At 42.4% G+C, this 121,896-nt stretch overlaps 1 protein-coding gene and 1 long non-coding RNA gene across 3 annotated transcripts; one reads left to right on the top strand and one right to left on the bottom strand.

Annotated features, from left to right (window-relative positions):
- Positions 1–350: 350 nt before the first annotated feature.
- USP3 (ubiquitin specific peptidase 3) lies at positions 351–88,081 on the bottom strand. 2 transcript variants are annotated; one of them, XM_049905986.1, is made up of 17 exons: positions 87,154–87,180; positions 85,298–85,318; positions 60,879–60,939; positions 59,453–59,568; positions 56,509–56,640; positions 37,643–37,726; positions 33,281–33,362; positions 31,991–32,073; positions 30,519–30,632; positions 27,572–27,685; positions 20,732–20,878; positions 15,828–15,934; positions 15,573–15,653; positions 3,809–3,927; positions 3,245–3,358; positions 3,026–3,093; positions 351–695 (listed from the first exon to the last, which is right to left on the bottom strand). In XM_049905986.1, the coding sequence occupies exons 5-17, from the start codon at positions 56,535–56,537 to the stop codon at positions 530–532; spliced, it is 1,308 nt and encodes a 435-aa protein (XP_049761943.1). In that variant the 5' UTR covers positions 56,538–56,640; positions 59,453–59,568; positions 60,879–60,939; positions 85,298–85,318; positions 87,154–87,180; the 3' UTR covers positions 351–529. The 2 variants fall into 2 exon arrangements, with proteins under 2 accessions (XP_049761943.1, XP_049761942.1); XM_049905985.1 differs by lacking the exons at positions 59,453–59,568; positions 85,298–85,318; positions 87,154–87,180 and adding an exon at positions 87,799–88,081.
- On the top strand, positions 87,793–97,309 carry LOC126087998 (uncharacterized). Its single transcript, XR_007519918.1, has 3 exons — positions 87,793–87,874; positions 93,586–93,796; positions 94,573–97,309. It is a non-coding gene; the product is annotated as an uncharacterized LOC126087998 (long non-coding RNA).
- Positions 97,310–121,896: the final 24,587 nt, after the last annotated feature.

Genomic DNA, 121,896 nt, shown 5'->3' with positions numbered 1-121,896 from the left:
CAGTTCTCTGTTACAGGCAAGAGGAATGACTACTGAACAGCCACTGTGAAATCTCGTGGGCCACACATGATGTGCACACATGACCCTCTGATTTAGAGTCAACCTGATCTCCATCACAGCCATGACAAGGCGGCAGGCAGTTGTGTTCTCTTCACAATCAGGAACGTATCTTGCTTTCTGCATGTGAGAGTAACAAAAGCATTGATGTAAATGTGCCTCAGAGTGAGAACTGAAAACATGAATATAAAAAAGTCAAACAGAACTAAGTTCTTGAAACTACATATAAAAATTGAATTATTACAACTAAAAGCAGCAAATCAAAACATCTGCTGAGGTTTTCTGGTAGAACTAAAAAAAAAAAATTAGTTGGTGCCCATGTTCAGTAAGTCACTACCATTGACAAAATAAAACTAAACCCGAAGTAGGAAACTGAAAAGTGCATAATGAAATTAAATCTTGGATCAAGTATTTATGGAAAATTGGAAATGTCTGTCCGGTATAGTTGACGAATAACGATTTAGAGGAGGTATTAAAGTTTATCGGATCCGGCTTTGGCCTGACGTTCCACATAAAAAAGGATGTAGGCCTTTGCCTTCAGCACGGTCTCTTCATCAGTCAGTGTTACAGTACTGTCATTGAAATGGAACCAGCGACCTTCATGAGTTGCAAATGCTGTGTAATGCCCCGAGCCGACCCTGTAAAGAAAAGGCAAAAGATTAAAGGAAGAAAAAAAAGACTACAGAAATCACAAAAGGATCTGTGAAACCATATAATCTGTCAGATATATAATAGAATTTAATAAGCACTATAATTAAAGAATAAATCTTAGAGACTCTGTTAAAGATGGAGCTGCTTACATACAACCAAACACCTCATGGAAGGTTTAGGGTCACGGTTTCACAGTTAATTGGCCTAATACCATGTTTAGTGGCTCTGTTCTACTTCCTAGTTTGTTGCATAGTGCCTCAGGTCTTAAAAGCTTGCAAGCAGCCACTCGAAGTACAAGAATTGGTGTCTATTCACCTGGAGCAATAGAGGAAGAATCAGAGTTGGGAATAGGAGGAGGAAATGGAATGTGTGGCCAGCTGCCTCCATGAGAACAACTGCCTCCTTTGTCATGAGACCAGAAGAACTGCATGATGCCTGGCTACCATTACTGAACATTTTGATCAAAGATTCCACAGAAGAATTCTGATCAAAAGGGGGAAAATGGAGAACAGAATTTCAAATTTTCATGGACTCTAGGCTTTCTGGAGCCATGGAGGGTGGATGAACTCCTGAAACCATTGCTCTAAGATAATCTTTAAACCTTAAACCAAAAATATTCCCTGAAGTCTTCTTAAAACCAAACAATAGTTTGGCTTAACTAGTAAAGAATGTCTGCCTTGAGCATTGTGCTCTTTTAAGATCTAGCTATACAGGATCAAACTGACAACAGCAACTGGAAAGATCAGATAGGAAACTTAAGAGGGAGTGAGTTTATGTTAATGGAGGAAAAACTCAGAAAAGGTGGGTGTGGTGAAATGAGTTCCTTTATGTGGCCTTTTGCCTTGGCTCTTTGGAAAAAGAACCTGAAAGATTTTTCCTCTGAGGAGTTACCTTTGTCCTGGTTTTCTACCCCAGAGAGTTTGTTACTTTTATCCAGGTTGATTGATATTTCCTGGTATGCTGTGAACAATTTGGTTTGGTACTTTTTGTCTGGCCCTGGGCTGCAGCCTGCCCTGTGATTGGTTTGTACCTTGCAGGGATTGGTCAATAAACTATGCAAATAAAGTGACTACAGACCATACAAATGAAGTGTCTGTAGCCTACTATGCAAATTAAGTGTCTATGGCCTACTGAGAGGTGATTCGTCAGTTCGTGACCCTGATGGGAGGGCTATACCTTGAAATTGACAAGGAGTTGCATATGTGAGCAACCAACCCCACAGAGGTTTGAGACAGCAGGAACCAGGAAGAAACAAAAGAAAAGCCAAGAGAAGAGCAGCAAAGAGGCAAGGAAGCTCCTAAAAGAGCTGTAACACAGGTCAAAGGCTGTAACATTGAAGACAGTGACAGGCCCAGAAGGGGCTCAGCAGCAAGGCCAGCAGCAAAAGGCCCAGAAGGGGCACGGTGGCAGAGTCAGTGGTGATAAACAGCAGAGCCAAGAGGAGCCTGTCCCGGGGGGGCCGAGAGGAGCCTGTCCCGGGGGGGCCGAGAGGAGCCTGTCCCGGGGGGGCCGAGAGGAGCCTGTCCCGGGGGGGCCGAGAGGAGCCTGTCCCGGGGGAGCCGAGAGGAGCCTGTCCCGGGGGAGCCGAGAGGAGCCTGTCCCGGGGGGGCCGAGAGGAGTCTGTCCTGAGGGGCCAAGAGAAGCCTGTCTCCTCAGGGGGCCAAGAGGAGCCTGTCTTGAGAAGGCCAAGAGGAGGCCTGCACAGCTGAGAGAGCTGTCCTGCACTGAAGAAGGGAGACTTTGCCTACCTACCTCCTGACCCTGATCCTCAGTTGTGGCCTGTTGCTCCTGATCCTGAGTTGCACCCTGTTGCTTCCTTAATAAACCATTTAACCGTTAAGTATGTTCTGTGAGTTCCGTGTGGCCCTTGCAATAGATTATCAGAGTCAGAAGAGAAGTAGAGAGGGCCATGGGAGGGACGGCTGGTGTCAGAATTGGTAAAAAGGTTGGAGGGTGGACGTATGTCTGACCTCCACCTCATGGGAATCAGCTTTGGGCTGATCCTGGTCATTATCCCCCCTGAAGTTGGACAGGTTCTGATGATACTACCGTACCATTTTACCAAGGGTGAGAACGACTGCACAGCTCAAAGACTAATCAATGTCACTGGATTTTACATGTAGAAACTGGTGAATTGGTGTATGTTCTGCTGTGTATATTCTCAACCACCACCACCAATAAAAAAAAAAAAAAATGTGTATGTATGTATACGCACACACACATAAATGAAAAGACAGAGGTTGTGCAGGACCGCAGATCTTCACTGTGCTGGCCACCTGGTATTTCCCAACCACAAGAAGCCCGCTGACATACTCACCCCGAACCGTGGTGCACCACCACAGCGGCGAGGTCGTAGAGGCAGTTCTCTGGGCCACTGTTCTCAGGCTACAGAACAAGGGAGAAGGCGCCCCCCAGGACTGAGTTAGGAGCAGTGGTCAAGGAAGTCAGTGTCCCCTACCTCCATGACCTCTGTGTGAAGGCGTAAATTTACTGAAGAACCGTATTTTCATAGTGCTAACACAGGCAATCACCTCACCTCTAACAAGTAGCATTTCATGTCTAGACCTCTCAGGGGAAACTCTACATATGTGTCGACTTTGTTTCTTAAATACGCTGTCCAGTGAAATCTTTTCAAATGTAAGCACAGCACCTGGGGAACGGAGATAAGGACAGAGATTATGAACAAATACTACTTTACCTTTCAATCAAAATTAACTACAGGATACTACTGTCTCTCAAAAATATTTTAGGTTCCCTGTTAGTTTCTTGAGAGCCCTGGTGGTACAGTGGTTAAGAGCTATGGCTGCTAACAAAAAGGTGGGCAGTTCGAATCCCCTGGCTGCTCCTTGGAAACCCTATAGGGCAGTTCTACTCTGCATTGTAGGGTTGCTATGAGTCAGAATTGACTGGATGGCAATGGGTTTGGTTTTTATTAGTTTCTTGATCCTTGATGTTCTCAAGGGTTTAGCTTTTACTGAAAAAATCCCAGGGGCGAATACAGAATATTTCACATAAAGTCTTAAAAAACCGTTTTGTCTTCTCATCAGATGTAAGTATTTTTCTTTTGAAACTGTATCATAACTTGAAACTCAAAACTTACCTTGGGTAGTTTTTGAATCCAAAACTTTTTAGTGGACTTTTGTTTCTTTTTGCATTTGTGACACATATATAACTCCGTTTCATCAAGTTCTTCTAAGTCAGTAAAACTGCGAAGACAATCTGAAACAAAATTGACGTGGCACCATTAAAACAGGAAGCCTTTAACAGAGGTGCTGTGCTGCTGAAAAACGCCTGCAAACTTCAAAGCTGAACAACCTAGGTTCAAATCCTAGGTTTATTAGCTACGTGTCCTTGGAAAAGTCAACCTTTCTCAGTTGCAAAGTGGAGACAAGAAAAGTAACGACTTTGGAGACCTACTGTGAGGAAGAGAAATGTGTGTAAAACATCTGGCATCGTGCCTGATGGATGATCAGCTGGTGACAGATGATGTTAGTGTTGTGTTTTTGCTATTATTAATGAAAGAGTTAGACCAGACAGTTCCCGTACGAGTGGTTTTGTGATGTGATGGAAGTCCCAACAGCAATTTTCTCTCAGTATCTTAAGAGTACAGAAGACAAAGCCCCAGTTCATAAAAGAAAGTCCAGTTTTGGACCAACCTTTTCACAGGCATGATTTATGAAAAAATAAACACAGATTACAGAAGGCTACCTTATCAACCACATCTTCTGCTGAACCATCAAGGAATCCTTTGTTCCCGACTCTCTACTCTTACCTGAATGAGCCACACCTGCAATTTGCTTTTAGAGATTTAACTGTGTAATCTAGGGGTTGGTGAACTATGGCCCCCCCCCGCCAGCCCCAGCCAGCAGCCTGCTTTGTGAATAAAGTTCTGTCGGTGTATCGTCTGGCCGCTCTCACGCTCCAACAGCAGAGTGGAGTAGCTGCGACAGAGACCTGTGTGCCATAAGCTTAAGACACGTAACAGAAGAGGCAGCCAACTCCTGGTGCAGTCAGTGACACGTTCAGAAGGCTACATAAAACATACGTACTATGCTGCAGAGAATAATATACATTCTGAGAATAATAATGTCTGTTGTTCTGCTTAGAGAAAAGGCTGAACACCCATGTACACATACTCAGGTTAAGAAATGGATTCTCTCCAGCACTTGAGGAGCCTGGGCCTCTGGGAATGGCCCCCATGTGGCCGAGCTGGACGTGGCCGAGCTGCACGACCATGTGCGGGACCCTGTCAGCTGAATCCTGTGTTCCTCGTCCCAGTCACGAGCCCCTCCCTCGAGCAGAGTAGCCACTATCCTGACCTTTGTGTTAATTAATCCTTCGCTTTTCTTTAGTTTGGAAAATTGAGTAGGAACCACACACCCAGCTGTAAGGAAGATGTACTCAAGAGTTCCCAGGTCAGTGTCAGCCTTGGCTTCCCTGAGTGGGTAAAGTCAGTGGGTAAAGTCTAGCAGGGCTGAGGTGTGGGCCAGGTACTAGATAGTCCAGCAGGGGTCAAGACCTTTGCTCACTGATCCCAATACCTGGAATTTGCAGCCCACACCTGTTTCCCTAGCTCCACTTCTCCTTTAGCCTTTTCCAAACACCAGGCTGACAGCGGCCTTCCTCCCTCCAACTCTGTCCTAACAGATGCCATGAATACAACACTGCCATCTTGCTATGTCATGTCAAGGAGGGCGACAACCAGAGAGTACACTGTTTAACACTGCATTTCCTGATGCAAGTCTCACACATTAAACCCAAATGTGCAAACTTATGGGGATGCTGTCCTCTGGGGCCTCCCAAATCCCACGTCTGTAAGAGCACTGACTACGTCACAGACTGGTTGGTGCTGTGAATCTTTTTAGACTGATTGCTGTGGTGCTCGTAAGCTCTGAGGCTGAAATCATGGCAGCTTTCATCAGCTAGGATTTGTTACATCATGCAAAGAGCTGTGGCCTTCGGTGGTGGTGGGGGAATTAGGAAAGAAGAACGAACACAATTTTCCACATTTAAAATCAACACCTGCTTGAAGTTTTCCCAGACAAAGGAGAGGGCAGCAGGATGACAACTCTGAGGAGCTCTGCATCAGCCCCTCCACCCGCTGACCAGGGGGCTGTAAGGTTCACCGGGAAGATGTCTGCCTGGGCCACACAGTAGTGCCACACAGAGACCACTGGGCGTGGGGAAGACATTGTTCCCCCCAATCTGCCCGGGCCACACAGCACTGCCACACAGAGACCACTGGGCGTGGGGAAGACACCGCTCACCGTATCTGCCCAGGACACACAGCACTGCCATGCAGAGACCCCTAGGTGTGGGGAAGACACTGCTCCCTATATCTGCCTGGGCCACGCAAAGACCACTGGGCACAGGGAAGCCTTTCTGCCTCCGCTTCACCTGCCTGCACCACTTTCTACACGGGCCCCTCCCATCATGTGAAAGCGTGTGTCATCTGGAGGATTACTAACAAGTTAGTAGGTGAGACTGTACATCTTCTCTGTAATTGTACAGGTCCTCTAACTTCTGCAATCTGACATCCTTAGAACCGTTGAGATTATTCAAAGAATGAACAGATCAACACTTCACAGGAACGCACTCCAGTTTTGGGATCAAAACACAAAGTGCAGAGCACAAGATGCTCTCCTGCTTTTTCTCCCTCTGGGGGGCCACTGCAGCTCCACAGCAACCCCCCAGGAGGAAGTGCAGGCCCTGTGGGCTCCACCGAGTAGCACCACAGCACGGGTCCACAGAGCCCAGCACCCAAGCCTGGCCATCACCCCTGTCCTTTTCTGAAAGCCAAAGTGCCTCTCTGTGGCCCCCTCTCTGTGGCCCACTTCCTGTCCTCCTCCTCCTCTGGGGCCCCCTTCCTGTTCTCCTCCTCCTCTGGGGCCCCCTTCCTGTTCTCCTCCTCTCTGTGGCCCCTTCCTGTCCTCTCTCTCTGTGGCCCCTTCCTCTCTGTGGCCCCTTCCTGTTCTCCTCCTCTCTGTGGCCCCTTCCTGTCCTCTCTCTGTGGCCCCCTTCCTGTCCTCCTCCTCTCTGTGGCCCCCTTCCTGTCCTCCTCCTCTCTGTGGCCCCCTTCCTGTCCTCCTCCTCTCTGTGGCCCCCTTCCTGTCCTCCTCCTCTCTGTGGCCCCCTTCCTGTCCTCCTCCTCTCTGTGGCCCCCTTCCTGTCCTCCTCCTCTCTGTGGCCCCCTTCCTGTCCTCCTCCTCTCTGTGGCCCCCTTCCTGTCCTCCTCCTCTCTGTGGCCCCCTTCCTGTCCTCCTCCTCTCTGTGGCCCCCTTCCTGTCCTCCTCCTCTCTGTGGCCCCCTTCCTGTCCTCCTCCTCTCTGTGGCCCCCTTCCTGTCCTCCTCCTCTCTGTGGCCCCCTTCCTGTCCTCCTCCTCTCTGTGGCCCCCTTCCTGTCCTCCTCCTCTCTGTGGCCCCCTTCCTGTCCTCCTCCTCTCTGTGGCCCCCTTCCTGTCCTCCTCCTCTCTGTGGCCCCCTTCCTGTCCTCCTCCTCTCTGTGGCCCCCTTCCTGTCCTCCTCCTCTCTGTGGCCCCCTTCCTGTCCTCCTCCTCTCTGTGGCCCCCTTCCTGTCCTCCTCCTCTCTGTGGCCCCCTTCCTGTCCTCCTCCTCTCTGTGGCCCCCTTCCTGTCCTCCTCCTCTCTGTGGCCCCCTTCCTGTCCTCCTCCTCTCTGTGGCCCCCTTCCTGTCCTCCTCCTCTCTGTGGCCCCCTTCCTGTCCTCCTCCTCTCTGTGGCCCCCTTCCTGTCCTCCTCCTCTCTGTGGCCCCTTCCTGTCCTCCTCCTCTCTGTGGCCCCCTTCCTGTCCTCCTCCTCTCTGTGGTCCCTTCCTGTCCTCCTCTCTGTGGTCCCTTCCTGTCCTCCTCTCTGTGGCCCCCTTCCTGTCCTCATTCTCTCTCCAATGCAACCGAGGTCCTTTCCTCCTCCCAGCCTCTGCTTGTTTTCCAACATTTTCTTCCTTCGTGTTTGTCTTCCTGTCTGCCTTCCCGAGGTGCTTAAACTTGCAGGGTGGCCACACAGTGGTCTCACAACTAATTTATGCACAGAGCATGCAGAGTTCTCTCCTTTTCATACGATAAACAATGAGATACCATGATAAACCAAAAAGAAATAGAAGACACAACCAGGCCCAGCAGACAATTCATAGACAAGCAGTACAACAGAGCTTACATCTTCAAACACTCAGTTTAAGAAATAGTGGCCCAACTGACAACACCCTTTTTGTGTCCTCACACCCCGCTGTCACCACGGGCTCAGAAGCCCCACGCCCACCGCTGCACCCCAGCCAAGGGGGTGGGTGTCCTTAGGACTACAGCTTTGTCAGAAGACATGTGCCCCTGGGGAGCCTCTCCTGAAAACCCACTGCCTATTTCTAACAGTTTTTAAAGGGTTAAAAAAAAAACCCAATAAAACACAAAGATTCTAAAGTTTCAAGTGATGTGTTATAAAACAAATTTTAAATCACTGTTTTTAAATATAAAAATCCTTAACCACAAGTTATTTCTACATTGTGGGCTTATAAAACCCATTGCCGTTGAGCTGATTCTGACTCATAGTGACCCTTACAGGACAGAGCAGAACTGTACCACAGGGTTTCCAAGGAGTGGCTGGTAGATTCGAACCGCTGGTCTTTTGGTTAGCAGCTGTAGCTTTTAACCACTTCACCACCAGGGCTCCTGAGGGGATGTTTATTCCCTTCTTTGTAGAACATTCCTCAAATTCTACAATGAGCGTATATTTCTTTGTAATAACAAAAAACACGGAACTGTTCCCACCAAGTTGATTCTGACTCACAGGCGCCCTATAGGACAAGGCAGAACTGCCCCACAGGGGTTCCAAGGCCATAAACCTCACCAAAGACTTACACGTCTTCCTCCCTCAGAGCTGGTGGTAGGTTTGAATGACCAGCTCTTCTGGCAGCAACAGAGCACTTAACTCACCATGCAACCAGGGCTCCCTCTTTGTAGTAAGGAAACCCATACTGAAACGTGTACACACACATTTTTTTAAAGAGGACGACCACTTAGACACAGCATATCCTTGACATTCACGGATTTAACAATTGCCCTGGCAGCACAATAGTTAAGTGCTCAGCTGCTAACCGAAAGGTTGGTGGTTTGAACCCACCAACTGCTCTGAGGGAGAAAGATGTGGCAATCTGCTCTGTAAAGATTAAAAAAAAAAACAAACCCAGTGCTTTCGAGTCAGTTCCAACTCCTAGCGACCCTGTAGGACACAGTAGAACTGCCCCATAGAGTTTCCAAGGAGCGCGTGGTGGATTCAAACTGCCAACCCTTTGGTTAGCAGCTGTCACAGCCTTGGAAACCCTGTGGGGCAATTCCACTCTGTCCTATAGGGTTGCTATGAGTCGGAATGGACTCGCAGGTAATGAGCTTGATTTTGCGGTTTAACTATTTGAGAAGCCTCCATGACCCAGAAATATTCTACAGTGCAAGTATACGTGGCAGCATGCAGACGAATTTCGCCTCAACGCTCAGCCGTGGAAGTGAATCACGTGGCCAGTGAACAGGACTAGCTGCCCCGCACGCACACCTCAGGAAAGCTTCGTTATTCGCTGCCTAACCTTCGCCTTTCTCATTAGGGATCTGATGCAGCTTAAATTTTTCACTCGCATTTTATTGCATTTCCTGAGGAAAAAGTATATACATATGCCATGGTGGTTTCCAGAACTCTTTAAAGATCCTCAAGGGTTTCACGGCATATGTTGCACAATGTCCGCCTTCCACATTATATAAACTGCTTTAAGAGCATCCCGATGGAGGGCAGGGACTAACACTGGTGTGCTGACGTTATTAGATCACTTTTACGTATTACATAAATTTAATTTTAAAAAGCAGTAGACGGGAAGTATGCATAAGTTAATATATGTTTTGTTTTACTCCCCCCAAATCAGCCTGCTGCCATCGAGTCAGTTCGGACTCAGAGCGACCCTATAGGACAGAGGAGAACAGCCCCATGGGGATTTCTAAGGAGTGGCTGGTGGATTATGATCTGTCTACCTTTTGGTTAGCAGTTTAACCACTGCGCCACCAAGGCTCCATCCCCAAAAGAAGTATTATATAATTACATAATTATAAAGATGAGACACAACAGATTAAAAATAAAAAAAAAGGAATTCAAACAATAGAAAAGTGGGTGAAAAATAAGTTCCAGTTCCATTTCTTCCAGAAACTGACCCGACCCCCTCCCCGGCAATCACTGCTAAATTAACAGCTAGGACCAGCACAGCGCACACGCTCCAGGGCGCAGATGTAGATGGACCAGCATGGCGCTCTAGCTTCAGTGCGCAGATGTAGATGGACCAGCATGGCGCACACCCTCCAGGGCGCAGATGTAGATGGACCAGCATGGCAAACACGCTCCAAGGCGCCGATGTAGATGGACCAGCATGGCAAACACGCTCCAAGGCGCAGATGTGGATGGACCAGCATGGCGCACTCGCTTCAGTGCGCAGATGTAGATGAACCAGCATGGCGCACGTGCTTCAGTGCGCAGATGGTGATGGACCAGCATGGCGCATGCGCTTCGGTGCGCAGATTTTTTTTTTTTTTTCCCCTCTCTCTCTCTCCCATAAATGGAGTCACTGTACATCTATACTTCCATGTACATATAAAAAACCAGGATGAGTTTTTTTACTCTTCATTATGTAATAGCTGTGTTTGTCTGGCCATAGCTACCGATCAACTTTTTCTTTATTTCTTGTTATATAAACCCGTTGCCTTCAAGTTGATTCTGACTCATGGTGACTCTATAGACAGAGCTGCCCCACAGGGTTTCCAAGGCTGTAATCTTTACGGAAGCAGACTGCCACATCTTTCTCCCGAGACTGGTGGGTTCAAACGGTCAACCTTTCAGTTAGAAGCCGACTGCTTAACCACTGACTCACTTGCTACCCAGTACAATTTATTAAACCAGTGCCCTACTGATGAGCACTTAGGTTGTTTTTCATTTTTTTGCAATGACAATAAAGTGATTTAATGAACATCTCTGTACATTTATTATTATGCATGTTTACAACTGAAATAACTGTCCAAGGAACTGACATTAAAAATGTTGGTCATTACCCTCAAACAAAACTGTACTACCTAAATACTAATACCAAGAGACAGACTACCTACTTCCAAAACCATCACTAACAGTGGATATTATGTATCTTTATCATTTTCACCAATCTTGTTTTACTAACATTTTCTTGACCATAAGTGAGGCTTAATACTTTTTTCACATGTGAAATTATCCAGCTGCCCTTCTTTTCTTCCTCATATACTGTACTTTCCCCAAATGCTCTTTCTCATGTTACAGATATCCGTTTCAAGCTTATCATCTCCTTTCTCGTTGTCTATGGTGGCCTTCAGCATCATGCAGTTAAACTTACAGATTTTTCCCTTTATGGTTTCTGGCCTTGGTGATACACTGTGAAACCTGAGAGCTGGAACTTGACGGGACTGACTTGTTTTTCTGGGTCTTGAAAGTTTCCGCCTTTGACAGGGTGCAGTCTGACCACTTTGCTATAGCTCGTTTTAGTGGAAAACTCCTTCTCTGACAGGTTTCCGCCTTACACAAGTACCAGCTTTCACAGTTACTGGATTTAGAAAGCTCTCCACTGCACGAAGATCGCAAAATTGTTTCCCTGTAGTGCCCTCGTGGTTTTATTTTTCATAAAACCTCATGGACTTCTTGAATTAATTTGGGAAATGATACGAGGTATGAATGAAATTAATGTTTTCCCAAATTAGTCTTCATTTACAGATACCATTTACTAATTTTTCATTTTCCCCACTCATTTAAAATTTTATCTCTGCCATAAAATAAATCCCCATGTACACGTTTTTGTACCAGCACATGCTATTTTAGTACTTCCAGGACATTTCCTACCCTACCCTATCTCTCCCTGCCCCCTCATCTTCATTTTAAAAACGTTTTTAGCTCCTTTTCAGAATTTCTGCTTCCAGGGGAACTTATAAACCAATCAGAAAAAAGAGAATATTTTGGGGGAGAATGGACATTTCTATCATATTGGATCTCCCCATCCAAAAATATGACATGGCTGTGTTTATTCAGCCTTTTATCTGCCCTTTGGCTAAAGCTTTCTAAATTTTCATCATCTAAATTTATTCTTTAAGTACAAGTAATGTTTGCGTTTTTACTGCTACGGTAAACAGGACCTTTTGTTATATGTAAGAAAGCAGTTGGTTTTTTGTCTAGTTTCTATATGGCCACCTTACTAAACTTTTTAGTCCAATGTTTAAAACGTATTTATCAAAATAGTACTGTGTTTGATTTAAAAAACAAAAAAATTGAGGGGTCTTAGAAAAGCAGGTCTCCTGCACAGTCCTGTTCCACAGAGGCAATTATTGTTACACATTCTTCCATGATTTTCCAGCTGATTCTCTTGAAATGTTCTAGACATGTGGTCAATTCATCAGCAAATGTTGACCAATAGGTCTTTCTTGTGTCTTGCCTTGGCCCTCCAGGAGAAGGTTGGGGGACACTGCCAGTAGCAGGCCTCCTGGCAGATTCCTGACTTTAACCGAGGCTGTTAGGGCTTCACCAGGAACCGTGGTGACCACTGATGGCTTCTGACTGCAATCCGCGTAAATTTACATTCCTTTTCCCAGCTTTCCAAGAGCTTTTTCTTCTTCTTTTAATCAGTAATGGCTTTGGAATTTGATCAAAACCTCTCTGAGCATTTTGTCTTCTCCTTTAACCCAATAAATTACACTTTCTAATATTAAATCATCCTTGCAATTACTGGAATAAATGCTACTTGATCTCGGTTCGGTGTTGTTTTAGTACAGTACGTTATGGGATCCTCCTTGTTAATATTCTATTTAGGATTTTTTTTGATCTATAATATTAGTGAAATTGAGTTTTTTTTTTTGATGCTATCTTTGTCAGGCATTAGAACTGGGTTTTTTAGCCTCTCGTAATATGCACACCTTTGGTTAAAGAACTTCAGTCCCCGCGGGTCTTTCTCATCATCACCTTTCCTTTTAAAACCAACCTTAACGATTCCATATCCAAAAAGCACACATTTCTTGTGTACACTGAGACTTACCAGGTAATCCCACATCTCCATCTCCAGGTCAGAAAGAAATGGGTATAAATCAACTAAAATTCAACACACCGTGGGTGTCCAAGAAAGAAATGCCTTTACTTGGTAATTCAAGGGAAAGATGTGGCAGTCCACTTCTGGAAAGATTATAGCCTTGGAAACCCTGGTGGGGCAGCTCTGCTGTGCCCTACAGGGTCGCTGTGAGTTGGAATCGACTCGGTGGCAGTGGGTTTAATTGAAAATAGTGGCAAACTAAAACAGAATGCAGCTATCAGGGGCTGTGGGAAGGGACAGTGGGGAGGGACTGCTGAAAGGGCACCCAGTTTCCGTTTGGGGGGATGGCAAACTTTCAGAAACGTGTGGTGGTGATGACTGCACAACACGGTGAATGTAATTAACGTCGCTGAATTGTACACTTAAAAATGGCTAAAATGACAAGCTTTTTGTTACATATACTTTACCACAATAAAAAAAATTGCAAAAATGAGGAATTACCAGACCCTATTTTTTTTATCATTTACTTTTTTAAGCTGACATTAAGCTATTTAACAAAATAAAAATCAGGTCTGAGAATTCAAAGGAAAGCCAGCTAAGAACACAGAAAACATGCTTCCAGCCAAACCCTAAACCCCTCGGGATGGTCTGGGCCCCCTGAAGCTCATCACAATCACACCAGATTGTAACGAGTCTATGCTAAGAAAAATACTACCTTGGATGTGAGGCAAGTGCCTCTGCCTAGCTGATGTTCTCATATGTACTACCAACCAACCGCGCATTTTGTGTCAGACACGCTCCTTCTGGACGGCTCAACGCAAGGTGAGTCTGCTTGGTACTGCAGTATTCTGGGATAGGCAGTGACTGCCATGCTATGGGAGACACAAGAACTACATGTACCACCAATCAGGATGGGGGACATTGTACAAAGGGCGAGAAGGAAAGAGGCCTTGACAAACCAGTGTCTGTATCTTCCAACCAGAGGCCATCTGGACCTACAGAGTATTATTAAACATTGAAGAAGTATTATTCAAATATATATATATTCATGTGTTTATATAGAAGAATGGTATTTTATATTTCGCTAGTGTCACTATAGGGTCACCATGAGTCGGAATCATTGGTTTTTGTTTTTTTTATGTCAATATTACTATAATTCTTAAAGAATTTATAAAAATGAAGTCATAGTCCAATTTAAATTATATGCTTTGAGGCTAATTACTTTAATAATTTAATTTTCCCTGATTTCCTATCTAAATGATCAAATAGTATTTGTTTTATGATTAAATTAGCATGTATTCACATGCCTCAGACGTAAGGAGATAATGATCTGACATTTGATATTATGCATATTATGACATTTTCTTAATCTCAAATAGGCCAAAAAGGTTTTGGAGGAACATCCTATGGCTATTATACATTTTGGGGGGAAGTGGAGCGGATAGGGCTTCCTTAAATTTCTTCTGTATTTCTGTTCAAAGAAGGCATTCAACACCAGTTGGGTAGGAAGGGAAAGAACTGACAGCGTCCACAAAATGCTTTCACACACAGAGCTGCTTTGCTCTCATTTCTTCCAGTCATCCAAGGTCTTTGATAGTCATTCCCGGAGGGATTTCAAACTACCAGCAACAATTTTGCTGCTGTGCTTTTAAAAAGCAAATGCCTCACAATGCGTACAACACCTGTGACACGGAGACGCCTGTCTCTTAGAAAGTTCTATCTCTACTAGTATAATCTGATTCCAGAGCAGCACTGACGAACAGAACTTTCTGACGTAATGGAAATGTTCTGTATCTGTGCCGTCCAATACAGTAGCTGCTGAGCACCTGAAACGTGGTTAGTGTGTCGGAGGAACTGAGCTTGTTTTAATTAATTAAAATTCTAATAGCCACATGTGACTCGTGGTTACCTACTGGACAGTGCAGTTCTAGACCAATAGAATCTTTTGTTTTTTATTTTTTTTTTTAAGATACAACACTCACATATATATGTATAGTATTTTTTATTTCAATTTCATTCGTCATTTCATTCATCATGTCAATACCCCTAAAAAAGCTGAGAATGAGAAAAGCATTACTTTTAGTGAACATACGATGCAGAACAGAAATTGCTATTTACCCTCAGTGTAGAGTTACTTCATGATAGAAAAAAGACTACGTCTTTTCTTTTCTATTCCAGTTTCTTCTTTTTATGACTAACAAGATCAATAACTGTGACTGTGACCCATCGGTACAGTTATGTTCAGCAGTAAAATTTTTAACAAGGTCTCCTGCCTTAATACTCACCAATGAAAAAAAATGTTAAAAAATCTCCCAAAGTAAATGTGAATTTTAATAGTCTTACAGTTTAGTAACAAGGCTTCAGCCTTAACCAACAGTTTCCTGTGTTTTCAATAATAGATTTTCCAACAGAATATCCACACAGGCTAAATAACACAATAATTTATAAAACTTTGCTGTTTTTTTCCTTCTGTGGATTTTAAAATGGTGCTTGAATAAATTCTACCTCATTTGATCAGAAAATTTTTTGCTATAGACTTTCAATTTTAAATCAAGTATTTAAAACAAAGGGAGAAAATGGTGAGAAATATTTTATGCTTGACCTAATTATCTAATGAAATCCTTATTAAATGGAGTTTTTTCAAGTAGGAAAAGAAATTCAGGCTAGACTTGTTAAGTTACAACCCAGATTCACGAAGGATATTAACCACGTACGTGCTAAAAGGAACTTATAAACTTATTCAGCTATTTAAGGCGAGGAGAAAAAAATTCTAGAACGTGAAAGTGTCTTTACCTCGTAGTGAACAAACTGGTCCATTTTCTTGATTCTTAGAGCGCTTATTTCTGAACTGACTTGGAATATCTAATGAAAGATCTTAAAAGAAGATAGGAAAACAGAGCCATTAAAAAAGCATATGCTCAGTAATAAATAACTTCAAAAACATGTATTTCTAGAGATTTATCTCTTTGCTATCTAAGTCTTCAAAGGAAACATTAAAATTAATGTTTTAATAAAATATCATATATCCACAAGCCAAATATGTCTTACCTAGGAATGGGTCGAACTTTCTAGATTCTGTCCCACATATGAGGCAGTTAACCTCATTCTGGAGAACACCTCCAAATATAGCCGTGACAACAGTAGATGCTCCATTTCTAAAGAAAACACACACAGGAAAACATCTCAGTAAAAACCACTCTCTTCGACATTTGAAAAACTGAAACAAATATCTGCAAAAGCCCCTGTAGGTGACTGCTTTGGGGGAATATGTGCATCACTTATATTTATTTAAATTACAAAATAATACAAAAACTTCAAAGCTATACAGACACAGACGAAATAAAAGAGTAATGCAATTGGAAGATCAAATCCCTCTCTAAACCCATTATTTTCTCCAGAAGTAACTAACACGGGTGTGGGACTACCCTTCAGACCTTTGCTCTCTATTAATTAGCATATCACCTACATGCCTATACTTGGGCCATGATGACCCTACCCCCAACACACACACAAACACACACACACGCAGAAATACACCCACTCTTCACTCATCAGCATGGTTAGGTTCCAAAGACCAGGTCGTTCTGTTATGTAAAAACAAAGGATGAGCGCATCAGATCACAAAACAGAGGATGACTACATCATTACGTAACTGCCAACCACTGAGAATCATGGCCCAGACACGTTGACACATAACCTTAATCATTACAGCCTGCGTTCCTCTCGCCTCGCACATTAGCATTCGTTACTGCCAGATGTACACTAACACGCTGAGTAGATTTTTTACTATTGTCGCAAATGCGAAACATTGACTAACGAGATAGTTGGTAAGTGAGGAGTAGGTGTATCTCTCTCAGAAAACAGGAACCTGCCTTGTATTTGAATCTTTGGAAGGTCTATTACTTTACTTTGAACAGCCTTAATCAGAGATCCTTTTAGATATTTTTAGATAGGCATCTGTCAGATTTGGGGAAAAGAAGGTAAAGAAATTTAATACAGATTCAGTAATTTTTATTTCTAGAGGTGTGACTTTATAATTGAAAGTGCTGAATGTTACTATAAACAAGCCTTTTTAAAAAGCCCACTTTAAAAAAAAAAAGTGTAAGTACCGTATTTTTACTCAAACGTGGCTTCTGCGTCTGTTTGCCGGTCTTGCCCTCCCCCCATGAAGTATTTCTGTAAGCGCTGTGCTGATTTTTTTCTACAGCAACACGTGAAAGAGGATTGGCATGGCGGTGGGAGTGTCTCATGAGGGGAGGGTGTGGCTGGCAAACAAACACAGAAGGCGTGTATTATCTGCAAAAAAATACGGTAATTTCCTTGTAGAGGTCAAGAACAGTGGAAACACCACTGTTCTAATGTTACCTCACCTTTCCATGCCTCAACTTCACGTCTGTAAAATAGGGATTACAGGAAGAGTATCCACCTCAGTGGCCTGGTGTGTAGGCAGAATGAGCTATACATGCAAAGTGCTTTTAGAGGCGTGCTGAGCAAAAGGAAACCACTTAAAAATGTTCACACTACCTTATTAGCATAAAGCTAAATCATGCTTGCTTCTGGCTTTTTTTTTTTCCCCCTAGAGTGTTTCTTGAACATGGACTGCGATCTTTCTGACAGCTGCTCAGTACACCACAGTATGGACATACAACAGACAGAGGAATGATCGAGAAAGTGCACCATGACAGCCAAGTAACGCAAACACTTGCTTAGACGGCACTTCCTACGTGCCAGGCTCCATTCCTCTCCATTTATCAAATCAGTGAATCCTCGCAACAACTCCATGAGATGGATACTATTAGCCCCATTTTCAGACAAGGAAGCTGAGGCCCAAAAGGTAAGTAACTTAGCATAAGTCACTCGGGTGGTCTGGCCTGAGCATCTGTGCTGGTAACACTATACAAGATTTAACCAATAAGCTAGCAGATAGTGAGGTTGTTTTTGCTAAAGTGAACAGTGCTACAACAAACACCTGCATGTTAGTGCAGTAATGCAGTTATTTGAGTCAGTAAATGCCTCTTTTTGCTAACAGCACTTTGAGGTGGTTTCTGTCACTTGCAATCAATGAACCATGCTTTCTCAGCTGCTCTGAATTAAACCTACGAGACAGATGAGGCAGACTAAACCTAATCAACCAATTCTATCATTCTAAAAGGCTGCCTCCTTTTCTAGGAAACAGCTTCCTTCCTTTCCTGGCAAAAGAAACATATTGCAGCTTTATTAAAAAAAGAGGAGCTCTGGCCTTGGTAAATAAACATGGAAGCTACACTGGGCACTGCAGGACATGCAGGCCATTTCAGCTCTCAGGCTAAATATCCGTGCTGTGAACAGAAGACACGCCAGAAAACACCAACTGAAAATGAAGGGGCTATAATTGATTCTTCATGCAGATGTTGTATTTTATTAATACGGAAATGGCTTTTATTAAAAAACCAATATATCTCAACTCAATATGGTTCTTCCTTCATAACCTTCCCCTCTGAGAAAAGAATACCCACCAAGTCTGGCAATAACTTAACGACTGATTTGTGTGGTGGCGATCTGAGGTGTACCATGACTTAAACAAGGCTCGTAAATAAACTCTGAAATGGCTCCATTTACCGTAAGTACACGTGAAGTGTGTTTCAACGTTGACTACTTGGACAGGTTCTTATGCTGTTAAACCAGTTGCCCTCCAGTTGATTCCAACTCACAGCAACCCCACTGTGTGTCAAAGTAGAACTGTGCTCCCTGGGGTTTTCGATGGCTGACGTTTCAGAAGCAGATCACTGGGCCTTTCTTCTGAGGCACCTTTGGGTGGACTTGAACCTCCAACCTTCTGGTTAGCAGCCAAGCATGTTAACCATCAGCACCACCCAGGAACTCCCTTATGCTGCTAGAGTCCTTTAGAGTGGCACTAATGGTTTTCTATGTACCAAAGGGAAGGAATTTGCCAGTTATTTCTACCACACCACCACCACCACCACCCCATCTTCGGTAGGGTGGGGTGTGCTTGTACAACTGAATACAAATGCTGCACAGATGACATTTTCCTAATTTTAGTGACTATGATCCTTACATCCTGAAATACCTCCTCCAGTGACTTCAAGGAAATATAAGGGATTCAGAACGTAGTCAATTTGGTGATATGCTTTTCACTTTTAACTCATTAATGGAATTTGCAATTACCATTCTTTAAAATATCATGAAATAGTATGAATTAATACTGAAAAATTCATTAGGTACTAAAATAGCACGCTATGAGTATTAGAGGAGCCCTGGTGGTAAAAGCGCTCGACTGCTAACCAAAAGGTCAGCAGTTCTAACTCACGAGCCTCTCCACAGGAGAAAGATGTGGCAGTCTGCTTCCGTAAAGATTTACAGCCTTGGAAATCCTATGGTGCAGTTCTGCTCTGTGCTATAGGGTCGCTATGAGTCAGAATTGACGGCAATGGTATGAGTATTACAGTGTGTGTCCGTAAGGCTGTCCTAGGCATCATAATAAAGACACATACCCTCTCACTTCACACAGACTATCTTTGATACAAGTCCAGTTCAATATACTTTGTGTATGAGTATGCCATCATAAAATACATTTTACCAGGTCACAGGCCCTTTGGTTCTAAACTGGATCCTAATTGGAATCACAGCTACCAAGACCTGGGGAGGGGACAGAGGGGACAAACACCTCAAGAATTACTGCAATTCATATTGGCTGCACTTCTGATACTGCCAGATTGGCTATGAGGCTGAGGGTGCCTTGCTTCATTATTAAAAAACCTAGTCTTACTAAAGGAGGCCTGGTGGTGCGGTGGTTAAATGTTTGGCTGCTAACCAAAAGGCCGGCAGTTCGAACCCATCAGCCACTCCTCAGGACAAAGACGTGGCAGTCTGCTTCTGTAAAGATTACAGCCTTAGAAGCCCTGTGGGGCAGTTCTACTCTATTCTATAGGTTCGCTATGAGTTAGAACTGACTCAATGGCAGTGAGTTTGTCTTTTTTTGGTACTCTTAGTAAATCAGACTTAGGGACTGCCAGACAATACAACAGCGACCCTATATAGTACGTACCCTTTTCTTTCTTTTCAGCTTCCCTGCACAGCTCAGTACCGACAAAACTATTCAAAAACTACAACAGAAGGAGGGCACTATTGACCGAAATCGAGGCTGAAATAACAGTAAGTCATCCCTGCCTCAAGGAAAACAAATGTCTGATCTCAGCGTAGGTTTGCAGCTGTTAGTACGGAGGAAAGCAATCCGGAGGGCTTGTGTTCATTCAGACTGACAGGCAAGAAAAATTCTGAGGACTTACAGATGCCTCAATACCATTAAAGAAGAGACATACTTTAGGAGAATCTAAGTCCAAAATGCGGTTTCAGGAAAATTCACGTTTAAACTTTTGTTTTTAGTGAACAAATGCAATTATTTTGGTATATGAAAATCAAGTCTTCCACCCATTGCAAAGTACATCTGTGAGAAAACCTTTTAAATGCTAAATCATACACGTTTTCTATTATTTTTTTCAAGCTTAAAAATAATTGACACTAAGTAACAATTAGAACCACCACACCAGTCACCATGGAGTCCTTTCCAATTCCCCCATGTGTGGCAGAGTAGAACTCTATTCCACCGGATTTTCCGTGGCTGATTTTTTTTGGAAGTAGATCACCAGGTTTTTCTTCCCAGGTGCCTCTGGGTGGACTCAAACCTCCGACCCTTTGATTATCACTGAGCGCATAACCATCTGTGCCACCCAGGGACTTCTAAAAACCAGCACCATTCCAGCATGTAAATACAAGATGCCGCTGGGCTGGACGCAGGGGGCACATTTAGTTCACTTGGTCACAAAGTTCAAGTACACAAAAGTTGCAGCAAACATCCAGGACACCCTCTCTCCCACCAGTATAAGTTTAGTATATAGCAACACCAACAGAAATGTCTGAAGCCAGTAAACCATTAAAAGGAAACTAAATCTTACATGCAGCATTTGTTACTTGCAGACAAAGTGGAATTCTCCTGCAGAATCGCTGAGCGGGAAACACCATTGAAACCGCCCTGGAGTTCCAAGTGTAGGTGGTCCAAAAGGTAGCGCATGAACTCATGGGCGTCCTGCTGCTGATAGCCCCTTAAAACAAACAGAACACTCGGTCATTGGGAGGCTCTGCCACCCACTGCAACAAACAGGTGGGCAGAGAGCTGGAAATGGCTGCTGCAGCTCTGTGCTCAGCAGCACCCAGGGCTCCTCAGCTTTCACCTCCACGAGCTTCACATTTTACACAGAAAATCTCCTTTCAAGAAAAAATTCTAATACTTGAAAGTAAGTTTGAAAACTAAAGAATATGAGAGCTAGTTGGCCTTATGGTCATCTCTTCAACAGACCCCTCACTTACCCAAGTCTCCTGGACGGACCCTGAATCTTTCCACTGTCCCACTGAGCCCCTCCAGTAGGTGCTCCAAGGCTGAAATTCCACATCACACCTTTTCCAGAAAACTAGGTCTAAACCACCACATTAAAACAATCTGCCTAATGTACATTAATGAATCCTTCCAACTGCACCCTCTCTTTTATATCAACATACATAATTTCTGACATTTCCTCCACCTTTACAAACACCGCTTTGGGCCCACGTGAGATCTGGGATGCTCAGCTGTTCTACAGATGTAGGTTATGGGCTTCTGTTTCAACTTGTGATATTTACCTGAAAACATACAGTCCCTGCTTCGAATTTTTCTGAGTTTGACTAAAAGACATTTACCATTCCATTTTTAAATATTATTTCTGAATGCCTTTCTAAATATTACTTAGTAAGTATGTTAATCTCAACAAACTTTAGCTTTCTTTTAAACTACTTTTTAACAGTTTCCTCTGTAGTCACTGCAGGTTTCTCTCATTCTCTAGTGAGGTTAAAGGAGACACTCCTTACATTTGGGTGCAATGTTTGTTTTCTACACAAACTATTTCAGTAATGTCACCCACGCAGTTGTCTGTGAGCTAGGGAGGAAATGGACTGGTGACGAACCAACTGGTGTCACTGTGGCAGACAGCCAAAAGAAGACAGAGGGAAGTAACATTGGATCCAATTTTAACACTGTTTCTCACATTCACTTGTTTGTGACTTCAGATACTACTAGCCTTTCTCCTCAATGTCTACAGGGAGAGCAACAGAAAATCTACGTCATCAAGAGGCTGTGAGCAATACCGCTGAAGACCACACTGCAAATACGAAAAGCCTTGCTGATCATGACACTCCCCTTTGAATGACAGGGCTGAGAAAGGGAATGCTGCCAAGACGCAACATATAGAAATGTGGTGGAAACTGTCTCTTCACAACCATTTTTGGCACAATGAAAACAAATCACGTTTATCCAACTCTTAAAGACAAAGAAATATTCCAATAAAGAACAGTCAAAGAAAATGGTACTTTTGCTTGCCTGAGTGAGAAAAACAGAGATCCCAAATAATGAGACAGACACCACCAAACAGTGACACACACAGGTAGTGGTGATGCCCAACGTGCTGAGCTGTGCATACACCTGGGCACTACTGACTAGTCTCTGTGTGTTGGCAGTGCCAGGACATGATCTGCAAAATGGCAAAGGTCAACAGAGAATATCATAGGCCTCTACAGGATCAAATTTTATCATTCTTGAACAAATTTCCTCTAAAATTCCTAGGACACATTAGAATTTAGGTTGTTCAGACTTAAAATATCTTTAACATTCATAAAAGCATTTCAAATTATTATTCTGTCCCAAATATCTGCAAAACCAAAGTCAGCTAAATTCAGCTATTCCTATTCAGTATCTGGCATCCTATCATGGCTAAGTTTCTTCAAGACAAAAATGCCAGAAAAGAAGGATGACAAAGATGAAACTTTGTTTACAAACACACAAAAAACACACAACAGCAAAATTCCTATCTAGAAGAATAGTGTTTAAATATAAAATATCAACAGTATAGTATTTTTAACATCCTTCGCTATTTATAAATGGCCTAAAAAATAATTGTTAGATTAAAATATCACATGCAAAGATATACTGTCTACAAAGCCAAGCTAGTATATATACAAGAATTATGTTTAATTAATTTATTCACCATCATTTCTAAGCATGAACCACAACCAGAACTGATAAAAACTAAAAAAAAAAAAAAAAAAAAACCCTCTGTTTTGGGAAGTTCACGCAAATAAATTAAATCACATTGGACACCAAAGTAGAAATAGCACATAAATGACAAGAAAAGCATGGAAATAAACATCATGACCTGAGCTAAATTATCAAGAGACTTTCCTGGAGAATGGTTAGCATTAAGCTGGGTCCTAAATAAGAGCTAGAGACCACAGAACAGGAAGCATATGACATACAAAAATACCATGGCAACAAGACAAGGTCGTGTTAAGGAAGGCAAGGAGTAACAGAGACTAGCAGAGAGTACCATCAAAACCACACGGCACATGCCCTCTGCCCAGAAGCTCCTCTTTTATGTACCTGCATCTGTATGTGTAAGACTATTCACAGCAGCACTCTTTGGGACCGCAAAGGATCAGAAGCAATCTGTGCAACTATCCATAGGGACTATTACCTAAATTAGAACACAGCCATAAAGGGGAATATTATACGGCCATATTATAGATTGAGGAAGCTATTTAATTTTTTTTTTTTTTACTGCGATTTAAGTGAACGTTTACAGAGCAAGTTAGTTTCTCATTCAAAAAGTTCTACACAAATTGTTTCCTGGCATTGGCTGCAATCCCAGGTTTCTCCCCCTTTCCCTTTCCATCCCAGGTTCACTGTGTCCATTTGTCCACTTTTCCTGTCCCCTCCCACCTTCTCAGCTTTGTTCCTGGGCAGGTGTCCCCCATTTGATCTCATATACTTGACTGATCTAAGAAGCATGTTCCTCATATGTGTTGTCTTATACTGAAAAAACAAACCTGTTGCCACTAAGTTGATTCTGACTCACAGCAGCCCTAAAGTGACCTTATAGGACAAAACAGAACTGTCCCATAGGGTTTCCAAGGAACAGCTGGTGGATCTGGACTGCTAAGCTTTTGGTTAGCAGCTGAGCTCTTAACCACTGTGCCACTAGGGCTCTGTTTGTCTTATAGTACTGCCTAATCTTTGATTGAAAGGTGAACTTCGGGAGTGGCTTCAAGTCTGAGTTAGAAGGGTATCCGGGGGCCACAGTCTCGGGGGTTCCTCCAGTCCCCGTCAGACCAGTAAGTCTGGTCTTTTTTTGTGGATTTGATCATTTGTTCTACATTTTTCTCCCACTCTGTCTGGGGTGCTCTTTTGTAATCCCAGTTACAGCAGTCGGTAGTGGTAGCCGGGCACCATCTAGTTCTTCTGGTCTAGGGGTCACATAGGCTGTGGTTCCTATAGTCCACCAGTCCTCTGCACTAATTGCTCCCTTGGGTCTTTAGTATTTTTCTGAAGAAGCTATTTATACTAAGGTGAAATTATCTCAAAGTAGGGAGAAAAAAGATGGTATGTTACCATTAATGTTAAAAATTAGATACACATATAAACACACATATTTGCTTGTATATATACACAGAATATCACTAGAAGGATACACGGAAATCTGGTAACTATGGTTGTCTCCAGAAAGCAGAATGAATGGCCGGGAAATACCGCATGAAAAAAACTTTCATTGCATATCCTTTTTTGCCTTTGAATTCTGAACCATATGTATGCATTGTGCCTACTAAAATATAAATTTTAAACTATTAAAAAAAAGGACAGAAAAGGCTGGGTAGCCTAGAAGTCACAGAAGTGTGGTAGGCAAACACAGATTTTGGGAAACCTTGAAAGTTCAGGAAAAATCTCCCTGCTAAGTAACTGGCTTTTACTTTGAGTGCAAGAAGTGAAATAACAGCCTTGATGATTTCTAGATCCGAAGCTATTGAAGATATTTAGAGCATAATTTTCCTGGATTTGTTTAATAAATAAAAGTTGTTCCTGCTTCTACTTGCATGCTTGTATTTCAGAATCCTCATATTTCATTCCAAGGTGTCAAATTCTCTAGACACTTCCCCATGTTAATCAAGGTAAAAAGGCTTTCTAAAAAATAATTTCCCTTGGGATTATAAACGTAGAAACATACCCAGTGCCGTCGAGTCGATTCCGACTCAGATTGGCCTTAAGAAACGTAACTCAAGACTAACGCCCTTCCATATATGCCTGTTGTCAGACCCTCACCCTGCGTACCTGAGAGGAATAAGCCCGCCCCGCCTCACACCTGGGCCTTGTACAGTGATCCTGCACTAAAGCTTATTAAAAAAAAAAAAAAGTTTATTATTATGGATTATATTATCCATAATATAATCTCCAGATCGAGATCTAACCAAGAGAAAAAGTATTCATGGATTACATGAATGGGAAACAGTATCAATTAGTTGCAGAACTAAGAATACAAATGCATCCTATTTCCATCAGTGACTAAGAAAACCTCAGAGTTCAAGTATATCAAGAATCTCCCCCAGAAACTCCATGCCCAGTTCCTCAATTTGATTACCTTTTCTAAAAGTTCTGTTTCTTCATTAGCAGGAATATCAGAATGTGTAAAACTAATCAGTTAAAAACTAAATCATGCTCAGCTGGGCTACAGAAACTAAAACGGGCTGAGATGTGTACAGATTTGAATGAAAAGTTGCACTCTCCTGAATAAAATCATCATACTTCTAAACTTCCAATTAAGAATGAGGGAACCTGGTCACCATGAGAATGAAGAAGAACAATAGAAAGTTGGTTAGTGGGTCTCGTGCGGACAGATTACTGTTAACACATCTATTATAAACCAACTCCACAAAGACCTGGGCTCTAATTCTGGTCCTAACAACTACTAGATGTACATGATGAGACAGGTGCTTCCCTTCCCTGAGTCTCAGTTTTGTCTTCTTCGAAAGGGAGATAACACTTCCTACCCTGGCCAGAGCTTTGTTGTTGTTTTTTTTAATGAAGATCAGATATACCCATTGCTGTTGAGTCAATTCCAACTCCTAGTGACCCTGTAAGACAGAGTAGAACTGCCCCACAGGGTTTCCAAGGAGCAGCTGATGGATATGAACTGCTGACCTTTTGGTTAGCAGCTGAGCTCTTAAGCACTACGCCACCAGGGCTCCTGAAGATCAGATATAAAAATTAACTAAAGTGCTTGGCACATAGTAGGCATTCAATAAATGGAAACTACTATACATAATAAAAAAATGTAAAGATTAAATCCTTATCAAGAATCGAGTTAGGTGATCATATTAAAAATTTTATATTAAGTCTAAGCCTGCTTAAAGGTAACTTAACGGTCATTTCCACCCTTCCTACTTAGAGTCAAGAAACTAAGAGTCACACAAAATTAGTCTCTGCTGAGAGGGGATTTAAATGGCATGATACATAAAAGAAGTTTCCTTCAAAACAAAGCCTAGAGGTAACAGTAGTCACTCATGTCAGAACCTCAAAGTTAGATGCTTAAGCAACCCAAAAATTACAATCCCATGGAGCTGTTACCTTTTATGCGTTTCTCTCTATATTAACAATATATCTAAATCACAATCTGGCAAAAGGGCAAGGTGTACTGCTAAGTTTTCCTACAGTGTGCTGGTTTTTTTACAAAGAAGAAAGGGATGTATATGAGGTACTAAAACCATGACTGGCGTCTTCGTTATCTAGTGCTGCTATAACAGAAATACCACCAGCGTATGGCTTTCACAAAGAGAAATCTATTCTCTCATAGTTTAAGAGGCCGGAAGTCTGAATTCAGGGTGCCAGCTCTGAATTTCTCTCTCTGTCTGTCCTGGGGGAAAGGTTTTCGTCATCAATCTTTCCCTGGACCAGGAGCTTCTCAGTGCAGGGCCCCTGGGTCCAAAAGACACGTTCTCCTGGCTCTTCTTGCTTGGTGGTGATGAGGTCCCCTGTCTCTCTGCTTGCTTTTCTCTTTTATATGTCAAAATGGATTGACTTAAGATACAACCTTACCTTGTAGATTGAGTTCTGCCTCATTAACATCACAGAGGCATAAAAGCAGGATTGACAACACACAGAAAAATCACAGCAGATGACAAAATGATGGACAATTACACACTACTGGGAAATATGGCCTAGCCAAGTTGACACACATTTTGGACGGACACAATTCAATCCATAACAATTAGTAAGAACCATGACTTGCTTCAGCAGAAGGTGGTAAGGCTGTTGTCAAATGCCCGCAGCGCCCTAAATCTGCTATTACTCGAATCTCCACCGCAACGTCTAACCTAGGAGACAGGAGTCCTCTGAACACGGGAGCATGTCCATATTCATGCAAGGTTACAGAGAAAGCACGAATTCAATGGCTACAGTAGGATGTGGCTCAGCTGCCTTCTGTAGAGCGAATCCTCATGGACTTAACTACAGTCGTCTAAGAGGCTCAGAACCCAGACCAGTAACAATGAATATAATACCATGGATTTTACAGATTACATCTGGATTTTTTTAGTTGGAACAAGAAAGTATATGCTGGTGATTATTCATTATAAGACTTTGAAAGAAACAAGGAAATGCTGCCAGTAACTTTTCTAGAGCATATAAGTTATTTATAAGTGCTTTGTTTTTATAACAACAAGATACCCTACCCTTTGTTAAAGTCATTTCTAACATCTATTATTTAAACAAACATGTTGGTTTAGTCAGATACATTCAACTTCTGCTCTTCTCAAAAACAAAACAAAACAAAAGACAAACCGGTCTTTATTATTTAGAAGAATACCACTTCACTGAAAATTGTTTCAGGAGCAGTATCAAGAGTAACATTAAGGTTTTAAAATACCCCTCAAGTAAGACTTACCTAAAGTTTGGCATAATCTTCCAAACAACATAAAATAAGGACTCTGGACTAAATGCAGTCGGGCTGCCTTGCCATAGAGCACAGAGTGTCTTTCTAAACTCTTCCACCAACGACCTGGAAAAGAGAAAGATGATACCTGTAGCATTACCGAGAGGCTACCATTGCAATCCATAACGTCCAACTGTCTAAAGTGCATAGCAGACCAGTCAAAAGTGAAAACATAAAAAGGATTTGGTCTTTTCTGAACTAAGTCTGACAGTTCTGTAAAAGCATCCCATGAACCTTTGTGAACAGCAGTAATTACGGACAAAACTAGTTCTTTAACCATATGGCGAATTTTGAGGGTGTCAAGTACTGCTATACTTGTACACTCTGAATTTTTTTTTTTAAATCCAATAAAGCAGTGGATAAGTCACAAGCAAAATGACTTAGGAATGCAGACTTAACAATTAACAAGTTAAACAGCTAAGACAAGTAACAGGTTCTTCTCCAGCTCCTGCTCTTTTATTTCTCCCCCACAACAAGAGGCACTTTCCAGGCCTCCGTCTGTGACTACCTCTCATCTCTGCTGCAGAAAGTTTGCCACAAAACTTCAACACTCAATCCTACAGCAAAGACTCTCAACTCCAAATCTCCAGACCAGACTTTCTCATGACCACTTTTCTCCAGGTTTCTCTGGCTGCCAAAAGGGCTTTTCTACTGAATGGACTCTTATCACTCCAAGGTCAGTGTGCATACACTATTCAGCACCTGCTCTTTGCCTGTTCCACACGCTCCCTCCATTCTCCTCTTCTTCCACAGGAATCAAACTTCCATTTCTCTGCTGTGCGCGTGACCTCCCAGAGTAGAGGACTGTGAGTTTGTCCAACTTCTGGGAAATTTCCTTACAGGGAAAGAGCACTCCTCCTCATTAATCTCTTCCTTCTTCCGGCTGGCTGCAATGAGGACGTAATGGCAGAGCTCCAGCACCATCTTGGACTATGTGGATGAGAGCCCCACCCCCCAGGGCTTTTGAAACAGAAAGCTAGAAGCAGCCTCATGACTTTGCGAAACAACCCTAGACAGATGACCTCCAACTTTTACATGAAAGAATAAATCAAGGATGTTTAAGTCACAGTCAATTTTGGTTTTCTATGCAAGTAGCTAAACTGATACACCTCCTCAACTTCGATGATCACATCGGTTGACGTAACCACCATACTCTTGAATACTTAATTGATACCCCAGAGAAAGCGCAACATCTTCTTTTTCACCCCTTGTTATCCTGTAGGCCCCTGAGGCACAATGTTTGACTGTCCAGTACCTGAACCCTCTTCCTGTGTTGGGAAATTCCCTACCTTGCCAGACTTGGTGAGAGCCAGGGCTCGCCTCCCACTGCAGAAGCTGAAGAAGCCAGATACCTGCTTTCTCAGCCTCCTTCGCAGCCAAGACCTGGGCTCTGCCCATCTGAATCAAGAGTTAGCGACACAAAAAGGCAGGACAGCACCGAATCCTCTCTGGTGGCAACAGCGTCATGTGGAGTCCAGGGGCGGCAGTAACAGCAGCTCACCAGCTCCAGCTATGCTGACAACATGAATTGTAGTATCACGCCACACGGCAGTGACAGGCATGTCCTTATGGGACAGTTCCGTGGGGTGACTGTGGCTATGGTGCTGGCTGCCTGGACTCCAGACCTGGCTTTCTCCCCATCTGGTAATGGCTAGCTCACCAACAGCCCTTCAACAGATATCCTTCTGCCTAAAGTGGCCCAGAGGCAAATTCTGCAGCTTCTAACTAAACCCAACTCCAACCGACACTAACACAACCAGTACTACCAATTCTTCCCTTAACTTTCATGCACGTGCATTCTCCTCCTCTTCACTTCACTGCTCCCCCTCCCACCTGATTACTGTAAGGCATGAGACCTCCTCGAGTGCAGGCGCACTCAGGCTCATCCCACATGCTGCTCCCCGGGAGATTCTTCCAGAACACTGCTTCTAGTGATGCCACTCCAGCCTTGCTCCAATGCCTGGCTTTCAAGTCCCCTCAGATTGTGGCTCTGTCCCTACTGCCCACTGTTCCAACGTATTCTGTCCCTTTCTCCTTCAGTCACCTAGTCAGGATGGTGTCAGATTAGAAGATACCTTTTCGGAATATGCGAGAATGGGCGTACGTGGGAGCGGGAATGAGCAGGCAGGGAAAGCTTTACACTCAATACACAGATCCTAAATCAGAGCCCTATTATCAGTAATGGTAAGATACAGAAAAAAAAAGTCTCCCTTACAATCATGAAATATGATAGACCTTCTAACCCTGAGACAGGTCTGGGCCGCCCTGAACTCGAATACAGGGTTGGCCCTTAATAATTACTTATCTACTTTTTTCCCCTATTCATATCAACTAAAAGTTGACTGCATTGCCTTGTAATTAATTTGCTGGCTACAAATTCATTGTATTTTCCAAGACAGGATTACCCAAAAAATATGACATGTTAATTCACACTGACTAAACTGCATTTCATATATCCTAAACCAAAAAAAACAAACCCACTGTCCTTGAGTCGATTCCGACTCATAACGACCCTACAGGATACCGTAGAACTGTCCCATAGCGTTTCCAAGGAGGGGCTGGTAGATTGGAACTGCAGATCTTATATTAGCAGCCAAGCTCTTAACCACTACGCCACCAGGTCTCCGTTTCATATGTAAATGTCATCAATTTTAGGATGCCCAAATTCGAAAAGCCTCAGTAAGTAGAGTGCTAAATTTATCCTGCCTGTTATGGTAAATAAGAACAAAAGAACTCCAACATTATTCAGACTGCCAGCTAGATATTTAAGCACAGTCTTTAGAAAAAAATTTAGAATTTTTATTTGTGCCTCTTAACTCATGTAACGCAATGAAAATCACCAGTAAGAGTCATTTGTTTTGTAGCTCAAAGCCAGAAATAACATATTCTTATAACTCACACATTGTTATCCCCTTGGCTCCTGGTGTGGTAAGTTCGCCTTCCTGCCGTTTTCCCATTCCTTAACTCCACAGCGGGCAGTTCTTTGAAATAACAGCAAAACTGCTCAATGTTACTATTTTAAAAGGAAGAAAATTATATAAAAAAAGAATTTAATAGGACTGCAAAGAAAGTTCTATGAAACCTACATATAGATTTTGAAAATGCAATCATTCACTTATCTCATTTAAATTGCACTCAATGCAATCTCTTGCATTGAGCTTCTTCATTAAATTTCTTCATTAACTCCAAGACAAACAGTATAGACAGATGACCAAAACTCTGACCAGACAGAGTAAGATGACTCTTACTCTGTTCAAGACTCCTCAACCCTCCCCCTACTCCCATCTATAGGTTATCACCATTTCTCTTTTCAGGGTGCTTATTTCCAAGTATTCGATAATTTACTAAAGTAAAAAAGACCATGAAACCAACCATATCATTTAGATATACTATTGGAAACCCTGGTGGTATAGTGGTTAAGTGCTAAGGCTGCTAACCAAAAGTTTGGCAGTTCAAATCCACCAGGCACTCCTTGGAAACCCTACGGGGCAGTTCTATTCTGTTGTATAGCATCGCTATGAGTCGGAATCGACTCAACAGCAATGGGTTATACAGAATAATGATCAGAATTCAATAGAAACTAAAATTCCTTCTTTGAGCAAGAATACATAAGCAGAGAGGCAGCACCTTTAGGGAAAGATCAAATACGGCTTCTGTGCCTTATTAACAACGTGACCTTGGGAAGGTAATTTATTCTGGCTTTTAATGTCTCATTAAAATCTAAAAGTACACATCTTTAAAAATAACTTCTACTTAACATAGCTCAGCTTTCCTGATTGTTTTAGTACTACTTTTACGCTCTAAAAATTTTCCAAACACAAAATCTTATACATATGACTTAACTAACGATTGAAATAAGCTCTCTGAACAGGGCTCCCTGAAGCCCAGGCGTTGGCAAACTGCAGCCCACTGGCCAAATCCAGCCCTCAGCCTGTTTTTGGATGGCCTGGTGTTTCTGTTTGGCCAGTGAGCTAAGATTGGTTTTCTACATTTTTTAATGAGTTGTTTAAAAAAAAAAAACTAATGAAAATATGTGACAGAGACTGTATGTAGCCTACAAAGACTAAAATATTTACTACCTGGCTTTTTACAGAAAATGTTTCCTGACCCCTGCTTTAGCCTACTGAAAAAACAACAGGAAACAGTAAATAACAACAGCTAGCATTTATGCTGGGTATTGTCCTAAGCACTTGCATCAATTATATTATTTACTCCTCCCAACTACCCCATGTGGCAGGAACTACATCCCCGTTTTTACTGATGAGGAAACGAAGGCACAGGGAAGTGTGGTAACTTACCCTGCTGGCCACAGGACTACAGTAAGTGGCAGAGACAGGATCTGAACCCAGAGCCTTCATTAAAATATGTTACCTGAGTGACTGAAGGATGGCATTCATAAAACATGTGTTCCCCAAATTCCGAAGGCCTGTGGCACAAATGGCAGTGGTGCTTCCCTGTAAAATGGGACAAGAAGAGAGGCCATTAGTAGCACCAAGAGAAGGTCAACTATTTCAAAAAGCAAAGCAAACAATAGCCTCTATCTGAAAGTCTAGCAACAAGCCAATTTGGAACTGGTCCTTTTCTGTGCAATTAGTATTTCAAACAAATGCTTCTCATCTCTACCTAAGCATCTAGATATTTTTAGAAGGCTGTTTCCAACCCTGGGATTGCTCTCAATGGGAGAATCTTATGGAGTTTATGAGGAAATCAGCATTAATGAGTACCAAGAAGCATCGTCGTAAAAACAAACAAAACAAAACCACAGAAAAATCCTAACAGAAACAAAATTTAAGGCTTAATGCCTTTATAACACTCTATTAAAACACTAGAAATTGAAAACATATAAATATATGCTCCAAAGTACTTCTGTCCCCAAACTTTTAAGCCATGCATAAATGATCAGTCCATGTTTTCCCAGTGATGGTATATAAACCTTGAAAAACTATCAGAACTTCTCTTAAAGACTACACCTTGGTTTTCTGATTAGCTCTACAAATGCACTGTGACATCTGAACACTGCACTAAGAGGTGAATCTACCAACCCCACCCAAAGCATCTCTGCCACGAGAGTACTCAGCTCTTCCTCCCACCTAATCCTAACGCTTCAGTGTAGCACCTGTCTAAACACAGTTGGCATGGCAGTAGAGGGATGGATGCAAGGTAAACACAGCTTTATCTAAAATTATTTAGTCATCTTTACAATTTTGTTAATCCGCTGATGGCTCACACACCATTGTAACAGATGAAGGTTACCAGAATGAGGAAGCATATTCTTTTAAGATGAAATTGTATGAATGAAGTCCCAAGAAATAAAATTTACTACAATTTCAGAACCATGTAACTTGCACTAGTGACCTGTAAACAGAAGGAGCAAGGATCTCTGGGATCCTGCAGAAGTGAACTCACAGGGTACGTGAGTAGATGGAACAAGCAAACGGCTCTGTAAGGCAGAGTCATTTAATGGCAAGAAGACAGTGACAGGCAGACTCACGGGGACTTAGCCACATTGAGAATCATTAGTACAAGCGGCAATCATGTTGGAAAATACTCTAAATCCAAGACATACATTTATAAAAGTTAATAAGGCAACATTAAATGTTAAAGTTATAATAAAACAGTGCCTAGATCTCAACTTATTTTGAATAAATTTTAATTACTTACATTTACTTTTAATAGCTTGCTGTTTAGTGATGAGTTTTCCAAAAGTTTTCTTTTCCTATGCCTATCGGCTGTGAAAGCTGAGCTATTAAAACACAAACACACAAACAGATGGTCAAAAAGGCATTCATGTGACAGGCTACACCACAGGTTAGGGAGTAATCTCCAGGTGCCCTAAGGGACTAGGGCATGGCGCCAGCCTGGCTGCTCCATCAGTCCATGAAGTGATCCATTAGGCCCACAGGGCCCACAAGTATTGAAAATGACCGAAGTGTCCACTTCCCTTGGAAACCCCACTGCTTTCGGTGTAGTCCACTGCTGGGGGTGGGAGCCTGGCTGGAAGTTGCCAGCACCAGGTGCTTCCAGCAAAGCTGGCCCGGTAGGTGGAGACTGTGAGACACTCACTCCCTCTCCACCACCACTCTATCTGCCTAATTAACTGAGAAGCTTCAAAAATGAGAAGACCCATTCCTCCCAACAAAAGGGGAACCCTGTCTGATAGGATTATTCTAAGATTTAACATTAAATCTCAAAAAAATACTACTTCTTTCTTAATTTTGATACAGATACATTTTGGTCATTTGTCTTAATAGATTATGATATGATCTGGGCTCAAGGAATGATAAATAAAATATATAATATTAAATTATATGAATTTATTTGTTTCAGCTCTACTGCAATGAGTATTCTAAAGCACAAAAATTCTGAATTAAAATCATTATTCAGTATTTTTCTTGATCAAAGAGACATTTTGTGTAAAATTTATCAGAACGTAATTCCTATCTTCAAAGGGTCACTTTAAAATTACACATCGGGAGAAGCAATCCAAAGGAAATAAAAATTATGGTTAAACCACACAGGCTTCTAAATCTGACAATTCTTTCCCGTCGCTAACAGTGCCCGGCTAATCTGAAGGAAATCTGTAACTATTTTTCTTTCCAACATTTCCAAATGAGATATAATGTCTTCAGAGCATCAATCAATATTCCCCCAAAACATGACTGCAGGACTGTGTGCGCATGTCTGAGCGCTGCTGATTCCAAGGAAGACAGAGAGCGAATTCTTTACATTATCGTGCTAAATTATTCCTTCACAAATTCTGTAAGTGAAGAAGTTGAATCATAACCATAGTATATGTACACTTAGCAACAATGCCTAATAACTTTCAGTTTTGATGTATATAAATAAAGCATTTAGCTTTTTAAAATAAAAGTTTTTAAACTTTACCCTGTTTCCCAGAGTGGCAGAATTCTCTATCTAGATCCACACTAGTACAGTAGCCACGTGTAACTATTCAAATTAATTAAACTTAAATAAAATTAACAACTCAGTTCTTCAGTTGCACGAGTCACTTTTCAAGTGCTCACAGCTACATGTGACTCCCGGCTAGCATACTGGACCACACAGATTACAGAACATTTCCATCACAGCAGAGGCTCTAATGGAGAGCGCTGCTCTAGATGATATGCAGAACAATCTCAACTTAATAAAACACAAATGCAATAATTGTTTTTAAATTGTAGCTTCTACTGGAGATTAAAGCCTGTATTTAAAAAAAAAAAAAAATTAATGTAGGTAATGTTTTCAACAAAGGAAACAGAATGCAAGGTAGATTTCTTGGTGAGGCCAGTTAGGAATGACGACAAGGTGGTCTGTGACACCTTTTACCTGATGAAGTGGTCGATGGAAATGAAATATTTGATAACTGCATATCAGGGACTGAACTATGTCCCCCCAAAATATATGTCAACTTGGCTAGGCCGTGATTCTCAGTATTGGGTGGTTGTCATCCATTTTGTGATCTGATGTAATTATCCTCTATTTTGTAATGTGTTCTAAATTCTAACCTCTACATGCCAATAAGGCAGAATCAGTGTAGGGTGTATCTTGAGTAACCGCCTTACAAGAGGGTTGAGTAACAGCCTTACGAGACTCAAGTCACACCCTTACTCAAGTCACACCCTTGTTTGAGTCACACCTTTTATCTTAAAAAAAAATGTTACAAGAGATAAATGAGAGAAGCAAGCAGACACAGGCGGGACTTCGCCACCATCAAGAAAAGAAGAGCCAGAAGCAGAGCACGTCCTTTGGACTTGGGGTCCTTGCACTGAGAACCTCCTACACCCAGAGGAAGACTGATGTCAAGACACATGGAGATCTCCAAGGAACACTGGGCCTACAAATATTGAAAGGAGACAATGACCTTCCTTCCAGAGCCAAAAGAGAAATCTTTCCCCTAGGGCTCTTGTCCTGAATTCAGACTTCTAGCCTCCTAAACTGTGAGAGAATAAATTTCTGATTGTTAAATCTATCTACTTGTGGTATTTTTGTTATAGCAGCACTAGGTAACCAAGACATTGCACAACACATGCAGGTTCTTAAATGCCCTCTTCTCCCTTTGGCTTCATTCTATTAATTTGTTTGGGATTAAGATGGTAGTCTTTTCTTAAGAAAAACTATAAGTGGCAGAAAAATATTCTGCTTGTAGCTACCCATTTCTATAACAAAGTTAGTAAGATATTCACTATTCATTTCTATAACAAAGTTAGTAAGATATTCACGATGACAACACCATACCAAAAAGTGATGTTACATAAGTCATTGCAGGAATCTCCTACTTGACAGTTAACTGTAAGCAATTTCAGACAAAGTGGATATTCGGATCTGTGTCTCTAGTCCTAGTTAGGGCTCATGCCACTGAGTTCAAATTAAAAGAAAGGGTGTAATCACTTCAAAGAAGGAAAGAGTCAAAAGATGACAAGCCAAAAATACTTAAATCCAACGTGGTTTAATTATTTTAATTTTATTAAGAAATAAATTTTCTTTTATCAGCTTTATAATCTACTTAGTCAAAAAGACAGGCATGAAGACACTGGTTAACCAAAACCATACAGTGCTTCACCTGAAGAAGTGAGCTTTACATTACTTCCCCTCAGTATATAATTTTAAAATATTCTCTTTTCTTTACATTTAAGTTTGCTAAGGGACCCTGCTTTGGGCATGTTCTCACAATAACTTTTATACAACAACTGCTAAGATAAATTAGATAGCCCCGGATGGTCTGGACGACTTACATGCATTTATTTCACTTGAGTCAGTAGGCCTTCCAGAGCCATGGCTCTCTCTACAGTAGCGTCAATGGCTATCTGGGTTTCTGTTTATTGCTTGAATTTTAAGTTCAGTGAGTATTATCTAAATACTCTATTTGGCTACAGCAAGAACATCTACTCACATAAATAATTTCTTGATGATGACCAAGCATTTCACAGCTCTTTGTAACTTCAAATGATACACTGCCCCATACTAGAAGGGAAAAGTAAAACCAGGATCTCGTGCTATCATACGGATGCAAAGTGGACAAATTACATGATCATTAAACCTAATTTCCCTTAAAAATAATGCCTAATCTTAGTGTTTCTAAGCAGACCTGATAAGACACTTGACATGGATTTTCTATTATCGAAGGTAACTCTATAATGATTCATATTTGTTTTCTGCCCCTTTCTTGTACCCACGAACTCTCTCTTGCAAATAAACTAGCTTATAAATCGGAGCACAATAACTAAAAAACTCTTGTGCCCCTGGATATGGTTTATGACAAATACTGAATGGAATAAATACTGAGCTACAAACATTAACTATGGATACAGTTTCAAGTATCTAAACCCAAGATTTATTTTATCAATATTTCAATCACATTAAAAACACGATGTAGATCAGCCATTGCTAGTACAATTGTAAAATGGTGCAGCCACTGTGGAATACAACTCGGAGGTTCCTCAAACAGCTAAACACAGAATTCCTCTGTGACCCACCAATTCCACTCCTAGGTATACACCCAAAAGAACTGAAAGCAGGAACACAAATACATGTACACCAACGTTCACTGCAGCGTATTACTCCACCATAAAGAGAAAAGAAGCCCCAATACATGCTACTACATGGACGAACCTTGAAAACATTAAACTGAGTGAAATAAGCCAGTCACAGAAGGACAAATAGTATACAATCCCACTTATATGAAATATCTAGAATAGACAAATGTAGAGAGACCAAAGTTTATTAGTGGTTACCACGGGTGTGGAGGAGGGGAAGAGAAGTGGCCATTGCTAGGGGGCACTAAGCTTTTGTTAAGGGTGATAGAAAAATTTGGATAGTGGTGATGGCCACACAACATGATGAATTAAAGTAATGTCACTGAACTGTACACGTAAAAAATATTTCGTTTTATATATATATACTTACCATAACAAAACAAAAACCTGGATATGGTAAGAAAGCTCATAAACAAAAATCCCACCCCAAAATTCTAAAACACCCCTCCACCCATCCCATTCCTTGCCTTTCTCAAGGCCTACTACTTACTTTTCCAAGTTCTGTAAGTGTTCTCGGACTTTCTGTACCAGCCCCAGCTTGGTGTCGTTAACCACAAAATCGTCACAGCGATAACTGCAAGGAAAGCACTGGTCAGTGTGTGTGAAGAGTCTGAGGGAGTCACTTGAAGGGGCCGCCGCTGCCAAGCCGATGGATCGCGTGGCTCTGCGGGCAGTTACCTCGGTGGCAAGTCGACAGGGGGCCTGGACCCCCAATGGAATGCCGTTTCAGAGCCTGTCTGAAGAGCCACGTGGGCAGCGCACACTAGCTGCTTCTCACATTTTTACTCAAACGCTCTTCAATTTCTCCTAAAGTGAAACAAGCTGTTACACGTGTTACATTCCTGTTAGTGATGCATAATACATGGAAAATGAGATGAAAAGCAGCAAGTCTACGCATACAACATTAAACCTAAAGCTTGCAGGGATACGTCCCAACAGAAATTACTGGGGAACTGCAGGGCGGGGGGGATGTAAGTGAAAAGGGAGGAAAGGTAATTAACAATCTATAGGAATATTTGAATTTTAAAAAGACTTTAAAAATAAAGTTGTATATCTTAACCATAATTTAATTAAAATAAATTGAATTCAGATGAGTTGGGCTACCGACTCTTTTCATCCTGAGGTGCTAAAAACGGAAGGATAAACAGTAGCTAAATCTTTAGAAAACTGAGAACTGCCTTGAAGGTCTCTAAGGCTTTTTAAAAAATTGATACTGTCTGTGTGCGTTTTAACAAGTCAATAAGCAATTAAGATACGGAATCACACATAATAATTTTTAACTGGTACAAGAGCATTCAATTTTTTTCCCGGGATAAGGGCAATTTTGACAAAACAACTTAGGAGCCGGCACCAAGACACTGTCTTGGTAAAACCATATTTCACTTTTATCACTGCATCCCATAAGACGCTGCGCTACAGTGCACGTGCCGGGTGTGTGCGCTATTTCTAGTGCCCTGGAGAAGGACATGATGCTTTGGTAAAGCAGAGGGGGTCCACGAAAGAAGATGGCCCTCAACCAGATGGAGTGACACAGTGGCTGCAACAACGGGCTCAAACATGGCAACGACTGCGAGGATGGCGCAGGACCCGGCAGTTTTATCCTGTTGTACATGGAGTCACTATGAGTTGGAACCCACCTGACGACACCTAACAACAACATCACCAATCTAGTTCATGTCATTGGAATGACTTGGTTCAAAGGACTTTGCTGTGTAATAAATGTAACACTGTCATGTGCCTGTTTAAATACTTTATGCAGACAGCTTAAGTTACAGTGACCGCTATGTAAACCATAATTGGTTATTAAATGAAATACAATAGAAAAAAAGTAACTTCCAAATGAAAGTATACTACTGAGGTAGAATAGAGAGGAGATAAAAGATTCGAAGAAGGTTATTTTTACAAAGAATGGAATTGCAATTTGCTGTAGTACAGCAAAATGAAAAAGCTGTTGGTGTCAAAAAGTTTTAAGATGCTAAAGTGAACAGTATTAAGAGACACTCAGCAAATGCATACTATGTGTGTATGTGTGTGCGCGTGCACGTGTGCACAGACACACACACAGGACAGAACTGACTAAATGGGGTTTTCAAGGCTATGACCTTTCAGAAGTGGATCGCCAGGCCTTTCTTCTGAGGCATCTCTAGGTGGGTTCAAACCTCCAACCTTTCATTTAGTGATCGAACACTTAACCAACTGTACTACCCAGGGACTCCAGAGCAAATGTACATTAATACACAAGAAGTTGCCTCTCAACAGTCAAAAAATAACCCATGAAATTACTCATCTGGAATCGGAACAAAAAAATTTTAAACAATTTTTAAAGGATTTGAGCTTGTAACTTTGGCCAGCTTGTATTCTTGTATCAGACAACCATTTTTAGATGACGAGATGAAAAACTAAACCGTCACAAGTAAAACAAATCTTGTTTTAAAATTATGAGGAAAAGATTAAAGAGTATTTTACAAAAAGTCAAAGATCTTAATTGAGCCACCACACAACTGTTGGTGAATTCTAGACCTCTCGACAATATCACAGAGCAAGTAAACCAAAATGTGAAAAAACTGCAAGTACCTTCTAGTTTTACAATGTAAGAGATATACTGCCCAATTAATACTTTGGGTACATTTTATCTCAAATGACTTCCAAATTCACAAAGACATGTTTTCGTCTATTTGCAACCTTTAAAAAAGGGTCTCATGTTGTAGATATTTTTGAATCATTTATATCTGTCATTTTCAGCTAAATATAAAAAAGTTTCTATCAAGACAGACAATGGGTCAGCTATGCCACAGCAAAAATAGATGTATTGGGATTATTTCCCTCATTTGTTCCACTGTGTGACACAAACTGAAAATATTTGTGCTCAATTTTCTGAAGCAGATTATCATGGATAGTTATTAAAATGCTATGAATCATCACCGGTTTACAGAACTGTTGAAAGAAACAGAAGACAATGAATTTAACAACTGTGTGTTCTGTGCCAAGGCAATTGCTTGAGTCATGGAACAGTAGCAAAAATTTACTGGACTGCTCACTCCAATTCAAGGGTTTCTCGAAGGAAGTACGACCGTGTGATTTACATACTTTCACCTATGCCACGCTGGACATCAATGAGCTAAATATGAAGATCCAAGAAGTGAAAAAGTTTATTTGTGACCTTGCTAGACAGGTATGTGAATTTATGTTGATACTGAAACTTTTCATAACACAAATCAATAATAATAATTTTACACATTCTTCTACATGAATCAATATGCAGGAGACTTTAACTGTGATCGAGGGCATTATGTAAATCGGCTACAAAACCTACAAGAAAAACTTGAAGAACACTTTGTTGTTATGGATAAATTTAAGAGTTTTTTTTTTCAGTCTATGTAACACTTCTCTGAAATCAACGTGGCACTGAGATGTCAGAGTCCGTGAATTTACTTAAGTTGAACAGAAAGTTTTGAAACTGATATGCTTTTGCTTCGGAGTCAAATCAATTGGTCTAAAAAGATGAGCTAGTTTTGTCAATATGAATGTGAATATTAAAGAAAAACGATTTTTTGGTAATTGATTTACTTATTGGAAAACTTTTAATAATGTTTGGAATAGTGTGAATCTACTTTAATTTTTATGACTCTAAATACGGATCAAATATTTCCACTGAAAATTTAACATCTGAACATATGACATTAAGTGTAAAATACACACTGTATTTTGAAGATTTTACATGAAAAAAAAGAATGAAAATAATCTCTAATTTTTATACTGATTACATGTTTAAAGGATAATATTTTGGCTATATAAAGTTAAATAAGATACATGATTAAAATTTATTTCACCCTGATTCTTTTTGCTTTTTTTAATGTGGCTACTAGAAAATGTTAAATTAGATATATGGCTTGTACTACCTTCTGTTAGCTAGCAACAATTCTAGAGAGCTCACACATGGTTTAAAACCACAACCTTAGCACAGGTGAGTATACAGGTATGCATTACATGCATATGTCTACAGATAAACCCATACGTGTGCTATGGTTTTGATTTTAAACCATGTGTTAGCTATGCAAAATTGTTGTTTCACAAAGAGTGATCACAGGAGGAAAAAAACACGTAAGGTTAAATGAAGTCTTTTACATTTTAATCTTAGGGTCCTCAAACAAGCCCCTGAAAAACAGATAACTATAAAAAAAAATTAAAAGATTTTCTTAAGCCAGTGAAAACAAATCCTGCCAAAATAAAATTTGATTCTTACAATTTAGTACAATTATATTTATTGGTCGGATACTAGTGATATTATAGAATTTTATAGCAGTAAGGATCCTACTCCCTGGGCTAGCAGACCTAGCTAACAAAAATATTACAAGCCATATACGCACATGGTCCAGTAAGTCTGGCCTTTTTTAGGAAACTGAGGTTTGTTCTAAATGTTTCTCCCATTCTGTTCAGGACTACCTATGTGTCCCTGATCAGAACAGTTGTTCGTGGTAGCCAGGCACCATCTAGTTCTTCTGGTCACGGGATAGATGAGGCCATGGTTCCCCTGGGCTATTAGTCCTGTAGACTAGTTTTTTTTTTTTTTTTTTGAGTCTTTGGTTTCCTTCTTTCTCTTTTGCCTTAGACGAGTAAAGACTAATAGCTGTATTTTAGATGGCTGTTCACAAGCTTTTAAAACCCTCGACACTACTCACCGAAGTAGGATGTAGAATAGTGTCTCTATGAACTATGTTATGCCAACTGACCAAGTTGTCCCTTGAGACTATGGTCCTAAGCCTTTAAACCCAGTTAACCAATCCTACGAGGTTTGTGGTTATGTCTGGGAAGTATGTGCTACTCTGCCCCCACGAGCTTTAAGAGTAGTCTGTTTAAAAAGTTAAATATTTTTTTCTTACCATTCATCTTTATAATCACTAAAACACAGAACTATAAATACTGACATGGAAAAATGTCCACAGCATTTTGTTAAAAAAGCAAACTGCATAAACAGCATGTGTAGTATGATCCTTTATTTGTGTGTCTTCCTACCCGATTGGGTGTTCAGGCAAACCATTAAAAGGACTTTTTCTTAAGAGTGGGATTTTTGGAGACAGGTGATGAGGCTTTCACACCACACTTCTCTATCATTTGGATTTTTTAATCAAAAAAATTTGAAGACATTTAGCAAATATTGTAGACAATTAAAGACTGAGTATATCAGCAAGGAAAGATCAGAACTGTTGTCTGTAAGGAGAGATAATCTCATCACTATTCATGAAGTGTAAAGTGGTATAAGCTCGTTAAAAGACAATGTGGCAGGAATGATCAGAACAGGAAACGGACAGCATGGAGCCTCTGACCCACCGTGTCTAGTTCCAGGCTCTCACAGTCTCAAACAGGGACATCAACTTTTCATGATGTAACTTTTGCACTGTCTGAATTTATCACACCATACTAGTGTTGTTTTATCTTTGTCAGAAAAGTACCTACATCCATAAGCTGAAACTTCTAGGAGTGTCTGGCGTTTGGTGAGGCTCAATAAACGTTCCCTTCTTTCCTCTGCAGACTGTGACCTGCCACGTGCACACTCCTCTCCAGGAAACCTAGCTGCCTGCACACCCCATCTGGATTTCTTCCCCCTCCCTGTTACAGGTCAAAACACAGGAAGTGGCAAAGGTAAGAAATCAATGGAGAATCTGAACAATTTCTGGCTACTTTAGTCTTCAACTGAGACACTGCTTTCACACTGAAACTAGTCCACTAATACTGGTGTTTTATGAAAATCCCGAGACAAACAGAGGACTTAAAGGAAACAAGTTCTAAAACTCTCTACCTGTTTGACGACAATTATCTTAAGCTACTTGGTCAGAACTGAATTTACTTCTAACACCTGAAAAAAAAATTAGCCACTCTTCTTAACCTTCCCTTCAAGAAGATTACACTAGAATAAGAAGTACAAAAAGGTGCCTAACTTATAGGTTGTGTTTCCAATACGTATAGACTGGTCCTCTGCAACTTGCAATATGTCTTAGTCACTAGTGCTGCAACAGCAGAAATACCACAAGTGGATGGCTTTAACAAAGAGAAATTTATTGCCTCACAGTAAAGTAGGCCAGAAGTCCAAATTCAGGGCATCGGCTCCAGAGGAAGGCTTTCTCTCTCTGTCGGCCTTCTTATCAATCTTCCCCCGGACTAGGAGCTTCTCCACGTAGGGACCGCAGGTCCAAAGGACGTACTCTGCTCCGGGCACTGCTTTCTTGGTGGTATGAGGTCCCCAACTCTCTGCTTGCTTCCCTTTCACCTCTTGTAAGATAAAAGGTGGTACAGGTCACACCCCAGGGAAACTCCCTTTACACTGGATCAGGGACATGACCTTGGTAAGGGTGTTACAATCTCACCCTAATCCTCTTTAATATAAAATTACAATCACAAAATGGAGGACAACCACACAATACTGGGAATCATGGCCCAACCAAACTGATACACACAATTCTGGGGGGACCATTCAATCCATAACAGAATACATTTCCCATTTTGAAATAAATGTTATAAAAAAAAAGTATGGTTAAATGCCCTCGGTGAAGATATACCTGTTTCCCAAAATGTAACTGAAATCATATTATAAAAAATTCTACTCCTTCTTTGTTCTTTACGTGCTACTGGCACCGAGAAATTGTGAAGGGAGGATCTGGGCAGGGTTCAATAACTTGATGAGAACTTCAGTAGAAGAGAAGGTTCAGGGTCCGGATTCTCTTTATATACGTAAGACTTCATGTGCTAAACAAAAATCAGGAACTGCCAACATTAGGTGACTAACTTTTTATACTATTAAATTTATATTTAAACAAGTTTTCATTTAGCAATTTTAGGTGATTCTTCAAGTAAAGATGAGCTCTACTAATTCTATAGGATCGTGAGATTATCAGAGAAAGACAAAAGCTCATTCCTGTATTAGTAGAAAGAACTATGGAAAAGAACTGAAGTAATTTGAGAATTAAAGAGAAAAAATAGTATTTATAAATCATTTTAGGTAACACAGTAGAGATGTTAGATAAGAAAACAGTATAAAAACGCAAGGTGTGGGAGAATTTTGTCTTGCCTTATTTCTAACACCTAGCACAAGCTTCACTGTCATCTTGGCCATGTCTAGATTAGTCTCAAACTCAAATTCCTTAAGCCAAGTATGATCTTAAAGTAGCTTTAAATTTCTTTAAGCCAATATTTAATAAAAACCCATTGCCGTCAAGTCAATTCCAACTCAAAGAGACCCTATAGAACAGAGTAGAACTGCCCCATAGAGTTTCCAAGGAGCGCCTGCTAGATTCGAACTGCTGACCGTTTGGTTAGTAGCCATAGCTCTCAACCACCACACTACCAGGGTTTCCAGTATTTATTTAATAAACTCCTAATTAAATGCATGGCACAGTAATAATGTATATACACACACACATACATACCACTGTCAGGAACAGAAGATACACCATTATTTTCACTACCTTGCACTAAAAGAATACACATCAAGTAGCCGGTAAATTTTCATAAGAAAAACAAGTTATAAAAAAAAAAAAAGTTATACTATTATATAATTAAGGGGTAAAAAAATTGATAAAATCGCAGCTTAAGTTATTCCATATTCTGCTTACTTTAATAAACAAAAAAGTGAAACTTTTCCATTTTATCACTACATTTCTTTTGTGCTCATTTTTAGATTTTGATTTACATTTAATTGCTAGCATCTAAGCGTGCCTAATCCTTGTTATTCTTCCTCCTATAATCTCCCAAAAACCTGTCTTTTTTCTCCTCCCTTTCCACTAACACCCTATTCTGCACTTGGGTTATTTCCTCTGATGTGATCTCTCTTTTCCCTCCCTTCCTCAGTGACTCCCACATCCACAGCCATCTGTAGCCAAATTCAGCTAAATTTGACAGTCCCCACAGAGACGGCCTCACCTAAATTTTCTTCTCTCCTGCCCTCTCCGCCCATCTTCCCTCTTACCTCAGTGTTGTCCGCTTTCTTTTCTATTTGAGCCCTCATCTCCTATCCTACCAACTCCTTTACTCCTCAACATTTTCCATTTCTTGGTATTTGTTTAATAGCCAAAAGTATTCCTCACTTGAGTACTCCCATCCTTACTTTCTCTCCTCATCTTTCAAAAACGAAAACGTTCAGTATGGTTCAATCATTTTCTGGCCCTAAAATTTAATGTGGGTTTACTTCCTTTTTAAAATTCTAAATTTAGAACACTTCTTCCCTTCCTATCTTTGCCCTGCACTCCTTATGCCCTCTAGTTCTAAAAGACAGAACAGCGGTCTACTAAGAGATCTTCAAACCATTTACATAAGGCTCCTAATCAAGTTACAAATAAACTACAAAACTCGTCACCTACTATCCGCAAAATATGTATTTGTATTAATTACATACATACAAGTACTTCTAAATTATTATGTGTATGTTATAAAGATTTAAGAGAATGAGTTAGAGATGAAATAAACTATTTTAAGATGTTTCATTATTCCTGATCATCTTATACTATTATTAAACTAGTATCTCAAAGTACAATATACACATAGAGTGAGGTTCAACATTAATGATACTGGGTATAAACTGGTACTTCGTATACTCTTCCTGATAATTTTTTAACTTTTTGTCCAACTTACTAGATCTGAGTCATCCATGATTTTACTTGTTGTTAGGTGCCACTGAGTCGGTTCTGACTCAGAGTAGCCCTGTGTACAAGAGAAGGCAACACTGCCTGGTGCTGTGCCATCCTCACAATCGCTACTATGCTTGAGCCCATCATTGCAGCCACTGTGTCAGTTCATCTTGTTGAAGGTCTTCTCTCTTTCGCTGACCCTCTACTTTACCAAGCATGGTGTCCTCCAGAATTTCTACCTTGTTCTATGTTTGATGTGCTCGGAGAAGGAATGTATGCCAGCTTGCCTTTTTCTTGTTAATGGTGTGTACGTCATCAACATCACCATGTGGTATTTTTTGCAAAAACCTTTTAAAATGTTATGTCCATTTGATGAGGGCTGATTGGTTAAAACTAAGTAAATCCACATTAACTAAGCAAACAAACTGTAATACACTGCAAACTGTAAAACATGAACAAATGGTGAGGCTAACATCTGTAGAAGTCCTGTTTAGAAGTGTGTAGTTCACTGTAGTTCATAACACAAGGCCATCTAATCTACACACCACTGGCAGCAGGCATACTCAATAGTTAACAAAGCTTAATGTTTTTCAGACAAAAATTTTTAATAAAAATGCTAATATTTTCTTTCCATACTCAGTATATTATATTGAAGACCACTGCATTAAAAAACAAGGACGCTAGCACATAAAATAGCAGGTTCTAAATAAATACTTCTCTATTAATAAAAGTAACATATTCATTATTCAGATTTTTTAAATGTTTCACAATTATGTTTGAGGACCATCATGTAAATTAGACTCTGTCCCAAGTAAAAGTTTTAAAGATAAAATAAAAACTTGGGGGACGACTGCTTATAATCCCAGGATTTCTTCACACGAGATCTATACCTTTAACTTGAACTGTTCTTAATACATTTAGTCCTAGGTATAGTTTACAGTTTTTGCCATTAGGTGGTGTTTGTTTTGTGATTTTGTCATTTCCAATTCTGACTGATGACTGCTAATAAAGAGAAAGCTATTAGTTATTGTATATTTATCACACATCACCATTCCATCTTCTCTTATTAATTCCAGTTGTGGTTTTCTACTAAAGTTCCCTGGATTTTCTAGGCATTTTATCATAGAACTTAAAAATAGAAATAATTTTTCTTCTTTTCCAATGTTTATCCTAATTATTTCATTCTTTGTCTTACTGCAACAGCTAGAACTGCCAAAACAATGTTTAATAATAACGATGATGATAATGATAGGAGATATTTATTTCTGTCTTGTTTCTGGTTGTAATAGAAATGGCGCTAGCACTTCATCATTTAATATGTTTCTGTGTTTTTTCTTTTTGGTAAACTATTACATTTTAATAGTTTCCTTTTATTCCAACATTATTAGGTTAAAAAGAAATGGCTCTTAATTTTTTTTTTTTTTTTTTTGCTTCTAATGGTATAATGGAAACCCTGGTGGTGTAGTGGTTAAGAGCTACAGCTGCTGACCAAAACATCAGCAGTTCAAATCCACCAGGCACCCCTTGGCAACTCTATGGTGTGGTTCTGCTCTGTCCTATAGGGTCGCTATGAGTCAGAATCGACTTAATGGCAATGGGTTTTTTTTTTAATGGTATAATAATCTACAGCAGATTATTGACAAACTTCAGCTGAAACTGCCTCTACTTCTTAATTACATGATTTTTCTTTTTGATACATTTTACCAGATTAAATTTGCTTTAAGGTATAATTTTTTGTGCCTATTTTAACTATCCAATATAATAGCCACTAGCCACATGCGGCTATTTAAATTTACATTAATTACAATAAAGTAAAACAAAACATTCATTTCCTAGATTGGATTAAGCACCTTTTCATTGCTCAAAACACTCACCATAATGACAAAAACTGTACACTGTAACCCAAAAAAACTAAACCCGCTGCTGCTGAGTCCATTCTGACTCCTAGCAACCCTATCACACAGAGTAGAACTGCCTCACAGGGTTTCCAAGGCTTTAACCTTCATGGAAGCAGATCACCATATCTTTCTCCCAGAGAGCGGCTGGTAGGTTTGAACCACCAACAAATGTTAGTAGCTGAGTGCTTAACTACAGAAGGGCTCCTTCTATAAAGATCTATAAACCATACCAAAACCAAACCAAACCCAGTGCCGTCGAGTCAATTTTGACTTACGGTGACCCTATAGGTCAGAGCAGAACTGCCCCATAGAGTTTCTAAGGAGCGCCTGGCGGATTCGAACTGCCCACCCGTTGGTTAGCAGCTGTAGCACTTAACCACTACGCCACCAGGGTTTCCTCTATACCCAGGAATAAATGTGTTAAGAATGGTACAAGTTAAAGGTATAGATTCTTTATGAAGAAAACTTAGTCTTACAAGCAAGCAGTCCCTCCCCTCCCCCAAGGAAATTTTTATTTTATCTTTGAAACTTCTACATGGGACAGAGTCTGATTTACATGAAGGTCTCAAACATAACGTAAATAACAAAAACAAAAAAACACTGAATAATGGATACGTTGCTTTGATTCTCATCCTTATTTTATTGCTCAGTTACTACCGTATTAGACGGCACAGATACAGAACATGTCCCTCCGCAGAGACAGCTCCACTGGACAGCACTGGGAGAAGTCTCCTAGTTAGAAACTCCCAGTCTGAAACCAAAAGACTAAACAAACCTATTCTGCATATGTAAAATGTCTGGATGCACAATGCTAAAAAAGGAAACACAAGGAATGGGGAAAGAGTTTTATTAAATCACGCAGAAAACTTTTTGTGAGTGATTTATGCCCAAAACCACCTTAACACAAACTATTTCTCTTGCCTTCTTGAGACATCTCTGTTTAAGACGCCAGCAGTTAAGGCCCAGTTTAGTCTTTGTGTCTGGCGCCTGATTTCGAAGCACCCCACACTTACAGACTTGTCATTTTCTACCTGGAAAACCATCATTTCCCTCTGGGAATTTCCCTCTAAGCTAATGGTACCACATTCACCCAAAAGCCCAGGCCAAGGCATCACTCTTGGTGCTCCTCCTCCCCTCACCCTCCTCATTCAAATCATAAGTACTCTGGATTTTAATTTACAACAATTAACCCTGAGAAAGAGGGCTAGAGTTTGAGGCCTGAGAGGAGATTTTTTTTTTTTTACTGTTCACGTGTATAATTATTTCAATTTAAAAATATATATTTACTAATCACTAGAAAGAGCTTTCTAAAATACAAATATGGTCAGGCTTTTAAAAGCCGTTAGTGGTTATTCACCATCTACAGCTGTAGTTTTCAATCACAGACACAAAATCACATATCTTAAAAGTGTATCCAAAATATCTTCCCTATGACTGAAATGTAGAAACAATTCACTTTTTCATAAATTAGAAGATATTCAATACCATCCTTATAGTATCACCTCACTTTCATTACAATATGCTTTCCTGAGAGGATGAGTTGGCCAGTGGGGAGCTAGCCAAGAATCTTGCCAAGCCCTTACTTGAGTTTTACATTTGTGACTGGCCAGCCTACAGAAGAATACCTAAACTTCTTACCTTGAATATTGGGCTCATTTTTTTTTGACCCTACAGTGGCATCACTAGAGGCATGTGGGAGGTGCAGATCACACCTCCTGACACAGTCAGAGGGGGTGACACCAAAATGACCCCAGGGTCTACCGCAGCAAAGGTGAGTGGGCTGGCACTCTCGGGGAACGGACCATCAAGGCAATGGCATCACTAGGGTTGGTGTACTGGTCACCCAGTGTGACATCTCGTCACCATCCCCCCCCACCAGTCACAAAGGTTGGTGTCACCCAGTGCAGTAACTTGTCACCTCCTGTCACTGGGCGGAGAGGAGGGTCTCCACCTTGGCCAGTGAGAGACGGAAGGAGCTGCGGGAAGGGTTGCTGCACCCACAGAGGATCCCTACCCCCCACTGGCTTGCCTCGCCCACAGAGGTCGGGGTGACAACATGAGTTACCACACTGGGTGACACCAACCCTAGTGACACCACTGTGGCCCTGCCTATATTTCAAAGCCTGTCAAGACTTGAGCCTGGGTATTCTACTTCAGACCCAGGGCTCTTCCTAAGACAGAACCTTGTCTCTCTGAACAGGAATTAAGTTCTTAATTTCTAGAATCTCCTCTCTACTTTACCCCTGAGCTTCTGGCAGATCCTGACTTTAACATTATTACTCTTCTCTGCTTCATTTACATATATACCTTAACTTCTGCTCTTACTTTAAAAGCCTACATAATCCACCAGGAGCCACAAAAGAATAAAATCTTATCTCAAAATACAGATTAAGTTAATAAAAAAAACTAGTTTTGTGTTATCTATTTCAATTTCTGGTAACCATATAATGCTTTGTTTTATTCTTCATGTGCTATGGGTAACTTTAAATTGTATCATTCCATGAGATGAGAAAGGATTAATCAATGAAGCAAGCTGAGCCTCGTGCATGAAAAGCAAGAATTAACTCTTCACAACTCTTCTCAATTTCTTCCACAGTTATTGGTCCATAAGTTTTCTGGTTGGAATCAATTTCGAAAATTTATATTTCTATGAAAGTTATTCATTTTATCCCGATTTCCATTATTTCTAATTTCTTTCATACCTATGGTTATTTCTCCTTTGTTACTCCAAATTTTTTTTTTTTATTTATCCTGTTCGCCCTTTTCTCTTGGTTAGGCTTAAAACCCACTGCCACTGAGCTGATTCCAACTCATGGCAACCCCATGTTTAGAGAGTACAGCTGCTTTATTGGGTTTTCTTGGCTGTAATCTTTACAAGAGCAGATCTCCAGGCCCTTCTTCTGTGGTGCTACTGGGTGGGTTTGAACTGCCAACCCTTTGATTAGTAGTTGAGTACAAATCATCTGCACCACCCAGGGACTTTTGATTAGGCTGGACAATGGTTTCTTTTGTTGAAATCATCCTCTGAGTTTATCTGCCAATGCTACTGTTTTACTGTTTTTCTTTTTATTAAATATGTTTAGCTTTATTAATTCCTTTGGTTCTGCTCTCTTTTATTCTGTTACTTTTCTTTCTTCTGAAGCTGAATGCTTAGTTTATTTTCTTTTTAAGTGCCCATGAAACCTTTAAAATAATTGATTATTTATTAGTTCTTAAAATGAAAGCATTCGTAAGATCCTGAAAGCAGGAACAGCACAGGCCATATGCAAAAAAAAAAAAAATGGAAATGAGCAACAATAGTAGAAATTACAACTTGACCACTTGGAAACAGAGTCTCTCCCAATTTTTAAATCAAAGGAAATAAAAGAGTAAACTGCAGAACATCTGTGAAATAATAATGAAAACAATGCATATTAATATATATATAGAAGACAGTTAAACCTGCACACAAAAGGAAAATTCTTAGCCTAGAATTCCCATTAATAAACAATAAAAAACTGAAAATAAAAGGAGAATGTTATAAATCAAGATACATTGTCTATATTAAGCCCAGAGGTGGAAAAAGCAAATAGAAAACAAGCTTAAAAGGGAAGACAGTTCTGTTCAAGTTAGTCTTTCTTTTTACTCTTAGAAGGCCACTTTACCTCAACAGGAATGGATAGTTAGAACATAGTCAGACTAAGTCAGAATGAGGAATTTAGACAATGGTATTTATTTTATATTGTATAGCTTTAATCTTTGTTTAAAACTTTATTTTAGACAAACCTAATTACAAATACACATACAAAAAATATTCCCTAAAAGCCAAACAGATGAGATTTTAAAATTATCTCTATCACTATTTTTCTTCTATTCAAAGAATACAAAACTGAGAGATTTACATATGTGAAGGGTATACATTTTCATATAATAGAATCAGCCTAGTGTTTTACTTCCCCCCCTTTTTTTTAGCACAATATGAATTGAATGTGTTATCAACTAGCTTCTCTTAAGAGTATTTTAAGACTATTTTGTATAAATAGCTTCCTCTACCAAAAGCTGCCATTTTTCCTGTTTTCATTTCTCACCCAAAATGTTACCACCTCACTGAGTGTATCACACCCAAGACAGAGAAAAATCCTGACCTCTTTCTCAGCTTTTAAATTCTAAGTTGTTTTTCATTCCTGTTGCCAGTGCTATTGGAACTACCCAAGCAATAAGGTTATGCATCATATTCTTGAAAAACTAGTATTCCCAAACCAAACTATCCTTCGCTCTTCTGAAAGAAGAACTCATAATATACTGAACCTGATTTTTCTATGCAACTGTGAAGAAATCTTTCCATCACCAGTCCTTTATCTACTATAAAGTTACCTTTAAACAGGAAGTTATGTATAATACTAATATAAAAACAAAACACAACAACAACAAAAAAACCTTTGTGCAAAAAGTACCCTTCCAGAAGGGGGCAGTGTCAGGTCCTCCACTAAGTTTTAAATTCCTTTCCCTTCACTTGTATAACCTTTTGACGCCTAGAGGTAAATGTGACCTCTGGTTTTATGACGAATGACAGATGCAGAATACTGAAGGAAAAAAAAAAAGCATTGATAATATAATGGCTTAATCTATTTCAAACCAAGAAATGTTAAAACCCAAAAGAACTCGTTTAGAAAATAAGCCTATTTTAAATTATCTGTTATTAAATTCTGATGTGTTGCCATCAAATAAGCCAGTTATGGAAAATTAGAAGAATACCTGTAGAGAAGCCCCACATTCTTTGCTAAAAGGAGACAAATACCAGCTTACTAAAGAAGAGCCTTTTACGTTTTCAGACCACCTTTGTTACAAAGTTTCCTTTAAACTTCAAAACACTATTTTTAAATAAAAAGCTTCCCTGTTCTCTAATTTTACAACACTGAAAATTTGTGTCCAAATAGTTCACAGGTATAGTCAACAAAGACTTTCCTCTTTTTTATTTGTAATCACAACTGCCTTTGGAACTGATCCAGTATCAATTTAAACCCACAAATAAGAGCTTTACTTTTATTAATTTTAAATAAAATTGCTATTTATTACAATTGTTTAAAATCTGAAATACAAGTCTTTTTTCTAGACAAACGAATCGGTTAGCATTTTATAATATTTGTTTGAAGGGAATGTTTTAAAACATTACCTGCCTGAAAAGGAAAATTCCAGTATTTAGTTTTAATATCCCTTTTACACTTTTATATTCTCAAAAATTGTTATTGTTGATAAGGATCAAAGTTGCCAAGACAATGTCAAAAGTGAAAAAATTCTATTTCTTTAGTATTTTACATCTACTAATCCAAATGTCTATCTACATAAGAAATCATATTAAAGTTCCTAATTTTAATCTTTGTTTCTTTTCAATCACAATACTGTATCCCATACACAATTCCATTTGTACTGGTTAGGGAGGGAAGTTAGGGTGGGAGGGAAGGAAATGTTACTTAAACAATAAGCTGAACACTTGCCCTTGCGTGCAAATCTTGGGAAGATTTTCATTTGTATTGAAATCTTCATTTGCCTCCAACTTGGTATCATGTTGATCTGATTTATCCCCCAAAGGGATGAGTTCCTGTCAAATCAAAATTATCCCTTTTGGTATTGGTATCACTTTCCCTCTTTTGGAATAGTGACCTGTTTCATGTTGTTCTGCTTGGTTACTATGTGCTTCTTCTAGATGTCCTGTTTATATCAGAACTGAGGGTATCCCTCTTGCAAGAGAAAAACAATAGCTCATCTATGCCATGATTAAGGAGCCCCAGTGGCACACTTAAGCACTCGGCCACTAACCAAAAATGCTGGCGGTTCAAAGCCACCCAGCGGCTCCATGGGAGAAAGACCTGGTGACCTGCTTCTCTAAAGATTACAGCCTAGAAAACCCCATGGGACAGTTCTACCCTGTCACATGGGGTCAATATGAGCCCAAATTGACTTGTCGGCACCCAGCAACACAATACCATGATTTAGGTCTTCTTCAGGGAAAAAGCTCTGTGGCTCTTCAGTCCTCCAAGATGACCAGAGGACCCAATATTATTGACCTGGTATAACTTTCCCCACTTCTGGAAGTTAACAAAATTCAATCTTTCAAACACACATTGTCTGCTCTGCACAAGATACTGAGTACTACAGCAGATATGGAGATCTGACATATGGCTCCTGCAGCCCCCAAGGACATTTACCAAATAACTAAGTGTGCAGCAGGAAATTACAAGTATCCCAAGAACTATAAGGTCAGCCAAAATCATGGCCAGCTACAATTGAGGCTTGGGGGAGGGGGGTGGAGATCGGCAATAATTTCATAAAGGATATGCAAAGATAGGAGAAGGTAGGGATTCTTGGTAGGGAGAAAATAAAGACAGAAAAACTGTGAGTCTGAGAGCATCTCACAACCTCTCTAGAGCACAGAACACTGGGAAAGGGGCTTTAATATTAGCTAATGTCAGAATATTTCAACTACAAGCACAGTAATTCATAATCAAGTAGCTTAAACGCAATATACCAATATTTTATACCTGAAGCAAATCATTCCGTCTAACCACAAGGAAAATACGTAAACTGAAGTGAAATTACGGGAAGTGCACTGGAAAATCACACACACACACCCTACAGAAAGAGGAAATTTCTTTTTATTTCTTAATTATAGTGAGGTGTGGGAAAATGTTAATCTAAACCACAGCTTCATTGGCTTCCAAGTATCCCAGGTTCCTTTTTGGCCGTGAGTGTGATGAGGGTGATTCCCTGGCAGTTTGCTCTAAAACCCATAAACGAGACAGTAATGTGACCAGCTGCGGCTCCCTTCCTGCCTTTCAGAAGCTCTGGGTGTCTGCACACTCGCAGCTCTGTATAACTTCACACAAAAGGCTGGCACCTGGCCAAGAAGCCTCCGCCATGGCATATATTTCCCAAGGTTTAAGATCTGCCAGTTAATTCCAATTCAGTCATGAAACGACACACACTTTAGCGCACCATACCAATATAAAACAAATGAAATTCCAGTTTCTGTTTAATAAAAGTATTCCCTCAAAATGCAATATATAAAGAATATAACCTACATACTTAAGGAGCCCTGTGAATATAAGGCCACTCCACTGTTTTTAAAATCTCCTCAAAGAGCTGTTTCCTCATAATCTTACAAATTGCAAGAAAACCTACTGGAAACTTACAGCGCACAGAGATTTAAGTGTATTTCCAAAGTTCCTATTAAGCAATTCATATACATTGCTAACTGAAAATCAAGAGTGCAAAATAAATTAAAAAAATAAAAATAAAAAACAGAGACTGAATGTTTTTGACTCCTGGTACGTAGAAGTTGGCATGCCCTATGATTGTGAGAGACCTTGAGAATGGTCTTAATCTCTGTTGTCTGAAGCAGAAATACAACCACATGCAAACGCGTGGCTCTGTAAATTCGGCACCTATGTCACTCTCATATATGAGGTTCCCAGAGGAATGGGAAATACAAATGAAAATACTTCAACAGACTGGCTCCTGCTTAACTCTCGTAGGAAGCAGGTTACATAACAGCAACTAACCAAAAAGTGAACGCTAGCTCTTGTGTGCACATCTGGGGAAGATGTTCATTTTTATTGAAATCTTCACTTATCTCTAGCTTGTCTCCCTTCTTGACCTGGACACCTTCTTCCATACAGAGGATCACTGAAACAGTAGTGATCTGAATGACCAAACCTTAAGATATTTGATCCAGTAACCAAAATTGAATGTTAAACCTGTAAAAATTTAAAAGACCTAGCAAACTCCCGACCTTTTCTTCCCCTCTTTGATGGAGACATTTCTATGATTCAATTATCAATGAAGGACAGTGTAAAAAGGATAGGCACCGAATGTGTGAAATCAAAATGATCTTTGGACTTCAAGTCCCCATCCCTGTCCAGTACTGCCTTTGGGTGACATTCAAGAGCTGTCTGGCAGGGGAAAAAGAAACCCAAAGGGTGCCTTTAAACATAAGCCTGTTTTCTCCCCCTTTAATGTCAACAACCTCTTGAACGGAAACCAAACTGATTAAAACAAATAAAGAATTATTCATCATAATTTATTAGTCAAGGAAACAAATGTGCTTTACATTGAAGTTAAAATGGCAATAATATATTGACCTTTTGAGTATACTAAATAGATACGGATTGTTAAATATCACTTGTAAGCTAAATAACCCAGCCTAGTTCTAAGCAGCCACAAAAATAGATATCTACTTTATCGTCATTTCTATGAAACAGGCACGTATATTATATCACAAAGAAAGAACAGAGCCTTCAACCTCCTTTTAAAGAACATAATACTTAAAAAAAAAAAAAAGACTAAAAGGCTACACAAGAAATTCTTAACATTTACCTCTAGGGAAGGAGAAGGAGAGAAGAGAACTGGGCTGGGAGAAAACTGTCAAAACGTTTTTGTTTTCTTTTTTTTTCAATATAGAAGTCAAAATTTTGAAGCTTACATGGCAAAATGTTAACTGGAGAGAAGGCACATAGGGTTTATCATATCATCTTTCAATTAATAACAAAAACAACAAAGATAGAAAAAGAATGATAATGAATGGACACAAAGAAACAGATACTTCTCATTTCCCTGAAGCTTACTGGGATAGACAAGAAGCAGGGGGTGGGAGAGGAGAGGAGGCCTAGAAGTTGAAAGGAACAATGCAAAGTAAAACCAGAGTGAATAAGGGTAGGCATTCCTGATGGCTCCAGTCCCCTGTGAACCCTTAGGAGACTGAAAGGGGTCATGGCAGCAGCTTAGAGGCTGGGAGGGGGTGGGGAGCTGGGAGAACACTTGCACATACCAGGAAGGATTAACATTTCTAGAAAACATTAACTTACCAGTACGTACTGTAGCTACTGCAATCCATACACACCGTGTGCTGAGCTTTGTCTTGCTTTTCTGACTTTTTATGATTGGTTAAGGGTACCTGGGCATCTTCATAATGTTTTTTTGCATGGCCGTTCACATACCTTCCAAAAACCAAATGAAAATTCATTTTAACCTAAATGTTGCTTTGGAAGTTAAAGTAGTAAGAAAATTACATGTTAATCAAAGCAGAATGAGAAAGAACACTCTTAAAGAACATTCAATCATTTTGTGATTTCTTAAGCTGAATACTTAAAACATGCTCCTTTTTTTTGCCATTAACTATTACCGTCAACTCTTAAATATACACAAGACTAGGACCAGGCAAGGAAGGGCATTATCTATGCAAATCAGCGTCAATACCATTGATATTATCACTCATATAGACTCCTTTGCTGATGCTTTTGCTACAGTTTTTTTTAAGCTTTTTCTTAGACCAGTAACTCCCAACTCAGGCTGTCATCACAGACCAGCTTTGTAAAGTGCTCAGCCACTATCCACAGGGCCACATGCTCCACCTACTCTGATTGCTGCTTAACATAAAACCTGAGAGTCAGATATGGAAACAAGATAATCTTCCACCTCTGTCTCATTGATATATACGGCTTCAGATCTTTTATTTCAACACCTGAATAATCGGCTCCACTCCTACTGAAAGGGGTTTGTTTAGAAACGATCCACACAAAACACAAATCATTTTAAGCTTACATAAACTGTTATTTCTCTACATGGACAAAGATAATAAAAGTTGGCTACCTTCATAAAAATCTGTAATACTTTCCAACTCTGATTTATTAAATCATTGCATTACAACAAGCAAAATGCAGGTTCATATATGCAGATGGTATGCACCCAAATTCATCTACACCTTCACCAAAATGGAAACCCTGGTGGCATAGTGGTTAAAGGCTCCAGCTGCTAACCTAAAGGTCGGCAGTTCAAATCCACCAGGCGTTCCTTGGAAACCCTATGGGGCAGTTCTACTCTATCCTATAGAGTCACTATGAGTTGGAATTGACTCAACGGCAACGGGTTTGCTTTTTTTTTTTTTTGGTTTTCACCAAAATACTGCACACTGTTGTAACTGACCACTACTGTGAAGACCCTTATCAAACAAAAATCTCCCAGTTCCTAGATATAAGCCAATTTGTAGAAAACATCGCTGACTTGAAAAGTCAGAACAGTCAAAACAAATGTTGGCCAAATGGTACCAAAATGCGCAGGTTCCGGGAGTTCAGAGGACGATTTTGCCATAAGGCCCCTTAGCCGCATCAGGAGTAACACTTACCTTGGGGAAAGCACAGTAGTTGTGGAAAGCAGGGAGGATCAACTTTAAGCCCAGTCTCTACATTCCAGGAAAGCTGGAAGCATCAGAGCACTGCTAACCTCAACTCAGAATCTGACCCTGATCTTTTCCCATTTTATTCATAGTAGCAAAAGCAACTAACGTTTGGGTATTCATGGGTCCTCTGTCCAAAAAGTGGACTAAAATACATTTTAAAATAAAATCATAACTAAGAGTACAAGCTCTAAAACTAGACTGCCTGGGTTCAAAAGCAGGCTTTGTCACAGCCTGGCCATGTGAGCTTGGGTGAGTTACTTAACCTGTCTGTGCTTCGTTTTCCTCCTCTGTAAAATGGACATAATAGTACCTGTATCTCATGGGTTGTTGGGTAGTTAAGTAATCCATGGCACACAATAAATGAATGAGTGTTAGCAATTATTTTTATTAGTATTCTCCTTTACTTGCTTAACTACTATTTATTCGGAATCCAAAGAATATAATTGCTTAGAAAGTGTTCACGTTAAGCACATACTGCGACATGTTACTGCATGAAACAGGAAACACACAATATTTCACTTAAAAAGTAAACTCCAGGGCATCATATAAGCTCAACATCTAATTAGCTCCATTTTCTACCCTTATATATAGTGTATTTACTGTATTGTTGTCATACTGTACGCCATGAAAAACGATAGCAATGTTTATGATGAGGAATACCTTCAGAATCAGAGAATAATAATAATAATAAATGGCATTACCACTTTCTCTTCTCTGAAAACTGATCAACTGTGTAAAGTACATACAGTTCATTTCATCGTGAGACCATAGTGTCTGAATGTACTGGATATTTAAATGTTACCGTGTATCTCAGTGACCAGATAAGAAGCATGATGACCACTGACATTAAGATCAGCAATGTTTTGGCTAATACTCAAATACATCAGTCAGAAAGTAACAGCTTCGTTTAAGCTGGCTAACATAAAACAAGTGTTTCCTTTATCTAGTTTTAGATTTTAACTAGACACTCTGACCTGCAGCCCAAGAGGAAGTGTCTCAAGCTACACAGAAGCCACAGATTTCTAATGACAATCTTAAAAATTCAAAAACTTAGATGCAACGGTGTCATGAAGACCAAGAGAATATATAACTGAATGTGCTCTTGATAAACTATTTCTCCTAGCTGAAAGGGTGTTCGGTTTAAGAGTTCTCTTCAGACACGTGGCTTAAAATCACTGAAAAATCTGAACACGTGGCAAGCCACGCCCAGGCACCCAGGATAACAGAAAATTAACCAAGCAGCTGTGTAAAATGGAGATCCAAGTCCAGGCTACTTTATTATCTGTTTCATCTATTTAATCGTGTTTCTCCGAAACCATGCTGAATTTCTAAATTTTAGATTGCTTGTAACTGGAAACAGCCTACCTGCAGAGACTAGAAAATTTCTACTTTATTTTTCCAAAACATGCTTAGAGAATTGTTTGTTGCTTGCTATTAAGAACACTGATCTCTCCAAGTCTTGAGAGCTTGCCAGGTCTTTTCGTTGGCACATGACCTTCAAGATTTAGGTTGTAGAGCACTATGAGACGGCTGGAGAACAGAGCTACATCAATTGATTGCATTATAATTCTCACCTCTCAAAATCTAGGAGAGGAATCTGTCTCTTCAAGTGCAGAATTTAAGTGCTTCTACTTTTCTTCTCTTTTAAAAAAATGTTATCTGTACAAAGTATTTTCAGGTTCCCCAAATCCTAGAGATTTCAAAACCACAACAGCCACAATTAAGATACGCAGTTAACATTTTCCAAAGGTACTCTTAAGTGTACACGGAAAAAACACTCAATTCCAGGACTAAAAATATGTGAAAAAACAAAAGTTAACCAAACCAAGATGCTTTCTTCATGCAATGAGGGTTTAAAAATAACAATGGGGGAAATATTTCAGATAAATACAATATAGATTTAAGCCGGTATGACTATGATTTCCCATCTGCCTGTTGCAAAGCTATTAATTTCTGAAGCACATTCCAAGTGCATTTTCTAAGCTAAAAGAGCAGTAAAAATAAATGTGCTACTACCAGGCTAAAAAACACAAAGTTTGATATTTATTTGAGTTTGTGTTAGAAGAAAAGAGCTACTAAACTAACACCATTTTGAAGCCAAGAACTGGGAAGAAATGCTCAGGCTTGAACTGGGGGAGAGGAGGGCTACGTCAATTGGAAGCAAAATGTTTTAATGGAACAATGAAACACTTGGCACATGCTAGACAGGCATTAAGGAGCCCCGCTGGTACAGTGATTAAAGCACTCAGCTCCTAAACAAAAGGTCAGTGGTTCAAACCCACTAGCTGCTCCACAGGAGAAAGATGCAGCGATCTGCTTCCATATAGGTGACAGCCTTGGAAACCGTATGGGGAGTTCTACTCTGTCCAATAGGGTCACTATGAGTCGGAATTGACTCAGCTACAGTGGGTTTGGTTTTTGGTTTTAGACAGGAATTAATAATGAACTCTATGAGATCATTTTCAAAGAGAATTCCTTTGTAAATATTTTGGTTTTTTTCAGAAGAATGATATCTGGGATTCATTTCAAAATAAATCAGTAAAGGCAGGGATCGGGCGTAATGGGTGAAACAAGACTAGTCATGTGTTGATAACTGTTGAAGCTGGGTGATGAGAACACGGGGTTTAATTATATTAACTCTCTATTTTTGTATATGCTGAAATCTTCCCCTAATAAAAGCTTTAAAAACTACCACGAGGTAAGCTTTTAATTCAAGATTTCGAAGTTCTTGTTTCATTTTCCAGTCAAATATTACTAGATTCTCTTGATCATCAAAAGAATTCTTCTGAGTATCAAAAACAAGGATCTTCCCCCCAGATTCTTCCCAGTTGTGTCACTAAACAAAGGGACTCTACTGGAAAAGGGAAGCCCGTGGAGAATTATACACTATGATTACGAGATTGTTCTAAACAAGTTCAAATCAACAAAGCTTTGGCATAAAGCTGAAAGGCGAATTAAAAAAGCAAAGCAGGGTAGTGAATTAATAAGTTCGTCACCTACCTTCCACAGTGGACACTTGAACAAGTCAGACAGACCCAGGGGCTTTTGTTGGATCGGCACACTAATAAAAAGAAAAATACACAATATACCAATTGTATCATATTATTTCCCAATTTCTCCCCTAATCTGCAACACCATACCCTGTGATTAAGCTATAAATACCACGGTTGCTTAGGTGTCCTGAAATCACAAATCCCTGCTTTGTGAGTACAATTATACAAAAACAGCTGTCTAATTAAAGCTATATTGAAAAGAATTTCAACGCACGTCCACAACGGCTGCTCATTTTTAATTGTTGATTCAACTCAAACAGCTCACCCACAAGTTAGAAACATATACATTTTTTCTCCTTTATTACTTATTTCCTTTCACCACGGTCTCCGACGAGTTAGCAATAGGCTATTTGCCCAACACATTTTATAAAAGTCCAGCTTTTTTTTAACTCGTGTGTCTTTGCCATACAGGTCATATACCAATATAAATGACATCTCTCCGAGCTTATTTAATAAAAGGTGTAATAGGATAGGGATACATTTAAGAAGACGAAGCCCTGTTTTCCCAAATTAATGTCTTGGTGTCATAAAATATAATTTTAAATATGACAGTTGCACCTAAATCTTGCTGAAGGTGCACCAGGACATAATTACATCAGTTTAAGTATTATGGGGGTGGGGAGGCAAGAAGGGGTACCGAAACTTTTTAAAATATTGAATACAATTTCACTTGCTATTTACCTGTTTGATTAAAAAACTCAAGTCTATATGACAATGATTTTCAAAAGGGGAGGGATATAAAAATCATCTGGGAAGCTTTTTCAAAGCACATATGTTCTACCAGGTAGATATCTAAGTAGGGACAGGGACTGGAGGGCCAAGAACACGCACGATCTTGAGAAAAGCAGCTTCCCAGGTGACTCCTAGCTGATCCTTGGGAAACACTAGTCGGCTTCCCAGGGGCATAGGAGGGGCATCGTAGCACAACCAAGCGCTTAGGATTATAATAAACCCACTGCCTGGCACACAGTGGGTTCTCAATACTTGTATAAAGTCAGTTCAACTTTCTTAGTATAGGATACCAAGCTCCTCCAAGACGTGGTGACCACCTACACCCCTCTTGCCTTATCACGCACCACAAGCAGGCCCTTCTCACTGCTAAAAAAAAAGAAAGAAAAAGGGAAAGGACTCATTGACAAAAGCCCACACAATCTGTAAATTCAAAAACATTTTCCATTATGAAGAACAGTAATTTTTATAAGACTTATTTAACGTATCTAGGCTTTCAAATATGTTAAATTCATGAATTTGGAACTAAATCTATTACACATAACTCATCAATAAGATGTCTCTCTCCCTTCCACAGCATTAGCATGTTGTTGGAGACTGTTCTCTTTACATGGAAGTGAATTTATATGGCAGAAGGTCATGACGACTTCTATTTAAACAATTAAAGTATTTCTGTGAAATGTCTTGAGGAAGCCGCTGTAAATCCTTTCTAATGAGAGGGGATTAAGCAAATCAGTTAAACTAATGTTAACAACAACAACAAAGGCAAGGTAGAAATGCCCTGCCTAAGTTTCTTCACACAGATGGACGTAACTTAATTTTCAACAATAATTTCAAAACAGCTTTCTGAGACAGAGAGAAGAAAAGTTTTGTATAATTAACTGGTACACCTATACAAGCAGAATTGGTGGGCAATTCTTCTAAACGGTTTTGAAGCTTTGGTCTTGCTATCAGTATTTTTCTGAAACTTTGTACAATCTTTCCCCTTCCTCATTCTCGGGTACTGTTTCAGAGTTTTTGTCCCTCCCTGAGCTCTCACCAAAGATGAGTTGTAAAACTCGATCTAAATCTACAGAGAAAAGGGCAGAAGGGGAACGGGAAAAAAAACGAGAACTTGTAAGCTTTTCACACAGTTGCTTTGCTCTGCTTACTCTCATATCAATTATCTTTGCAAGGAAAAAAGAAAAACCCAAACCATCAAAGAAATACACATGATAAATTCAACATCTCAGGAGGTGGAGAAGTGAAGTTCCCTGAAATATCTCCCTAAAAGTAAATGGTATCGATATGCTTATTATGCCACCAACCTCAGTCGTATCACTGAAGGGTATTCAACAAAGGTTTGTGACTTGGAAGGAGAATCCATCTATGGCAGACTTACCAACTTATTCATGCTAGAACGACAGTGCTTAGACCAGTGACAAACACACACTCAAATGTCTGTTGAGGGAACTGAATCAATAAAAACAAGAGACTGGTTTTTAACATGACACATTATCATGCACCTTAAGATTCTGTCCTCTTCAGTGCGTCTGTTAAACCTCAATTTTAAAAAATGAGCTAGATCTGTATGTTTTGTCTTGGAATAACGATCCAGATATATGTTGAGAAGAGGAAAGCAAACGGCACAAAAAAAAAAAAAAGAGCAAAAGTTGAAAACTGGTGGCCCAGAGCAGCAGACAAGATAGCTAAAATGCCTTCACTAGGTGCCTGGCACTTTTCTAAGTACTTTATATTATCTTACTTAATCCTCAGAACAACCCAAAGGTAGTATTATCATCGCCACTTTTAAGATGTGGAAGTGAAGCACAGCGAGACTAAGTAACTGGCCTTAGGTCAAAGAGCCAGTAAGCAGTGGAACCTGGACATGAACAACACACAGCCCAGTGATATACTGCCCAAGGATCTCACCTGTCTAGCCAGCACAAAACCCTAAACCAAACCCATTGCCGAGGAGTCAATTCTGACTCATAGCACCCCTATAGGACAGAGTAGAAACGTACTCTAGGGTTTCCAAGGAGTGGCTGGTGGATTCCAACTGCTGACCTTTCGGTTAGCAGAGGAGCCCTTAACCACTAATATTTCTGAAGATTAAAGCTTCAAGTGGTAAAGTCCCCTTCAAGCCAAGGGCTCCACCTTTCCTTAATACGTTAATTATAGTACCATTGTTTGACTTGTTATTTACTATTGATTCCCAAAAAACCAAAAACCAAACCCATTGCTTTCGAGTGGATTCCAACTCATAGTAGCCCTATGCCAGAGTAGAAATGCCCCAAAGGGTTTCCAAGGAGTGCCTAGTAGATTCAAACTGCCGACCTTTTGGTTAGCACAGCCACAGCTCTTAACCACTATGCCACCCAGGTTGGCAGTTCAAACTTAGCAGCCGCTCCACAGGAGAAAGATGTGGCAGTCTGTTTCCATGAAGATTACAGCCTTGGAAACCCTATGGGGCAGGTCTACTCTGTCCTATAGGGTCACAATGAGTCGGAATCGACTCCATGGCAATGGGTTTGGTTTTGGTTTTGAGGAAGAGGGAGGAAGTCTCTGGGTGGCGTGAACAGTTAAGCACTCCACCAGCGGGATGGTTGTTGGTTCAAACCCACCCCAGGGCACTAAGAAGACAGGCCTGGTGGTCTGCTTCCAAAAGGTCACAACTTTGAAAACCCTATGGAGCAGTTCTACTGTGCACACATGGATTGCCAGGAGTTGGAACTGACTCAACAGCAACTAACAATGAGGGTGAGAAGAGGAGGAGAAAAAAGAGAAAAGGAGGAAGGAGGGGAGAGTTTATTAGTGAATAAATAAATACCTCACACAACTTGACTAGAAAAGAACATCATGGCTGGTAAAGCAGAGGGTCAGCAAAAACAAGGGAAACCCTCAATGAGATGGACTGACACACAGTCACAATGGACTCAAACATACCAATGATCATGAGGATGGTGCAGGACTGGACAATGTTTTGTTCTGTTGTACATAAGGCTGCCAGGAGTCAGAGTCAACTTGGAGACAACTAACAAAAACATGCAACTTAAGACAGGGATGAAGAGACAGAATAAAAGGAAATATAGTACTGACTTCCCAAATGTCAGAAACATTTTAATAAATCTGAAATCGACTTCACTTTCTGAGTCAAGAAATCCAATTTCTTCTATCATGAACATTTACAATGAGAAAGTGAAGACTTAGTCTCTGCTAGGACACCTGGTCTTGGCTGTTTAAACGACAGTGGTCTCTGAAGGCTTAGCTTAGTATGTTCACATCAGACAAGCACTGGAAAGGCTAGGAAGCTACAGAAGATGAGGTATGATGGGAAATCCAGAAATCATTTATTGCAATATTCTGGGGAATATTCACTCTGTTTATATATGCCTTATGCAAATTAAGAGCCCTTAATGAACTCAGGACAATTATAAAATACAATGAAAAACATCAACACCATTAAACTACCTCTGAGTTATTGGTAAAAGTAGTAGAACTGGTCATAGCATGAATAAAAAAATACTACAGATAATCTTAAAATCATTTATTTTAATCGCCTTCAGGAGAACTATCTTATCATAAAATGTAGCCTCAATTTACAGACAGCTGAGTTCCAGAAGTTCATCTGTAAGATGACACTATTTCCCATGGCAACAGTATCAGAGATTTCCAGGCTCTTCTATAAGACTCTACATGAACCACAACATAGCTGAAATATAACACATATACAATAAAACCACACTAGTTCATAAACATTTGTTTACATAAGTATTATAAATATTAAATACATTTAAAATATTTTTAAAGCTATGAATATACCGTCTTATCTATTCAGCAAAACATAAAAACATTACAGAGATTTTTGTTTTCATTATTTAATCTTAAAAGCTGGTACTGAGAGAAAGCAGGTGATGAGGATGGAAACTCACAAAAGTTCAAACAGATAAGTATGGAAACTTACCAGGGCTCTTCATTACCTAGTTATACTTCAAGGTGACGTCAAGGAAAAGGAAGCCACGTACTCTCACACTAACCCTACACTTGGCCACAGGGGGTCATGCGGAGTCTCATAAACTGAGTAAGTTTCCTCTTTTTTCACTCAGATGATAAAATTTCCTCAAACCAAGATACTCTCGCCTCTAGCAAATCTCCCCATTTGCCTGGGTTCTTCCAATCTGACCCCAGCCTGTCTCCTCTCAGCCCCTGGGCATCTCAGACGGGAAGCTGGCACTAACTAGGCTCCTTCTCTTGCCCTTCTCCTTCAGCCATGACCTCAGAGCCTCCCTGTGGCCCTGTGTTCACCTCAGCCTCAAGCTCTTTAAGTTGTGAATTCAAGCAGGAGTGAATAAAGAATCTTGATCCTCTCCTGAGCTGGGCCTTTCTCCAGAAGGTAGAGTTATAACATATACAGAGGGGTTGGGGGCGGGGGGGATCCCTAAAACATGCCTCAGACTCGTGTCTTCTTCCTAAAGCCCCCAAATGCTTTAACTCTTCTGGAAGCCAGGACGTGAGAAGTGAAAGTGCACAGAGACAGAGGGAAGGCACCCAAGAGATCTACAGAGCAGAGTGGGCTGACCCTGCTATTCCTGTAAGGGAAATCCTCTGCTCCTTCAGCACAGCAAATAAAGAAGGGCAGGGAACTAGGGGGTCTGTGCTGGAAGCGGCCTATCTACACGCAAATGTTTTCAGGTTGTGTTCATAAGACAAGGAGGAGTTTAAGAGACAAATGGCACCCACAGTGAATATAATGTTCTTTCTACATATGCAGGGCCACCGCTGATCTTCGGTACCCTCCTGGTGTCCACTACATAGAACCCAGGATGAATAGTACATTTGATATGCAAGGCCTATCACCAATTACTCTAAACTTCTACTTTTTTTAACAAAACATCAGACACTACTGCTTTATGATACAACATAGTCACCGTCCCTACAAGCACTAGTTCAAGCACACGGCCTGAACAGGTAAGCTATTCAGAGCGCATCCATTATTCAGGAGTTGCTTCAACAGGGAGAGAAGGCCCTGTATCTTCTCAAGAATTCAGAAAGGTGAGGATCTGATGACCAGACTGTCATCCTGGCTCTATTGTTACAGTACCAGCTACAGAACTGAGCATCTCACTACCATTCTGGGTCTGCTTTTTTAACCTAAGATGAAGAGTAGGTGGTGATCCTTCAATTATAAAATGATTCAAACAAAAAGCATGACAAGGACAGGCAAAAATTAGATGGAACAGTCATGTCATCCTCCCCTATAGACAAAATTCTTCCAATTCCATTTTCTACCTAATTTTTTTCAAGGCTTAGCAAAAAGATCACTAATGTAGCATTATTTTCTAAATAAGCGGTTTTCAGCTTTTTTCCTGCCTCCTGCCAGCCTGAAAGACAGACACAGTCCCACCATATTGCCCATCAGTAATAACTTGCTGTAACAGCAGGGGTCGGAGGTGTGGAATCACTGTTCAAAACCATTCTGGACAAGCATGCTGCTATGACAGTGAAACTCGAGACACACCCCCACCACACACACACACGCGCACACACACACACTCAATTTTCAAAGTGCAACATTAAAAATATTAGCAACCAATAAGGAAACACCCATGTGTTTTTTTTTTTAAGCAAGTTCATTTTTATTTACTTAGTATGTATACAGTACATACTACGTGCCAGACACTACTGTAGCCACTCTATGAAAATCACTTCACTCCATCCTCATGACGATCCAGTGAAATCCACATTATTTGGCTCATTTTCTAGATGAGGAGACAGGCACAGAGAAGTTACATAAGTTAGTAAGTGGCAGAGCTGGAACTCAAACTCAGACAATGTTTAAAGGCACAGACTGTTGCCAAACAGTCCAGAAGAATGCCACTTTTTGTCTGGGGTCTTAGATGCTAGCAAGCAGCCATCTAAGATGCATCAATTGGTTTCAACCCACCTGGATCAAAGGAAAATGAAGAACACCAAGGACACAAGGGAATTATGAGCCCAAGAGACAGAAAGGGCCACATGAACCAGAGACTACATCAGCCTGAGACCGGAAGAACTAGATGGTGCCCAGCTACAACTAATAACTGCCCTGACAGGGAACACAACAGAGAACCCCTGAGGCAGCAGGAGAGCAGTAGGATGCAGACCCCAAATTCTCATAAAAAGACCAGACTTCATGGTCTGACTGAGACTGGAAGGACCCCAGTGGTCATGGCCCTCCACCTTCTGCTGACCAGGACAGGAACCATTCCCAAAGCCAACTCTTCAGACATGGATTGGACTGGACAATGGGTTGGAGAGGGATGCTGGTGAGGAGTGAGTGTCTTGGTTCAGGTGGACACTTGAGACTATGTTGGCATCTCCTGCCTAGAGAGTAGATGAGAGGGTAGAGGGGGTTAGAAGCTGGCGAAACAGACACGAAAAGAGAGAGTGGAGGGAGAGAGCAGGCTGTCTCATCAGGGGGAGAGTAATTGGGAGTATGTAGCAAGGTTTTTTTAGCAAGGTTGTGTGAGAGACTGACTTGATTTGTAAACTTTCACTTAAAGCACAATTAAAATTAAAAAAAAAAAAAAAAGAATGCCACTTTTGTGTCTGTGTTATTTACCCCACTGGTTGAGTTGATTTCAACTCACAGCGACCCTATAGGGCAGAGTACAACTGCCCCCACTGGGTTTCCAAGGCTGTAAATCTTTACAGAAGCAGACTGCCACATCTTTCTTCTGCAGAGCAGCTGCTGGGTTCAAACCACAGACCTCTCAGTTAGCAGCCGAGCACTTAATCACTGCATCACCAGGGACTCCTGTCTGTGTATATACCTGCATGTAAATGTTTAAAAGTCTGGGAGGTTATACAATAACCGTTACCAATTATATAAAAAGAATGGGATTGGGGATTGGAGCTACGTGGACCTATTTTCACTTTCAATTATACTGTTTGAGTTTTTTCAAAAACCATTACTATTTTTATATTAAAAATTAATTTTAAAATGTATTAAATTTGAGGATATTGGTATAAAAAAAATAGAGTTACACTAATTACACAGATTTATTCTACATTATCATGAGTGGTAAATTAAACCAAAATCCAAGATTACAACTCTACGGGTTTGTAAAAATATGATCAATGAAAACTTTGAAGTTTTTGAAGCTGTTATTAAAAAAAAAAACCAACTTTTCATAAATTATCAATAGTGAAAGTGTTGTCCTCTTAAAATTGGATAGGGCAAGTATCATCCTAAAAAAATCTATAGATTTTACAGTACATGTAAGTGGAAATATATTCCAGGAGTAACTCAATTTACCCTCAGTGATGTATCTGTAGATGTTTAAGAACAAGGCATATCATCTTCGTATCATAAATGCCCTGTGAACCACATGCTCGCAAACCTATTCTGGCTGAAAGTTCTGAAGTCTATCTTTTCTGTCTTCCTCTGTGGGAAAGGAGTTGGTAAAGTCACAAAAAGAGAGCAGGAACTGGGCCATAACGTAGTCCAGAAAAGAAGAAATCAAGCTATTCTAAGCAATTGCCAAGGTATTAACGGAGCAAGAACACAGCCCAAATCACTGTCTGGTACACACCCCTCCCTCCTCCCCAGTGTTGCTCACTCTGGGAGCAGGTATCGGATTCCCAGGGGACAGGCCAACAGGAGATTTCTTGTAAAAAGCAACAGAGGTACCCAGGGCCAAAGGAGTAAGCCTAGGCAGACCTTGGGAGACTAAGCAGAGGTCCAAATATGAGGAGAACAGACCGAGCGTGAGCACCAAATCCATAAATCCAAAGCGATCAGAAGTGGCTGGTTGAGACCAATAGCCAAGATCACAAGAACCAAGAGTTCAGGGCCAAGGCAGAGAAGGCAATTATGAAGCAAAACTTATCTCGGCTGCTTTTCCTCTTTCCTCCATGAGAATCTTTTCCACCTTCCTCCTTCTGGCAGCTCTCTCTTGCCTCTATCCCTTATTCCAGTCTGGCAATCAATTATTCTCTCCTAAATCATTAAGTAACTAAACTATTTGCTGGTAAAGTCACAGTTCAGCATTTCTTATAACCGTTTTCATTTTTCCCTTTCTGCTTAATGGCTCTATGGTAGACTAAAGATGGCCAGAAATTCTTTGACAATCCCTCCTGTTGGGAGTCAAGGACTATGTCCTCATTCCTTGAACCTGGGCAGGCTCTGCAAATGCCCTAATCAACTGAATACAGCAGAAGTGACATTGTGCCAACTTGCAGACTCAGGCCTTAAGAAACTGACAGCTTCTCCTTGCTATTTACTGCTTGGAATGGTTGTTCTGGGGGAAGCCAGCCACCATGCAAAAAAGTCTCACTACCCTGAGACCAACATACTATGAGAAGCCCAAACCATAGGGAGAGACCTTGGAGAATGTGACACCATGTGAACAGAGAGAAAGTGTAACACCAGGAGCACAGAGATACCAGACGTGTGTTAAGAAGCCATCTTTAAAGAGGATGCTCCAGGCCAGGTAATCCAGCTGATGCTACCCCAGCGAAGTTCTTCCTGTTCATGACCCACAAAACAAAAATGGTTGTTTGAAGCCACTAAGATGCAGGACAGTTTGTTACACAGCAATAGATAACCACAACACCACCTGCAGAGGGAGGCGTAGTCAGTGGTATAACATCACCCACCCCTGCCAAGATCGGCAGGTCGAATCCACTAGCCAGTCCTTGGCAACACTATGGAGCAGTTCTAATCTGTCCTATATGGTTGCTATGAGTCAGAATCGACTTGACGGCAACAGTTACCCCTGCCAAATAACTCACTGGACTAACTGACACCATTTTCTTGTAAACTTAAGGATGAGAACCTTCACGAGGTTCTTCTACCCCAACAGGAATCAAAACTATCCAAAGCCTAGACTATCCCCACTACATCAGAGGTGGTGAGGGAGAAAAGGCATGGCAGATGACCCTCAGCTGAGCTGCCATTGTCCTCTGAACTGGCTCTTTCTACATCTTAACAACATTATCTTAACTCAAATCCAGATGTGCAGTCACTCCCATGTTGTTGCTGTTCTCGGTGCCATCGAGTTGGTTCTGACTCATAGCAACCCTACGTACAACAGAACAAAACACTGCCTACCTTCCCAACCTTTCCCATGTCACGGCGTGCAGAATAAATGGTAACATAAACAGAAGAGGCTGCTCAGGGTCAGAGGTGGTCTGATTGGAGCTCCAGTCACCCCTGGGCTGAGAGGATCATTATCTCAACACACATGTGATCCATTTGCGGCCCCTGTGATGACAAGCTATGCTAGCCAGTCTTCCCCATGGTTATTTAGCAATGCAGCAGGTTTCCCTTCTACCCTCATGCCTACTTATTGGGACAAAGATTAGAAGTCATCAATCACCTGAGACGGCCAGCAGGGTTATCAGAGACTCCAAGATGCCGTTCCTCTGAGGAGCTGCAGTGTATAGTACTCAACAATACTTTGGGACCTATCAGAGAAAATGAATGCCCAAATCCCTGTTTCTATCATACCTATGTCCAATTGTCTTGTCCTACTGCCATTCTATAACCCCAGGGAGCAGCCAGGCAACAGTACTACATGAAAGAACCTAATGTGAACTAAATTAAAAGAAAGAGAGAAGCACCAGAAACAGCTGGGTCTGAGCACTTAGGCGGTAAAGCAGCATTAAAGAGTACATAGAAAGAATAGTAAACTACTTAAAATGGATTCAGGCCCAGAACATATGATTAGCTACTACTTAACTAAAAATGTTCTCAAGGCCACTTCTAGCTCTCTGATTTCAAGATTTTCCAGGCAAAAAAATAATTACAATAAAGTATTTCACTTCAACAGCCTTGAATACATTTGTAAGACCACAGGAGACAGGAAGATAGAAGCAAGCAGGCCAACAGCTTCAAGTTTTAAAATAGCTTACACATTACTGCTCAAATAGTAAAACAGCTAAAACTTTTATTCTTCCCTGAAGATACTCAAATAGTACGAAAATATATTTGCACAAGGATATTCACTGCAGCATTATTTGTAATTGCTAAATACTGGAAACAACCGAACGCCCACACATAGGAGACTGGGTGAATTCACTGTGCATCCATGAGAGGAGTACTATGAAGCTGTTAATAAATAAATAAGCGAAATAGCGAGCAAAGTCCAAAAGAATACACAGTTTGCTACTTTTTGTTAAAGAAAGACAGAAATAAAAGATTCATGTATCTGTGTATTTTTACAAAAAAGAAACACAGTAAGGATATGTCAGAAATTAATGAGATTGGTTATCTACAGGGCTGGGTGGGCATGAGCGGAAGGGCCGGGGAAGTGACATTTCTCAGTACATCTTTTTATGTGGTTTTGATTTTTTGGAACTATGTTAATGTTTTATATACTCAGAAACTTAAAATCAACAAAGATGAGGTGAAAAAAAATCTAAAGTGGAAATCAAACACAAACAAATGAACCCAACTGTATGTCAAGTACATAATATAAGTACATGGGGGGGATAACCCAAATAATTTTTGAACATAATATTCAGACAAAAAGAACTGTAGACAAATACTGCTCTCTACTTACAAAGTTGGTTGGTTTGTTTGCAGTGATACGGATGAGTGGGAGACCCTGCATAGTACAAACGGTTAACAAGCTCAGCTGCTAACTGAAAGGCTGGGGGTTCGAGTCCACCCAGAGGCACCTCAAAAGAAAGGATTGGCAATCTATTTCTGAAAATCAATCACTGAAAACCCTATGGAATGCAATTCTGCTCTGACACAAGTGGGATGGCTATGAGTTGGAACTGACCTGATGGCAACTGGTTTGGTTCGGCTTTATGGGTTAGCAACTCTGGAACTACTTTCTTTGACTACAGAAATAAGCAAATTAGTATGGGAACCAGGTTGTCACTGATGGAAAAGGGCATTACAAACATGGAAGGGATGAAAAGCAGACCTGTGGTTTTAAATTGGAACTGGAGGTATCAATAGAACTCATGGTTCAAAACCACACACACACAGATCTATGTGTATCTGTATATTAATATGTATTAGCTCTTGTCTGCTGAGAGATCACAGTTTATAAGTATTATTCCCAAACAATAGGAATGAGGTCTACTTCAAAAAACGGCCATTTCCAAGGCTGAGGCAAGACAAACATCTTAGTATGCCTGAAAATGAGAAAGAGCTCAAAGAATTACGCAGACATGTCAAAATCACAACTCTGGGGGATTCCCACTGGCCAAATCTGAGATAATTTGAACATCAAAATAAATAATGATAATAACAAAGTATCACGGAATAAAATAAAAATCTATGAGTCCATACTAATATAAATAAATGAATTTTAAAAATAGGGGATAAGAAAAGCTTTCTTACATTAGAAAACCAATTAATATAGGTAGAAAGAATGAGAGTTACAAAGTCGCCGTTTTACAACCATCCTGGTCATGACTGACATAATCAAAACCCTCCAATGGATGCTACACCATTAGGGGAAAGTCTAGTGATGATGGTAGCACAACACAGTGAATGTAATTAATGTCACTGAACTGTACATTTAAAACGGTTAAAACTGTAAACTTTTTGTTATATATGTTTTACCACAATATAAATATCTTATTCTTTACTTTCAACTAAGAACATGATTATTTTTTAACAAAAACACAAAGAAAAGGATTAAATTACCAATGTGCAAAGAGTCCTACAAACCTGACACTAGCTTCCTTTACTGATGGCTGATGAACCAGTCCAGTAAAAGTGTTCCCAGATCTTAACAGCAATGGTGCAGATGACCTTCTAACTATGTTTCTTTCACAGGCATTCATTTCCAAAGCCAACGCCTGGCTTGTGATTTGGCTTTCCTAGCAGAGTCAACCCCCTTGGCTTGCCTCCCCTCTTCTGACTCCGATAAAAGCAACAATATTTTGCTGTGTTCATCAGAGAAGGTAAAATCTGAGTATGGGCTTTCAGACAGGTTAACGCAACATTTCCATTTTCGTGATTTAACTCTCTAAATCATAACTAGTAAGATTCATTTCTGAAAGAACTAGCATTACGACAAAGCGTTCTGCCATAAAAACTGGATTTAAAATGATAAATTTCATTTAAATATGGACACAAAATTAAACATGACAGACGAACTTCTCATTTACCTCCTCTTCCTTCTAAAACCTCACTAAAATGATAAGAAAGGAATAAAACAGACAGAAACTCATAAGGATAACGAGAATATGTGAGGCAACCAAAACAGACAAAAGGTTTCAACTCGTTTTGGGAAGTCAGGATGAAGCTAGAGGAGATGACAACCTTGACAGTGTACAGGAAGCTACAACCTGATGGCCAGCAAAAGAGAGGGGAGGAGGTTCTGGGCTCAGGGACACCCGGCACAGCAGAGGGCAAGGGTAAGGACAGTACCGAAAACCAAGGAATCATGGAGCGTCCTGAACCGTGATGTCAGCACATCAGCTGCCAGGTGTACGTCTGTCCACAGGAGGAAGGCTGAAAAATTGAAGGGTGCCAGAAAAAATGCTCCATACAGACTTCTGGTATCTTCCTGCAAAGAGAAAAGTGTGTGCCACCTGACCTCACAGTGAAGACCACTGGGAAATAAGTCCCACCCTCTTACAGAGCTTTTTAGGGCCTCACTCTTATGTAAACAGACAGCCAAGGATAAAACAGACTCTTGAAGAAAATGTCTAAAAGAATTAATTATAAAAAGAGGGACCCCGAGGAAACAGAAACAATGCATGGGGCACAGACAATCTTCGAGGGGGAAAAACCTCCAAACAGCTGGAGCGATAAAGAGAAGATACTGCAAAACAACAGGGTGTATTAAAAAAAAGGAATGGTCTGAAAATGAGAAAAAGGTCTTGAAAATTAAAAATACGATAAACGAAATAAAATTCAATAGAAGGAGTAGAAAAGAAAATCAAGGAAATATCCCAGAAATGAGAACCCAAAGGCAAAGAAATAAAAAGATAAGAAAATTAGATGTTCCACCAGGCGGTTCAACGCTCAATTTTAGGAGTCCCAGAAAGAACAAACAAATTAGGGGACGTAAAGGGTTCTGTCAAATTTACAACACAGAAAACTTTTTTTAACTTAAGGATGTGAGTCTTTAGATTGAAAGGTCCCTTGAGTAGTACCCATCACAGTAAAAGAAAAAAATACCCATGCCAAGACTCATCATTTTGAAATTTCCGAACAGCAAGGATAAAAGGAACATTCTAAAAGCATCCCAGTAAAAAATATATAAACAAAAGGAACGGTAATCAGGGAGACAGCAGGCTCCTCAACAGCAACCCTGGAAGCCAGGAAGCAGTGCCTTCAGACTTCTAAGGGAAATGAATTTCTACCTAATACTCTACACTCAGCCAAGCAATCAAGTAGCAAGGTACATACAATAAAAACATCTGACCTGCAAGGGGTCAAACCTTTACCTCCCATGAGAAGGGATGATATATTTCAGCAAAAGAATGGCATAAGCAAGAAAGAGAAAGACACGGAATCCAGGAAACGGGAGACAGGAGAGACCAGTGAAGAGAATCGCAGGATAAAAACTGTCTCGTAGCCCCAGGGAGCAATCAGTTGAAACAGGAGCAAGAGGACAGAGGACTCTGAGAAGCAGGTTTTCTGAAAAAAAGTGGGACTAAGAAATCAATCTGTTTAAGCACTTGGAAAATTTTACAGACATTTGACAAATATATATGTACATCTCAGAGAAGCTGTGTAGGAGGTAAACAGCAATTAGGTAAAAAAAAAAAAAAAAAAAGAGGCAATTATTAACTCAAGGAAAAATAAAATGTTGAACAAGAAAGAAAAAGTAATCACCATATTAACCCAAATTGGTGATCTTATATAGGGAAAGGGAGAGCAGGGCAGAGGAGAAGGCTGGAATAAGCACCAGTGTTCTCATTTACCACAGCAAGATGCCAGCGGATAACGTCTAAACTCAATAAATTAAGGAAGAGCAGTGTATTACTTAGAAGTACGCAGATAAATATGAGAGAGAGCTAAATAAAGCTAAGAGCAGTTGTCCCTGGACCAGGAGAGTTGAGGTTGCGGGAAAAGAGCCTGCTGTTTCAGGTTAAGCCCTTTGGTACTACTTAACTGTGTGTAAGTATCACTTTTCTGAAAACATGACTTAATCTTCAAAAGGTAAAGTGATTCAACAGTCATATCAATTCATGAAACTGCCCAAACCGTTTTTTTTTTTAGTTATAAAAAAAGGGTGTATCTAAAATCTGTCACACAGTATAAAACTTACAATAGCAGTTTATCAGTGGAGGCCAGGCACTTAGAGGCCCCTCTGTACTGCCAGTCCACTTGCAGAGCTAATAGTATGTGTCCTCTACTAGCCAAAGTAATTTCAAAGCTGGTCAAAACATGTCATCTATATGTTAACAGACCCAGATACCTACAGAGCCAGAAAAGAGAGGGCAGCTGGCCCTGCTGACTTCCCACATGGAGGCAAATTCCCATCCAGAAGGCTGGTCCCCCCACTGGCTCAAGTATTTTATTTTTAAATGGATTTCTGAAATCAGTTTTTCAACATCAGATGGAAACAACGTATGTGAAATGACATTCTCAAAACTATAATGCACTAAACAAATTTGTTATTATTCCTTCTATTATAAACTCAGACTTGTTCAGACTTACTTTGGAGAAACACCCCTAATGAAGCAATTTACGCTGTATCTACCCTCCAGTCTTTATTTAAATACTGGAACTGTGCCCTCTACCTTCCAAAGGAGGAAAAAGGGGAGTGGGGGAAGGTGCAAAACCACTGAAGCCAAAGCGAATTACTAAAGGAGTCGGAATGGGCCATTTCTGCCTTTGGAAGAACAGACACAAGTAGCTACAGAAAAATCACCAAGAGTTTATACTGCTTCAAAAATAACTTCTCCTATGAAGCTAATTATCTCATGGCAAAAATCATAAGACTTATCAGAGAGAATGGAGAATGAACACAAAAACCACGAATCACTTAAGAAAAATTCTGACATCTATTTAATATATTTACATAGCAAGATCTGATGCAATTCCATGCTCTTGCCAGGAACCTGAGTGAGCACATACATGGTTAAACAGTAGTGGCATCTTCAAAAAAAGTCAATCAAGTCATAAATGTAAACATCACACAACTATTGTTTCAGAACAACAGTAAATAGGCAATATAAGAAAACACAGACTGATCTATTTATTTATGGGAGCCCTCCATCCTCCAAATAAATAAAAAATTAAGAGGCTTAGGAAGCTATTATATCAAAGACTTTATTCGGCGAACAATAGGTTTTACATTCGCACTGTACGATTCTCTTCTTAGTTTTTTGTGATTACGTAATAAAGGCTAACACTAAGGCACGAGGTCAAAAAAAAAATCACATTTGTAGTAATTACTGGTGTGCTGGGAAACTCTATCCTTATATAATCTGGTTTATTTATGAAGAAACAGAAAAAATACATAAACTGGGCATATAGTTATACTCTGCTTAAAGGGCTGAAACCCGTTACTATCCAGTCATTTCCAACTCAAAGCAGGACCCTACAAGGCAGAGCAAGACTGTGCCATAGGGTTTCCAAGGCTGTAAATCTTTATGGAAGCAGACTGTCACATCTTTCTTCCGCCTTAAAGGGCTAGACACCCAACATTCCAGAAAAGAGGCACCTGCAAACCCTAAAATTAACTATGTATTAAAAAAAAAAAGTTGTTCTATTTAACAAAGGCCAAGAGTTATTTCTTTTTTTATAACCAACAACACAATTTTCAAATTTGAAAAACCCCACAAAAGCCTGAAAATATATTTTTTAAATGAGGCTAAAGACTACATACAAACGAAACACTCAAAATGGCTAAAATGAAACTGACGTAGTTAAGCTCCATGCATTAAATTCCCATGGCATGAATGTTCAGCTCTGGCAGTAACTTCACATAAATAAAGGGCAACTTGAGCCCTTCAGTTGTCGAAGGGTGATTTTTCCAGTGTTAAAGCATCTCGCTATTAACATCCAAAATAATTTGAACGGGGAAAGAGAGTTTCAATTAAGTTAAGGGGTATTCTACCGTATGAAACTAAAATAAAAAATTACAGCCGATGTAAAAATGGCACAAGGGTGGCGTCTCACCTCCTCTCACTTCGCAAGACGGAAGGAGAATCAAGATCAACAGCCCAAGGCTGATTCCTACAAGCGGAGCTCAGACGCACCTCCTATGTCCAACCTTTTTACCAATTCTGACACCAGCCGTCCCTTCCACGGCACTTTCTACAACTCTGCTGGGTTCGATAATCCATTGTAATGGCCACACAGAACTCACAGACCATACCCACCATTATGGGGTTTACTAGGGAAGGAACAGGTTACAATTCAGGTTGAGGCATGCTGAGAATACAGTTCTTCCAACAGGACAACCTCTTCTCAGCTGTGCCTGAGGGCAGGCCTCTCTCTGGTCCCTGGCCTCTGCCCTATTCGTGGGAGTATTACAAAGCTCTTTAGCTCTGCCGATAAGTGCCCAGGGGCATCCCACTCCACAAGGAAGCCTCCTGCCTGAAGGCACCAAGCTCTAGCTCTGGGGCTGGCAAATCTAGCTCCAGCCAGTGCCCAGAGGCACCCTACTCCGCCAATAAGACTCCTGCCCGGAGGCGCTCAACTTTCTCACTCCACGGACCAGGAACGCAACCATGCCATCTCCTGTTGCCGTTTTTCTGCTGCCATTTCTCACTGTCCTCAGTGTCACAGCTCTCTCTCTTGGTCTCCTGGTTCCAGGAGCTTCTCAGCGCAAGGAGCCTGGGTCCAAAGGATGTGCTCCACTCCTGGCTCTTCTTCCTTGATGGTGGTGGTGAGGTCCTCCATGCTTGCCTCTGGGATGGCTCATTTTAAGCCTAGCAGGATGGCAAAATTGATCAATCCCTCATTAGGGCTCCATATACCTTATTTGCATGGTTCCACTCAAACGCTGTATGTGAGTCACAAAGACTATGGCTAGAAGAGCCACAGTAAGTATTTCATTGGACCACAGTCAATCAAAACATAAGTGCCAGCCCCACAAGTCCCAAGGTTATACAGAAGTTCTTTTTCAAAATGCTTTTTAAAATGTCTAATGTCATATCTGCCACTTCTGAGTGGCTCAGCTGGTTAGTTAAGCTAACTGAGAGGCTGGTGGTTCAAGTCCACCCCAAGGTGCCTGAGAAGGCCTGATGGTCCACTTCTGAAAAATCAGCTACTGAAAACCCTGTGGAGCCCAGTTCTACTCTGACACACATGGAGTCGTCATGAGTCAGAGCTGATGCAATGGCAACTGGTTTGGTTTTAATACCATATTAGAACATTTTTCCAACATGTTACTTTTATTCTGGGAAACAGTCAATCACAGAAATTTATATTGCCTACAAATTTCAGCATGATCTTCGAAAACTCTGATGAAACTATTATTACCATCCCAACATTGCACAACAAATGTTCAAAACAAAGAAAGGCATGGTAATCTATTATTTAAAAAAAAAAAAAAACCAACAACTGAGAATGCACAGTAAAGACAAGAATATAAAGAAGCTAAAACAGTAACTTCTATAATCATTTACAGTAAGTTTTATAATCACTCAAAATAAAACTGCAGGAATATGACAGTTAACTGCCGTCCTGCCCTTCCTGGTGGTTAAGATGGAGTAAAAGTAGTTCACAAAATTAAGAGTCTTCGGAGGCGGGGGGCGAGGGGGCACGAATAAACAGACAAGCAGATTTCTACAAGGTTGTCTTAAACCCAGCTGGAACAGACAAAGCAAAGATATCGGGACTGAATGTCTACTCCAGAGTAGAAAACAGCTACGCCATCCTAAGGCAGATCACAAAATCTGAAGACAAAATCCAGTTGGTTAGTGATATCTGTTAAAAGACACAATCTAGTGCATTTTAAGAATAAATTCTCAATTCTTGCCTCAAAAGGGTCTTGTAAATTTTAATTCGCTAGCATTTATTAATTGTGAAGCATTTGGCTAACACAAACACTTAAGACAATGGCAAACTTCATTTTTCAACGTCCACTGTTCTTAATCTCCACAATAGTTTTCAAAATCTGAAATAACCTTCCTAAATTCATCTGGATTTTAGACATCTGTAAACAGCCCACATATACATACTTTTCAGGGTATCTGAAGAGACAGGAAAATCTGTTTTAAGCTCTGCAGTTTAAAGACCATAATTAACTTTTACAGGAAATACAACTGAAAAATCTTAGAATGTAACTACATGGCAGCAACAAAGCATGTAGCAAAGATCCAAATCAAAATGCCCTCCCTTAAGAATTCTCTCCCTTCCCCATCCACCCCACAGTAAACCACCTGCAGGAAGAATCTCTGCCAGAAATAAAATGAAAAGGGGGGGGGGGGGGGCAACTGCAACAAGAGAAGCACGGGTCAAAAACACCAAAAAGCTACCTACATTTTATCCCTAACTACGTTGAGGAGGCTGATTTAATGCACGTGCTAAAGTACGGTCAGCCCTCTGTATCCGTGGGTTCCAAATCCTTGGATTCAACCAACGAGTCAAAAATATTCAGGAAAAAAAAAAGACTTTTTTCCTTGCCATTACGCCCTAACAATACAGTATAACAACTGTTTACATAGCACTTACATTGTATCAGGTATTATAAGTAATCTAGAGATGGTTTTAAGTATACGGGAGGATGTGCGCAGGTTACATGCAAATATTACGTCATTTTACGTAAGGGACTTGGGCATCTTGGGATTTTCGTATCCGGCAGGGTCCTGTATGTAAATCATGGGTAACTAGGGATGGCTGGATGTAAATTTCAACCTTCAAAAAACTTAGATCTGAGATGTAAGGAAGTTAAGACGTCACAAAGTGTTGAAATGTTGGAAAATAGTTGTTTTCCAATTGTACTACCAATTCCTTGTTCCAACTTGCCTATACTGTAATCAATAAACAAACCTAACCACATGTCACTGAGTCAGCTCAAGACAACCCCACGGGTGTTAGAGTATAACTGTGCTCCACAGGGTTTTCAATGGCTCATTTTTCAGAAGCAGCTCACCAAGCCTTTCTGTGAGGTGCCTCCGGATAAACACAAACCTCCAATCTTTCGGTTGGCAACCAAACACGTTAACCATTTGCACCACTTGAGAATGTGGAGCTTAAAATTAAAACTTCCTGTCAAAATTTTTCGAAAGAATTATTTCAATTATGTTGACTTTTTTATCATTGAAATGATCATGTATTAAGTTACCAGAATACAAAATAAAAATCCTGCTTTTAAAAAGGCAACCTAAAAAGTATGATTTGAATGGTATTTAAATTGAATGGTATTTGAGTTTAAGCTCTGGGGTATCTCTAATGCCAACAGCAACTTGAGCAACTCTCTTAATCTTTGCCTCCGTTTCACAATCTGTAAAACAGGAAGAACTACATGGAAGAGTAGTTAATTAAATTTGTCAGGATTAAATGCTAGCAAACTACTCTGAAGTTACTCTATGTTGTTCTCAGCACTCCTACTACTCGGAGCACGAATAGATGAGAAAACATCTGGAATTACTAGATACTAACATCTGCAGACTCAAAGCAGTTAAAAGATGATCTTTATTTACAAGTGTCTAAGCCAAAATTCATTCAACAACCACAGAAGAGTTCAGCATACAATTGAAATGAGCAATTTTTAGGTAAATTTCCTTTTAGTCAGAAATACACCTACTCTTATCTACATTCTCAAAACAGACTATTACACACAAATCTCAGAACGCCTTGCAAGGGGGCGGCACAAGACATTCTAGGTGAGACGCACAAGCTGCGACTGTTGTTAATGCTATTCTCAGCATTCTAAACTGTCAATCAAGACAAGCTTCATCATAAACATACCTCAAAAAGAACTAGCCCCCACTGAGAACCTAAACAGGGTATTAATAAACATAAAACACCAAAATATATTAAACAATATCTATTTTCCACTTCAACATTGATAAGCTACCAACTAATTCTACTGTTGAACAGAAAACCTGCACATACATAGGTTGTAAACCGCAGCTTAATCAAAGGACTAATTTTTTTAAAAGGAAGGAAAAAAGCATAAATCAGGCTAGAAAAGGGGGGAAAAGCTCAAAAAGAAACAAACAAAGCAGGTAAAGGGGAGATACACACATAAGTTATTCCCCACACATGTCAGTTACTCCCCAACGGAAGAGGGATTCGATTCAATTTTAAAACAGGAATTTAAACGACTTACTGAGCTACAAACTAAATTACTCACGGGTATGCTCACTGAGCTACAAACACTATAAAAACACCAGTACTTCTAAACCTAGTTTGAAGGATCCGAAATTAATCTATGACATTCCAGCTGAGAATGAAATCGCATAAATTTCAACAAGGAAGAGGTAGGATATCCCGAAACCTGAGGTGAACGTTCTAAAAGCCAAGACTGAAGAGAAGGAATTATTTTGAGGACAACTCAACATAACTCAGCGAACCAAAGAGTCTGACCTCTTCCCCACAACCGCCATCCCTTCTGCTGCTTCGGCCATGAAGGGTGGTGTCCTTTGCATATTACTAAGTATACTATTTGGAAAATAATTTCTGAGCCATGTGTCAAAACTTCTTCAAAACAACAAATGCTAGATTTCAGCCTCTTCAAACGCTCACATGGAGCACATACTAAATTCTGGATCCTTCATATGCACAACCAATTATTTACAGACTCTGGAAAGAAAGAAACTGAGGCAGCTTTAAGTTTGGGGGCTGGGAGGCAGAAATACTGCCAGAAAGACTTAAGCTTAGATACTTTACAAAAATAAAAAAAAAGCTTAATTTCTTCAAAAAGCTATATAAAATTCAAATACTAATATTCAGAATATGAAAAGTTTATCATCTGCCCACTGATTTTAACTGCCTCATTCAATTTGGTAATAAAATGTCCACCTACCTATCTATAACACAGAACATCAAAAGAATACCACTCTATAGATGATCATTTGCTCACAATCCAGCCAAAGTTTACCAACTAAAACGCTGGGAGTAAGGACTGGTGCAGACATTTTGGGTGAAGCTCCCTTACTATGCATTTATTTCCAACAGAAAGTTAATAACCATCCCAGCCATGATCTACATGGAAGAAAGTTCCTTCAATCATTAAGCAAATATTTACTGAGTGCCCTATTAAGTGCTTAATAAATACTCCATCGAGCGGTACTAAAAAGGAGTAAATGCATTTGATCTAACAACGAACAAATCCCTGATTCTTTCTAGAAAATTCAGTCTCCTGAGCAAACAAGACTCTTCTCTAGCTGTAGGCTGTGAGAGCAACACAATACAAAACATCCCATGATTCCATCAAGGTGATTTCTCACCTCTATCACAAGCTGATCAGTCCATCACAAATTTATTACCACTGACAAAGGACCAGTAATCAGCACCTCATCCCACTGAACAAATCTTTTATAAAAGGGTTTCTCTCCAACATCCACTCAAAACTGCAGAACATTTACCTCACCCACATCTACCTTCCTGGGTAGAGTAACATGAGGGCTGGTGTGGATTGGAAAAAGACACCCTCAACTCTTTGGAGAATTAACAGGAAAAATTCTCATGCCTATGCTATTAAAATGTCTCCAACTTAACTGATTAAATAAATAACCCAAACCTCTGAAATTCAAAAGCTTGGCGTAATAGCATTGGGTCTTTGGCTTTCCTTAGTTATTAAAAACATTTGTGTTTACCCCCTTAGACTATTGCCCTGGGATACCCTTTAAGCTTGGAACTCGTAGTCACCTGTAAATCAAAAGACAGCGTGGCTCATAAAATAAATAATACCACCTGTGAGTACGGTGCTTCTCTAAACAATCTAAATGAAACCTAATGTCAGCATTTACCCTAGACCAAAGGTGACAAGGTAATGGGGACAAGGAAGCTAGATTAATGGAAACAGAACAACCAGAATGGAAATGGGATGAAAACGCCGACATACTGTGAAAAGTGTAGCCAATGTCACTGAATAATATGTATAGAAATTGTTAAACAAGAAGCTAATTTGCTATGTAAATTTTTACCAAAAACACAATAATTTTTTTTTTTTTTTAAGGTGTGTTCAGGGTATCATCTTCAACAATTTGTGTTCTCTGTATTTTGCTACTGGTTCAACTCTTTTGCCCACAAAAATAAGGTATACCCAAGTCTCCTGTTTCTGAAAATAACATCTGGTATGTACACATAAGAAAAGGCTTGAGAGAATTTCCTAGTTTTTATTTAAAACTTTTTCATTTAAAACTAGAATGCCTTTAGCAAAGATTAAACATAAATCATCTTTTACCTTATAAGGAGATTGCTATTTTCAACATTTACCTTAAACCATAACATGGATTTATCTTGTAACCAACTAGCTTCCTGTAGCTCACCAACTAGACTGTAACTTTTTTGAAAGCAAGGGACTAGTGGATCCCATGATCTGTTTCCCAGCAAACACATTTCAAAAACTCTGCCAGTCTCTTGTTAGCTGCTGTCATAGCTGAGTCAGCCCCTGCCTCATGGAGACCCCATAAACACTGCTAGCCTTACAACCAGAAAGATTTCTCTAAAATTTTAAAGCTATTTTGATAAGAACAGGTTTGTACTTAATACCAATGGCTTCTCAAAGTGTGTCTAAGACCCTCCTGGGGTATCCGTGAGGTCAAAACTGTTTTCATAAATAATACTAAGATGTTACTTTTATTGCCCACGCTCCTTCTCTCACAAGGATGTGTGGGGTTTTCCAGAGGCTATGAGATCTCAACTGACTGAAAGGGCTGGCAGATAGGGGAATACAGCTGACTTCTATCAAGCCACACAACAGAAAGAGTTGCAAAAATGTAAAATAATACCACTCTTCTCACGGAGCCTCAGCGGGGCAGTGGCTAAAGCAACTGCTAACTGAAAGGTCAGTGGTTCGAAACCACCAGCCGCCCTGTGGGAGACAGATGTGGCAGTTCGCCCCCGGAGAGGTTCACAGCCTCAGAAACCCTGTGGGGTCGCTGTGAGTCGGAACTGACTCAACAGCAGTGGGTTTGGTTTTTGGTTTCTCATTAAATTTTTTTTGTTTTGGAAAACACAGTACTTTTACATAAATTGTTATTTATGTTAACAGAATTTACAATTGTTATTTGTAAATGAATTATTACACATTTTTTTTAATTTCTCAGTTTTAATTCCTAGTATGGTAAATAAATATCAATAGATGTAAGCCACACAACCAAAGACTCTCTGGGTTCTCCATAATTATGTTTAGGAGTATAAGGGGTCCTGAGAACAAAAAGTCTGAAGCCCCTGTAGTACACAATTACATAAGGCAGTACCTTCCACAGATAAGAGACTCAGGTTTATTCTGAAGTATAATTAACTTCTGACACCCCCTAATCTCATTGAGTAATATCTCCCCGTAAAGCAGAATTCAGCAAAACTGAGCCTGCCGCAGGCCCCACTGAAGGGGCTTTAGATATTTATACATTTAGAGTCTTCTTTACAAAGGTGTTCTGACCTATATAATACCACCTATATTTTTTTATTACTTGAATAGTGTATAAGATTTTCTCCAAGTTTTCAGAAAAGTTACCTGGTTCATCATATAGCAAGGTGTATATAAGTTTTTATGTGAGAGACTGACTTGATTTGTAAACTTTCACTTAAAGCACAATAAAAATTATTAAAAAAAAAAAAATTACCTGGTTCATCCTAACAGCAACCTGTGAAGTAAATGTAAGGTATTATTTATTTATTTACAGATGACATAATGAAATATATACTCTGAGCTACCTGTCCAAGGATGTACTGCCATACACCCTAGGATGCTGGTCTTTTGCCATTTGCTTGGCTACCTTAAGGCTGCCTCATGCTGTTGTAACTGTAAGCTCCCAGAGAAAACAAGGTAAAGGCATTACTTTTATCATCCTGATGCCAAAATAGGGATCCCACCCGCCCCCACACACCTTAATAAGAACGTAACCAGACTCAATACCCAGTCACAGCATTATTCAAAACATTAGCGGCCTTTTTAGTCCCCTATCAAAAAAAAGAAGAAATCCAAGAGTGTTGGAGAACAAATACCAGAACATACAACACTCCAAGGTGATGAGGTAGATTAGGACTCACGGATTTACTAATCATTTAATCACTGAAACAACAGGCAGGCAAGAAAAAGATCAAGCTCAATACAATGACACTAGATTATACCAACAAATACATGCCAATATGTTAAAATGGGAGGCCCACGTGAAATGGGTCCAATTCACACAGTGTGGACAGAAGAAATAACCCTCACAAAGTTGAGAAACTAGATGTATTGGTTCCACAAATCCAAGCAAGTGGCTAGAACCACCCCTGCTAACCTACATCAGAGGCAAAGTTTGTGGCAAGATACAAAACAGGCCATCCTAGCTCCTGGATAAAAATTACCCCTCCTTTAGGGCTAAACACACTCCTTTGTTCATGTTATCTGCACAAGTCTCTCAGTTATGCTCCACTTTAACTTATTAAGTCCCTCAAGGATGCTCAATCTTCTGCATCTCTTTTCCACAGTCAAGTGGACTCCCTGACTCGTGGAGGCAAGGCTGACTCACAACAGGATATGGGCCACTTGCATAACTCTTTTCCTTTTTTAGATGCATGTGCCCAGTGAAGCCATTTTTAAGTTTGATGTGATTTTACATAGGAAAAGCCAGGAGTGTGGTAACTGTCCATTTTTTTCCTATATGTGATTTACGGCGGGATCAGCAAGCGCGATTTTATTACTCCTCACAAGGGATGCCTTTCCTAGTGTTTACTTCGGTCATTCCTCTTTCCCTCAAAATCTTTTTTTGGGAAAAGCAAATGAAAAGTTACAGCTCCAGCTACCGTTAATGCGTCACCAATTTGTAAAGCAATTTTATACACCTTCTTCCTCGTTCCATCCTCAACCCTTCACTGTTGAGGGTACATTTATAGGTCAGAACTAATATCTGCAAATGTCTGCACCCCCGCAAAGAATTGCAATACGGCACTGAAAAACCAATTAACTGTTTGCTCTTGAAAGGCTTCGTGCAGAAAAAGCGATCCGACTTTACAAAGGCCGGCACGAGCACCAAACCTCTGTGAGCTCCAGGAAATTGCAGTTACTGATGTTCCTTATCCCAGGGCACCTTTTTCTTTGCGCCGCTGTTTTTCTCCAAGGACATAACCACCTGTCAAAGTGGTATGGCGTTCTCCAAAACTACCTTCCCGGCTCCGGCCCACTAGGAGAAACGTCACACACCTAAATGGCATCAGGGCTGCTTTCGTCGATTTCTCCCAATGAACTTAAGACTTTTGAAACGCACACGGCAAATTTTACGCTATAACTCCATCTACCACTGACCATCTGTGAGCTAATAAACAAAGACTCTCGCTGCTGCACCAGGGCCCGACCAGGAAGTAATCAAAGCCGTGTGGCCGGCGCGATCCTAAGAAGTCGCCGGAGCAGACAATGAGCGGGCAGGGGCTTCCAAAGGGACCGGCAGGAGGAGTTAAAAAGCCCGAGCTGGGCGAGCAGAAGCTTTACACAAACCCAGCCAGTGTCCGGGGCACGGCAGCGCGGGGCTCCCGCAACCATCCCAGACGGCCCCGAAGATCGCAAAGCCCGACTCCCGCCGCTCGTCCACAGCAGCTGCGGGCGCAGCCTCCGAGCCTGTCCGCAACCTTCGCCCTCGCCGGCTGACGAAAGCCCGGCCGCCCGCGCTGGGAGCGCCCGAGCCCGCGGAGGAGGAGAGGAAGCGCGGCCGGCGGCGGAGACGGGCCCGGGCGCCCCGCGCCAGACAAAGCTGCGCCCTGAGCGCGCTCGGCTCCGGCGGGGGGCGCACCTCGGGCCGCCACACGTGCGGCCGCCGCGCCGAGCCCGGCACGCTCCCGGCCCCGCCGCCACCAGCCAGCCGGCCGGCGAGAGCGCGCGGCCCCGGCGCCCAGGCGGGCGCGCCCGGCCCGGGGTCCCCGCCCGCCCGCCCGCGCGGCCTCCCCTCCGCCGGCCGGGCCGTCGGGCCGCGGGAAACAAAGGAGCCGCCGCGGCCGCCGCTCCCGCCCCTCCGCGGCCCGCCGGCCCCGCCGGCCCTCAGCCCCGGCCCGGGACGCCCGCCCGCCCGCCCGGGGCCCCTAGACGGCAGGCCTGGCGGAGCCGGGGCCTCGGGTGCGCAGCCGCGCCGGCCCGGACCGCACTCACCGCTGCAGCACCAGGACGACGGGGAGCCGTTGGGGAACTTGGCGGAGTCCGGAGCGATGCAGACGCTGGAGCCGAGGTGCGGACACTCCATGGCCACGAGGAGGACCGAGACTCCGGGGCCGGGCGACGTGGGGGCGGAGGCACTCGGGAGGCTCCGTCTGGGCTCGCTCCTCGCCGGGCGCTCGGCCGACGGCGGCTGCGTCCCGAGCCCTTGCGTCAAAGAAAGCAAGCGCTTCCGGGCGCCGGGTTTTCCCGGCCGCCGTTTCCCGACGCGCCGCTCCGGAGAACGTGGGAGTCCTAGATCCGGGTTCTGCCGCTACCCCTCGGCTGGGGCTTCCGCCTTCCCAGGCCGGCCCCGCCCCGCCCGGCCCCGCCCCCATCAGGCCCCGCCCCCAGCCCCCCCGCCGAGTGGGGTCGGGGCGCGCTGGCCGGCGGCCCACAGTCGGGCGGCGCTCAGAGTTACTCCCCAAGTCCGCGGTCCCCCGCGCCTGCTGCCTCCCTGGCCCCGGGGAGGGTGGGGCGCCGAGCCGGGCACGGCGGTCCTGCCGGCTGCGTCTCCCGCCGCCGGGCGAGCGCCCCCAGGCCGAGAGGGCTGGCCCTGCGCGGTGTGGGGCGGCCTGACTGCACCGCGGCTCGGTGGTGGCAACCCGGCCAGGCGGCAGCGGGAGGAAGGGAATCACCCAGGCGGGCGGCCGGGCGGGCGGCACTTCGGCCCCGTGTTACACGCGAAGAAACCCGCCCAGAGAGGCCGAGGGCTGGCCCGGGCGGCCCAGCGGACTGGCGGGTCTCAGGGCGGCCGTGACTGCTGCCCTGACTGGGTGCTCGGCGCCCTGCGGCCCTGACTGGGTGCTCGGTACCCTGCGGCCCTGACTGGGTGCTCGGCGCCCTGCGGCCCTGACTGCAGCCCTGACTGGGTGCTCGGCGCCCTGCGGCCCTGACTGGGTGCTCGGCGCCCTGCGGCCCTGACTGCAGCCCTGACTGGGTGCTCGGCGCCCTGCGGCCCTGACTGCAGCCCTGACTGGGTGCTTGGCGCTCTGCGGCAGGTGCGGCCTGGCCCTGCGCCAGGGGCTGAGCACGGGGCCCCGCCAGCCACCTGGCTGCTGGGTGGCTGAGCCCAAAGGTGCGCCTAAGATCTGGGTTCCGACCCTGCCTGTGGATTCGCCGTTGGAGTTGCATTCCTCGTCCCCTGCTGGAAGCTTAAGTGAGATCCACATAACCTGAGTCTGCTACCTGAGCCCAGAAAAAAGAAAAAACCAGGAGATAAAAACAGAAGGGCTCTAATATTTGTTAAACACCCACTGCTATCACCAGCCGGGCGCTTTGCATACAATTACCTCGTTTAACCAGGCAACACCCTGCCCGCTGCTGTTACCGCCCCTTTCTACCGCTGGGAAAACCGAGTCTGTAACTGATCAGGGTCAGGATGGGATCTCTGCTGTCTGGCCTCTTTTTAGAAAGTCGCTGGGGGTAAAGTCCAAGCTTCAAGAGGCCGTTTGAACAGGGGTTACTTCCTAGGGAGCTAAAGACCTCTCTGGGGCACCGTCTTGGGGGCGTCCGGGGCCATTATAAATACTGCTTCAAAATTGGGGCTCCTTGTAAAACCCGGCGGAGGAGCAACCGGGCTAGGAGGCGAGCAGCGGCAGGGAGGAGGCTGATGTGGCAATCCTGCAGGCAGGGCGAGAGCAGGAAGGAAGGTCAGGAAATGATTAACCGGGCAGCGTAGTGGTTAGAGCGGGGCACCTCCCCGCAGTGCAGCCTTGGAACCCAGGGACGTCCCCTCGGTCACTTCTCCCACCCCTCCACTGCCCGCCCTCCCCCATGACTTGATTTCTTCCTCGCATTCCTTTCCCTAATGGTGTCCATCCACCTGGGGCTATCCTGGCGACCCTTTCCTCCAGTGAAAGGTCCCCTGTCGTTTTCCAAGTTTTGATTACTGTTGGAGGCTCGGTCCTCGGATTTTATGGCGGTAAGGAATTGTGGAAAGTGTGCCTGCTGTGGAAGCATGGGTTCAAATCCTGGTCTGCTGCCTACTTGATGGCTAACCGGTAGGCAGTAAGGAATTGTGGAAAGTGTGCCTGCTGTGGAAGCATGGGTTCAAATCCTGGTCTGCTGCCTACTTGATGGCTAACCGGTAGGCAGTAAGGAATTGTGGAAAGTGTGCCTGCTGTGGAAGCATGGGTTCAAATCCTGGTCTGCTGCCTACTTGATGGCTAACCGGTAGCAAGTGTCCTTAGCCCCCCCAAGACTTTGGTTCATCTGTAAGATGGGAAAAATCATACTGATCTCACAAGACAGATGTTAGAATTCATGAGGATTGCCTGCTGGTAGTAGGTGGCCAATAAATGACAGGTTGTTGCTCTTGTTATTTAATGGCATAGGGTGAGAGCATAATTCCCTGGAAAGGAAGAGGATAAAGAGCATAGAATAACACCTGACGTTTGCTCAAGCTCTTCCACACCTTTCCACCTATCATCCTGTTCTCTTGTTAAGGCCTGACTTGAGCCAGACTTCTCATCTCTCGCCGGAATACCTCCTCCAGTTAGTATCCACATCCCCTGCATAGGCCATGGAGCACGCCCTGCCTTTTTCATGCTGGTAGGTGCTTCCTTCTTCAGCCTTTCAGAGATTCTGTTTCCTTATCCTCTAGACCTCAGCTTGAACACCACTTCCTCAGAGAAGCCTTTCCTGACCTTGCTGCACCCCCAGCTTCCCTCCACTCTTCATGCATGTGATTCTTTCTTTAATGTCTGCCTTCCACTTGTAGAAGGGTAGCAAACAAGTGTGTCTGGTTCCCCGCTCTCTCCCTAACCTAACCTGCGGAAGGACCATGGAGGGTGGCCAGTAGATAAGTGTTCAGTAAGTGAATGGATGAGGGAGTGAGTGATCAGCGAGCAATGTCTACCATGTTCAGGAGCTTAGGAAGTAACCTATATACACCTAGTATTTGCTTCCTTGGAGGGGATCTCTAAATTTCCTTTCAGCTCTGAGTTTATGATTTTAATGGAACCAGGAAAGTAAAAGCACCTTGTAAATTGTAAGCTGTTCATTTGTTTTTTAGTTTTTATTAGTGGCTTCTCTCCAACTAATAAAAACTAAAAAAAAAAAAAAAAAAAAACTCGACGGCACTGGGTTTTTCTTTCTCTCCAACTAGAATGAAAACCCCTATGAGCAGGGGCTCTGGTTAGTGACTCCCTAGCTACAAGAGTCCCTGAGAGCAAAATATGACTGTCAGGGAGTTGGGCAAAATCAGAAAGGCCTTTCTGGAGCTTTCGCTAGAGTCCCCCCGGCCGAAAAAAAAAAAAAACACAGCGAACTTTCCAGTGTCTTTGAAAGTTTTCGTAATTAAGATTAAAAAAGAAGAAGAAGAAAAAGATAGAAACCGCAGTGAGTGTGTCATGGGGAAGACCACAGGGCACGCTGGGAAATCTGCTGTTCCAGTCCCTGTTTCTTCAGCTGCATTTCAGGGAACCTTGGCTTTCTTGTTCTTGGCCTGCATCACCTTGGCACTGAAGAGCCCTGACATATCAGTGCCGTAGTGATGATGCACCAGCCTCTTGTTCCGGTGTGAGGGGACGCCCGGCTGCCTGCCGGGGTGGAGAAGGGGGGGGGGGGCGTGGGAGGGTGCTCCAGATGTCAACTTGCCCACGTGTTTTAAAAGTTTGTATTATTCAAAGGGAAGGAATGCACAATTTTTAAAAATAATTCGTTTTTGTTGAAAATGTACACAGCAAAACGTATGCCAGTTCGCAATTCCTACATGTACAATTCAGCGACGTTGATTACATTCAAGTTGTGCAACCATTTTCACCCTCCTTTTCCGAATTGTTCCTCCCCCGTTAACCAAATCTCATTGCCCCCTAAGCTTCCTATCTAACCTTTCAAGTAGCTGTTGTCAATTTGATCCCATGTAGATGGAGCTCTTTAAAAGAGCAAAATCTCCAGGCAAACAGGAAGCCGCAATTTCGATCATACTATCAAATGGTTCTCGTCTACACCTATCTATTTGCCTATCTATCTATACACACATATTCATATATATTTGAAGGGATGGGAAGAGTGGGGAAAGACATATGTTGCCATTGGGATCATGATCAGGAAAGGTCTCAAGGTTGCTGCAACCTTCCTGTAGCCTTAAACTTGAGAATTCTGACAAAATTCTGAGGAAGCTATAGGTGCTGCTGCTTCATGGGGGAGGAGTAGGAGCTGGCCAGGTAGAAGGGAAACAGGTAGGGGAGGACACAGGTGTGAGGAAACATTTTTTCTATAATCAGAGAACTATTTAGGTTCTCTTTCTCTCTCTCTATATATAGCAAAAGTGACCAGGCCCTGGGGAAAACTAACTCTAGCCACCCCACTCGGACAAGGCTTATTGGAAATACCTAGAGGACTGGTTTAATTATAGTAGAAATTTTTCTAGGAGCAGAGCCTCCTTGGGAAACTAAAGTTAGATCAAAAGGAGGCTTGGTGAGTATTCAGAGTGTTGGTGGGAGGAGGGGGAGTGGGGGAAGCTGCCGCTCAGGGACTCTTCTATCACCTGGCTGAATTTTCCTAGCAGCACGTATCTGATACCTCCTCGCTTGTTTTCTCGTGTATTGTCAGTCTTCCCCATGAGAACAGAGCTTGCAGTCCTGTGCATTGCCTGATTCCAGCTCCTGGACTCCAGCCTGGTAGATGGCAGGCCCTGAGTAACTATTTGTTGAATGACTTAATAAATGAATGGTAGGGATGGACTTCATCCATGAGCTGTCTTCCCTACTCAGGAATGTTTGCAGTCATTCTCCCCAGTTTTTTTTTTTTTTTTTTTTTTTCCATACAGCCCTTTTGCATCATCTTACCCAGAGTTCCTCAGTGGTGCCCCATCTCTGCCAGGATAAAATAGAAGCCCCCTGCCTGGCATACATGAGCCATCACCATCACCTAGCATCTCTGTCACTGAAGCTTTTTTTTTTTTAATTGTTCCAGCAGAACCTAAATGGTTCTCTGAGTATGTAACAAATGCTTCCTCACGCCTGTGTCCTCCCCTACCTGTTTCCCTCCTACCTGGCCAGCTCCTACTCCTTCCCCGTGAAGCAGCAGCACCTATAGCTTCCCCAAGAAAGCCCTCCATCACTCACCCAAGCAGACTTCTAAGCCCCCTCCCATTCTGTCCCTGCAGCTTGTCACGTAGTGTCCTTATTTGTGTTTATGTATCAGTTCCCCTTGCGAGAAGGTGCTTTTCATCTGTGGACCCTCAGCCTCGGCTTCAGCAATAGCAGATACAGGCAGTGCCAGGTTAGGAATGTCTGACTTACGTACAACCCGTAGTTACGAACCAGCCCTGTAAAGCCTATTATATTAAAAATTCCGGGTACATACAATGGTTTGTAATTACAAACGGGTGCTACTTTGCAACGTGCATCAAACGTTTTTATTATTACTGTATGTTAAAGATGTTTCAGTGTATCTGGAAGTGTTTCTTTAATGGTTTTTTATGCATAGAAAGATACATCATGTACTAAGACAAACATTTGACTAACTAATGTTAGATACAAACTGTACCTAAGTGTTCGGACTTATATACAAATTCTATTTAAAGACAGACTTGGAATTGGAACTAGCTCATAATCTAGGGGCTGCTTGTATTAAAAATATATATACAGTCATGTGTCACTTAGCATCTACAAAACATTCTGTGAAATAGGGCGTGATGTGATTTGGACCTCGTGCGAACATGTCTCAATCACGAGCAACAGCTTTTACTGATTTTCCACCTCTGTGTCATTTAATAACCTTTTGTTTCGCTTCCAGATCGATCCTTCTCCTTTGCCTTTTGCTGCTACTCTCGCTAGCACTGTGTTTGCTGCATTTGGAAGACATGGTACACTTCACAGTAATACTTTCGAAAGAAAATTAAACAGAGAGAGAATGCTGCAACACTCAAGAGACGCTTGATACACAAGATTGGATACTGCTGCCTACAAGTCAAAGCATACACTGCTATATGGACTATTTTTTATCTGTAAGTAGGGAATGCTCACATTAAAATAACAAGAGGAAGTGCAGTACATACATCAGCTAGCAACACAGGCATTTATTAGGCTGTCAAGACATACGTGTTATAGGTTATGTGTGTACTGTACCATTATATGCCTGCAGCACAGTCGCTTTGTATGCAAGAGGCATGAGATACACATGTTGTATTTGGGAAACTGTTGTGTTCGCTACATCCAGTTACATCTACTACGTCCCATTCTTCGATTGGGATTTCTGAGCCCTTTTATACCCTCATGGGATCACGGATGTATATGTGGTCAGACATTGCCTGAACGGACGTTATGTGGCACATGACTGTATTTGTTGATCTAATGTCCTTGGAAATGCCCCTTTTCAGACTGATTATACCCATAATTAAGTGTAATGGCCCCCTGGTTATGCAGAGAAAGTATTTCAACTACCTAAAAACAGAAACTTCCATTTATTTTTATCTCAACTAGGCACCAAATATTATGTTGCAAAACTAGCAACTGGTCTTTTATCAAAGATAGAGTTTCACCCCTCATACCCATGGTCAGCTGAATGAGTTTTCAGTATTACATGGAGGGAGGTTGCCGAAGTTCCTAATAGTGAGGAAGACTCTTAGAGACCACAGGATACAGAAGAGCCTTCTGACTAACTAAAGGATCATTTATGTTCAGTGCCATTTTTAATAATTATTACATCATCAACATCTTAATTTGCATTGCTTTTTTTTTTTAACTTTTGAGTATTAAAATGTGCCTTCATATACATTTACAGAGGTGATGACCCATATTGCAGACACAGCACTGACAAAGCAGCAGAGCAGTGTGGCTGTAGCACCCAGCAACACTTTGACGGTGGACTAATCACTTCTGTCTCTGGGCCTCAGTACTCCCATCAGTAAAATCAGAGAGTTGGGCTAAATATCACCAAAGGTCTTTCCAGAGAGAGCATCCAATGATCCTGTGACTAGCTCACGGCCACCTAGTGACACAGGAAGAGGCAAGGTCGTCTTTGTATCCTGTGGCAGAGACTGCTAGCCTTTCACCCTAACTTGGTTTCCTGTTCCTCCTGAGTTCTCTCTAGAAGTCTCTCAGCTTCCCTTGTAGTTCGGCGCGGCCATGTTTTCATCAGTGGCTTCTGAGCAGAAATCACAAGGATCAGCTCCAGCTGGCGCGGTGGACAGCTGCCCTTGACAGAAATACTTCAGTGTCCAGTTTTGTTTATCAACACATAGAGGAAATGGGAGAAATATATTAGGCCAAGCCCAGAAAGAAATGTGGATCATTGAGGCTGCCAGTCTGCCTTTCTCTGTGTTTCCTCTTCGACCATTTGTTCATTCATGAATCTTGGCTGAGCTCCTGCCACCTGCCAGGCACTGAAGACACAGAGACTTGGAGCACAGAACTACACTGGTCCACCTCTATTGACATCTCTTCCACACGGTCAAGACGGAATATGTCGTGATACCACTCATTCCCCTGGGCTCACTGGATGCCTGATTGGACTTCAGAGTGAGTTTTAGCCAAACGTAGCTAGGCCAGGAGCTTTAAGCCTTTTAATTGTGCAAATGACCTCAGAGAGTAAAGGGCCTGGCTTGGTGCTTGTGTAGAGTACACTCTCAATAAATGTCCGTTTGTTTCCTTGAGAATTTGGCAAATAGGAAGAAGGGCTGGGAGATGAAGACCTGAAATCATTGATTTTAGTAAGTCTAGATTTTTGCCCTTTTAAAGGGATCTGGGCCAGAGCATTTGTTCAAAAAACATCACTGATGCACTAGGTGCGTGGGATACAAAGTGAACAATACACAGCCTCATCCTCAAAGAGCCAAGGGAGAGGGCAAAAGACACAGACCAGCAAACAGGCAATTGCAACACAGAGTGATAAGCCGAGGAGAGGAAGTACAGGATGTTGCTTAGCCACAAGCGAGGGCAACTAGCCCTGGCTGGTGGGTGGGGTTAGGGTGGGGGTAGGAGATCAGGCAAGGCTTCCTGTAGGAAATGACATATGACCTGAGACTTGATTGACACTAGGAGTTAGCCAGGTAATGTGTCTGGAACGGACATAGTGTCCCAGGCAGAGGGAACAGTATCTGCAAAGGCTCAGAGGCTCAGAGAGGATCTGAGACTGCCAGTCTGGTTGGAGACTCATGTGCAAGGGAGGGAAGACTGAGCGTTGAGGCTGGCAAGGTAGGCAGAGGACAGATGGTAAAGGACTGCTGAAGGACTCTAACAGAGAGCTGCCAACACAGAGAAATCTGGGTCCCCAGGATTCTGGCATCTGTCAGGGTTTTACTTGGCCAGGTCCTAGGAGAGGGGGAAAGAGCACAGATGTAGAAAGAAGGGGCTATAAGACAGGATAAATAAAGGAGCTAACAACTGTTACCATTACCTGTTGCCATCAAGTCGATTCTGACTCACGGCGGCCCCAGGTGTTACATGTGTTGCAGAGCAGAACTGCTCCACGGTGTCCTTGGCTATAATCCTTACGGAAGCAGATCACCAGGCCTGTCTTCAGCAGTGTGGCAGGGTGGATTTAAACTGCCAACCTTTAGGTTAGTTGTTGTTGTTATTTGTCTTTGAGTTGATTCCAACTCATGGTGACCCCATTTGTGCAGAGTAAAACTGCTCCGTAGGGTTTTCAAGGCTTTGATCTTTCAGAAGCAGATTGCCAGACCTGTCTTCCACGGCGCCTCTGGATGGGTTCGAACCCACCAACCTTTCGGCTAGTAGTCAAGTGCCTAACAGTGTGTACGCCACCCAGCGGCCTTCTAATAATTATTCAACATCTACAGATGTTCAACTTCATCAGTCATCTAGGAAATGCAAATTAAAACCACGGTGCATGGTGCATGCCTAGCTAGAAGCAAGTAGGGAGGGATTAGAATGTGGCCGTGACTCCACCCACCCTCATCACAAGTTGATCCCCCAGAGCCCATGCCCCTGAGGAGCTTACAACCCACTGCGAGGGAAAGGCCAAGATACTTTAAGAAGTAAAATTTTAGTGAGGCAAAGATACTGGGCTTAGAGAATGTCCACCTTCCATGTCTGCCTCCTCTTCTCTCCCAGCCTTAGTCTGACCTGACAGTTCAGCTATCCGGAATATTCAGATAGTTAGCCAGAAAACAGATTACTCAAATATCCAGAACATAGATTTTCACAGCCCCAGACCCTTCCAAGAGCCAATGAATTCACTGGGAAAAACAGGCTTTAGACCCAATCAGGCTGGAGTTCTGCCTCTGCCTCTGCCCCTGACCTGTCCCGAAAACCCTATGGGTCAGTTCGACTCTGCACACATGGGGTCACCACTAGTGGGAATTGACTCTGTGGCAACTACCAACAAGAAGCAGTGAAACGCGTACAGCACAGGTGAGCTTTGTATATGTGCAGGGTATCTCTGGAAGGATTCATATAAACCAGCCACAGTTGGCTCTGGGGAAGGAGACTGGGTGGGAGAAGGGAAAGGGAGAGAAGTTCACTGTACACCCTTTTGTTCCTTTTGAGTTTGTACTAAAATAAATAAATAAATAAGTAAATAACATTTTAAAAGTTTTTTAAAGCCTAACGTGATTTCGTGCTCAAAGCCATTTATACAGCAGTGGGAGGGAGAGGTGGGTTTGACTCCCAGGTAGTCCTGTTTGTGTGTCCTAAACCAAGCTACCTACCTTCTCTGAAGGAGTCCTGGTAATACAATGCTTAAGTGCTCAGCTGCTAACTGAAGGGTCAGCAATTCGAACCCACCAGTGGCTTCACAGGAGAAAAGACCTGGCAATCTGCTCCCGTAAAGATTACAGCCTAGGGAACCCAGTCCTGCTCTGTCCTGCAGGGTTGCTGTGAGTCGGCATGGGTTAGACCACACAAAACAACAACAGACCTTCTCCGAGCCTCCTACTTGTTGCTGTTGAGTTGATTCCGACTCATGGTGACACCAAGTGCACAGAGTAGAACTGCTCCATAGGGTTTTCAAGCCTGTGGCTTTTCTGGAGCAGATCATCAAGCCTGTCTTCCGAGGTGCCGCTGGGTGGGTTTCAACTGCCAACCTTTCAGCTAGTAGTCAAGTGCTTAACTGTTTGTGCCACCCATGGACCCTGAGCCGCCTACCACCTAGCTAAAATGGAGGTGATGATCCTCCATTGGTGGTTGTGAGGGTGACGGGTGAAACCTGGCAACACTTACAGAGGCTCTGTATGTGCCAGGCACTCTTCTGAACATTTTCTGTGTGTTGTCTCATCCTCAGGGCGACCCTAGGGGAGGGACACTACTCTCCTCCTCCTCATTTCACAGATGAGAAAACTGAGGCCCAGAGAGGCTGAGGCACTTGCCCCTACCTCCACTCTGCTGCCTCTCAATAGAGAATTCTTAAATTTCAAACATTTTTCAGATTAAAAAAAAAAAGCCTCAGAGAGCAGGCTGTCTCATTAGGGGGAGAGTAATTGGGAGTGTGTAGCAAGGTGTATGTGGGTTTTTGTGTGAGAGACTGACTTGATTTGTAAACTTTCACTTAAAGCACAATAAAAATTATTTAAAAAACAGAAGTCTCATGGCAGGCTTTTGGATATGGTGACAGGCTTTTGAGGGGAGTGTTGGTTAAGGAATCAGCAAAGCAGGTAAGGAGACGCAGCAAGCAAGAGAAAGAGAAGTCGATTTCTAATGAAGGTAAGGATTTTGCAGTCAGAGAAAGTAGTTGAATTGTAGCCTGCTTGTAAGCTTTTTTTTGTTTTACATTTGATTTTTATTTTTATAATTTATTTTATTTTTTGTTGAGAATGTACACAGCGTAAATATTAATTTTAAATTTTGAATTATATATTGTAGGAGGACACCATGAGTTGTTCAGGACTTAGGGTCTCTAAAAACTGTAAGAGGCTGGAGCAAACTTTGAGGCAGGGCTGCTTCCACCATGTCTCTCAAATGCATCCTACACAGAGTTACCTTCCACTGTGTCACTGATTGTGCCTGTGATCGTTCTTGTTTTTGGTGTATGTGCTGTCGAGCTGATTCTGACTCACAGAGACTCTATAGGACAGAGTGGAACTGCCCCATAGGGTTTCCTAGGCTGTAAGCTTTACGGAAGCAGATCACCAGATCTTTTCTCGCAAGGAGCAGCTGGTAGTTTCAAACTGCCCACCTTTCAGTTAGCAGCCGAGCACTTAACCACTGTGGCACCGTAGAAGGTATTTTTATGGTTGACATCTTGATATTAACTTGTCTGTGGTCATTTACCTCTTTTTCATATAACTGAGTCAAAAAACAATTCTAGTGAATTGAATGCTGCAGGCAATTGAGTTCTCAAGTTCATTGAGCTTTTACTGAATTTTTTGGGGAAAAATTCACCTGCACTTCCTTAAAAAAGATTTTCACAGTCAGGGATGAGGCTGAATTTGTACGGGGTGAGAGCACTTACTTGGTCCTGGCTGAGCTGAATAGCCTCTCTTTCACCAAGTCCTTATCCCCTGCTAATGCGCAGACCCTCCTCCGCCCCCAGGACTCTCTGTCCCCTGCAGCCCTGGACCCTCCTCATTTCCTGCTGGGCCCCCAGGAAATACCAAGAAACTCCCAGCTCCCACAGCCTTCAAGTGGCGCTAATGCTAGCCTGATAGGGAGCTACTAGAATGCTAGGGCCCACCCTCCTCTTTGTAGCCCCCTTAGCGTCCAGCCTGGCAGCAGGCAGCGCCCAAACAGGAGGACCATGCAAAGGCTTCAACCCCACTGCCAGTTAGTTCTCAGGGCAAACTCCCACCAGCTCCTTCCTGCCTGACCCCTAGCAGCCATTTTCAGCAGCTTTTCCTGCTGCTCCCAGGAGCAAGCCCAGACCCTTCCATGGATCAGAGATCCCCCACACTTAATCCTGGCTGACCGGCCGGCCTTGCTTCTCTCTACACCCTTACAAGGCCTGGTTGCTGAGAAGATCTTGAATGCTCTCTACCTGGCTTCTCCCTCAAGCTGTTTCCTCTGCCTGTTTTACTCTGGCCTGTGCACATCCTCACATCTATCAAGGCCCAGGGAAAAGCCCATCTTCCAGAAGAAGTCTCCCCAGCATCCATCTTTTCATATTCTATCTATGCACACACACACTCACATACACGCACACACACACAACTCTCACACACACACACCCACAGACACACACACACACACTCACACACACACACCCACACACACCCTAACACAGAGTGTCACAGTGGGTTAATCTCCCGCCTTCATCCATATTCCTATTGGGTTCTGCCTGTATCCCTGAGATGGCACTTCTCTCTTTCTGCTTTGGAGTAAAGCTCTCCATGTTCTTCGTGTTCATACAACCTCCCGGGTTAGAAACTCTCATCCCTCCCCACCCCCTACCCCCAGTGCAAGAGCTACCCAGCCCTCATTCATCTGCATATTTACCGAAGTACCACTGGCCTCAGGGCATTGCACATAGTAGGTTCTCAGGAAATGTTTGGCACTTGAGTACTGTGACTTGGTGGACATAGCCTTAGCTTTGGCAATGCACAGAGCTGGGTTTGAGTGCCATTCCACCTGCTAATAGCTGTGTGACCTTGGACAAGTGACCTACCGTCTCTGAACCTCCATTGTCTAAAACCTATAAAATAAGGGCTTTAATAGTGCCTACCCATCTTCAATCCACCCATAGGGAGCCCTGATGGTACAGTGGTTAAGTGCTTGGCTGCTAACGGAGAGGTTGGCAGTTTAAGCCCACCAGCCGCTCTGTGGAAGAAAGATGTGGCAGTCTGCTTCCATAAAGATGTACATCGTGAAAGATCAGAAGATATTTATGCAGGCAGCTCATCAAACCCCACAGAGGGTAGATCCCAAAAGAAAGTCACCGAGACATATCATAATCAAATTTGCCAAAACCAAAGATAAAGAGAGAATTTTAAGAGCAGCTACGGATAAACAAAGTCATCTACAAAGGAAAGTCAATAAGACTAAAGCTTGAACAACTCAGCAGAAACCATGCAGGCAAGAAGGCAATGGGATGACATATATAAAGCCGTGAAGGAAAAAAATTGCCAACCAAGAATTACATATCCAGCAAAACTGTCTCTCAAATTGATGGCAAAATTAGGGCATTTCCAGACAAATGGTAATTAAGGGAATTGGTAAAAACCAAATAAAACTACAAGAAATACTAAAGGGAGTCCTCTGGTTAGAGAATAACATCAGATAACAACCCAAGACTAGAACACAGGACAGAACAACCAGATATCAACCCAGATAGGGAAGTCACAAAAATAAAGCTAAAACACTGAAAATAGGGAAACAGACATCAATATGTAAAAGATGACAACATTAAAACAAAAAAGAGGGACTAAATAACGTACTCGTAGAACTTTCATATGGAGAGGAAGTCAAGGCAATATCAAGAAATAAAAGATTGGTTTAAACTTAGAAAAATAGAGGTAAATATTAAGGTAACCACAAAGGAAACTAACAATCCTACATATTAAAATAAAAAAGAAGAAAAACAAAGACTCAGCAAACACAAAATGAACAGTGAAAAAGATGAAAAGAAAATACATAAAGGAAAACAACTCAGCATGAAAATTAAGTGGAACAAAGAAACTCAACAACATACACACAAAAATATATCAAAATGACAGCACTAAACTCATGCCTATCAATAATTATGCTGAATGTAAATGGACTGAATGCACCAATAACGAGATAGAGAATGGCAGAATGGATTAAAAAAAAAAAAAAAAAAAAGACGTACAGCCTTGGAAAACCTATGGGGCAGTTCTACCCTGTCCTATAGGGTCACTATAAGTCAGAATCAACTCGATGGCAATGGGGTTGTTTTTTTTACCCATAAGATGATGAGGATTGAATAAGATAGTGTATAGGACACACAACTCCAGCCATTCGTAAAGTAGGTTCCTGATAAACATGAGTCACTCCTCCCAATTCATCCTACACACACTTTGAACTTTTACTTTTGCCCGGCCTTCCTGAAGTGGTATCTGGAGAGAAGGCTGCTAACAGTGCCATCACTAGGGTTGGTGTCACCATCCCCCAACGGACCTTCTCCTCTACCATGCAGAATCCTTAGTAATATTTATTACCAAATTTAATCATAGAATAATACGTGACAAATATAGTTGTAAATTGCTTTAATATAATATTTCTTAGATTATATGACTACTAACAACAAAAATTGTTTTCTAAAATCTTTCTACCTTGAATCACATTATTGGTTATAACATTATTAGTAACTGAACGGAAACCTTTTTTGATTTTTCTCCTTCTTTTCCTTTAAAAAAAATTTTTTTCCTTTAATTAATTCATTCTCAAAACAATTATTGTTATAGGTTCACAAATACCACTTACGACAATATTGTAGCTAAAACGCTAGAAAATTAGACAAAGTCAGTGACTATGAAAACACCCCCGGCAATGAAAACATTGTAGCACATACAGACGAAACCACATGATTCTATGATTCTAAGCGGCATGGCAATTTTGTAATTGGGTAATAATGACGGCTCTGACTAGAGCACATTAAAAAAAAAAATTAGAAGGTTGAAAAAGTAAATTAGCACAGAGTGTTAGCCTTGTAGGTATATTCATGGGTGTAAGCTGGGCTTGGAGCCCTGGTGGTGCAGTGGTTAAGTGCTTGGCTGTTAACTAAAAAGCTCAGCAGTTCAAATCTACCAGCTGCTCCTTGAAAACCCTATGGGGCAGTTCTACTCTGTGCTATAGGGTTGCTATGAGTCAGAATCAACTTGACAGCAACGCATTTGGTTTTGGTTTTGGTAAACTGGACTATCCAAAAATGTTTTTGTAGTTATAACTAATTACAGGGATATTTTTATAAAAAAACAATAAATTTTTGCTGGAATATTGCACCAAAATTTTATAAACAGTCATCTTGGTGTCACCTCTTCTGATAGTGTCACCCAGTGTGGTCTGTACCCCTGTACCCCCCTAGTGATGCCACTGGCTACTAGAATGTTCACATGGGAAGGCAAAGATGACCTCCATGTAAGCCTGGCCCTATTACTGAGTGGGTGAAAAAAACTGAAGGGATTTGAAGAAAGGAGAGGCAGAAAGCTGGCAGCCCTAGGGCCTATAGGAGGTGGGGCCACACCCTCCCCAGCTAAAGAGGTCAGACGTTATCCAGGAGATCAGCTCCTCCAATCTCCAGGCCTCTGCTAGAGATTACAATCCACTGGAGATCTTCCCCCAAAGCCATCTTCATACTTTGATTTGGGGCAGGGTTGTAGGAGAACAGGAAAGGCAGCTTGGAGCAGGGAGAGAGAGTTTTCAAAAGGAGCTTGGCCAGTGTGTCTCTGGCCCTGGGGATGAGGGGGCAGAAGTCCTGGAGGATTGGAGGACAAGAGGGCCTCCTCCTCTCTGCTCACGTTTGCTAAACATCCTTCTTTTCTTACCTTGGTTCCCAGGAGCAGCCAAACTGGAAAGAGGCGGTGGGTTCAGGGTATAGGAGTGGGGTGCAGAAGGGAAAAGCAGTGGCAGAGCACTATCATGTTTGGCAGCTGTGGCTCTCAGCGCAAATCATTAAACGGATATTTTGATTCACTCCAGTCTCCTGAGAGTATGGGCAGGGCCACCAGCTTTGCTCAGAGCTGAACTCCCCTGAATAAACTCATCTACTTCCTCCACCCTCCATCCCTTCCTCCACCCTCCATCCCCACTAAAAAAAAAAAAAAAAATCCATCCCCACTAGCCTGTCCAAAATCTAGGTCCCTGGGATGGGGCGGCTTGTGGGATGGAGGTGGGGACAGCAGTGGTTGAGTGATGGGATTATGGGAGATGTTTTATCTTGTCCTCTGTTTTTCCCATTTTGCATATTGTAGCTGCATTTGTTTTATGATGAAAAAGTAGACTTGAGCCCCATTCCCAGCCTGCTTCCCGGGGGGGCGGGCGGGGGGAAGAATTTCGAGAATTACAACGTTGTTGTTGTTCTTTGCTGTAGAGTGGATTCCGACTCATGGCGACCCCATGCGTGCAGAGTAAAACTGCTCCATAGGGTTTGGAGGCTGTGACCTTTCAGAAGCAGATAGCCAGACCTGTCTTCCAAGGTGCCTCTGGGTGGGCTCGAACTGCCAACTAATTTTTTAGTCTTGTGCCACATGAGGTATAAATTATGAAGACTAAGCAAACATGACCTGAATTTCGTAATGCAACCGAATAAACTTTGTCACCATGTTACTCTGATGTGTCAACTGTAATGCACGATCTGTGTAGCCAGGCGTAAGCAACGGTGCTCATAAAACGCTCCAATTGGTATTACTCGGGTACAGCCAAACCCAGCCTCTGTCAGGGCGCTGGGGCAGGGCAGGTGGGAAGCAGACCAACAGGGCTGCGTCTTTATTGGCTTCAAAAGGTTTTTGGATCCATGACCAGGGACCCCACTTTGCTGGTAGAGAACCCTGTGTCCTGGGAGCTCCGAGGACCTCTGGGTGACAGATGTGCAGGCCTCCACACGTCGGCAGCAGAGCGGGGCAGTAACTGGGGCAGCTTGGGCTGCACAGAGGAGTTTGTAGAGTAGGAAAAGGAACTTACCCACCCCGACAGGAGTGAGGCTAACAACCAAACTCTCCTTTCCTTCCCTTCCGGAGTCAGCCTACTAGACGTGTGACAAGGATACTCCTGAAACGACATCAGTAAAGATTATTTGGGCAGTGGAACCATGGCCTTTGGGAGAGCTAGAGGAGGGAAAGATTGATTCACACAACAAATGTTTATCAGCTAAGCATAAGTGAAGTCCTCTATGTACACAAAGGAGTCCTGGTGGCACTCCACAGGAGAAAAGACCTGGTGATCTGCTCCTGTAAAGATTACAGCCTAAGAAACCCTATGAGGGAGTTCTACTCTGTCACACTGGGTCACTGTGAGTCAGCATCGACTCGATGGTACCTAACAACAACAGCATACACGAGGTATCACTTCTTCCTTGCATCAGCCTCATGCAGATGTTACTATCCCCATTACACAGATAATGAAGCAGGCTGACCAAGGTTGACTGCCCCAGGGTCACACATCTAAGTAAGCAGCGGGAATGGGATGGCGGGTGGGGATGGGGATTCCAACTCAGTTATGTCAGACTCTCCCCAGACAATTTTCCCCACAATGTGCGTTGCAACATAGCTGACTTCATGCTTAAAGGCTGAGTGACCATTAGTAGCTACTCTGGGTCTCCATCTCCTGGTTTGTAAAAATAAAGTGCTCAGGAAAGCTGTTTCCCAAGTGTACTCCTAGCGCTGGTTTCTCTGACATGGCCTGTACTTTGTGAAGGCTTTGCTGGACGAATTCTCTCTCACTTGCCACCTGCTGGCAGAGCTACACTGGGGGCTCAGGTCGCTCCTAGATGCGCCCCCTAGAGGACACCGGTGGTGCTGCAGGAGCCGGGGCTCCTCCTGAGAGTCAACGCTGCTCTCTGAGCAAGCAGTTAATGATCAGCCGTTTGGTGGGAAATCAGCATTAATGACGGCTTTACCGTTTTTAAAAAATGGACCTACAAAACGTTCTCATAGCCCTTCCCACGCTCACCTGGGAAATGCCGCCGGAATAGTTAATGACGGGTAGCATTTGTAGCCTGAAGAACTACTGGCTCTCTGAGTCGTATTTTAAAACTGGATTATATGTTTATTTCCTACGCCTCAGTTTCTTTTAGGCCCTGGAAGACCACGTATTGATCCAGTGCCGGTTTTGTAGAGCTACGGAACTCTTGATAATATGTGAAGAATATTCAATAAACATTAAACCCCCCTTCCCAGCTCCCCAGCTCCCAACCCTGAAGGGAAAACAACTATTAGCATTCTTCTCTATCCTTTCAGAGATTATGACTGTTGTGTACGCACACCTATACATACATACATGCATATATACATACATAGTGTTTACAGTGTTACAAATGTGTATATACTCTGTGTGTTACACATATTGTGTAACCAAATTATATCTATATATTTGTACACAAATGGTCGCACCCTTCTGCAACTTCCTTCTTTCACTTAACAAAATATTTTGGATGGTTTCAAATCAGTTTTTTTTTTTTTAATTGCGACAAGGTGTTCCATTGTATAACAACAAAAAAAAAAACCCGTACGTAATAAATCATTTGGCACTTGGGCACAAATATTAGGATGATAAATTTCTGGGAGTGGAATTGCTGAGTCAGGCAGTATATGCATTTTTCTTTTATTGTATTATGGTAAAATACACAGTTTATAGTAAAATATGGATAGTTTAGACACTTAGGTTGTTGCCAGTTTTTTACCGTAAATGACATGGTTCTGGTGTCTTTAATTAGGAACTTGTTAGGGTTATCTGACTGTTGTCTTAAGTTAATTTCCTAGAATTGGAATCGAACAGTAGGCACTCTTTAAGGAGCTTAATACACAGGGAGTTGTTTTCCAGAGAAGCAGTCCCTGATGATGTTAGCAGTGGCCCTGCAGGACAGTAAGCCCCGCAACGCCCCCACGGCAGCCTTGAACTGAGGGCTATTTTGTTTTAAGCCTTTGCCATTTAAAAAGTAAAAAGAAAACAAAAGTCTTACTGTCTTAAATTTCTCTGACTTGTAATGAGTTTGAACATTAAAAATTGTTTTCTCATGTTTGTTGGCTATTTATTTTTCTTTCCTCTGAAGTACTTTTTTTGACCACATTTTGACGAGTTGAGTGGTGAGCATCAGCCAGTAAGGAATTGAAAATTCCTACAGACTGCAGAAATTGCCTTTCCACCCTGCCAATGACCCCGATAACACTGGTTCCCTGTGGTCCTTGGAGAATGCCGGTAAGGCTTGGATGAACAACGTCTTCTTGGTGTGACTGTTACCTGCGATAGTAGGCAGAATAATAGCCTCCCAAAGATGTCCGGGTCCTAATCCCAGAGCCTGTGGGTATGTTAGGTTACATGGCAAAGGGGAATTAAGGTCGTAGATAGAATTAAGTTTGCTAATTAAATAGGGAGATTATCCTGAATTATCCAGGCGTACCCAATGAAATCACAAACCAAAGAAAAAACAAACCAGTTGTCACTGAGTCGATTCTGACTCATGGTGGCCCCATGTGTTGCAGGGTAGAACTTCACTTCACAGGGTTTCCAAGGCTGTGACATTTGGAAAGCAGATCGCCAGGCCTGTCTTCTGAGGCACCTCCGGGTCAGTTCAAACTGCCACCCAGGGATTCCTAATGTAAACACCAAGGCTCTTAAAAGTCGAAGAGGGAGGCAGAAGAAGAGAGTCAGAGAGAGATAGGTCTCCAGAAGAATGGTCAGAGAGATATAATATTGCTGGCTTTCAAGATGGAGGAAGGGGCCATGAGCCAAGGAATCTGGGCAGCCTCTAGAAGCTGGAAAGGCAAGGAAACAATATCTCCCCCAGAGCCTCCAGAAGTGAATGCAGCTCCGCCAACACCGGACCTTAGCCTGGTGAGACCAGTGTCGGACTTCTGACCTACAGAACTGTGAGACAATAAATCTGTGTTGTTATAAACCACTAAGTTTGTGTCATTTGTTATAGCAGCAGTGGCGAACTAACACACCTGCAGAGTATGCCAAAGCCTATCCCCATAGAATCCTGGAGTCCTGTGCTTCACAGGAGAAAAAAGAAAAAACAAACCGAACAGTTGCCATCGGGTCAGGCTCATAACAACCCTATAGGACAGGGTAGAACTGCCCCCACAGGGTTTCCAAAGAGCAGCTGGTGGATTCGAACCACCGACTTTTAGGTTAGCAGCTGTAGCTCTTAACCACTGAGCCACCAGGACAAGAGAGTAAAAGGAAAACTTGGACCTTACCTCTGGTTTCCACACTCTTCCATTGGCCAGTATTAAGCTATGTGAGCAGAGGGAGGTTTTGAGGCCAGTTGGCTCTCCCTCCAGAGAGATATAATAAGGAGCTTTGGACCAGGAACGGGCAGATTCTGGACCCACTGCCAACTTACCCAGCACCCTCATTCTGGCCTTCAGAGTTGCTTTAGTTTTTGTGCCATTTCATGCCTGAGTAAATGCGCATTTCCAATTTGCTTAATGGTGCCTGATTCTTCTACAGTCACATGGAATTGCTATGGCTACTTTAGAATGTAGCAGCAACCGGCATGGAGGGATATAGTGGGATATAGGAGAATTCAGTAAATGATTAAAAAAAAAAGGGGGGGGGACCTGACTTCTCCGTTTAGCAATATTCATAACTAGACGTGAGTCTTTGAGAAGTGACATTCTCTCTAGAACTCGGCTTGCTTATCGAGAAAAGAAGGGATTGGATACAGATGCTTGTTAATGGCTTCTGACCCTGATTTTCATTGGTGCACTGGTTATTTTCTTACTGTCTTTCAGCTCTAAGGCTACCCTTTTACATTCTGCTCTGTAATGCTAAGGCCTCTTGAAGGCTGGTTTCGTGTTAGGGTCTGTGAAGGGAGGCATTAGTGGGAAATGGGGAGTGGGAAGATTTTTTTCCTATTCTTGTTCACTCCAACAGCAGAGAACAGCCTCTGCTTCAGCCTCTAGCTGCTTTAGACACTCCCAACACCAGCCCCCCATTTCGGCTCTCATATCATATTTTTAATTTCCAAGAGCTTTTTATTGTTTTCTGAACGTTCTTTTTTAAAAAATAGCATCCTGTTCTTGTTTCGTGGATGTAATATTTTCTCTTCTCTTTCTGAGTATTAAACTATAGAATATTTTTTCCCTTCTCTTCTCTGCCCATCTCATTTCCTCTGATGTTCCTGAGTTCACTGTTTTGTTTTAGTGGCTGTCTTTTATATTAAAGAATTTCCTCAATTGTGTGATTCTTGGTTATTTGTCCTTATTGAGGAGTGGAGCATCAAAAAGCTCACTGGAAACTGAGAAAGAGTATGTAGGTTCTTCGTCAGAAGACTTCAAAGTAGGATGGTTAGACAGCTACTCTGCGGTTTAGTTATGTGAGCTTTAACGGTCCTTCTGAAGTCTTTTCTCTTGGTCAAGTTTCTCCTGAGGAAAAAAACTCCATTCTCCTGCCTAATGGGTACACACCTGATTGCGTGCACCTCAGGAGTTAAGCCAGAGAAGAAGCTGGGCGGCGGAGGGCGGGAGATGGGGGGCAATACAGGAACACCAAAATGGGACATTCTTTTCGGAAAATAGTTGATACCTCAAAAAAGCATTCAAGTACCATTATGTGGAAAATCTGTGTTCAAGACCAGTGAGTTTGCTGGTAAGGGCCTCTGGTTACCTGATGTATCACCATATTAAGCCCCGGTGGCGCAGTGGTTAAGAGCTTGTCTGCTAATCAAAAGGTTTGCAGTTCAAATCCACCAGCCACTCCTTGGAAACCTTATAAGGCTATTCTACTCTGTCCTATAGGGGCACTATGAGTCGGAATCAACTTGATGGCAATGGATTTTTTTTTTTTTTAAATCACAACAATGAACTATGTTGCTATGAGTTGCAATCGACTCGATGGCATTGGGTTTTTGGTTTGAGTATGGGTATGTGTTTGAAGTGTAGATACAGAGCGATCCTTTAATACACCCTCTCATCTCAGCCATCATTGGCCGTTGCGATGGTACCACTTATACTCTGACAGAGAACATGGTATACAACGGGAAAGAGTGTGTGTGTGTGTGTGTGTGTGTTGGGGGAGGTGGTAGTGGAAGGGGCTGGGCCTCTTTGGGAATCAATTCCGTTCTTAGGAAAAATGAGTCATTGCCTACTTCCCTAAAACCCAGAGGATCTGTGTTGATAGGGCTCATTCCAGTGGCCTATTTGGTCCTGTAAAACTCAATTGTTCTTTCCTCCCTTCTAACGGGGGGTCAGAGGTGTGGGAAAATTTTGCCTTGAAATGTTTTTATTCCAGCAAGAAGGCTCAGTTTTGAACATGAAATAAATGTACTTGTTTTAGCTCTGTGCTCCCAGACATTAAAGGGAAGATCTTTCATATATTTCCTGAATTCTCAGTGAGCTCCTGTTTATTAAGTCCCACTGTCTGCAGAGAGTTTTATGACAACATAAACATGGTTTCAAAACAGGAAGTTAGCTTTTAGTCATTGCTCTGAAATCGAGTGCTTGAGAAAATGAGAAGGCTTCAGCTGGAGAATTTAACGTGGCAGAAGTCGCAACAGGAAGTCAGGTGACTCTGGCTGTGCCTCTCTGTTCACAGCTTTTGGACATGTTCGTTCGTTCGTTCGTCCATCTCTTAAATACCTACTTTGTGGGTGGCCTCGTTTAACATGTCAGTTCATACCAATCGCATGAGCTACTCAAAGTGCAAGGACTCTGCTAAGCCATAGACTTCCCCTGTACAAAGATGGGAGAAGTGGTTTCGTTTTCACTGATGTAAAATATTTCCTTGTGTGACTGAACCACGATCCACTTACCCATTCTCCCATGATGGCCAGTTGGATTGCTTCCAGTTTTTTCTCTATTACAAGCAATGTGCAGTGAACAATCCTCTACATTCCTGCTGGGGTACCAGTTCAGGAGTTACCCTAAGGCAACTGAATTTTACAGGACCAAATAGGGCCCATGGGGAACCCTCAGGCCCTTTTAGTGGATCCATGAGGTCAAAACTATTTTGATAATACAGTGAAACCTGTGAGAGCTGGAACTCGATGGGACTGTCTTGTTTTTCTGAGTCTCGCAAGTTTTCTGCCTTTGACAGGGTACAGTCTTACCATTTTCTATCACTCTTTTTAGTGGAAAATATTTGGGTTTTCCTCCTCTGACAGGTTTCTGCCTTACACAGGTTTTGGCTTTCGCAGGTCTTACTATAATTTTCACTCATTTTGTCAGGCATACACAGTGGAGTTTTCCAGGGGGTGTATGATATAACCACAATTATCTAAAAAATCTATTAAAATAGTCCTCCTTTTTCCAACTGCATTTATATGTGAGGCTGAATTTTCCTCACGTACTTCAACCAAAAAACACACTGCAATCATTTGAATACAAATAGGAGATTCTAGCTATCTTCTGTTAAGCCAGACAGTAAAGAGATTTGTAAAATGTAAGACCATGCCATTTGTCTCCTTAAGTTAAGAAATGTAATTACTTTTTGTAATACATGTTGCTAACATGTAATAAGTTTAGTTTTGTTATTTTTTAATGAATAAATCAATGAGGCCAGGGGTAGCTCAGTGGTAGAATTCTCTCCTATGTGAGAGATCCAGTTTGATTCCTGGCCAGCACACCTCATACGTAGCTACCACCTGTCAGTGGAAGTTTGCATGTTGCTAGGATGCTAAACAGGTTTCAGCGGAGCTTCCAGACTAAAACGGACTAGGAAGAAAGGTCTGGAGGTCTACTTTTTAAAAAATTAGCCAGTGGAAACCTTACGGATCACAATTGCCCGATCCACAGGCAATGGCGATAGTGCAGGACCAGGCAGGGCTTTGTTCTGTTGTCCGTGAGGTTGCCATGAGTTGGGGGCCGGCTCGACAACAGCTAACAACAGCCACAAATAAATATTTTTTTAAATTTCAGTTTTAATTTCTGATATGGTAAATATTGATTTACCCACATGAACAAAAGCTCTCTGGGAACTTCAATAATTTTTAATAGCACAAAAGCTTCCTGAAACCTAAAAGTTTGAGAACCACCGCACTGGAGTATATACCTAGGCGTGAAATTGCCAAGTCACAGGGGAAGTGCCTGTCTATCTTTACACGTAAACCTACAGCCACTGGAGATTAAATTCAGTTTGATATCATTTATACAGATACCAAAGAAGCAAAATTATACATAACTAAGGAATGCATACGTATTTACTAAAACTGGAAAGAAAAAAAAAAAGGCACACAATCCAAGAGCCAAATCAAACCCACTGCCATTTAGTATATTCCGACTCATAGTGACCCCGTAGGGTTTCCAAGGCTGTAAATCTCTATGGAAGCAGACTGCCACATCTTTTTTCCGAGGAACTGCTGGTGGTTTCGAACCGCTCACCTTTCGATTATCAGTTAATCGCTTTAACCACTTCACCACCAGGGGTCCTAATCTAAGATAGTGGTCATCTTTTATGGGGAGGCTGGGGGATGGGATAGGGAGGAGAGAGATTACTTCTTAGAGTGCTTTATAACTTACATATATGCTGCCTTTTTCTTTTATATATATTAAATATTATGCAATCTTTTTATTATTTTTTACTTACTAAAAATAAGACAGAAAACATTTCTGCCTTCAAGAGGCTCCCAGTCTGCTACTGAGGTTTGAGTGGTAATCACACAGCTCTCCCCTCTGAGTTCCAACTGCGAAACAGACACAGGGGTCAGATAGGGCTAAAAGAATGGCTTTACTGTTCACAAAGCTGGATGAGAGAAATGTGGAGACCAAATGGTGTCCTCCTCCATTCCCACCTAATTCAGTTGGTCAGATGTGTAACAGCCGGGGACCGCTCTTCAAATGGCAGGACCTACCTGGTGGGCTCCCATGTGGAGGAGAGGGCAGGAGAGAAGCCACTGAAGAGGGAGGGAGACAGGGGCCTTCGTTTCTGCTGAGGAACCAGAGGGAGAAAAATAAGCCTCCAGCTTCTGCCTCCTGGATGAGGCACACCCTAACCACCAGGATACAGAACAGGAAGTGACACGTGCTGTAAGAGGGTCAAGAGCAAGTGGGCCCTGCCAGACAAAGTTACTGCAGCTAACAGTGTGACAGAAGGCTTCCCAGAGGAGGCCATCAACATTTCTCCTCTGTGTGGAAGATGGGTGGTGGGATATGGGCAAGTAGGGGAGCATGGTGGTATTAACACCGAGGCTGAAGTGGAGGGACTGGTCAGGGTGGTGAGGCCTGAGCTGGGGCTTCTGTGTGCATCACTGGACATAACTAGCCCTTCTCTGGACCTTAGGGTGTGTCACTCGGGATGTGAGTACATCGGCAGTGCCACCAAGTGGGAGAGTGAGGTGGGGTCGGTGGTGGGGCATGTGAGGGGCAGCAGAGCTGGCTTGGAGCACGGAGGAGCCTGCCTCCTCCTTAGATGCTGGAGAATCTATTTCAGCTCCTGAACCCTGGCCAGGCACAGGAAGACACCAGCAGGCATAGGGATCCCATGCTAGAGCAGAGTCTCCGCCTCACCCCCTGGAGGACAAGGCTGGGCTACATGGCCATTAGGTGGCCTGGGTTTTCATCCTGGTGGCCCTGCCCAGCTGGAGCAACTGGAGTCCCATTCAGTGAACACCTGCCTCTTGAGTCTCAGGGTCTGTTTTATCTGCATCATTCTCTTTATTTAATCCTCACAACAACCCTGTGAGGTCAACGTCAACATCTCCGACATACAGATGAGGAATCTGAGGGTGAGGGAGGGTAAGCAATTACCCAAAGTTATGCAGGTGATAGGGGATGGGACCTGTGATATTAGAACCCAGTTCTATCTGCCTCCAAAGGTGATGACCTTTCCACTAGACTGCTTAACCCTTCTGGGCCTCAGTTTCTGCTTCTGTAAAATGGGAATAACACCTACTTCACAGATTCGTTGTGGGAACTAATTGCATAGCCTAGCACAGCAGCCGCACCCTAGGCTGCCCCACAGGTGTCTCTCTGAGCTTGACTGCTCTCAGCTATTTTCAGAGCAGGGACCTATCCAGGGAGGACAGGACCGTGGTTTATGTGTCACAGCTGATTTCACATCATTAATTCTCTCCTGTTTCTGATAGTTACTTCTTTGTTTCTCACTGAGAACTGTGGGGGCTCCTCCCCTCACCCCCTCTTCGTCCTCATTCACATTCAGGCTCTCATCAGAGACTCACGCTCTTGACTTGGTCCAGAGCCAGTCATTTACCACAGGCAGAGACTGTGAGAAATCAGAGGGGACCCGAGGACCAAAGCACTAATGAGAGAAACACCCCACACTACCAGAGCTGGGTCTTGGCCCTACGCCTCTGCTCCTCTCAGGCACAGGGAGAACTGTGGGGTCATCTGGCCTGCATTCAAGGGGCTGGTGGCCCTTCTTTATAAGGCTGGTTCATAGCCTGCTGGTTCAGTTTGGTTTGATTCTATTCGATTAGACGTAATTCCTTTCAACAACTAAGTGCCAGGTGCTGGGCAAGGCAAATGTGTTTAGGCAGCTGAGGCTCCCCAGAAAACACCTTTGTTAGTGACATAGTTCCCCAAATGGTGTCTAATTAGCAGGTATTTTTACTGCAATAAGTGACAACACGAGAGGGAACTGGAGCCTACGGGAGTTTTGTTCTTGTGGACGAGTCTAGTTCTCTGCCCTTCACGCGGAGGCCTCTGAGCCTCACTAGGGAGAACTCAGCGCCTCACCCCAAACAGGCCACAGAGAGCTGTTCCCTGATGCAGCCTGGAAGTACGTGTGTTTGTGTGGAACAAAAAAAATCAAGGGAAAAAGGGCAAATCAAAGGGGAGCAAACTGTTCATTCTGTCAACTGGAAATTTCCAATTCTGAAATCCCAGTTAGTTTTTAATACGTTGAAAATACATATTCATCTATTTTGAGTGAGCAATAGTGTCACAGAGTACAAGAAGGTCAGCAGTTACTCTAAAGCAAAGATGAGAAGATAAGGGGGCAGGGAAACTAGAATACTGGAAATGGAACAACCAGAGGGCACTTAAAGAGATGTTGACACATTTGGAAAAATGTAACCAATGTCACTGAACACTTTGTGTAGAAACTGTCAGATGGAAACCTAATTTGATGCTGTGTAAACTTTCACCAAAAACACAATAAGATATTATTTAAAGAGAGAGAGAACAGGAGGAAGGAAAGGAATCAAGGGTAGCTGCTAAAATAAAATGTGTCAAGTTAGTAAATTGCAGGAGAAACTATACATGTAAGCCCAGACCTTACAAAGAGAGACAAAACAAGCTGAAGAAACCCTCCCAAGCAGAATTGTAAGGATGTTTACATTCTTGCAACCACAAATGTGAGTAAACTTAACAAAACAGAGTTAAGGCGGAGGCTCTGTGCATATTCCCCTCCCGGTTGCCCCGGCGATGGAACGTCTGCCTTCCAGTAATGAAATCATACCTCAGGGAAATCCACAGCACAGAGTGTTTCTGGGGCTACACACTCGCTGCTCCTCCCTCCAACTTTGGCCTCGTAAATATAGGAACAGAGTGTTGTCGTTAGTTACCTCCCGGTCAATTCCGACTCCTGTGTGACCCCATGTGTGCAGAGCAGAGCTGCTCCATAGGGTTTTCAAGGCTGTAACCTTTCGGAAGCAGATCTCCAGACCTGTCTTCCAGATTAGTCCAAAACCAAACCCATTGCCACAGAGTTGGTTCCGACTCCTAACGACCCTATAGGTCATAATAAAACTGCTCCAAAGGGTTTCTAATGTTGTCAGTGTTTACAGAAGTAGACTGCTGCATCTTTTTCCTGAAGGGTGGCAGGTGGGTTCGAACTGCCAAACTTTTGGTTAGCACCTGAGCTCCTAACCGCTGCTCCACCAGGGCTCCTTCTCTTTGCAAATGTCTGCGGCCACCCCTCTTTTACTCACTGGCACCCTTGTGTGGAAGGAAACCTGAGGAACCCAGAGCTGGGCAGTGTCAGGAGCTTAAGCCGTGAAGTGTTTGGTATCAAAGCGCTTGCACCAGCTGAGTGTCCCCATTCATACCTCAGGAGGGGCTAGAAGGAGTAGAGCCTGGAGTCTGCTCATGAGTTAGCTAATTACTTCCTGAGCTTGTCATGAAGAAGGCAAAAATGAGTAAGAGGAGATCCCTGGTCTCAGGTGAGGAGAAAAGAAGGGATGTGTATACACAATGAGTCATGGTATGGGGCCACGATGAGGTGTGTAAACACTACAGGGACTTCTTTCCTCCTCCTCACTGTTATTCTTACAAACATCATATTTTTATGGAAAAAAAACTAGCAAATGTGAAAATAAACATAAGGAAAAAATTTAAGTCCCTTGAACTCACACCAGCCAGACGGAGCCATCATTACCATGTTGGAGTACTGTGTCTTTTCAGACTTTTTCCTTATGCAATAATGTGCATGGCTTCAAAAACAATGCTCGCGCTCTGTTTCTCCCTCTCTCTCTATTTTTTTCTGAAACAGAATTACACTATATATGTAATTTTTACCTTTAGCATCTAAGAAAACATCATTAGCATAATTTCAGCTAACACATATATATTTGTGTCTATATCTATATCTATCTATCTATATATATATCAGTCTGCATTGCATCTATTATTTGCCGTTATAGTAATTTAGCTATAACCAAGGTGAGGAAATGGGAGTTCCTGACCTTTCCTCCACGTCAGGTGAGGGAGGCTCCAATAGGGACCCTCAGAGAACTTGATACGTTTTCTTGCAGTTTGTGGATCCCGGGTTGGTGCTGGATTTCCCCTGAGAAATCTAAAGGGCAAATGCAGGCTGGCTGGCAGCTGATGGACAAGTTAAAGCAGAAGGCTGGGCTGGGATCAGTCTCCACTCCTGGCATTGTCACGGGGAAGGATGCTCAAGTGTTTCCTAGGGGCCTCAAGCTCGCTCCCTCGCTTGCTCACCGAAGAGGAGGTTGCTCTGTGATTACATCAACATTGAGCTTACAGCAGGTAAAGGAGCTCAGTCTTCGATGATAATGGGACCTGCTGAGTCTGAGGAGCACATGATGCCTCCCAGCCTTGTGGTAGGAAGATGAATCTGCTCCTTGTGTATAAGACGAACGGAGGGAGGGAGACAAGAGGTCAGGACATCACCCTAGAGACTGTTACCAAGGTCTGGTCACTGAGGAGCTGACAACAAACCTTCTCTCTTTCCATGAAAGTTGCAGGATCTGGGTTCAAGTCCTCTCTCTACCACTGATTGACCTTGAATCGGTCACTTCACCTTCTGAGCCTCAAAGTCTCAAGGGCGACATGGGCATAAAAACCACCCCAAAGGCTGTCTTGTGGGTTTGTGTGAATGGTCACCCCTCGATGTAGGCAAACAAAAACTAGCTTATTCCTGTAATCGCATTAATCCTTCTTGGCAAATTACCCCTCCATGGTCTTAGAGCAAGCAGCTTATTTGGGTCCCTTTCAGGTATTCCACTTGTCCTTCCAGAGATTCTGTAGTTGAACTGGCTCTTAAAACCTCAGTCACAGGCACTTTCTAATCTCAGGGTCCTTTCCTCCTGCTGCTGCTGCTGCTGCTTCTCTACAGGATGGGCCTGTGCCTGGCTTTGTGGGGGCGCGTGTGGGGAGGGGTGGAGCTGAGAGGAGACAAGTGACTGCCTGTTGACAGCAGTGGAAGGCTGCCTAACTGGTTCACGGTATCTTTCCTGGGGCCTGTCCTGCCAACACCACTGCTGGCCTGCCTCCTAGCCGCAGCCTCATCGGTGCTGCTGGGAGGAGGGAGGGCTGGGTTCTCGCCTGCTTCCATCTGGGCCCACTGTAGAGGCAGTCTCCTCGGGCAGTGTCAGCCTGACCCTGCCATGGAGGACTCCCAAGGGGCAGCGGTGTCTGTGTCCTGTAGGACTAACTACTGTCCCTCTAGTGTTCCCCATGGTGGTAGCTCAGCCAAGTGACCACCCAGCAGCCTGAGGATGAGGGGTCTTGCCCCCCACCATGCCAGTTCTTTCCAGGGTCCTTTCTCATGTCTTCCCTTCTCCTGATCTTCCAGCCACTTACGGTGAACCATTCTCCTGAATTCCAAACCAGAATCTGCTCTCTCACATGCCACTAGCTGACTGACACACATTTAAATCCCCTCCCCACCCCCTTTCTGGCTTCATGCTCAGTTTTTCATTGATTCCAGGCTAACATTTTTTTCACTGACTCTGTGAGGCCAGAGGACACTCGTGGTTTGTGGCTCTTCCCATATTTGTCCCTGACCTGCCATGGTCACCCGGATGGACTCTTAGAGTCACTGAGGAAAAAAGGATGGCAGAGGGAGAGGAAGGAGAGACCTTCTTAGCTTCTGTCCCCAGGCCAGCCCTTGTCAGCTTCAAGCACACCCCCCAGCCCCTGTGAAGTGGCTGGGCAGCACCTCAGGCATTCTGGCTCTTCTGGAAGGCGGTGCCACGTGAAGACAGATATAAAACCAGTTAGGTCTTTTCAGACTGGAATGGGGAAAGTCAAGGGGCTGGTCTCAACCGCCTCCTCCCCACGTAAAGCTAAAAGTGTCTATGACACCAGAATGACAATGTAAGAAGTGACTGTGTTCCCTCCACCAGCAAGAACCCCCTTCCTCTTTTCTGCATGACGAAGTCCCACGCTTCCTCAACCCCTCACCTCCAGGAAGCCTTGCCCACTCCCAAGTAGAAGCTGGGACTCTCCTCTGTGCTCCCCAGGGAGCTGTTACAAGGTCCTTGGGATGTCAGACATGGAAGGGGGAATGCCCAGCCAGTGCCCTCGCCCTCTCTGTATAGTAACGTCCCTGGGAGGGTCACGGGCATTACGTGTGTTAAACATGAACGGGCCCTCTAAGCTACAGAGCACCACATAGTGTTAGGATATTACAAATCATACTTGTCTGGCTGCTGTTTAGTTAATTGACTGCACCTGTACCTGAACTGTGAGCTCTTTGGAGACAGGGATGCTTCATTTAAAACACACAAAAGTAGCCTCAATGCTTGGCATTCTGGGTACACAAGGAGGCACCTGGCAGACATGGCAGACAGGTGAGCTGCCTTTACTCAGGCCCATAGCCTGAGCAGGAAGCCAGGCACCTGGCCCTATAGAGCAGCCCAGGTTTGCCTGCACCCAGGTCCCTGTGATCCTGATGCCTTGGCCTGCTCCCGGGAGCTCTTCTACCACCTCTACCAGCCCTACCAGCCTCTTGGCATCTCCCATCTGCTCACCCAGCACTTGACCACCATGTCTTCTCCAGCTCCTACAACCTGTCTCCTGCCCGTACCACACCAGTGCTTAAACCAGACCCGCCATTGCTTGCCCAGCACTGGCCACTGTATGACTGGCCCAGGTTTTGTCCTGTTAAGCCCTGCTTTGGGGATAGTGCATGTCTCAAAACTCAATAAATATGTCAGACTTAGGGAGAGCGTAAATGCTGCGAACGGATGAACCAGCAGTAAGGGAAGGAGCCCAGGCCAACGTGGGTCCAAATGTCCGCTCAGCCACGTACTAACCATGTGATCATGACCAGGTGCTCATCTTCTTAGAATCTCAGTTTTCTCAACCGTACATAGGGATGAAAACAGAACAGGCCTGCCTCGTAGAGTTACTGTGAAAAGTAAACACCATGACACGTGTTAAGCCCCCAACCTTGTGCCTGATCCGTGGCAGATTCTCAATCAATACTTATTTTCTTCCTTTCCCCTTTTCCGCTAAGATCTCTTCCAAGTCTAAAGGTGCAGGGCGTCTTTGAAGCACATGTTCCCTCGTTAAACTATAATGTGGGCTGGTCACCAAGCTGCTAGAAAGTTTATCTTCCCAAGACAAGCGAGGGTCCCAGGCAACACAGACAAGCTCTGGGTCCCACACTGTCCTGGAACAGATTTCTCATTCCCCGTCCAAAGTCCGGCAGATAAGGAGAGGGTACTGTAGGTGACTGGAGTTCATGACCACACTTGTCAAAGGAGATGAAAGCCCGTTCAGGCCACAGAGCTGCAGCAAGGAAGCGGAAAGCCCAGGAGGCCTGGGAACAGCCCCTGGAGCTGGGGTTCTAGGTCCAGGGCTCAGAAGGCCAGCAGTGACCTTAGAGGAGACCAGGATGTAAACACCTGGGAGCAAGTGGCCCCACCAGGAATACTCTGTGGCTGGGTTCGGATGAGCCTGCAGTGTCTAATGGGCTTCCAAAAACACAGAGGGTAGGAGCTGAGGGCGTCATTTCCCTTGGCCTTCTTCTTTAGGTAGGTGAAATGGGTAGATTTTGACGATGCTGAACTGCACAGAAAAAAACCAGGGGCAGCCAGGGCAGTCAGCTTGCTGCTAGCCCTTCAGATAGTGGTTCTCAGAGTGAGGCCCCCAGACCTGCAGCATCCGCATCCCCTGGGGGATTTGTTAGAGTTGCAGGCCTACTGAATCAGAAACTCTGAGGGTGAGATCAGCAATCTGTCTTTTAATAAGTCCTGAGTGACTTTGAAGCACACTAGAGTTTGAGGACCACTGACTTGGCAGATGCTTTTGTTCATTTACTTGAAAATTTCTTCCCATCTTATGGTAGGAGATGGCATGTCCACAGTGGAATGAACGATCACAGGCTTTAGAGACAAGAAGGCCTGAATCCAGATCCTGCCTCTGCTCCTAAGTGGCTGTGTGGCCTTGGGCAAATCCCTTAACCTCTCTGAACCCCAGTTTCCTCAACGCTAAGATATCTACCTTGCAGGGTTGAAGTTAAGTTTAAGGGGTTAAACATTAAACATTTAGCAGAGCACCCGGCACTTAGGAGGTGACCACCATCATCGTTAACCTAAATGCTACAAGGAGCCCCGGGTAAGTCAGGAGTGTAATGCATTTAGGGAACTTCATCAGTCCACACAGGGCCCATCGTGCTTCACGAGTGTTTAATATGCTGCTCAGGATGCTACTCTATGCCAGGCATTGCCTGGTTAGATCATCCTTAAGCTAGGAATGACTTAAAGGTAACATTTAGTTTTCAAATTTGATGGGGGAACAAATCCCTATCTAGTTGGGATACACCAGGTGAAACCCCAACGAGAAAATCCACTCCCATCATAATATAACCTAGATGTTTTCTCACCCTACCCACTTTCCCATTTTCCTTCTAGATTAGTCCCTTAAGCACACAGTAACACCTGGCAAATATTTACTGAGAGCTGAATGAATGGATTGGCTCAATTTGACTTTAAAATCCCGGACTGTTGTGCAATAAAAGGACCAAATTTGGACCGGGCCTTTAGCTTCCCGGGGTGGAAACATGGCAGGCCTGCCTGCAGCACCCACACGGGTAAAACACTGAACTGTGTTCCTTAACTGTTGACACCACCCAGGGGCTCCTGTCAGGAGGTGACCCAAACCAAACTCTTTGCTGCTGAGTCAATTCCGACTCATAGCCACTCTCTAAGATAGGGTAGAACTACTCCACAGGGTTTCCAAGGTTGTAATGTACACAGAAGCAGGCTGCCACATCTTTCTCTCATGGCGTGGTTGGTGGGTTCGAACGGCTGACCTTTCGGTTAGCAGTTGAGAACTTAACCACCACGCCACCAGGGTTCCTTTACCAGGAGGTACAAGAAGCCAGTTTGTTCTATTTTGGGCAGTGTTAACTTTGGCCACTTGGTTGATTTGTTGAAATGTCCAACTACTCCCTGGCCCACAAGGCCCTTCTCAAGGGCGAGGAGGGACTCAGGCTGATTCATCCTAGTGTCCAGGTACCTGGGGATGAAGGGTGCAGGGAGGGGAGGAACAAACACGGCCTGACCCCCCACCCCCATGCGCTGGGCTCTGTGGCTGCTTCTCAAGTCTCGCGGCAAGCCTGTAATTTCGGTTGTTCTGCTCATTGCACAGGTGTGTGCAGTGAAGATGAGTAATTTGCCTAAGGGCACTTGGCTGGTAGTAGCAAATCCAGATTCAAATCCAGAACTGTCTGCCACGTCCCATAACACTACTGCCCTGGAGCTAAGAGATGCTCAGTAACATTCGTTGCTTTGAATGTATGTTAAAAATTTTTTTTAAACAGAAAAACCTAACACCAACACCACTAAACATCCTTTTACATCAGCGAGGGTGCTTTTTATTCACTTATCCCTTCAACAAGCATTTACAGTGGGCCTACTGCCCCATAGAGTTTTCAAGGAGCAGCTGGTAGATTCGAACTGCCAGCCTTTTGGTTAGCAGCCGATCTCTCAACCACTGTACCACCAGGGCTCCTGCTATGCACTGTTATAGGTAATTGGGACACTGCAGTGAAGAGTTCACTCTGCAAACCCAGCTAGAGTGACAAACAATAACAAGAAGGCTAGAGGTACTGCAGTTCCAAACAAACAAAACCAGACCTGTTGCCACCCGGTCGATTCTGACTCATTGGCGACCCACTGTGTTACAGGGCTGACTGAGTTCCACAGGGTTTTCTTGGCTGTAATCTTTACACCTTTCCTCCATGGTGCTGCTGGATGGGTTTGAACTGCCAGCCTTTCGGTTACTCTAGTGCAAACTGTGCCACCCAGCGGAGGTCCAGGATTGGTAAATTTAATGGCTCGGAGATATCCTGGCTAAGGTTTAGGTTTTCTGAGATTCTCTTAACTTTCCCTTTGGGTCTGCAAAATGTTCACTTCCGTTTTAAGCAAGACATTCTGAAAGGAAAC

Source organism: Elephas maximus, chromosome 13 (genome assembly GCF_024166365.1).
Source record: "Elephas maximus indicus isolate mEleMax1 chromosome 13, mEleMax1 primary haplotype, whole genome shotgun sequence".
Taxonomy (NCBI): domain Eukaryota; kingdom Metazoa; phylum Chordata; class Mammalia; order Proboscidea; family Elephantidae; genus Elephas; species Elephas maximus.
The sequence above is the reverse complement of the archived record's forward strand: the minus strand, read 5'-3'. Positions and strand labels throughout refer to the sequence as shown.

Bases quoted from the DNA above. Each gene is read 5' to 3' on its own strand.
- USP3 (XM_049905985.1), bottom strand. From the start codon at position 87,889: ATGGAGTGTCCGCACCTCGGCTCCAGCGTCTGCATCGCTCCGGACTCC. The intron at 60,940-87,798 runs GTGAGTGCGGTC...TCTTTTTATTAG, and splicing joins GTCGTCCTGGTGCTGCAGCG to TGTGCCGATCCAACAAAAGC. The intron at 56,641-60,878 runs GTAGGTGACGAA...GGTTTTTGGAAG, and splicing joins TCAAGTGTCCACTGTGGAAG to GTATGTGAACGGCCATGCAA.